Source organism: Hydra viridissima, unplaced genomic scaffold (assembly GCF_058129835.1).
Source record: "Hydra viridissima isolate aposymbiotic clone 2 unplaced genomic scaffold, HvirCarnegie_v1 scaffold_2, whole genome shotgun sequence".
Lineage (NCBI taxonomy): Eukaryota > Metazoa > Cnidaria > Hydrozoa > Anthoathecata > Hydridae > Hydra > Hydra viridissima.
Genome location: NW_028324301.1, coordinates 21,090,771 through 21,202,500, shown reverse-complemented (window position 1 = coordinate 21,202,500; position 111,730 = coordinate 21,090,771). Strand labels below are relative to the sequence as shown.

The 111,730-nt window shown below is 29.2% G+C and overlaps 10 protein-coding genes and 1 pseudogene across 14 annotated transcripts in view; 5 read left to right on the top strand and 6 right to left on the bottom strand.

Annotated features, from left to right (window-relative positions):
- Positions 1-5,689, bottom strand: part of LOC145181926 (leucine-rich repeat serine/threonine-protein kinase 1-like) — a 28,142-nt gene extending 22,453 nt beyond the window's left edge. For 2 of the 4 annotated variants that reach the window (XR_016450295.1, XM_090080533.1), the window contains exons 1-12: positions 5,525-5,663; positions 4,947-5,007; positions 4,295-4,578; positions 3,582-3,828; positions 3,224-3,473; positions 2,816-3,106; positions 2,266-2,548; positions 1,897-2,136; positions 1,530-1,753; positions 918-1,024; positions 708-805; positions 484-621 (exon numbers count right to left, since the gene is read on the bottom strand). Coding sequence is in view for 3 of the 4 variants with exons in the window: in XM_090080533.1 (XP_089936659.1) it covers positions 484-621; positions 708-805; positions 918-1,024; positions 1,530-1,753; positions 1,897-2,136; positions 2,266-2,548; positions 2,816-3,106; positions 3,224-3,473; positions 3,582-3,828; positions 4,295-4,578; positions 4,947-4,959 (2,175 nt within the window). In the remaining variant the exon portion in view is untranslated. Of the gene's footprint in view, positions 1-483; positions 622-707; positions 806-917; positions 1,025-1,529; positions 1,754-1,896; positions 2,137-2,265; positions 2,549-2,815; positions 3,107-3,223; positions 3,474-3,581; positions 3,829-4,294; positions 4,579-4,946; positions 5,008-5,524 lie in introns of those variants that run through there. The other 2 variants (XM_090080534.1, XM_090080535.1) reach the window with 2 other exon arrangements.
- Positions 5,690-5,802: 113 nt separating this feature from the next.
- Positions 5,803-7,155, bottom strand: LOC145195336 (protein unc-50 homolog A-like). The gene has a single exon (XM_080073153.2). The coding sequence runs from the start codon at positions 7,084-7,086 to the stop codon at positions 6,307-6,309; it is 780 nt and encodes a 259-aa protein (XP_079929279.2). The 5' UTR covers positions 7,087-7,155; the 3' UTR covers positions 5,803-6,306.
- A 6,581-nt stretch (positions 7,156-13,736) lies between these two features.
- Positions 13,737-14,683, top strand: LOC149892414 (uncharacterized; annotated as a pseudogene).
- A 2,788-nt stretch (positions 14,684-17,471) lies between these two features.
- On the bottom strand, positions 17,472-20,208 carry LOC145189131 (signal peptide peptidase-like). The gene is made up of 8 exons (XM_080065709.2): positions 19,982-20,208; positions 19,145-19,243; positions 18,719-19,047; positions 18,498-18,610; positions 18,211-18,294; positions 18,093-18,129; positions 17,774-17,962; positions 17,472-17,633 (listed from the first exon to the last, which is right to left on the bottom strand). The coding sequence occupies exons 1-8, from the start codon at positions 20,168-20,170 to the stop codon at positions 17,567-17,569; spliced, it is 1,107 nt and encodes a 368-aa protein (XP_079921835.2). The 5' UTR covers positions 20,171-20,208; the 3' UTR covers positions 17,472-17,566.
- A 1,171-nt stretch (positions 20,209-21,379) lies between these two features.
- Positions 21,380-30,193, top strand: LOC145192225 (intraflagellar transport protein 52 homolog). The gene is made up of 15 exons (XM_090078613.1): positions 21,380-21,502; positions 21,967-22,109; positions 22,274-22,361; positions 22,485-22,614; positions 22,695-22,770; positions 28,049-28,126; positions 28,229-28,355; positions 28,480-28,566; positions 28,652-28,720; positions 28,873-28,950; positions 29,027-29,103; positions 29,264-29,351; positions 29,468-29,576; positions 29,726-29,871; positions 29,953-30,193. The coding sequence occupies exons 1-15, from the start codon at positions 21,485-21,487 to the stop codon at positions 29,998-30,000; spliced, it is 1,362 nt and encodes a 453-aa protein (XP_089934739.1). The 5' UTR covers positions 21,380-21,484; the 3' UTR covers positions 30,001-30,193.
- Positions 30,194-31,573: 1,380 nt separating this feature from the next.
- Positions 31,574-34,311, bottom strand: LOC145195247 (interferon-stimulated gene 20 kDa protein-like). The gene is made up of 2 exons (XM_090080655.1): positions 34,174-34,311; positions 31,574-32,273 (listed from the first exon to the last, which is right to left on the bottom strand). The coding sequence occupies exons 1-2, from the start codon at positions 34,226-34,228 to the stop codon at positions 31,702-31,704; spliced, it is 627 nt and encodes a 208-aa protein (XP_089936781.1). The 5' UTR covers positions 34,229-34,311; the 3' UTR covers positions 31,574-31,701.
- Positions 34,312-39,407: 5,096 nt separating this feature from the next.
- On the top strand, positions 39,408-47,057 carry LOC145181569 (uncharacterized). 2 transcript variants are annotated; one of them, XR_016450115.1, is made up of 7 exons: positions 39,408-40,897; positions 41,087-41,218; positions 41,318-41,675; positions 42,689-43,192; positions 43,711-43,776; positions 44,071-44,233; positions 46,679-47,057. XR_016450115.1 is itself a non-coding variant. In XM_090079821.1 (6 exons), the coding sequence occupies exons 1-6, from the start codon at positions 40,634-40,636 to the stop codon at positions 46,737-46,739; spliced, it is 1,044 nt and encodes a 347-aa protein (XP_089935947.1). In that variant the 5' UTR covers positions 39,408-40,633; the 3' UTR covers positions 46,740-47,057. The 2 variants fall into 2 exon arrangements, 1 of the variants encoding a protein (XP_089935947.1); XM_090079821.1 differs by lacking the exon at positions 42,689-43,192.
- Positions 47,058-49,957: 2,900 nt separating this feature from the next.
- Positions 49,958-63,500, bottom strand: LOC145187714 (pleiotropic regulator 1-like). Its single transcript, XM_090078889.1, has 13 exons — positions 63,383-63,500; positions 62,003-62,109; positions 61,315-61,442; positions 60,005-60,098; positions 59,600-59,804; positions 58,286-58,378; positions 58,008-58,157; positions 57,823-57,924; positions 57,562-57,654; positions 57,292-57,410; positions 51,665-51,804; positions 50,556-50,749; positions 49,958-50,114 (listed from the first exon to the last, which is right to left on the bottom strand). The coding sequence occupies exons 1-13, from the start codon at positions 63,401-63,403 to the stop codon at positions 50,055-50,057; spliced, it is 1,506 nt and encodes a 501-aa protein (XP_089935015.1). The 5' UTR covers positions 63,404-63,500; the 3' UTR covers positions 49,958-50,054.
- A 5,491-nt stretch (positions 63,501-68,991) lies between these two features.
- LOC145181561 (uncharacterized) lies at positions 68,992-83,626 on the top strand. The gene is made up of 22 exons (XM_090080174.1): positions 68,992-69,349; positions 70,395-70,482; positions 70,647-70,682; positions 70,830-70,865; positions 71,140-71,454; positions 71,572-71,607; positions 72,285-72,368; positions 72,722-72,762; positions 72,957-73,062; positions 77,061-77,080; positions 78,330-78,429; positions 78,622-80,295; positions 80,374-80,402; positions 80,826-81,086; positions 81,717-81,780; positions 81,894-82,045; positions 82,169-82,240; positions 82,523-82,616; positions 82,698-82,756; positions 82,853-83,106; positions 83,239-83,287; positions 83,407-83,626. The coding sequence occupies exons 1-22, from the start codon at positions 69,282-69,284 to the stop codon at positions 83,477-83,479; spliced, it is 3,711 nt and encodes a 1,236-aa protein (XP_089936300.1). The 5' UTR covers positions 68,992-69,281; the 3' UTR covers positions 83,480-83,626.
- Positions 83,627-85,831: 2,205 nt separating this feature from the next.
- On the bottom strand, positions 85,832-94,548 carry LOC145194797 (pre-rRNA-processing protein TSR2 homolog). Its single transcript, XM_090080175.1, has 5 exons — positions 92,608-94,548; positions 89,950-90,041; positions 89,681-89,845; positions 89,496-89,547; positions 85,832-86,021 (listed from the first exon to the last, which is right to left on the bottom strand). The coding sequence occupies exons 1-5, from the start codon at positions 92,774-92,776 to the stop codon at positions 85,957-85,959; spliced, it is 543 nt and encodes a 180-aa protein (XP_089936301.1). The 5' UTR covers positions 92,777-94,548; the 3' UTR covers positions 85,832-85,956.
- Positions 94,549-101,573: 7,025 nt separating this feature from the next.
- Positions 101,574-104,909, top strand: LOC149892413 (uncharacterized). Its single transcript, XM_090079628.1, has 2 exons — positions 101,574-103,808; positions 103,897-104,909. Exons 1-2 carry the CDS (start codon positions 102,645-102,647, stop codon positions 103,909-103,911), a joined length of 1,179 nt encoding a protein of 392 aa, XP_089935754.1. The 5' UTR covers positions 101,574-102,644; the 3' UTR covers positions 103,912-104,909.
- Positions 104,910-111,730: the final 6,821 nt, after the last annotated feature.

The following is a 111,730-nucleotide window of genomic DNA, read 5'->3' as shown; positions in this document are numbered from 1 at the left end:
AGATTTACAAGTTCATAGCAAGTATGTATTGATAATGACAAACAAGAAATTTACAAGCTCATAGCAAGTATTTATGAATAATGACAAACAAGAAATTCACAATTTCATAGCAAGTGTATTTTAAAAATATCGCTAAACCTTTAGAATGTAGAATAGTCTATAAACAAAAAAAGTCCATTTTTGAACAGTGAGAAAATTAATACAACTACAAAATTTTAAAAACTTCTTCAATCACAAGATCTACAGGCAGCAATGAGTTCTTTTTCAATTTTATATTTTTGCCTTTTTACAACACACCCTATTGTTTTATTTGGAGGGTGCAAATTTTCAAACAATTGAATATTTTGTTTTTCTAAATTAAAGTAAGAGGTAAAAATAAGTAGAAAGCAGATAAGAACTGTTAAGGTTAGTTGAGAATTACTTTAACCCTGGTAAAAGAAAATTTAAATATTTAATTGAACTTTTAAATGAAAAAATTATTACCGTGTCTCTCCAGAAATTAATAGATAGCTTATGTGGCAAAGCAAGACTCCACTGCTCAACTGATATACCAGCTGTTGATATGTTTGGAGGAGGTTTTTTACCTTGAAGAGTAGCAATTAGTGTTGTTTTGCCACGACCCTATGAATAATCATTTTTAAAAGTTTAAAAAACTTTTTTTAAAAATTTACCTGGATTTTACTTTTCAAACTAAAAAAATTTCCAACCTGTAATCCAACAACCATTAGCTTCATTCTGTTAAATGGAACAGACTTTCGCAGTTTTGCACGTAAATAAGGTAGAACTCGTTTTGCTTGATTTTGATCTGATATTAATTTTGTTTGTAAAAACACAATATAGATTTTAAGTTGATTAGATTTTAGAAATGTTTTTTAATACACTCATTTTGAGAAAAATACTTTCAAGTTTAAACTTACTGTCAAGTTCAAATGGAAGATCTGGAATTTTAAGACCAGCTAGCTTTAAGTTCCAAATATTTTTTAATTTGCCAAGCTCAGCAGGGAGAACAGTAAGACATGGATTACTGAAAACAAGTTAAATAAAAATTTGAACATGAACACACATAAAACCTTATTCTGTTATTCTTTTAAATGAATTTCACATCAAAATTTAAGTTTTAGCAAGTGTAAATACTGTTATTGTTTTGATCTATACAAGTAATCACTCCTTATGGCACAATTAAAGTACAGTTTATTTTCAATATATAATTTTTAAATATTAGTTATGTAAGTAGAGGTAATTGAAGTGATTAATTTGTTTACCGAATCATCTATTTATAAACTTGAGCACTTTAAAGGACCTTTATTTGGCTTTACACACTGTAATAATTGTTTTAAAAGATTATGAATCAAAAACAAAAAAGTAAACATTCATCAAATATATTTTTTTAGTTAACATAATAAATAATTTTTTAACATTCATCAGCCTCTATTTCATTAGCAACTATTTTCCTATAGCCTAGATCTGATAGTCTCTTTAGAGTATTAACCGTAAAAAATAAAATATAAGAATTTGAAAACAAATCTCACTTGCTAAGATCTAACTCATGGAGATTATGGAGCGAGAATAGGGATTCAGGAACATTTTCAAGAAGATTATAGCTTAAGTCCAAATTGGTAAGATTTTCTGAAAATAATTCTGCTGGAAACTCACAAGAAGTAATGGCTGATAAATTACTGTTACTTCCAATTGCATCTTCAAGCTTCTTTAAGTCAACCCCAAAAAATCCCTCCATATCAGTAGTTGCAGATAACTGAAAAAAAAAAAAATTAACAAAATTAGTTAATTTTTTCTTACAATAATTTTTATAACAGGACATGTGCTTTTAAACATACAAAAAAGAATGCAAAAACATAATTCATATTTGAAATATCATTCAAAGCCTAACAATCTTACCAAATTATGTGAAAGATTGAGTTTACATAACATTCCACATTTCCAAAAAACTGGTGGTGGTAGAACTCTGAGTGTATTAAAACTCAAGTCAAGATACTGAAGATTTTGAAGATGGCACATATTTATGGAAATTGTTTCAATTTGGTTATATGAAAGATTCAACTTATTCAGAGTTTTAGACCACATTTTTATAGAGGGTGTAAAACTCACAAGTTGGTTGTTAGAAAGGTCAAGTTCAATCTAAAAATGAAAGAATTTACCAACTAATTTAAAAAAAACATACATAAAAAAGCCCCTAAAAACAAACCCAATTAAATAAACAATACTGCATTAAATGAAATTGCAATTAATTTGTGTAATAGAACTTACCAGAGGACAATTCCAAGCAATTAAAAAAATTTGTATGAGATTATCGTTGAGAAACAGTTTTTCTAATGTCATAGCTCCAGTCATTGATAATGGGACAACTACAATTTTGTTATAAGATAATTTCAAATATTTTAGCATTGAACAACCCCAAAGTTGTTCCGAATCAGCTGGTAAATCACTTATTTGATTGGCTGAAAAATCAATATGCGTAATGTTTGGATTGTCAAATAATTGAAGGGGCAAACCTTTTAGCTTGTTTTTGCATACAACCAGTCTCTTAATCCTAAATATTATTTACTAAGTAATACAAGCTATTTCACATAAAATTGTAATATTTTGTTTAACACAAAACTGAAATTAAATTGATTTTTTCATGAGAGAATTTCTTTGATTCTGAATAATAAAACTAAGAATAGCAAGCAACAATTTAAAAAAAATGTTAAACATGTTTACGTTTGATTCCCTGTTTAGATCTAATAGCAGCAGACAGAAAAATTATCTGCTAAGATAATTTGTCCTAATAAAATGTTTGTATAATAAGAGTACTTACGGTGACAAGTTTGCATTTTGGGCTGGAAACTTTGTAAGCAAATTACATGACAAATCTATATCTTCAATATTGGGCAATAAATCAAAAAAGTCAAATGGTAAATCATCTATAGAATTACCATGCAAGTCAAGGATGTATATATTTTCTGAGTAAGTAGCCAACCAACATCTATGAAGCTTATGGAGTCTAAGTTCATTCCAGTGTAAAGAATAGTGTTCTATATCTTTTTCACTAGTTACTTGAGAGTTGCCAGTCTCTTCTTTAGATATGTAGTTAGAATTTCTGACATAACTAAACCAATGAAAAACAATTATTCTTTTGAAAAAAAACTTTTTTCTGCATTTACAAAAAAGTAAAAGAGAACAAACTTTTTTATTTTACTTGAAAACAGGGGAAGAAAAAAACAACCTTTTAAGCAACAAAGCTGTAAACTCAGGATACTGATTAGCAATAGAAGAACTGATTTCAGCTCCATTTCTGAGCAAGACTTCAGCAATCTTTAGATCATCATTTTTGCAAGCTGCTGCAAGAGGTGTGAACATACTTGAAAAGAAACTTTTAGAAGATAACAACTCATTCACATTAACACCTTTTGTTAAGAAGAATTTCACAATTTCAAGATGTTTTAAGACACATGCAATGTAGAGCAAAAGGTTACCTTAAAAAAGCATAGGAAAAAAAATAAAAATAACTAAAATATGCTTAAAAATACAACTTATTATCAATATGTATGTATTTATTCAAATATTATTAATATCATATGTACCCAGTTTGATGCTTTCTTCTGTCTTTGCAACACTTGTTAAGCCTACCCATATGTCAGCATAATTTATTCCAGGACTTGGACCTAGTCCACCTTCAAATTTTGTATCTAAAAGCCCATTAATTGAGTTCACTAAATACTCAACTACACTTGTTTTACCAAAAAAAGTTGCAACATAGATGCAAGATTCTTTTGTCAGGGTATTGGGTGGGTGAAGAGAAACTCCAAATGAACTGATTGCCTTTAGACACTAAAAGAATCGTTATTTTAATTTTCTTTTTTTTAATTTTAATATCATCGATAAGCTATAAGCTTATATCTATAAGCTCTAATAAACTGAAACCTGGAAAAAACTTTAAAAGTTTAAAGTTTTTATAAACTATTAGTTGAATTTCGTTAAAATTAGAAAATCAAAGCATTCTTTTTAATCCTTTGAAATTTCTCTTTTTAAACTTATAAATGTTTTGTGTATAACAGATATTATCTTTTACATAAAAAAAAAACATTTAAAATCTAGTTAAAATTGAACAATATGCCCCATATGGTTCCTACTCTCTTAGCCCTGGTTATGACATATCTTTTATATACACTAGACTTCAAATCAAAAATTTTTAATAATACAAAAGAAACCATGACCACCTACTCAGTATACTTCAACATAACAATACTTAAAATAATAATTAAATGCTTAAACAACTAGGTTAAATAAACATTACCTCTAAATTTCCCTTTTCACAAGCAATAAGCATAGCAGATTTATTATTTATCCCAAGTGTACTAACATCCCAAATACCAACCAAGAGTAACTGCTTAACAACTGCATAACTATTGTGCTCACAAGCAATATACATGTAGTTACCAGGATTATCAGGCTGATTCTTGTTGTTACAAAGAACATCTCTTTGTAGAAATTTTACTAAACCTTTCTCACTTAATATACACTTAGGCAATTTACTGACATCATTAGTGATACAGGCTTCCACCAGACTTATGTGAATCTCTGCAAGTAAATAATAAAAATTTATATAAAATAAAAAAAAAAAACTACTTTTAAAGTTTTCAGTATTGATGATTATAACATTCTATAACAATGACAACCTTACTACTTGAATCTTATTTAGAATTTTACAAGAAAAAAAAAATTTTAATTGAAAAAAAAGGAATACCATTATCTTTGCATTTTTAATCTTTTATTGGCATTAAAGATTTTGATAAAAACCAAATTAAAAAAATGACACAAACTACTTTCTCAACTTAAGAGGTTTTCCTGCTTTCTCAGCTAAAACTAAACTTTTATTAAGAATATTTAAATACAAAATGTTGAAGAAAAAAGAGTATTTTTCTCAAGAAAATGTAAAAAAAAAATACCTTCAAAGTCCATTTTACAAATCTCTTTAACTGTTTCCTATAAGATTTCTTAGAACCATACCTACAATAGTGAACATTTGACAAAACAAACAGCATTTTTCAAAAAAGTGGTCAAGCAATTATGGGATGACACATTTTTCACTTGTGAACATTTGTTTTTAAGGATTGAGGAAGTACTCTTACTTACAATGTATTCTAATGAGTTATTTTTCTTATTAAAGTTTTGTGCAGTTTTATTCATAAATGAAAAACTAGAAAAATAAAAACTTAAATTACTTAAACATAAGTCAATTAAAAAAACATCATTTGTACATCAATTAACCAAAATCACTAATCAATACAAATTTATTACTGAGTTTGTGTTGATTAGTGACTTTCATTACAGAATTTAAGGAAATATAATTTACAAAGCCAAACAGCTGGTATATTGCTAATAATAAGTTGTTAAAATAAAACATTTTTGCACAAAAATACAGTTGGTCAGTACCATTGTACTAAGGAAAGTCACCAACTGCAGACAATAAATTCTTAACTAAAAGAAGACAAAAAATTTTTTTTTTAGATATTTTTTAACTTACCCTAAAAACTTCTAATCTTTTTATCCAGCTGATCAATACCTTAATTATACTTGATTTTATTTTCAGCAGCTGAAAATAATTATTACAGGATCTATTTATTAACATATATGATAATTTGATACTTTATAGCATGAGCTCAGTGGCCAAAAGAATAGTAGCACATCTATTGTTTTATGAAATCATGATGAATATATGATGAATATAATAAACAATTTATAAATTTATATAAAGGTTTTCAATGAGAAAATGTTTAAACTCTGAGCAAATAATACTGAGAAACATGCAAATAGAATGTTTTCCTTAAGAATCATTTAGTATACAACATATAACCTTTAAAAAATAAACTAAACAAATAGTTAACTTAATTGTTTTAAAAATTGTTTAATTCAGCAATACTATAAATATTGTTAAACACAAGCTAATACAAATAAAAGTTTGAGTTGCAAAATCTTTTTAAAATTGCACTGCTTACATAACTTCCCTAAAATATGCATGAATAAATAAAGAAAATTTAAATTATCATTTTTAATGACAAACAAAAGAAGTGCAACAATTTCTATTTAAATACATTGAAAGAAACAATAGAATAAATTTATGCTATTCATAACCACAGAGGTTTTGCATAAAAAATAACATAAGACTTTTTGATACTAAATTGTCAACTTGTTCGTTAATTAAGATAATTTACAAATCAAATTTGTTTAGAAAAAAGTTAAGGTTCTATTTTTAAAATCTAGATATTGATAATAGAAAAATACCGCATATATATTGAAGAACCAAAATTATAATGCATAATGTGAAACTCTGTATCGATAAAAGTTTATCAACATATGGCTCAAATTGAGAGCAGGGAAAAATAAAGAGACAATGTAAAATATTGAAACCAGGACAACTGGGAACAACAAAGTCACAGTACCACGAAGAAATGGTAAACAACTATACCCAAGAAAAGTTATATAGCAATAATAAAGCAGAGCAATCAGCCAAATACTATTTCCAATAAATCTCGCCATAAAACTATTTTCACTGAATAAAAAATAAAGCAGTTGAACAACATGCAGCATTAATAATAATGGGAAAAAAGCATTAAGATGCACATCAAAAGAGTATCCAAACTCAACTCTTTCTTGATGTTTTATGCCACCTGGAAATCTTAGATATCTGTTTACAAAAATAGATAAAATCCCAGCAACTAACAATCCCAATCCAATACAATCCACAAATATAACCCAAAATAACAATTTTAAAAAGCCAGTAAAGCTGAGACTTAATGCAACTGAAAATACTGTAGATGAAGCAAATAACCAAATGCTCAAGAGAACCAAAAAAGCTGGATCATCTCTTGACCATTGTCTCTTTGTTTCTTGATGATACGAAAAATTACGATATACTCGTTTTGGTGATATGAAAAGATAAAGCATCTGCCAGAGAGCAAATTCAAAATCCATGTGCTTTACTTTAAATATTCTCTTTACAAAAAGAAAGCGTCTTTGCAAAGCTATGCGATCCATAATTGTATTTCTCTGTTCCGGTAATTTATCAGTTAAATTCCTTGACAGCATCAAGTTTATATTAATGCAAAATAACTTTATTAATTTACCTATATGAAAACAATATATATTTTGAATAACAAAACATCAAAATGAGTCAGTTCTGTTATAATATTTAGTAGAAGTAATTTATATTGTTTATTTAAACGGATTTATTCTATATAATATATTGAATATAACTTTAGTTCTACTTAGAATAGCTATATATTGCATGTTTAGCTACCTACTACTCTGAAACTGGTATCATCAGATTATTAACTTTATAATGTTACTTCATTCCCAATACAGTAAATTTATCGTTGTTATTGTTATTTCTTTATAGATTTTTAGGGTACAAGTAGATAGATTGGAACTCACGTACTCCCTCCTCGCACATACTTCTTTCTAACAAATGTAACTCAATTATTACTTTTAAAATGAGTTACTTTTTTATCAGTCGTGTAGCAACCTCGTTAAAATGTTCTTTCTCAATTAATACAAAATCAGACAGTCTATATGTTTATCGCATCAGAAATCAGCTAGAGATACCATGTTGAAAATCGATCTAGAGACAGTCTAAGATTATATTGAAAGGCTAAGTTTCCATTTCGACTTTTTACTTTCACTCTGGTCAATTGGGGAAAATGTATACTGCGAACTTGCAAATTGTAATTCGGTAAACTGCAAATTATTTTGCAAACCACGATCCTATTGGTTATACTAGCTAAAAAATGTTAACGAATTGTCATAACGTTTACCGGTTTGCAGTTTGCAATTGGTATTTTACCCATTAACCCACTCTTGCTCTTAAATTTTGTCTCTTTTTCAAATTTAAAGTTTTTTTCAATCGATGAAGTAAGTCTGCTGTTAAGAACACTTAAAACATTCTTGGAATAATTTTGATTGGCGTTCCAACAAAAATTATCAATCTAATCTATTTTTTCCTTTTTTTGCAGTATCTAATAGCTGAAACTTTATACAGATAATCTTCCAACATTTCCCCACACTCAAAAAGAATTTCATCGCTATCCCCAGTTAATAATTCCTATCTACTCAAAAGCCTTGAAAATGATATGCGCTATACTAAAGTTCGTGAGAATTAAACTAACTTCAATCACAACATTTATCTCGTGCTCAAATTAGCGTTTTGGAGTGGCTTTGGAAAGGTTAACATCGAAAAGATTAATACTGAAAGAGGTAAAGATGGAAAAATGTACAACTTGAATAGAAAGAAGTCAATGGTATGTATATATTTAACGTGTATCATTGATTAAGTGCTTCCCTAAGTTCGTCCCCAATTTCTCTCTTCCCCCCCCCCCCCCCCCCCCCCTCTTCTCCGTTATCTCTTTCAGATTGTTCTAATACCTCCTTCCTACCTAAATAATACTGATTATACCCCTCCTTCCTACCTAAATAATACTGATTATAACCGTACAAGGGTTGCCAATGAGATAGTAGCTAGCTATCTATAATTTTTGTCATTTTTTATAAAGAATTAGTTTAAAAAGAAACTGGCTGGGTAATTGATTCGTCTTGAAACATTATTCTCACGTCTCGTAAGACTTAATATTTTGGTCGGATCGTAATTTCTTCAAGCACAATGTTTTTAACTTCATCCCGTAGATGTAATGAGAACCCTTGAGGTACAACATTCACACGTAGCGTTTTTGTATACTTGAAACATCTTTACAGTATTTAACATTAATTAAAATAAATATGAAGTATTCAAATAGATAGTCACTATCCTTTTTAAAGTTTTTAATAGTTTGCATATCATTAACTGGTATCATTTAATAAATGTGGCATGGTTTATAAAAAGGTTCTCAGTGGTGAAAATGGAGTTAATAATATGGTTATTTGGTCAATAAACTGAGGGATCAAACGAATAAAAAGTTAAGAAAATAGCTGCAGTAGTTGCAAAATAAATCGTTTTTAATTACAGAAGTTTGAATTTCATAATTTTTATGAAAGTATGAGAAAAACAACAAAAATAGGAAAGAAAGTTAAAAGTGTTGAACTTTTTATCCGTAAGATTAATTTTTTGAAATGGTTTAACAGAATTATACATTCCAGTTATGAAAGTAAAAACACAAAAAAATGCCTAAAAATAAAAAAAACACAAAAAATGCCTAAAAATAAAAAACTCAAAAGTATGCTAAAAATAAAAAACACAAAAAAAAAAGCTTAAGAATGGGACGTCTGAGAACTCTAATACCATATTGCTGACTAGGGGGGGCTTGAAAAAAGCAAACTATTTATGATGCTTTTGGGGTAGAGTGGAAAAGTTGTCTCTATACATACGTAACTTCCGTTCAAAATTTCAACACCCTAGGATAATGTCTTGTGTCCTGGCAAAGGGACATGAAATTTCAAAAATTTGGTAAAATGACCATATTTCTATATTGTTTTTGAAACATTTTTTTAGGGTCACAACACTTTGGGATAGTGTGCAAAAGTTACATTTATGTATGGTTAGTTACTGTGCAAATCTTGATGCCCCATGGACAATATGTTCTGTTCTGGCAAAGAGCCTAAAATTACTCCAAAATTATCAAATACACTGTTTTTTTAATCATACTTTTAGATTTCAAAATCTTAAACAATTGGAATAAGTGCAGCTGCTTCTGTTCTTTTTTCGATTTCTTATGTTCTAATACTTTTACTCTCTTGAAGTAGTAGTTTTTTGACTTATACGCGAGTATATGCAGTACGTTAACATTATAAAATTAAATTTTAAAAAGTAATTTACATTTTTTATGATCCTTAAAAAAGTCGAAGCTGCTATTTTGACTTAAAATTTTCTCGACTTTTATACGCAAGCATATACGGTATCAACTATTATTTTAGCAGATTATTTTCCAGATTATAACTATTAATTAACTAATAATTATTTACAACTGATAAATTGTTATGAGTTATTGTTTCAGGTCGTGAGTAAAAAAGAAACAGCAGTAAGAATTCCCTTAATAAGGAACCCATATTTTCTTCCATATCGCATTTCCTTTGTGAAAAGGAAATGCGATTCTGTATTCTGAGCTTCTATTTGCCGTCCTCAGTACATTCTGTTTTAAAATAAAACTCAACAACGACGTCCTATTAGTGTGTAATGGTTAGCACTCTTTTACTCATAACGTTTATATAATACAAATAATATTCTCTTACGCTTCTTGCAGTGTTCAATACTGTTTACATCAATTACTCCTCTTTTTTATATCTTCTTTTTATTACAAATATCTCTTCTTTATATGAAACTTCTGGTTATTCTCCTTTAATCAATATTATAATCTTCTTCTAATTATCAAAACCTCTTCTTCTTTTTTCTCTTTTATTCACTTATAAAAACTGCTTGTTCATCAAAGTATTTTTCAATCACAAAAATTTTCTCTCTTTTTAAAATTCTTCTTAAAAACTTTCGTAAAACTTTAATTTACTTCTCTTTAAAACTTCATCTTCCTCCTCCTTTTTAAAACTCTTCTTCAAACCGTCAGACTCTTTTTTTTTTTTTGAGCTTTTATAGTTTTTTTTGCTTGTTTTCCAGTTGCGATATCTTTTCATTTATTTATATGGCAGGTTGATGAGTCTTCTTGTTTACGTCTTTTCTTAGTTGTGTTTAGGTTTTCTTCTTTTCGTTTTATCGTTTGCTTACGTAATAAATTGATGAATCATCGCGTACAAGTCTTTTCCCGGTCGTTGTTTTTAACTTTTCTTCTTTTCGCTTTATCATTTACGAATCTTCGCGTTTACGTCTTTTCCCCAGTTGTTTCTTTAACTTTTCTTCTTTCCGCTTTATCGTTTTTTGATATGGCAGGTTGAATGAGTCTCTGTGTGTCTTTTCTCAGTTGTTGTTTTTAACTTAACTCTTTTTGCTTTATCATTTATTTATATGAAGAGTTGACGAGTCGATCTTGTGTGCGTCTTTTCTGATCGTTGTTTTTAATCTAATTCTCCCTCCTCATAATATGATTCATGCATATCACAAAATTTATATCGATATCAAGTCTGTTTATAAAAGAATAAATTAAAGCATGGTAACAAAAGCACGAGTAGAGAAGTTTAGAGACGAATTACGCTTTCTTTTTGATTTAGCAGCTTGTAAGTGCTCTACATTTACAGCCTGCAATTGCCCAAAGAATCCAAGATCCCCTTTAAGGAACAGTCATCTCTTGCTGGTCAGAGAACAAAGCGCCTAATGTGCATTGGATCGCTCGATTTGCATGAAACAGAAAAGCTCCAAACACGTGCTGAAAAGAGGAAAAAAAAATTCCTTCATAGTTCAAAATCTATTGCGTTTTGCTTATCGCAGCCTGATGGTGATAATCCTTCATTAACATCAAGTTTCTCAAAAGATTACAAGGCGATGGATGAAGATGAGGCACCTGAATCTGATGACTACGACTATAATCCCGGACCATCGGCTGCATCCTCTTCGCAAGTGCGTATGAAACTTAATAATGCCGCCTCATTAATCAAAGATTTGGGGTATCGCTTTAAGCCACGGCTGCCATAGCTTCAAGCGTTTTACACGACGTAGGCCTAGTCACTAAATTGGATACATCTTTAGTGATTGATAAGAAAACAATTGGTAGAGAGAGGTATTGAACCATGCAAGAGCTTAAAAGTGAAAGTTCAAACATTGATAATGATCATTTAGTAGGTCTTTACTTCATTGTCAACGTAAAAACATTGTCAACATAAAAAGAGGAGGGTAGATACTACTAAAGAGAAATTGTAGAGGAACACTATTCCTTGGTGAAAGAGCCAGGATATAGCTACGTTGGCGATGTTATACCAGCTTTAGGAGCAAGTCTAGCCATTGCTGAAAGTATTTACAACTATATCACAGCAGAAGTGCCCGAAGGTTCAAACCATGTTCTTGTTCTAAAGTATAATGGAACGGTTGTAAATACTGGAGTTTACAATGGTGTACTGCGTCGTCTTGAACTGAAGATTGGGAGAACGGTACAATAGGCTATTTATTAACTGCATTTCAACGAATAGCCTCTTCGCCACTTATTCGAGTCCTTTGATGGTCCTACCACCGGACCTTCTTCCTACACTGGTTGCATTGAAAAATCTTTGAAGGCCTGTGAGCTGCTTCCAGTGCTAATATTTGAGCCAGTTAACTACACTTTGCCATCAGTTGATATATCAAATTTGAGTAAGGAGCAAAGGTATCTGAGGGATATTGCTCTCTCCATTAGCTCAGACATATCGCGAGGTTAGAATTATTTTGTTCTATCTCCAAGTTTAACTGTTGGGAGAAAGTTTTTGACTTTTTTCTTAAGTAAAAATTATTTAAAATTTTAGCTTTAATTTTTAAAAAAATGATAACTTACACATTAAATAATTTATGTTTAAACAAATTATATAGAAACTTTTACTTTCTAAAATTAATAACTCATTTTCTCCCAACTTTTAAAATAGGAAATAGAACAAAATAATTCTAACCTCGCGATATGTCCTCCAGGTCTTGCTAAGCAAAATCCAGGCCCCCTAAACATGTCCCGCTGGTTGACAACAGCCAACAGGATATTAAGATTGTATGTTTCCGCCACAGAACCATCAGATAACTTACATAGCATAGTAGAGTTCGTGTTCAGGGTATATGTACTATCTTAGTTCTGCATCAAAATCCATTATTCAATTAAGGATGGAGCGCGGCATCTTTACTATTTCATTCAATCATCCAGATACTTGGATCAAGTTAACCGTAAAATTATTAACCCAGTAATTTGTTGGAATGCTTACTTTGCATCTCCAGAAAACATTTTGCCCGCAATGCTAACTGATAAGAGAACACATATCCGAGGCCTCGGCATTCGAAGAGTCCTAAAAACACGAGAATCAAATGAGATGGTTGAAAACGTTGGGATTAGAAAGTTTTATATTTCGAAAATAAACTTTAAAGCAAACGATTACATTGATTTAATTGACTGTACGTCCAGCAAGGATTTGTTAAATAATGAAAAAACAGTGGATTTGTGGTAATCTCAGACTTTGCCAGAACAGAACAATAGTCCGGTAGAATTTCACCAAAAAAGGGGTCAACCTAGAAAAAATTATTATAAAGACATGTTATATATCGTTGGAAAGCTTATTATTTCCTCTTTAAAATAGGTAATTGGTATTTTTTTTTATTTTGGGGAAAAAAAGTTATGACGTCACAAAGATTAGGAGTAAAATGCGAAATTTTAAACGTTGCTGATAAATTTTAAGTATGCTGTACAATAAGTTGCGTTGTAACTATAATAACACTTATATTTAAATAATATAAAAGTGTTGAGTATATATATATATATTTTGTTACTAGAAACATGGCTTTCGGAGCCGCGGGGGCCACAGCCCCCCAGAGGACCTTTTTTGAATTTTGCAAGAGGAATATTTTTGATTTTTTGTTTGTTTTTGTCAAATATTTTTGTTAAACTTTGTTTCTGTAAGTAAAAATGGGTAGAGGGAATAAAAATTCCTTGTTCTACATTTCGAATTTTAAAGTTATTAGAATGTAATATTCTTTTTGTATTCGAAATGTAATCGAATTTTTTTGGCAATATTTATCAAAAACTTTTTAATAAATTATTTATCTTAGTGTTTATAATTATGTAATGATTTGCTATTTTCAGATTTTAATATAAATTATCTGATCTTGTAAGTGATAATAAAACTAGTTCTGAAACTGAAAAATTATGGACTTAAAAAATGAATCCTCTGTATGTGCATTGTGTGGTAAAATGAAATTAGAAGGAGATTCGTTGAGCCAAGTGGGGGCAAGATTTGGAAGGAATGTTGATAACCAAGGAGCTCTTGGAAAATTAATTGAATGTGCTTTAAAATTGGATTTAAATGTATTGGTAAATGAAAACTGAATAAAAAACAAGAGACAGGAGAAAAGGTTTTTATTCACTCATCGTGTCGAACTAAATTAAGAAACCAATCAAAATCAATTAAACGATCACAAGCATCGATGGAAACTCCTATTGAAAGAAAACGTTCAACTCGATCAGAACAGATTTTTTTTAATTTTAAAGAGCAATGTTTTTATTGTGGAAATATGTGCACACTTGACAGTCGCCATCCTGAGAGAAATAATTTCATAGAAGTAAGAACAAAATCATCAAAAATTTATCATGCAACTCTAGAATTATGCAACGAACGTAACGATTTTTTATCTAAAACAGTTGAAGCTAGACTTTTGAATATAAATGATCTTGTAGCTGTTGAAGCACGATATCACATCTATTGTCGTGCAAAATTTGAAAAACCTATTACTACATCAAGCTGTGGAAGACCAACATCAACAGAAAAGCTTACTGTCTTTAATGCAGCATGCATAAAACTTGAGGAAGATATTGATCTATACACAGTCTCTGAGTTTTACGAGATGATGCAAACATTAGGAGAAGAAATATATTCCCTTAAAATGACGCAAAATAAATTAAAAGAAAAATACGGAGATTCTATGCAATTAGTCTCGCGACAAGGTAAAAGTAATGTAATTATACTGGACAGATTTAGACATATATTATGCGAAAACTGGTACACCAGAAAAAAACAACAGCTGATGACAGCGATATTCTTTGCCTCTTATTACACCACTGTAAATCAGTTGAATCTTTACACAAAATATATTTAACAAGTATGACAAAAAGAGTTGATTGCCAGCGTGAATGTTATGACATTGATCAGATTATTGGCAGTACAGCAAAACATGTCATTAACAATATTCTTTTTGCGCACGCATTTACAGGTTGTGATACAACATCAGCAATTCACAATTTTGGAAAGACTTCAATTTTTAGAAAGCTTGAAGCCAAAGACTTCAAGCTTTCTAAAAGACAAATATTTTTTACCATGATGATAAATCGCCTGATGAGATTGGAAATGCATCAATTCGTTTCTTTCAGCTGCTACATTCCTCAACATCAAATCTACAACAAATACGAAAGCAAAAGTACGAGGAAATGATAAACTCAGATCGAGCTCACATAGACCCTTCTGTTCTTCCACCATCTCCTAGAGCTGCTTACTACCATGGATTGAGAGTATATCATCAAGTGCGTATTTGGAGATGTCTAAGTGAAATTGATCTTGACCCACTTAATTGGGGATGGAAATTAAATGGCTTTATGTACTCACCAATAGCGACAGATGAAAATGCAGGTCCAGAGGATATCCTAAAGGTTGTTCGATGTGGGTGTAAAAACTCCTGTTCGAGTCGATGTTCCTGCAGAAAGATGGGACTTCACTGCACTTCATCGTGTGCTACCTGTCACGGGATTAACTGTACAAATAATGAAAAAGTTGACGAAGAAAATGAACCAGCCCATGACCGTCACTTCTCAGATGTTTTTACATAAATTTTAATTTAATCAGAATAAGTAAGATAAACTTAATGCATAAAGATAAACTTCTTTGTAAATATTTTTTAACATGCTCTTGGTAACATTACAGAATAATTACGTTTAACAGTATTTTATATATTTTGAATATATTTGTTTTGTAAACACATCTTTAAGTAAATTTTCAAAAAATTGGCTAAAGTAGCGTCCCCCTCTGCCTTTATACCGTACTTTTAGTTATTATTATTTCGCTTTCAGTTCATTAAACCAACTACTAATACTTAGGAGTAATAAATATAAAAATGTATTACATTTACTTGCTTAAATTATAAATTCTTTTAGTAAAAAAACGTCAATTTTGGTGCTTTTCTGCTAATCTTTATGACGTCACAACTTTTTTTCCCCCAAAATAAAAAAAAATTACCAATTACTCATTTAAAAGAGGAAAAAATAAGCTTTCCAACGATATATAACATGTCTTTATACTAATTTTTTCTAGGTTAAGACTAAATTCTACCGGACTACAAGTTGACCGTGCGGCGTCCAATTTTTTCCCAGTAATTAACCATACATAGATGCAACTTTTGCACAATACCATAAAATGCTGTGAAGCTTCAAACATATTGCAAAAAAATATGAAAATAGGGCAAGTTCACTAAATTTTTGAAATTTCAAGTTCCTTGCCAGAACACAAAACATCATTCTAGGGTGTTGAAATTTTGAAAAGAAATTACATATGTATGGAGACAACTTTTCCGTTCTACCCAAAAAGTATCATAAACAACTTGCTTTTTTCAAGCCGCCCCCCCGCCCCCCATTGCTAACAACAGTTAGCACCAGATAACTGGTTTTGCTTTTAATACATTTTTGAAAGAATAAAATAACTAACAAGCGCATACTTCTCTATTTTGCGCCGAAACTACGCGTGCACTTAATAAAATACTCCACGTGCGAAAGAATTGTAAATAAACTTTTTGAACGTCTTTTTTCTAAGTTTAAACAAAAAAAACTTCACAAAGCAAAAACACATGTATAAAATGTGTATACTTGTAATAATACACATGTATAAAATGTGTATATTTGTAATAAAGAAAAAAAAAATTCTGAAATAAATTTTTTGAACTTCACAATTTAGAATTGAAGTTCAATGTTTTTTTAGTTCTATTATCACGGAATGAGGGAGCAACAACCTTTGACAAACATAACATGAAAAACAACTCAACATAATTATATATTTAAATATATTTATTAAAAATAAAACATTAGGAAAAAAAAAATTGCTTCCGATAGATAATAATCCTATTCATATCCACTAAATAATCAAATAATTCTATCATAAAAAATCCTAAATAATTCTGTTCTATTTTAAGTAATAGTCAGATCTTATGTTAACAATAACTATTATAATTGTAATAATAATCTAAAACCTTGATCAAATTATCAGGGTCCCATTAAGCATTACTATCATAATTTTTGAAATTTTTGGATAGCAGATTTTTAAAATATACTTTAATTTCTGTTTCTATAATGTTAAATGATTGAATGGTAAAGTTCTGGTAGAAATATCAATTGAACAAAAATTGACTTTGTATATCTGTAGAAATAATCAACCATACTTTAATGGAACCATGCAGCAATTCATATCCCTGACTTGTTACAGATAATATAACAAGATTTTACAAAATTTCAAAAAAGGAGCCTGTATTGAACATAAAATAAAAATATATTCAATTTCTTAATTAAGACCATTATCAGTTTATCTTCATTAATCTGGGCATGAATTTTCCATTAAATGTTTTTCTCAAGTTTTTTTAGGAATGTTTTTAACAGAATGATTTTTTGTGTTTGTTTAGTGTTAAACAAGTACATAAAATTGGTGAATCTCTAATTAAGTGAACCAAGAAAACCGGCAATCACCATTTATTATAGTATTTGTAAGTTTAATATGTGAGATAAAGTCTTCAAATATTATTTTCATAGCAGGTAGACCAAATGACCAGGAGAAAGATTTACATAAGTCACATATGACTACTTTCTAAAGGTATCTTTACAGCAACATTTTAACAAATCAAATAGATCATATTTGCTTAAATTTTTTTTTCTCCTTCAAAATGATTCTTACACCATTATTAAAAATAAATATGTTTCAAATTCTAAATAAAAATTTGGAAGTGTTCTTACTCTTCTTTTTTTTCAGATTTTATTGTTCTGTTTACCAACATTTCTTCAGGATGATCCTCATATCTAAAATATAAACTAAGGCTAAGAAAAACTGAAAAACTCATTACAAAAAGATACTTTTAAAGAAATTCAACAAGTAAAAAAATTTTTTCATTTGCTCAAAAGGAAATATTTTTTTGAATAAAACAACAAACATAATCTACTTGATCAAATCGGAAACTTCTCCTTTAACAAGAGCTGTTAAGAGTGCACTTCCAATGCAAGCAGGTACCAGATACAAAAGAGCTGGTTGGGCTGACTTAAAAATATGCAAAATAGCAACAGTAACCAAGAGTCCCAAGAAATAGGAGATATAACTGGCATAGAAATATGCATGAGAACCATTGCCTTTGCTGAAAACAAAAAATCAGCTAACAATAGGGCATAAATATCCAGTTAAAATAGTAATGCCAGTTATTATAAATTAGAAGTAATACTATTATTAATAAAAATACAATTCAGGAATGCACCATGAAGACTTACCTAATGTCATATCGAAGCAGAAGTGCAATAAAGATGCCTAAAAACCAGAAACTAGTCAGTAGAGGAGTTAAAAAAAAATCAAAGAATGTTAAAATGTAATACAAATAACATATGGTACCTGGTATAACAATATCTCCAAGACCTAACATTGCAAAGTTTTTGCCAAAGAAACCATGCTCCAGAAAGTCCATGGGGAAAATTACTGAAAAGTATTTGATCTAAATCTTAATGATTTTATCTGAACTATTTTATAAATCACCAACCAATAAAATTATATGTACCAATGAAATTTAAATTTTAGTTTCATAATGCATCTAAAAACACAATACTAAGTCAAGAAACAGCACCCAGCATTTAAAATGAATGTAAAAGATTCAATATTAATTCAAATAGCATTTAATTTACATTTAATTGGAGCTTCAAATGATGTAGCCACAGTGACCATAACATTTGTACCAAAAACCCAGAATATATCATAGAAAAACAAACCGCCAAGAAGAATACAACCAATAGGAAAACTGGAAAAGAATAACAATATTTGATTAGAGGCTTCATTTGTGAGAAAGAACTGAGATTTAACTTTAAAAAAAACTACTATTGCAAATAAATTTTTTGTCATACAATACCTATTCAAATGAAGCAATTCTACTCCAGTCAATGAAAAAGCAAGTCCAAATATGTTATTAGCAATCCAATGCTTTTTTAATAAATACCATACTCCAAATAAAGTGGCAAAAACTAAACACACCAGATCAATGCGATCAAATTGGTAATCAACATGAACTTTCTTACTCTCTCCATTACCTTCATTGAGTTGAGCATGGTACTTGGAGTTAGGGAAACAACCAGGCAATAATAGGGTCACAAAAGGTCTAAGCAAGTTTGATACACAAAGCACACCAAGAACAAAGAAATAAAAGGTCAATAGCATGTTAATGTACTCCTTGTTGAAGAACTAAACAAAGTTTAATAGAGATTTTTAAAATGTCTTTTAAATGAAACTAATAGATATACACACACGCATTAGAGTTAAACGACTAAATAATACAAACCTTAAAAAATAAATAAAGCCCAAATAAGGCACAGCTTGCAATTATAGGAAACATTGCAGCATCTTTTTTGCTCATTGATTCTACTTTTTCTCCTGATTCCTAAATAAAAATATTTACCATTTAAAACAGTACTGAACTTTTAAAAGAAAAAGAAAAGGAAAAATTAAACTTTTTAACTCTAAACATGATGTATCAGTTCAGAACAATTAGTTCTCAATGAAAACATAATGATGTAAAAGCAAATCAAAAAACTTTAGTTTAAGTGTTTAAATTTTAAAATATTTAAATTTTTAGATTCAAAAAATTAATTTAAAAGATTGTAAAAAAACAACATCTTTTAACAAAACTGAATATATTAACAAAACATAATTTTTGTCTAGGTTACTTGTAACTATGTGAAATATACTGTGCAAAAGAAATATAATATACTCATACATTTAATTGAAATTAAACTAATTCATAAATCAGTTCATGATTTGCAGTCAAAGCAAGAAAACTGCCATTAATTTTTATTTGACTGTAAATTATGAATGCTCACAATATATTTTTGTTTATGTTAGATAGAGAAAATTGCATAGCTTTTACCACTAATCATACCTTTTAATTAAGGAGTAATAACTTAATATGTTAGCCTTTATCAATTAACATAAGTATACTGCCACAATAAATTTAAAAAATAAAAAAATCTATACAATATTTATAACAAAATATTTATTTCACAAACTATTTGTTAAAAAATTTATTAGATAATTATTTAAGAAGTAGGTTTTTTCATTCTATCTACACGGATAGTCATGTATGAATATACGACATTCAAAAAAAAATTACTTAACTGACCTTTTGTTTTTTATTAAAAGCCACAGATCGAAACGAACCATACCAAATCGGTAAAAGAGCCATAACTACGAGACTGAAATAAGCTAAAAGAAGGCCTTCAGGAGTAGCAGCTGATCTACCCAATGCACCACCGGATAACGTATCGTTACTTGTAACAGTAGCATTTTCAACTATTTCTGTGTCAGCCATGTTTTGTTAGCTATATTCGTATTTTTCGATAATTTGTACTTGGCGAATATAGTTGGCGATCATACTCAAGTTTAAAAAATCCTTTTTAATACACGAAGAGTAAAAAACATTAAATGTATTTATTATATAGAACTTATTAAATTAGTTTAACTAATAGCAATCTTTTGTTAAAATATGAACAAACATTGAGTAAACTTTAATAAAAGATTTAGATTTATTTGCCAAATTAAAATCTTCATCTACAAAAAGGTATAAGTATTGATACCGTAATTTATTTGATTATTTTGTGAGTGGGTATAAAAATGGGGAGGCTAACATATGGATGTAAAAAATGTCATTTACAGTAGTAATTTATTATTGTTGAATGTGTCATGACTATTTTATCTATGAAACAAATGTCTCTTCTTCTTGATTTTACGGTTTGAATTGTCAATGGTTAAATGTATGTTTGAATGAGCTAATCACCCCGTGTAGAGAGCGGGACACATTAGAAATTTGGCTAAAGAGACAACAAACAAAAACAAAAATTCAAGAAAAAGATTAAAACTTTGGTCTAAAATTGAAATTTGAAAAAAAGTAATGACAAGTATGTTAACACTTCTCAAGAAACATGCGTTGAAGCCTCATAGTTCGATTTTTTTGGAACTACTTTTTTATGAGTAAAGTTAAACGGTGATTTAGTTTAGATTACTGAGGCTGTGAAATTTTCTGAAAAAGGTTGGATTGCGTATTTTGTGTCCCATTCATTTAACTGCTGTTGCAGCATATTGGTTGTTTTGAACTAAAGTCTTTGGCGCGGCATCTTCATTTTTCTAATATTATTAATTAGTTTGAAGAGATTCTATAGTGTTTTCATAAAATACTTTGTCTTAAAATTACATAAAACAATACTTTTCAATTATTTTGAAATTTGTAGATGCGCCAAAATTGGAGTTTCTTAGGATTCGTAATTCTCTACATACTTTAAAGGCTAATCAGAGTTTAACGTGAAGTTTAAAAGTACTATTATTAAGTGTGTTTATAATACTAAGAGAATACGCACACATAAACTTTTAAGAAATATTAAAGATAAGTTAAAGATAATTATAAGTTTATATCAAAAACTATGACGGAAGTGTTTATAATATCGAATCCACACAAAAACTACGGTTTGTTTTCAGTATGCTGACCGATTTGGTTACTTTAAAACGCAAATAGTTTAGCTCCAACATATAAGTAGCGCACGCGTTTACAAACAGAAATTCTAATTCGCGCTTAGGTTTATTTATATAAATATGGTAACAATCATCGTTGCCATAACTTTCTTATGTCAAAATGGCACCAGTTACTCAGGTTTGTTTCTCTTATTGTTAAAACTAATTGTAATAGCTAGGAATAATACTTCGGTTTTAATTGGTTCTTAGGGGTTGTTTCCATTTACAATTTAAAATGGTATTAACTATTTTGAAATATTTTATTACAAAGTTCAAATACTATTTATAATTAAAATTTTAAGAAATTATCTACTTGTCTCAATACTACTTATTTATGTTACATTTGTTGAAAGTAAATAATATCCTCTAGTAAAGTAGCTTTTTATATTCTATCAAGGATAAGAACAAATTAAAAATCATTTAGGTTTAGGCAGATGTAAGTAAATAAATATATATTTCACTTCCAACATAGTTTGTATTAAGAGTAAAACCTAATTTACTAATATATTACAGAAATGGTGATTAACTTGTTTGATGTTCAAAGCTGTTGTAATAGTTTTTTTTTAAATTTCTATTACACATTCTCATTAATTATTTTTTTAGTTTGATTTATCAAGAGATATGAATGCAGCTAATGTTCCTAGTAACACAATTTTGTTTGATGCGTCAAAAAAGGAGATTTTTTCTCCAAATAATGGTTTTAAATCTTGGAGTAGAAAAATAAAAAATAGCTGGAAAGTGGTGATGTAAGTATGCATTTAATAGATAATAAATTAAGTATGAACAAATAAACCAATAAATATGAAGCCTAGGAAAAAGGTTTTCTCCAGACTAGTTTAAAGCTTCTGTCTTGCTTGTAAATAAAATAATGCTGATTACATACTTGTTTATGAAAATACTAAATTTTCAGAAATAAAGATGACATTACAAAAGAAAGACTTGCCAGTGCAAAAATTTTTGTTCTTGCAAGTCCTAGAGAAAAGTTCAAAGTTTCTGAGGTTTGTTTAGAGAATAGTATTAGTACATTCTTTTTTTTTTTATTTAAAGTGATTTCAAAGGTATAAATATATTTCTGTTTAAGCAGATAGTATCATAGAGTTTTCAGTATTCATTCTTTTCAGTTTGAAGCCATGAAAAGTTATTTGGAAAATGGTGGGAGCATTTTAGCAATGCTTAGTGAAGGAGGAGAACAAAAATCAAAAACAAACCTTAATTTTATGCTTGAAGAATTTGGTATCATGGTAAACACCGGTAAAAGGAATCTTTACACTTTAGTAGAAAATCTAGTTGTTTAAGTATCATTTGTTTATAAAGCTCTTCTTTAATTGTAGATTCTGTAATTCGAACAAGTTATTATAAATACTTGCATCCAAAGGAAGCATTAATAGCAAATGGCGTATTAAATAGGTAATATTTTTTCAATGGTATTTTTTCCTTTAATGTTTTTCAATTCAACATAAAATGTAATTATATTGTTACTATCCTTTAATAGATGTACAGTTCAGATAAACAACTTGGAAATTCATTAAAAGTTAATAAACCTTTTGCAATCTTAAAAATGTTTCATTTAAGAAGGTTTATAAGTAGTATAATTGTTTTATTTATAATTAGAATATTTATAATATATATAAATATTTATAATTTGAATTTTAATAATAATTTTGAAGTTAGGCTGTGGTTTTAACAAAAGTCTATGTAGAAAAACCATAATTTCTTTACCCTTTGATTTCATTTGGAGTTTTCTGCAAATGTATTTTTATTAACTCCACTTTTTATTTGATTAATAAAACCATAAGCATAAAATATGACATGCTTTAACAGGTGTGCACATTTTTGTAAATGACAAATGTTTTTAATCATCTTATTTAAAAATATAAAAGTTATAAAAACAGTCAATCTAATTATAATAAATAAAGTACTTGCTAAAAAGTGGCAACCATGGAAATGTCAATAATGAAGTTATAAAAATAAGCAAATTTTGAGTGAACATGAATTGATCATATTGTGCTATATTAAAAACTTTTTGACTTTTGTCTGATTTGAAAGCTCTAAACTGCAGCTGCTGTGAACCAATTATTGGCAGCATATTTAGTTTCCACTAATTGAGAGTGTTTGCTTGGAAATCACTCTTTGAAGTTCTTGAAAGAGCTTTATAAACATTCCGCTTTTTTTAAATTTTTGTACACATTGACAATCAAAGCATTTTTAATGTTGAATGTAATGCAATATTTTGCCACAAATTTATTGTTATCAACTATATTAATTTTAGATTTAGTTGACTATCATGTTTACAGTTATACATCTCTAAAGTATCTTTGCAGAATTATTGTGATTTGTTATAATTTAATTTCCTTGATGCCTTTCAGTCAGTTTTTCACACTCAAATTCTTGTTCACTTTTTTTAAATAATAAAGAATGAATCATTTAAGGTGGACAACCACAAAAAAAATAATTTTTTTTTACGAAAAAATAAATTTTTTGATATTTAAAGTGATATAATGCTTCAATGATCCATTTTAATTATGATAAACTTAGTTTTATCTAACTCATTCTAAAAATTATTGTATTTTGGGTAGTTTGTAGGTAAGTATAAAAAAGCGTCATTAGCAACGTCATTAGCAACTGCATTTTTTTTGTTAAGTCATTTTCAACAACCCTATAAATGCTTCTCTTTTTGATCAACTGCCTAAAAATTTAAACACTATATGGTTTATTATGCCAGCTTGGTTTGCAATTGATTACTGTAAGTCCTCATACAAAAATATTTATAGTTTAACAATTAGTACAAGGAGCTTTGTTTGCATTTATAGCGATTTGGACAACAAATTTTATTTACATTTCAACCAAAGATAGCATTTATATATATATACATTTTATAGTAATGGGTAATAAAAAAAATAATGAACAAAAAAGAAAAAGAAGATTTAATGGGTTTTCAAAAAATTGTACTGAAAACAAAAGTCAAATACCATTTTAATCAACTTGTGTCAGTTCTAAAAAGCTCTGGTTTAGCAATAATACGGACACTGAAAACAACTACTACATTCTTTTCAACTTTCAAATTCTTAAAGATATTATTGAGAAATTTTGTATATGTCCAAATTGTAAAAGTAACACGGTAATTAATGATGATTCAGCACTTAGAATGGGGTTTTCACACAAATTAGTTATAAGTTGCAATGAATGTAAATATGAGTTCAATAGATACACTTCAAATCAAATTTATAAAAGTAATTCAATGCAAGGAAGAAATTTATTTGACGTGAATTTAAAAACAATAATAGCTTTTCGTGAAATAGGTAAAGGGCATGAAGCTATAAAAGATTTCTCTCGTATAATGAGTATGTCATGTATGCAAAAAAATGCGTTTGATAATTCAATGAAAACGTTATCAAAGGCTTACCATTCAGCTGCATTACAGTGTATGAAAAATGCTGCTAATAAAGTAAAAAATATTTCACCAAATAAAACAACTACTGGAGAAGCTTTGATTAAATTTTCTATTGAATTTCTTTGATTAAATTTTCTTTGATTAAATTTTCTACGTGGCAAAAATGAGGTCACAGTTCTTTAAATGGAGTAATAACAACTATAAGTGAAGGGAGTTGCATTGACTTTGCAGTACTTAGTAAATATTGCAGGGGGTGTCAAATATGGAAAAACAAAGTGAATCATCTTATGTATAACTCTTGGAAAGCTAATCACAAATGTCAACTAAATTGTTCCAAATCTTCAGGAGCTATGGAAGGTACTGGTACAGTAGAAATATTTTCTAGATCCGTAAATAACTATGGGGTAATTTATAAGTACTATTTGGGTGATGGTGATTCTTCATCATTCAATGATGTTGTTAATAGCAAACCATATAGTAAATATGGAGTTGAAGTGCAAAAACTTGAATGTGTTGGGCATATGCAAAAGCCTGTGGGAAATCGTTTAAGAGAGCAAAGTATTTGTGGGAAAAAATTAAAATTGGAAACCTCACCAATAATTCTATAAACACTATTCAAAACTATTTTGGTATGGTGATAAGAGAATTTGCAAACAATAAAAATTTAAACGATGATGAAAAAGTATACCAAATGAAAAAAGGTATAAGAGCTGTTCTAAATCATTGTACTAACTTTCCAGACAAATTGCGACGACATATACTATGCCCTAGAGGATTAAATAGTTGGTGTAGGTGGAAGAACTGTGAAGAAGGAGTTGAAATTTACAAGCCTAAAGTAAATATTCCTGTGTGGATTTATGATGTAATAAAAAAAGATTTTGATGACTTATCTGATGATTTTCTTCTCAAAAAATGCACTCATGGAGAGACACAAAATTGCAATGAAGGACCTAATAACATAATATGGTCTCAATGTCCAAAAAATATTTTTGTTACAAGATTTTTGCTTGAAGTGGGTGTTTGTTCTGCAGTTCTTTACTTCAATGTTGGTACATATTGTCTTAACAGAGTTTTTAAGTTCCTTAACATAAAATTTGACTTAAAAAGTTCATTGGCATTTCATCAAAGAAATAAGAAGCGTTTAAAAAACATGTTCAAAAAAAATGATGTCAAAGTTAAAAAAGAAGAGAAAAGTTAAAAGCATTAAAAAAAGGTTGGATTAATAATGAAGGAACTTCATTACAAAAATCTTATTTATCTGGTGGATTTTAATAGTTTTTTGCTTTTGTATTTTGTTTTTCTTTTTTTCCCAGAATTGCATTTTACCAATACTTAACTTGACTTGCAACATGATATCTTAAGATTGGGTCAAGCAATTTACTTCAAATTTTCAGGAGTTGTATAAAATACCTAGATGAAGGGAATGAATATTAAATTTTTTGAAATATACATTTATTTTTTGCTTTTTTAGTGTTTTAATATAGCTCTACCCCCTGAAAATAATGCAAAAACCACAAATAATGAAATGAAAATGCTAAAAATAATTTGTTTTCATGGATTTTAATTCATTCCCTTTATTTCATGGGTTGACAGAAAATTGCAAAGTTTAAAAGCTCAAAAATTACTATAACTTGGAAAATCGTGTTGCAAGTGTAGGTATTAAATGCTTCATTTTTACGTGATTTTGACAATTTTCTGCTTTTTTATGAAAGATCTACGTATTTAGCTATATTTACATTGCAAAAAATATATACATTAATTTGAATCAAATAGTGGTTTTCAAAATTTAATTGCAGTTATGAAATTTGTTTTTTTTTTTGGTTATCCACCTTAAATTAGCATTTTAGCTAAATTCCTTCACTTGTTAGTGATAAGTGAACAGTGCAAGAGGGCTTAAAAGTAGGTAGCATTTTTTGCACTTTTTTATCATGATTTTTGTCTAAATCTAATTTGGCAAAGTGTCATTAAATTTAAAAGAAATTCTTTTAATGTTCAGAAAATAATATGGCTTCAAAGTGTTCAAAACAAAGGTGTAAATGCATGCAATAAAACTTAACATTTTAGTTTTTAATGTCACAAAGCACTACTGTACTTTTAAATGGAAATAAAACTCATTAGTCTTAAACTATGTTAATTGAATCATTCAAAGTCTTCATTTTATAAAGAAAATGTCTCTAATATTAAAAAGACTACTTAGGAAAGGCATTTTCAAATATTATTAAATATATTAAATACTTTTTGTGTTTTTACAAGTTATTTTCATGATTTTTGACTATTAAAATTGATTTAAATTTGTTTTAATACAAAATTAAAAATTTGGTTAGTCTATTTTCTTAACACATTTTTAACAATTTCAACTTTCTTTTAATGTTCTAACTCTCCCTTATGTCTCCACTCTCAGCCATTCAAGTTATAACAGAATCCGTTCAGAATTACATTAGCCTGTTAAGCAGGTTTATTGTGTAAGTAATGCTACATGGACAATTGTAAAAAATGCTCTATGCAGTAGCTTAGATGGTGATTAAAGTAATTAGTTTGCCTTGGTTTGAAAAATTTTAGAATTGTATTGGTAATATTCTTAATCTTTTTTTTCTTCCCTCCTTAGGAGGGGGGGGGGGCTGACTAAGGTTACTTTAAGTGAGAATGCAGTAAAAAAAAGTTCATTTCAAGTATAAAGCTAATACAAGTTGTTTTATAGCAACTAATTCTGACTCTGTAAGTAAAGAGCAATTAGTATTTTGCTTAGCAATTACTTGAAAAAGTGAAGCATGACAGAAAATTTGTTTATCTATGTTAACAGCATCAGGTACTATTATTTGTTTATAATGTCAAAAGGTTGTTAAAAAAACTCTGAATTGTAAGCCTCACTTAAAAGAAGTAGTGAGTTTTGTGTACTTGACTGTGTCTTATTCTCCTAAATAGTTAAATTACTTGATATAAGTATGTTTGTTATTTGGAAGTAAGTAAATGATAGATTAATTTTATTCTTGGATTGTTAAATACTTGATAATTTTGCCTGTATTATGTAAATTTTTTCTAATGCTCTCATTGAGGTGTTGAAATTTTGATTTCAAGACTTCAGTGTTGAAATTTTGAACTATATAAAGACACTTCTACCTTTATCTTTATGTATAACATGCTAAATAACATGATAATATGATAGGATCCTGTAAAACTCTAATGTTTATGATAAGTTTGACCTTAACCCAGAATTGCTTATTATCACTTTCTTTTCAATGTTATTCTTGTAATGTGTTAAAATGAATATATAGATGTTTTTAATTTATATTCAAGGGAAATAAATTATGCAGCTGGTAAAAAGCGCTTTGGTGGAAATTCATTATCTGATGCTGATGTTCCACATTCACAATCGTCAGTTTTGTTCGTTTTATATTTTTAACAAAGATATTTAAGAAATTTTGGAAGAGTGTTTTTGACTTTAATTACATAAGTAGTTTAATTTGCTCCTTTCAGCTGTTTATCTTTTGTGTATCCATATGGTGCAACACTTGCTGTGGATAAACGATCATCAGCTGTCCTATCTACAGGAAGTGTGTGTTTTCCAATTTTTAGACCTATTTGTGCATTTCATTCAACCAAGGTAATTGTAATCAAGTTACTGTTAATAACTTATATCCATAATACATTAATCAAAACATTAATTTTTATTTCATTCTTTAAAAACAGAGATTATATTAAACTATATATTTTTTTATTTATGTTAGACAAATCGAGGTAAACTGTGCGTGATTGGCTCTTGCCATATGTTTAGTGACCAGTATATTGATAAAGAAGAAAACTCAAAGTTGTTGGTATACCTCCTATAAAGTTATTGTTTTATACTTTCTTTGTTAAATAAAACTAATTGTGAAAAAATCTTTTTCATTTGTTTTCAAGGATGTGATAACTAAATGGCTTTCTACAGATGAAATTAAACTAAATGCCATTGATGCTGAAGAACCAGAGGTTTTTTTTGTTAAGCAGTACTCTACAACCAGAGATTGCATGCATTTTTTTGATTTACTTATTTACCACATAATTTATACCATTAAGCTTGTTTATGGGTCATCAAAAATGCTTTTTTAGAAAATTATCAAAAGTTAACAAACTGAATTTAGGTTAATGATTACAGCTACGTACCAGATACTATTGCACTAAGTGAACGTTTACGTGTTTGTTTACAAGAAGGTGAAGAGGTATGTTGTCTTTGTGTTGTGTTTTTATCAATTAGCAATAAACATAATATCTGTATCTTTGTGTCAAACTTCTTAGATACCAAATGATTTTAATCAATGTTTTCAAGAACAACCATACAATCTTGATACTTCTATGCTACCTGCTACTCTTAGGTAATGTTCATATTCTTAAGTTTAATCAGTGACCTCAATATATAGATTATCTTTCTTATCACCATCTTAGATTAAAAGTCAAATGTTAAAACTTAAAAATGAGGTAAGATGTTTTTTGATAAATGCAACTGCTATTATTTTTGAATTACGTTTTATTTAGGGCATTTAAAGAGCTGAATGTTAAACATGAGATGTTGACTCTTATCACACCTCAGTTTGAAACTCCACTTCCACCACTTGAGCCAGCTGTGAGTAAATGAAATGTTTTGTTTATTAGTAAAGAGCAGGGGTAATGGAGTACTACTATTCTATTTCTCTTGAGATTTAACTTTAAATTATTTTATACCATATTGTAATGCTCTAGGTTTTCCCACCTCAATTTCGCGAACTACCTGGACCAACGTTAGATTTATTTGATTTAGATGAGGCTTTTTCCTCTGAACAAGCACGGTTGGCACAGCTTACTCATAAATGTAATTTTGAACTTACTCTTATTTACCTATTAGATCAAATTTGTTTTGCACCAGTGAAAATTAGTATTCAATTGATACTTATTTTTTATAGTGATACTTGTTTTATGTTTGTCAAATTATTTTTTAGGTGTAATAATATTAATTTTTAGGCTCTGAGGAAGATTTAGAGTACTTTGTGAGAGAATGCGGTGACATTCTTGGGGTGACAAACAAACTTCCAGCAGAACCTCGTGATGCAAAACATATTCTCGAATACATATTCACTCAAGTTGTAGAGTTTAAAAAACTGAATCAGGTTAAAATGCAGTTATTTTATACTATTTTTGATTATATATTTTGATGTGCCATGATATTTAAGAATTATTTATTTAAATAGGACACAGAAGTGAATATGAGCCAAGAAACTGGTGATGTGCAATATTAATTTCAGTGAAACAGTTAAACATTCTAAATAGCAGTCAGTTCTATTTGAGGTTACAGTGACTTGTCGATGCTCTAACTATCACAATCTGTTGCTAAAGAAAACGCATTTCACAGAAATGTAAATAATAACAATTTTTTTAAAACTTTGTAAATTGGAAATTTAATTTATTGTGTAACATAGGAAATAAAACTTATTAATGTTGTTATTTTTCTGTAATGACGTAAGTCAGGAAGATCTAATTCCTTCATGAATCGTTAGTTCATGAAGGAGTTAGATCTTCACCAATTGAACATTTGTGAGAGAAGCCTAAAACCATAATTTAGCTTATTAATAGTTAGGTCTAAAAGTCACCGAACGCAAGATTTGTATTTGAAGACAGTAGGGGAAAAAAGACAATCATATTTTAAAAAATTTTAAGTTATCGCCTGTCTAATAGTTTGTTTTGAATCCATTTTTAAGAGAAAAAATTGACTCTGTCCAAAATCTTCTAATAAGCTGATAGATTTTAGGATATACACACTATGAAGTAAAAAAGCAAGTTTAAGATTTATTTTGTTAAAAAACTTATAAAGTAAAAGATTTATCTCGAACAAAATCAAATATGTAATAAAATGCAAAGAAAAAAAAAGTTAATCGTCAACATCCTCGTTATGAAGCATGTTAAGGGTGAAGCCATCATCTGAAAACTGCTTAAAAAAACAAAAACTGCTACAAAAAACGCCTTATACCCTATTGATCATTGTACTTAGAAGTTAAAAGTTACTAATTGATAGAAGCCTGTTACATCGGGAAACTCGCCTCACTGTGACTAAATAGTTCTTGCGGCTAACATTACTAATTCCATTTGCCTATTCTCAAATCTGCGACCTCATGATCAACACTTTTTTCTTTGTTTACACCTAAGCCTTTTTCACACTTCATATAAGTATTACCTTTTTCGGGGAATGTGATCGACACTTATTGATGCATTTATGGGTGTCAAATATACCGATTAAAGTTTACTTTTTGTTTAAGCTTTGATGCGGCAAGGCATTACGGTAAAAATAGCAGGATTTTAAAAGATTTCTAGTCAAAAGGATTATAGATACAAACATTGATTTAAATCTCAAAAAAAAGAAAAAATAATTTCAAAGAAAGACTTCCATAATGAAAAGTTAAATAAAAGTTGATATTTTTGAAGAAACAAATTTTAGTAATTTTGCTAAATTTGTTTAAATTGCTACATTCTTGTCTTAAAGTATTTTAAATAAATAAAGGGTGTCACAATAGTTTGGATGGAACTTAAACGTTAATAGTTTTTTGTTTCATGAAAATCAATCATGAAAAAGTTGAGCATTTAGCCACGTGTTAAAGATATTGAAGCCTATTACGAAGATGCTACACACAGTTTACCTCAAGAAATTGAACTTATTCACAATCTTTTGATAATGCGCTATATAGAATCATCCTCCTTCTGAACGTAAATAAATAAAAAAAAAAACAGCCTTCATCCGAGTGAACTTTTAAGTCTGATAAAAAAGAACACTAGTTTTAATTTTGCTTATTTTTCTTACAAATATACTAAATTCAAAACTAACAATAATTCGAATTTTTTATTTCGATTTTAAAATTGAGTTCCGGCTCACAATTTGTATTATACTACATTATTCATAGATATAAATACCAGATGTTGTTTTAAACATAAAATTATAATATTATTCATTATTGTAACCAACAAGGCCAAAATGAATCATCTAGGTATTTTAATGTAGAACTTTTGACATCATTTCCCCAATCATTCTCAACTATTTTATATAAATCCATCGTGGCTATAGAATCCTCAATTGAGCAATGACTTCCAGATTGAATATCTCTTCCTAAAATAGCAAGTGAAAGGCGTTTTAATGATACAGTCTGATCTAGTGGCAAACTCGCTAGTTGTCGTAAAAGTGTGCATGAAGAAATATCTCTAATAATGAAATTATTACGGTTAAGTTTTAAAACTTTAAAATCAAAATGAAGAGAATGGCCGATAATAACTTTGTTTTTTATGATACTGAGGATTTCACAACGAGCTTTTTTAAAACAAATAGCCTTATTCATGTGATGAGGCATTATTCCACTCCATTTTGTCCTATAATTTGTAATTGGTTCTTTTGGCTTGATGTACTTGTCATATAAAACATTCCCGAAATAATCAACTATACTACAGCGTGCTAAGGCGTCTTTATTGTTTGATACACCAACCATTTCACAATCCAATGAAACCAGTTCATTTGGAGCTACAATATCATCTAAATAATTAATAAATTTTATAAGTTGTGCAACATCAAAAAACCACAAGAGACAAAAATCAATCAGATAAATTAAAGAGTTAAACATGAGATGTTGACTCTTATTTTGATTCTAACAAACAGCAATAAACTGTAATACAGTAAATATAAAAAACACCAGAAATTTTAATACATTAGAAGCTTCAAACATTAGACTATTTCTGGTATGATGAAGAATGAGCCTTAAATATCTAGGTAACAGGGCTATAATTGCATTTATAACTTACTGTGTTTACTATACCTGTCACTTTATGGAGAATATTTTATAGCTTCTTTAACAGTAATAGTAAAGCATAGTTATGCTTTAGAGTAGAGTTAATAAGGGCTTAGATTGAGTGTAACTTTTGCCTTTAGTAAAAAGCAAAAGATTTGTGCAATGAAGTGACGGAAAAAATTCACTTTTTCACTATTATTTTATTACTATCTGCAAAAAAATTAATAAATTAAATAAATTTTCCTCCTTTTTTACATAGTTTAAAACCTGTGACATACTTATGAGTAAGTTTAATTTGTAGATATTTAGTAACAGATTATGACATTTAAAAGAATAAGTATAGGTGTTTGGTTTTTCTGTTAATAACAAGTAAAATACAAGGTCATATATTGGTTTTTTAAAAGAAGTTAAGTTTTCTTAAGTTTACTTAAGTAGAACTTTTTATGCATTTAAAACAGCAAATATTTATTTACACACACACACACACACGCACACACACACAACTTTGTGGCTGTACATGAGTAATGACATATTTATTATACATTTAATATCAGTTATCTTTTTAAAAAATTTGTTTCAGAAATATGGTTTCTTGAGGTAAATGGTTTAACTTGCTTTTGAACAGTTATTTAATTAGGCCTGAAATACTAATATGAAATTTTGAAATTGAACCATGCAACAGTTTTTATCCATCAAAAAACAGTGCAATTGTTTCCAATGATTAAGATCAGTGTTTGTGCTGATGAAAATGAAAACTACTAAACCCTGAATACATATTCCAGAAGAGGCAACAATATAATGTATTTATCAAAAACAGATTTAGAGATAGTTAATCATGTTTATCCTTTTGAACTATTTCCCCAAAATTACTCAACTAATCATGTGAATGTGATACAATTTACTAAATCAAGACTTAATTAACAATGATGTACTGTCATTATTAACTATTACTACTGAAATTGATTCATCATATTTGCATTCATTACAACCTTACAATAACCAAAGTGAGATAACCTAACTTAATTAACAAGGAATTGACAACTTTAAAGAAAATTTAAATTATTACCCATTTTATTTAAAATTTTGAAATGTGCATAACACTTCTTTTATCAACATTTAATATTGGAGAGCACTGCATACAAGGGTTTATTTATCAGAGGATTAATGGTCTTTCAAAGTCACAAAAAGCAATTAAAGTAATAGAAAGATTAAAAATAAATATTCATTAAGATATAAAGAAATTTTTGTGAAAATTTGCTAAATCTAACAAAGTAATTGTTGAAAAAAATCGAGGAAACCTATAGACTTATTAGGTCTTAAACTTTGCAATTTCTCTTGACCCCTAAACATTATCATCTGATTGGCCTCATTTTTTGCAAATAATCATAACTCAACGAAAGGAAACCTTTTGGGGGTGAGATCCCAAACTTTACTTTATATAATGCTGCTAAATGTGTATAAAATGTTGCTCGATTAATTCTGTAAGTTTTTTATGTAGTATTTTTAGATTAATCATTTTACGAATTTATTTAATGCAGTATCTGTATTAAGAACTTCATATAGGTGAGAAAGGGTGCTAGTAAAAAGTATATAATAAGATAGAACAAAACAAAACTTATATATTTATAGCAATTTACATAAACCTACCAGATTTAGAAAAGAAACAGGAGTCTTCAGAAAAATTTAAACTTTTTTTCTTCATTTTTATGTATTCTTAATTGAAATTTGGCCACGAGGGCAACTGCCTTTAGCCACTAGATGGTGTAAGTTACGTTAATAAAAAAATACATTTATGCAAAATATGTTAATTTATGTTAAAATATTCGTTCATAATTATGTTTAAAAAGTCATTTATATTTAAATACCGCGAAATGATAACAATTTAACAACAGACGAGCAATTCCTCTTAATCACTTTTAAGTTTTGTGATTTGAATCAGGGCTTTGACATATATCGGTAGATTCGTTAGATGTAAATTTGGTATGTCGTCTAAATCAGAAAATTCCTTTTACTCAATTATATTCAGTTTTGAAAATTATTTAAAATTCAAATTATAAAGTAAATATAGAATTGATACAGATTTTTTTAGTCTCGTAGGATGATTGAGGGGTTATTATACATTTATTATTTTTTACCTCTTTAAAAGTGTTCAGCATTATTGAAACTTTATCTACTTCGTTTTCAGCATCACATTTCTCTATATGCTTATAAATATGACAAAAGGGAGCGACGAATCGTATCGAACATCGTTAAATATGGTCAATGCATCGTGTTCAATACATCATTAGAGATGCATCGAAACACGTATCGTTAACCAATGCATCGCATCCAAAAAACTTCATCGTTAAACAATCCATCGAAAGATTGCATCGTTAAATGATACATCGAAAGAATAAAAATAAAATATAAAACCGCTAGATTCAAATCTAAAATTTTAAAATGTTGTTTGCTAGTGTGCTACAATAATGGCAAAGAAAATTTACAGAAAAGAAGAAAATATCAAATTTTTTTCTTGGAAAATTGAATCAAACAATAAAAGGCACATCATTCATTTTCTTCATCTTCATTTTAAGTTCTCTTTTACATAAACAAGTTTTTCAACTTTTGATGCTGACATTTCGCGAGGTTAGAATTATTTTGTTCTATCTCCAAGTTTAAACATTGGGAGAAAATTTTTGATTTTTTCTAAAAGTAAAAATTTTTTAAAGTTTTAGCTTTTATTTTTAAAGAAACAATAACTTATGCTTTAAATAATTTATGCTTAAGCAAATTATTTAGAAAAAAGTTTATAAAATAATGCGTATTTTAAAAGTTATTACTACTAACTAAAATTAATAACTCATTTTCTCCCAACTTTTAAAATTGAAGAGAACAAGATAATTCTAACCTCGCGATTTGTTCTCCTGTCACCACAGATGTTTCCAGCTCAAGGTAAATACTTGTTCAGAGCTAGAGGAAGCTGCTGGATTTGCCTATGTTCTCCTGGTGAAGCGGGCAAGTTTGGGTTCTTAACTGATTGGTTCTTTCAGTAACGAAGTATATCTCCATTATCGGCAATCCGTGTTGTTGTTAAATACTTTTCTAACTCCGTCTTTATCTCCGTCATCAACGAGGTCCGTCGTTCCGGGTTATCTACTCACTGTTTCATCTAGTTGAGCAATTTTGAACTAGTTTGGTAATAGTGATATCTGGAATTTTTGATGCTTCAGCAATAAGTGAATCCTTAGACTTCTGAGAATGATTGAAGAAGCCAACCAGCCCTGTCATCTTATCACTTAAATTTTTTCATAACTCACATTTCGATGCAGCACTTTGGATTATCAAATATATCTTATGATCAACAGACTAGAACACGTGATTTATAACATATCCTTTTTGGCTTTCTTCATGTTTGCTCCACCATCGCATGTTATTGTTGTGCGCACATTTGGTCCCAAGTTTAAGTCTTTAGTGAAGCCATCCAATCTTTTTGCGATTTCTTCCGATGAATGTTTGCTAGCAAAGTGTTGTAAGGTGACAAAGAAACGCTTTATTTAAAAATCCGAATCAATGTAGTGCGTAGTCATAGCAATGTTTGCTGCATTTGTGATCTTGTTGGTTTACAGATCAGACGTGAATGATATTCCATCTCTGGATGAGGTTTGTTTTTATCAGCTGCTGCCTTCATTGCATTGTATAAATCCGGAATTTTAGTACGAGAAATTATCCTTGAAGAAATTGACTTATACTGTTCTTTTGTATATCGTACATGGTTATATATTGTACATGGTTCATTATATATCTAACAATCTACCTATATATCAATCAATCAATAAATCTATCTATACATTTATATATACCAATCTATCCATATACCTACCCATCTAATTATAGATATAAATATATATATGTATATATGTATATATATATATATATATATATATATATATATATATATATATATATATATATATATATATAGGTAAGTATGTAAATATTTAGTCGTGCATCATACGATTTATGATGCACGACTAAAAGAAATATTTTAAATAAAAAGCCAACCTTGTTTAAAATTTGAATGATTTAAAAATTTTAAATCAGCAATATTTATGCGTTTTATTAATATGTAATTTAATTTAATGATTTACGATTGACAATCATGGGGGGAGGGGGTGTGGGGCTGGAGGGGGGGAGATTCTCGGGGCCCTGTGTTTGTACAAATAAGTTTTTTTCATGAAGTCTTATTTATCACTTATTAAATCTTATTTATCGCTTCTAAAAAAATCTTAAAAACAAAAAATAATTTTTTAACATAATATGCTTCTTTTAATCTTTCTATTTTTCTTTGAAAAAGTAAAATTCGGATTTTTTCAATTGAAATTAAAATTCAAATTTTTTCCATCAATATCAATAGCTTTTCTTTTTTAATTTTCTTTTTAAAACGTTGACAGTTTTAAAGATTGCACGACTTGATTTCTCAATGATGCTGCATTTTAAAATTTTCGTTTTAGACACAATTTGTAAATAACAAATACGAGTTAAATTAAAACTTTTAATAAATATTACAGTTACGTTAAATACAAAATATTATTAATCAAATATTAATATTTTAATATCGATGTTGGGCAAATTATTATTATATGTCCAACATCGATATTGGAGTGGTAAAATTAAATGTAGCACCAAAAGACGTAGATGATGCCATTCTAAGTGGTCCAAATCCTCACCTAACAACATTTCCTGTAGATAAACACGGTAATCAATTCCCTACGTATTTATTAAGCTTTCGTTTAAATGAAGAAATAGCTCCTCGTGATTGATTAGTTTGGAGCAAATCTAAAAATGCTCTGTTTTGTTTTCCTTGTCGTTTATTTTATAAATTTCGTGAGCAAAGATCAATTTTTGCTACAGAATATGGTCGGCAGACTTATAGAGAGTACAAAAAATTATATGATAGAATACCTGACCATGAAAAATTCATTGCAATCCGCTTTTAGAAGAACATTTAAAAAACGTAAAGCAGACACAAAACGAAAAGCAGAGATTGCAAGTACATTACCTATCGACAGACATTCAAAATGAATTCATGATATGAATTCATTTTGAATGTCTGCCGATAAGTAATGTTCTTGCTGTGCTGATTGCTTGAGAACTTGTATTTTAAAGGAAAAAGAAACTGAAATAATAATCCCTTATTGTAGACGCAACACCCAATTATGTGCATATAGAACAAACTACATTCATTTTACTATGAAATGCTACATTTAAAATCAATTTATGATGCCAATACACAAAATATTTCTCTTCAGCCCGTTGAATAATTAAATGAAATTAAAAAAAAAAAAAAAAAAAAAATGGATGTGCTATTTCCAAACATTATAATTGTGATAGGGCTATTTTGCACAATTCCAGTGACAGTTAGCCAAGTAGAAAGATCTTTTAGTGTGTTGAAAAGAATAAAAAATGTATTAAGATCAACAAAAATGACTCAAAATCGTTTAAATGACTTAGGACTTTTTTCTATTGAAGCCGAAATGCAAATGAAAATTAATTTTGAAGATGTTAATTTGTTTGCGAGTCGAAAGGCTAACAAAGCTCTATTATGAAACAGAGTTTAACATTATTTTTTGTACACTTCTTCCTAACTTTAACTTATAAAAGATTTAAATAGTTTTGACTTTTAAAGCATTTAATTAATCTCATTTTTAATTTTCAATGGCCAGAGCACAATTCTAGCGATCCTGTGTATACGCTTGATCATAATGAGGACCCGTTAAGAAAACTTCCCCAGGGCCCTAAGTTTCTCTCGGCGGCTATGTTGACAATCCATTAAAAGATCTATTTAATTGAACGGTTTACGATTCATTTTATTTGTTTGTTAGTTACTTTTTCTCATGTGTAATGTAAAGACATAGTAAGGAGCATAATTCCTTTGGCAAGTAAATAACTCGCATTTCATCAAACAGTGTACCAGTATCTTTGCAGTGGTTAGAACTTTTCATATGCTGCACCATAAAAGGTAAGACCTGATAAATTGCACTTGCTCAGATGTGACAATAACCACTCAGTCTTATCTTTACTCAAGCCCAAATCACTAACCAAGTCATCAACTTCTTGCTGATTAGGAAAATCTAGATTACCACTGTTACTCACATACTACCATTCGTAATCATCATTATTGTCACTTGAATCACTTCTTTCTATTGTTCAAGTGATCTGGTTTCATAGCAGCAGGAAATATATGGCACAGCGCATATACTTCCTGCTGCTTTGTAATCAGCTTTCCAGTGTTAAACTGCAGCATCCACAAATGATATGTGAAGCATGATTTAGATCACCCATTCTCATTCCAAAGTATGCTTCCTAGACAGCCAATTGTTTAGTATCTGGCGTGATACTGGCTCTCACTTTTTTCGGCGTAATATACAAGACAATATGTGCCACAGACAAAACAAAAGAAATCTGCTGATAACTTGCAACCTCTACTTGCCAAAATTAATTAATATTTAATCTAAAGCATAACACATTCTAAAAATTCTTAAATCCAAAATATTGGAAAACAGATTAAAATGACATGTCTAAATGCTAATAATCCACAAATAAGCAAAAATTAAAAACATTACTTTCTTAAAAAGTATTGTAATCATGCAAAAAATTAATTACACCACTGACATCAGCGACTTCGAATTGTATAAGATACGTGGAAATATTCAACCAAACAAAATTTTTGTAAGTAAAACTATAAGTGATGCGCTTTTGTTCGCATTCACTCGTTTTGACTGATTCTCTGAGTTTAACAATACGAAATAAAATAGACATTATTTTAGAAAATAACTTACGGGTATAGAAATTGGACGAATTATTGAAGCTGTTGACCATGAAGAGTCTTTTAGAAGCAATCGTTTCAAACAACAAAACTCCACTATTAGTAGATTGGTGAAGAAATGTAAACAAACTGAAAACCTGAAAGGTCTATTGGATCAGGGAGAAAGCCTAAAACTAGGAAATAGGAAGATCGCTACATTCTTAACGCCGTCAAAAAAGATCGTAAAATCACATGTTCTGAGATGAAACTAGATTTTGAACCTTACTAATATCTCAAAGTGGACAATATCTCTTCGAATGAAAGCAATGGTCGATCACACTGTTAATAATTAGTTAGGGAAAAACTCAACCTCCAGACATGCAATGCAACCATTTGAGATGACAAAAAGATTAATGTTTGGGGTTGTTTTAGTGCACACAAAGTTGGAAAACTTTACCGGGTGAAAAGCAACATGGACCAACATTTGTATTGCAAAATCCTAGTTAATCAAATTGAACCAAGTATAAAAGAACTTTCTCCTAACGTTGACTACATCTTTCAACAGGATAACGATCCTAAACATACAGCACGGTTGAATAAAAGATATCTAGAATCTAAATTGATACCAGTTATGTCTTGGCCAGCACAGTCTCCTGATTAAAATCCAATAGAAAACCTTTGGTCTATATTGGATAGAAAATTAAAAGATTGTAGGGCAACAAATGAAGATGAAGTGTTCCAAATTCTTCTTGTTGATTGGAATGCTTTGCCAAATTACTTGTTAAATAGACTTGTAGTTAGTATGCCTTCTAGATGTGCTGAAGTCATAAGAAACAAAGGTGGCCAATTAAGTCCTAATACAACTAAAACTTGAAAAATACTTCACAAATCCTAGTTTCTTTTTATTATATGTAGTATACAATAATATCATATACATTTCTATCTAAGTTGTCTTATATTACTTTTATAATACGAGTTTAAGACATTTTTTGTTGGTTTTTTTTATTAAAAAATTGAGTGTGGTTTTTTTTTTGCACCCCCTGTATGTATGTATGTATGTATGTATGTATGTATGTATGTATGTATGTATGTATGTATGTATGTATGTATGTATGTATGTATGTAATGTATGTATGTATGTATGTATGTAATGTATGTATGTATGTATGTATGTATGTATGTATGTATGTATGTATGTATGTATGTATGTATATGATGTCTAATTTTATTTCAATTTAAACGATTCTATTCTGGTAAAAAATATTTTACCACAGATGGAAAGGTTGTTAAAAAATCAAGGCATAATTTTTAGGGAAATTTAAGATGTTTACTTATTTATTTATTTGGTCTCTGTTATGCTTTTCAACGAATGGGAATGATGCTAAAGACTCATTTTTTGATGGTAACTTTAAGTTGGCCTATCAAATCATTTCCACAAATGAAATGGAAATAAGAGTCTTAATGCCAATTAAGTTTAAATGGTTGCTTGCAGGTTTCCATAACATCCCATATCTCAGCAGTCCACAAGAAGATTTGTTTTGGTTAGGGATAAAAAAAGAAAATAATAAGGTTAAACCTATTTTGCAGGTAAATTTATTTAAATATCAGTTTCTTAGAGTTTTGTATTTTCCTAGAATTTTCATTGTGTTCCCCCATTTTATATCCTCTACATCTACTTAAACTGTGTCAAATCAAAAATTAAAAAAGTTCTCAAGTATATAAATAACTTTACTATTAGAAATCTGAAATGTATTTGATAAGTATGTATATTTTAAGAGCTGTCAACTTCAAGTCAATAATAAACTGAAATGTAATAAGAGGAGCAGTTTATACAGATTTGAGATAAAAACAAAGTATCATGATGAGTGGTATTACTTTATCATTAAAAGATCACCCGAGGGGCTTCAGGTAAATAATGTTGACATCAGTTGTTTAAATGTAGCAACAAAAAATATATTTCCTAGATAACGTTAATAAATCCATTATTTAATAGCGTTTTTTTTTTAGTATGGGAGTGAAATTACCTTTCTTTGGGCATTTGGTACACAAGAATCTATTGAAACTCCTCGCTTTGTAACTAAACTACATACTTTAGATGTAATTCTAGAGCTAAAAAATTTATTCCAGTTAGAAAACAATAGGGAGCAGATATCTACTCTTCAACCTTTACTTAAAGAAGATGATATGACTATAGCTCCAAATGATGAAGCTATAACTACTTCTTTGCTAAACAAATCTATTTATTTTAATACATCGATACACTATAAACCTCAAAATTCAGGGGAAAATATTTCTTTGGAATGGAAAGAAACTGATAACCCCATCACAATCTTATTGAACGATAATGAGATGGATAATTTTGCAGGTAAAAAAGTTTCTAACAAATTTATGTTAAGCTAAATATATATATATATATATATACATATACATATATATATATATATATATATATATATATATATATATATATATATATATATATATATATATATATATATATATATATATATATATATATATATATATGTATATGTATATGTATATATATATATGTATTGTTATTTTTATTGTTATTAGTATTATTATAATTATTGTTTTTAGTATTATTATTATTGTTATAAGTATTATTTTTATTATTGTTGTTGTTGTTGTTATTACTATTATTATTATTATTATTACTATTATTATTATTATTATTATTATTATTATTATTATTATTATTATTATTATTATTATTATTATTATTGTTATTATTGTTATTATTATTATTATTATTATTATTATTATTATTATTATTATTATTATTATTATTATTATTATTATTATTATTATTATTATTATTGTTAGTATTATTATTATTATTATAATTATTATTATTATTATTATTATTATTATTATTATTATTATTATTATTATTATTATTATTATTATTATTATTATTATTATTAGTTTTATTATTGTTATTATTACTGTTATACAACTAAATAATTAGCTAGGTTTATATAACAATACTTAAAAATTCACGAAATAGCATGATATTACTTAAAGTTTCACGCAACAGATCATCAGATGTTATAAACTATTAAAAAGTGAACACGATGGCTATATATAAATATATATATATACACATACACTTAACCACAAAATTAACACACCACTTATTAATTCTGACTTATTTTGAAAAAGATTATGTATTTCCTGGATTTATCAGCTACAAAGATGATAATAATATTTATTTTTACCCCATTTGTAGGTTTTATTCCATTTCCTTTATTTAATTTCAAAGTTATAGCAGCTTTTCATAAGATCATGTTTTTCTGTAATTAAATCTCACTCCTTAAAAGAAAAGTATGCATTGCTTTTAAATTGTTTTAACAGTAGAAAAGATAACTGTCATTTGAGCAACACATCTGTTTGCAATGCAGCGTTTTAGATGAAATTTAAGTTGTGATGTATGTGTGTCGCAATTGTTACTCTGTCTAATGAAGAATTAACAAATTGCAAACTTTGGTAGAAGATTTGGAGTGCCTCATACAACAGTTGGTAGGGCTCTACAAAGATTTTTAGAGACCAATTATTATGCTAGACGACTTAGCCATGAGCTAGCAATGCTGTGGAGGACTGATCTTTAATGCTTCGAACACTGAGAGAACAGTTCACTACTGATGAAGTCTCCAAATACAACTTGCTGAGGTTCATGGAACTGCTGTTAGTCAAGATACCATAAGAAGAAGACTTTGTGCTTTAAATTTATGACCTTGGACAGCAGCTACTGGTCCCAGATTGACCACCGAAGAAACAGACTGGCTTTTGCAAGGAGGCATATGAATTGGGAAATACATGATTGGAGACTTATTTACAGATGAGTCAAGGTTTTGCCTTGTAATAATCATTTTACTTTATTTTGTTAAACGAACCATATTTATAGTTTTAGTTTTTTTTTTCATCATCCTCTAAATCAATTTTATTATTATCATCAAAATAATTGAAGGGTGCAAGGGGAAAACCGGTGATGTCACAATTTCTTCATTTTGAGAAAACCAGAAAAGAAAGTTTTAACAAGCTATGCTTAGCTTCATAATTTTTTTTAGGTTTTAAATTTAGTATTATCTGTTAATTTTTTTTTAATGATTTATTTAATTACAATGATGCAGGAACATACTTGCTAATAGTAGGGTGGATAACTCGAAAAATCTGAAAATGTGACATCACTGGTTTTCCCCTTGCATTCTTCAATTGTGTTCATGTGTTATATTCTTAATATGTTTGTCAAAATATATGATAATATTGATGAAAATTTAAATAATTCGAAATGTATAGGTGGTGCGTTAGTTTTGCGGTTAAGTGTATATATATATATATATATATATATATATATATATGCTTTTCCTATTTTTTAGAGAAAAGTATAACACCATCATTTACTTTTGCAAAGTGCAACTGTTCTTCTTGTAACTGCTCATCTTGTAAGTGTGTTTATTTGAATTGTAATTTTGTGTAACTATTTTCCTCTATGCTTGAAAGACTAATAATATAAGTTGTTAAGGTAGTATTAAAGTAGTATAACATTTGACCAAAGAAGTAGTAGAATAAAAATAAGACAAATTTAACAACAGTTGATAAAAATAATATTGATAACAATAGACAGCAGATAATTTGAAAAATTAAGAGGCATTTGTTTTGTTAATACCTTTTTTTTTTATTCCTGTAAATATAACAAAGAGTTTATATTTATAAGTTTCTATCAAATTTTTTTTTAGCCTTTTATTGGTTTTCGATTTTACATTCCAAGGAAAATTCAGTTTACATTGCAATTCTTGGTGCATCAGCTCTTTTGACCGGACTTATTGTTCTGTTTATTGTTTGTACTTGTTCTATCAAGTCACCAAAGCAAAGCAAAAAAACAGTGGATTTTTATAAAATGTAAGTTGAAGAAAAATAGAGTCCTCAGTTTTTGATATTTGTTGAATTTTGATGAGTTTTAATAAATTTGATGTTGCCATTTTTTAAAATGGCTTAGAATTTCTTTTTTGCATTCTGAGATTGTGTATTTAATGCTGGCAAATTTTCCTATTGAATTTACCAGCCTATACTACAGATTTGATGACAGATTTGATGCAATAATAAATGAGATCATCGAATATTGCAAAGAGTATTATTTGATGAGCTTTTTTTTTTTTTTTTTTTTTTTTATCAAAATCCATACAGCTCTCTAGTGAGATAAGGAAAACACTCTTATATGTACTTCTACTTTCATTTTTTTAAATTGGTAATAATTAACTCATCTAAATTTCAGAATTTACTATTTACAGTAACAATCCAAAGGTTAGACATGTTTGTTATTTAATATGATGATAGATGATAAATTGTTAGTTAAATTACTTAATTCAAATCATAACAATAAAGAATATGAAGTTATGAACTACTAAAAGATAAAGTGACTAAAAGAGAATATGATCAAAACATTAATCACAAGCGTGACACAAAATGTAGTTTTGCAAAGATATTATCTATTGTTGATGTGTGTTATCCCTTACATGATGTTCTTACTGGAATTTTCTTCTTTGTTTGCAGTCACCATTTGCACAAATACTCTGCAACTGCTGTTTTTAATTATTCTTTCATGTTAAAAGTACCAGAGATTGAACTATTTGGTAAACTGAAATGAGAGTTTATAGATAAATTCAAGTATGATCCCATTGGCAGTGATGAAATTGACTAAGGCTGTTTACTGAACAAAGATTGCTGGTGTCTTGTTTGGGGTACAGAATTATACAACCTGCAACAACGCCTCAGCAAAATTAAAATGATTACAGAGAGTTTTCAAGGGCTTGCATTACAAATCTTCTGTGGCAAATAGAATGATTCTGGTGAATGTATAGAATTTTGTGCTCCTGGTGCTGGATCTTTTGTGAGTCTAATATATTAAGAAGGAACAAAAAAAAATATTATTTTTGTTTAATAGTATTGTTATTATCATATTGACTTAAACTAACATGAAATTGATTCATTACTATAGATTTCCTTGTTTTTTGCTATTATGCTACCTTATGGTTAGTTGTACCTCTAGTGGCTGTTGATATTCTTACTAATAATGCTGTAACCAAAGACTTGAAACCAATTAGCAAGAAAATTGCAGAGATTGCAACTCTACCTGTGGTATCTCCTTGATGATGTTAAGAGTAGCATTATCTATATACTTTAAAAAGATCTATTTCCAGAAAATGTTTGCTTTACAAAACAGCAGAGCTCAGGAGTCTCTCAGTTGCAGACCTTGTCACATTCTGGTCATTAAACTTTTTTGTGTCATTCTGTTTGCCACAAATTTCTAATAGCTGAAATTAATGCATAAAAGAAATGTTGTTTTTTTTATGTTACAAAAAAAACTGTTTGAACTACCTTGAGGTAGTAAATGATTGTGTTTGATTAAGGAGTTAAACTATGTACTGGTTTTAATGAAGTTCTTACCAAGGACGACACACAATGCCTGTACTCTTTGCTCTATGGAACACCAGAGAAAGTTTTTGCCAAAAAATGGAACTAAGAAGAAGCTTGTCAAGACCAGGACCAAAATTGAATAACTAAAATGTTCTAATTCTTAGACTAACTTCTAAGCAGATCAAGCCTAAATGACAGACTTTATCCAACAGTAACATATTTTTGTGGTTTTTACACTTTTATTTTCTACCTCAAGTTAATTTATTAGACAAAAGTTTTGAGTAGTAGCCTTTAGTTTGAGTACAGTTAATGTAGATGCTTTTAAAGAATTTATTGGTTTTAAAAAATTTATCATAGTTTAAATTTTTTGAGTATTTAAATATTAATTACAGTCACAACAAGACAATTTTAAAAAGGGACCACTTTTCATTTGATTACTATGAAATTTTTAATAAGCTTTTATTTCACTAGAAGCTCAGCAAACAAGAGGGTATGTGTTATGAAGTTTAAAAATGAAATATTTATGCCCATTCTAATTTAGTTAGCATTACAACAATTAGGTTTTTGATCACTTATGGAAGTAAGGATTGCGTTCCTTACTTTTTATTGTTACATAGTTATCATTATTACCAACATGATGGCATAATTATGATAGAAAGTCTTGCCAATTAAAAAAAAAAATTTCTTAAATTTTCTCTTGCACTGTCTGATATTTATTTATCAACTTTTTTGTTTTTAAATGTCTGTTAAAATAATTCTCATAATTAAAATTTGGCCAGGGGTCGGGACTTTTTTTTGGCTTAACTTTAAATGTTTAATTGAACTAAAAATTAGACGGGAATTTAGAAAAAAAAATATATTTTTTTATTTCATTTTAAGGTTAATGAACATTTCACTGGAGTATGAGCTCATAACTTTATTCTTTTTTAGAGATGAATTGGAATCTGATGATGATGAAGAAGGTGAAGAAGTTTATTTTATAAAAAATTGATTAAAAAAGGTGTTGTTTAAAGTTTTGTCAACTCGTTCAAAGAAATCTACTGGAAAAGAATTAAAGCTGTCTGATTTTCCTTGAGATATTTAAACTTGCATGTTTTTATAGATTTCAATTTTGATATTTTTTTGTATAAAACTAAAGCGGTAGGAATTTTGAAATAATTAGAGGATATATATGTAAAAAGTATCTTAAGATATTTATAAGCTTTTTTAATATCAAATTTTGTGTTCATAATTTGTGGTGGATGCATTAAAATATTTTGTAATTTTATTTCAACTTTTTAAAAGTTTTATTTACAATATTTATTAGGTACTCTTTTAGTTTTTCTTTGCTTACACATCAGTGATATTTTTTAAAGTCGACTGATGTCGAATACCTAAAGTGATCAGAGTTTCAAAAGTAGGTGGTGTTCTTATTCAAGTTAAAATTTCATTGACCTTTTTGTAAATCGTTGTCATCGAGACTTTTGTAAAATATTTTTATTTAAATTTTCATTTCATTATCGTTTTATTTCTCGCTTTATTTATCAGGTATTTACAAATACTTCATTAATTAAATATCATTGGTCAATCATAAGGTATACTTAAGTCCAGAAGCAATATAATAACGTGATAACAATAATAACACGAATGCTCTGTAGAAATAATTATTTGTTTTGTTTTTTTCACTTGCAAACAATCAAATTATATATTAACAAAAAGACAGTTGCTTGAAAAAAAAAAGATGATCTATGATCTCAGGAGAAAATAGCCCAAAAAAAAATTTTTTTGGGCTATTTTCTCCTGAGATCATAGAGAAACTTTCTTTTAAAAAGAGAGTTTCGTTTTTGAAATTATGTAAACTTATGATATTTAATGACATGAAATAGCAGAACTATCACGTTTGTTAACAACTAATAGCAGAACTATCAGATTGCATGTTTTTCACAATTCATTTCATTTTGAAGTAAAAAATACTTCAATCACACTTTCATGAAAGGTTACTCAAGTAATGTTTAGATTTCTTTTGTTAAAATCTAAACATTCCTCTTAGTAAAAGAGTCCGTTCTTAAGTATAAAAAAAAACAAATATTGCGTTAAATTTTTTTCTCCCTTCTAAGTAATTCACGAAAGGACATCTTAATTATTTTCAAATGTCTTTCCGCGACTTGGTTTTTTAAGTGCATTTTAACACGTTTCAGTTTGAGAATTTTTTACTTTTTTTTAAAAAAATAGTTTACCTGAATGAGACAGTCAGATATTCCTCTGGCTTTTATTTTTGAATCATTCACAAATTTAATGTTTGTTGGTTAGGTATTAATCACTTCGTATTTTTTTTTATAAAACAGTTGATTATTTAATAACAGTAACTCTTTAGAGACAAAAATGGTTACTAAGCATCTGCGTCTCGTTATTTTTTTATTCGAGACGACACCATGATATCCGGGACACAGCTTTTAAATTCCGAAAGAAAATTTATTGTCCCGGTTTATAACTTTATTCCGGGACAGTTTATTCGTCAATTTTTTCCAGGACATTTCTCGTCTCGTTATGCTTGTCCCGGTTCATTTCGAGAAAACGATTCCGAGACGCAGACCCTTAATGGTTACAGCTAAAAGTTCCCAAAATTTTGAACGGTATTGTAACGATGTTAAGTGATTGTAACATTTAACACGTTTGTAATTAAATTCCTCTAAATTAAACGAATTTGCGAACGCAAACTTCAAGTTTACCAAAACAAGCATCAGATTAGCTTTCGATTTAGCCGAGAACAGCTAATGATTCCTTTTTATTTTTTTTTATGTGTTCAAGTTTTATTATCAATAACAAATATCAGGCTAATAGTTTTTATAAAACAGCCCTTAGCATAAACTAGACCTATTAAATTAATATTTTTAAAGATATTTGAGTTTTAGTAACTTGCCGATAACGTTTTCCATGACAAGTTGTAAAACCACTTTTGTGTTGTAATTATGCAAAATATTGCTAGCCTAGCACAATCAAAAAAAGACAGTAAAAATTTTTCATGTAGCTTTATCAAAAACAAGCAACTATCGCGAATACTGCCTCAAAGGAGAAAACAGTGTGATGTATTGATAAAAACAAAATCAAAGTCACATGTGGGCCAGGATTGGCCATATAACTGTGAGAATAAGGCTTTTGTATTTAGGTTTTACTAAAGATAACAAATTGGAAAAGTGTTTTCATGGTTAGACAACGAAACAACAACAAAAACGAAACAATTACAACAAAATAACAACGAAAGTTTAAACATTCGATATGGGAACGTGGCCAAAAATCAAACTGTCATTACTGTCTTAGAAATCGGTTTCTATAATGCTGAAGCTGCATTCAACATTAGAATGAAGTCATCTATCCTTGTATTTGAAAAACTCTTAATGGTTCCTGGGTTATTAGCCATAAATGGAGGTAAAGAACATAACTACAAAATATTACGACTGTCGTTATATAAAGAGACAAAGCTTTTGTGCTTTAATGGGATAAAAAAAACACAGTAAAACTAAAAACTGGAAAATTTGAAAGTTTTTAAATTATGAAGTTTTTAACTTTATATGTTTTTTATAAATGTAAAAGCTTTCTGTTTTCTTTCTTTGATTTTAACATTTTTAATTTTCATGTTGCTGTCCGGAATATCTCAGCACCCGAACATTATGCAATAAACTTTCAGGAAATATTTATAGAAGTATTTTTGTTCATAAAAAATGAGCCTTAACTTCTTATGATATTTCACTGACTCATTTCTGCTAATTCAGTACACAGTATAGTGATTTTAAACAAACAAACAAACAAACAAAAAAATGTCTCACTCAAATCACTGAGCGATCTATTATAAATCCTCAAAGAAAAATTCAGATAATCAGCACTATTTCTTCATAAGATAATTCCGACAAACTGCTTTAGCAAACTTATCTATTTTGGTGTGGTAACCATGACAAAAGTTACCATTTTCAATTAATTTTGTTATCTTTTGTTTATAGAATGATTTTAATAACGTTCTTCATAGAACTTTTATTAGTATTTTTTTTTCGTTTGTCATTTTAAAAAACAGAGAAAGAGGAGGGAGTCTCCTTATAAAACCATTTTCAAAATTGAGTTATAGCAAACATGGAAAGATTGGGAATTTTAATTTTCTGTAAACAATTTGATAGAGTGAAGTTTTGTAAAGTTTATAGAAAAAGTACAGCGGAGTGCAACAATGGCAAAACAACAATAACAATAAAAAAACTTGTTAAATAGATTTTAATTTAACAACCCAGCTCCTACTATCTTTAAATCGTATTTCGTTTACATTGTTTTTTTTTTTTATCACTCAGTATTTCTTCCTTTTAATGATATCAGGTCTCCAGTTAATAGGATGTGATTCCTCTGTCTAAATAAATATACAAATTTTCTAATTAATTTACAAAAATAAGATTTTTTAACAAATCAGCAATTAAAATACCGCTAAAATCTATTTTGTGAAAGATTGAAAATAAATAAAATAAATATAGAGGGGGTACGTATAACAATTTATTAAATGTAAAATGTAAAGAACTCTAAAGAAACAAACTAACAATCAAACTCCCAGAGGATTTTTTTTTTTGGCTTATAATTTTCGTTTACAGTTTGTTACGTATATTATCTTTTATAAAGCAAAAATTTGAAAAAAAGCGAACAATATGAACAGGATAGTACTTTTTTAAACTATAAAACACGATAAAATAAATCTCTAAAGAAAAACTTTAGAGGTTATAATTTTATTACTTGACCAATTTTATCCAATATCAAAAGCCATTATCAAAAAAAAATGTTGAGCATGTGAAATACTTACAGCTTCCTCATCCTCTTTGTAGACTTTGATTGTCTTGTCTGCTTCGCAAGTCAACAACCGAGTCCCACTTTGATCAAATGCCATTGCAAATATACCGCTTTCACTATCAAGTGAACCTGGTTGCACAAGCGCCTGCGTTCTCTGAAAATTATATCCTGTCTTCCAATCCCAAAAATGCATACTTCCATTATCACCTAAAAATAATTTCAGGTTTTTATCTTTTTTTTTTTAGTAAGAAAAATCATCGTTAGTTATATTTGCTCGGACCAGGCAAAAATTTCAATCCTTAAACAGGGTAAAATTTTCTGGCTCAAAATTTGGTCCTAGAAACCAGTAGCTTAAGAATAACTTTGACTGTCTGTACTCTTGTCTCTTGCTATCTTAAATACAATTGGCCTAAATAAAAAATTCAGAAAAAAGATGTGTTTTTTTCTGAAACCTTTCCAGTAAAAGCACTCTTGTTTCTGCCACTTTGTTGTAGAATTTGTTTTAAGATCTTCAGTTCAGTCATTTGAGACAACACTTAGACTAAACCAGTGGCCTAATCAGACATGTTCAGCCAGGTCAAACATTTTGATATTGGTTACTTAGTGAGATTTTGTATTCTCAAATTTTGCCAAAATTCTATAAAAACCCAAAACTTTTGCCATTTTTTCACACCCCCTTCATAAATTTTATATGATTTGTATTTTGTGTTGTTATTTGTTTGTACATTATTTCTTTCTTGTACTTTATTTATTAACATTTTTTTAATGTTCATCTTTACATAAATGTTTAAAAAAAAAAGTGGCTGGAGGAAGAGTTGCTTGACAAATTCCTAACCAAAGAGCATTTGTATTGTGAATATTAGAACCTTTTGAGAATTATGCAGCATACTAAACATTTTCTTAAAAAGACTTATTTAATTTTTTTTAATTGAAAATTCGTTTTGGTTTCGAAAGTGTAGAAAAATTTAATTATTTCTTACATTTATAACACTTTCATAGCCCTTTTTAGGTGACTTTTCAGGTGACTTAAAGAATTTTCCTTTTTTAACATTTTAAATTCTTAAGATTAAAAAAAAAACGTCTGCAAAAAACAAATTGATAATAAAACAATTATTTACTCACCACCAGAGACCAATACATTATCAGAGTTTACAGTCATACAGTTAAGAACTGCGTTATGACCTCCAAGATTCTGGATAAAGTTACCCTCAGGAAACTTCCATTGTTTTATGTTGTCAGCAGATGCTGAAGCCATCGTATATCTAGAGCAGTTTAAAAAAAACATTTTGATGCGTTTTAAGAAACTTTATAAAAAGAAGTTAGAAATATTTACTTGGGAAGAAAAAGGGCTGTAGAGCCATATTTCACAAAATTACTACATTATTTAAAAATTGTTACACCCTTTTTATAAATTTTTAGATTTATAGTTTACTGTTAAAAATATTGATTTAGTTTTTTTATGGTAATTAGCTTTTATCATTAGTTGTTGATTTTGGTTTATTTAACTAAAACAATCTTGTGACCAATTTTGCAGTCATAATCATCCTGATATATTTTTTCAACTGGCATATGGAAGCATTATTTTGCTGATGATTTTCTTGTGCATTACTTGATCAAGGATATCTTCAAAATGGCAATTGGATCAATCATGCTTTTAGTTTTTTGTTTAAATAGCGCATTAAAATTACTCAATTAAAAAGAGCTAAAATTGTTGAATAATACAGACACGCAAAAAAAAAAACATAAAAATTTATTAGTTGTATTATTATGACTCATAATTTCAACTGAATATTTTTACAACAATAACACAGTAAAATTAAAGATTAAAACCAAACTCTGTTTTCAGAGATGGCTTTTATTCTTAGTTTCCCTTTTTACTATATAAATTCATCTTTTAAAATTTCTTGTGAAACTAAACTGTGTGGGCTTACAACCAAAAGGCATAAAGTATAAAACTTTCAAAAATGAAATTTTAGATGTGTTTTTTTTTTTACTTATTAGTAGGAGAGAATTGCGAGTTGACCCGGACAAAAATAGTATAAAGCTGAAACTTTGCACAGAGGAAGTAGACAGTCTCTGGATGAGCGTAAAAAAAAGCCCCGTTGATTGCGCTACGGGAACATCCCTTTTGGGGCAAATTGGGGCAAAAAATAGGCTAATTTTGACAACACCAAAATATCATTAATTATATATCGTTGAATTGAGAATTTTATGCTAATCAATATTTATATAAGAACTATGACTTGAAAGCAATTATCTTTTTAAGTTATTTACGTTTAAAAAGTGTAAAAGTGTTAAAAGTGAATGCCACGCAAAGCTTCATTCGATTTTTTGTTTTCAAAAGAAAATTTTTACTGCGAAAAACTTAATCATTTCTTTTGTTTTCATAAAAAAAGTTTTCAATGAAACATTTTGTATGAATGGATAATTAAGTTTTACTCCGAAAAAAGGTTGTATCTTATTATATTGAAACTATTATATGGAAAAGTAAAACTTACAAGTTAAACGTTACGTGTAGTAAAAGTTTTTACATTTGAAAAAAAAAAATAATGGATCTTGTACATGTACTATATTACTATCATAAAGGAATTTTTAGTTGCAGAGAGAACTTGTAACTGGTACTTGCATCTTCAAACAATCTCAAAAATGCTAAACTTATTTGCTGCATCAGGGCATTCAAACTATGCCAAGTGCTCCAGGTTTTATTTGCAAGAAATGCAATACCTTTCAGAAACGAATCCATGGTTACATCAACAATTTTTAGATGGTCGTCACGCAGTCCGCCGATCTGAAAGGTATTGGGCTGGTCTATCTTCTGATCTTGTAATAGAGCAGACCCTGATGCGGTCTATAAAATGCAATGGTGGTTTAACTAGAGGTAGAAGATGATGAAAATGTACGCAACCTATGGACAATTAGCATCTGTTATTCTGCAAGTGTTCATGAAGCAATGCATAAATTATCTGGATTTGACATCGGAGTTACGGAAAGCAATAAAGAAATGGGTATTAAAAGATTAGTATGTGATTATGAACATTGTGAGTTGTTTTATGACTGGTTTTCTGTAAGAAATCCATTCAATACTGTCGATAGAAATCTAAATTCATTATCTACGGGTCTTGTATCAGTCAATGGTGAAGATCTTGTCAATTGTGACGAGGCTGAGAGCATAGGTGTTCGTCTACAAATATTTCTCAAGTTTAATGAAGCAAAGTTTAAAAAGAAGAATACATTTTTTTCTTTAGATGTTTTGACCAATAGCGTAAAACTAGACAAACAAACTGATTGTTGTGTCGATCCAACACTCCTTTTTAATAGACTTGCAGCAATTGCAGAAAGAGAGGATGATGTTGAACTATATTTTGATTATGAGCTTACTCATCTCCCACACCCATTATTTAAAAATAACCTAATGCTGAAAGCAAACAAATCATCTTTGCGCAAAGTGATTCTTCCTGACGACGAAATTAAACCAAGTACAAATGTCACTTTTGCAAATATGTCCTTGATGGAGGTTCCTTACCCCACAGAGTTCTTTGGAACAAAGGTATGAGGTTTGTAGAAATTGTTGAGACCTACATCAGCTATGTAAGACAAAATTATGCCACCACTTATATTATATTTGATGGTTATGATAAGAAATCTTCAATTAAATCTAGTGAACACATCAGAAGAAAATGCAAAGGTTCTTCCCAAAATCTTGTTATAAGAGAAAATAATCAGGTTCCGTACTCACAAGATTTTTTTCTATCGAATTCACACAACAAGGCACAATTAATTTTACTTTTGTCAGATTACCTTAAACGAGATGGATATGAAGTATATATTTGCAAAGGGGATGCTGACACGAAAATTGTCACTAAATCGTTGGAAGTTGCAAAGGAAATTTCACCATGCATTGTTGTTGCTGATGATACTGATATAGCAGTTATGCTAACGTATCGTTGGAAAGATGAATTAAATGAGATTTTTTTTTATCAAGAAAGAAAGAAAAAACTCTAGAGTATTAAAGACGCTCAATCTCGAGTAATAGATTTTAAAGAACATCTGTTATTTGTTCACGTATGGTCAGGATGTGACTCGACATCTTCAATACTGGGAAAAGGAAAACCTAGTTTTTTAAAATTACTGCAAAAATCCAATAATATACAATCAGTATCTGAAATTATTTCGGATTACTGGGCAACTAAAAAAGAAGTTGGAGAATCTGCAGTAAGGGCTTTCATTGAACTTTTTGGTGGAAATGCAGAAACTTCGTTAAGGAAAATGCGGTTGTTATTTGAAAGTTTAGTTATAATTTTGTGGATTTAAGTCACTCATTTAGATTTAGAAAGTGTCATATTTTCATAGTATTTTTCTTAGGTATTTAAAATATAAACAAATGGTTTTTGAAGGAATTATTAAGCCAGAAAAGTGACCACCCACATACCGTGCTGCTTATTTTCATGGTCTTAGAGTTCATCTACAAGTTGTTGAATGGAAAATGCTAGATGAATCTTTCAACTTGGATCCTAAAGAATGAGCATGGAAGTTAGATAATGGTTGCCTTCTTCTAATACCAACAGACAAAGATGTGGCACCACCCAATATATTAAAAGTGATTCGCTGCTATTGTAAAACTTCGTCAAGAAATATGTGCGGAACTAATATGTGTTCTTGCAGGAAAAACGTATTAAAATGCATGTGTGTATGGTGGCTGTCATAGGCAAGACTGCAGTAATAAAACGGTAAATTTTATTTTTTAAATATCCACATAATCTTCTTTAAATATTTTTGTTTTTTTTGGAAAACAAATATTTTGCATTTTTAGGATTTTGAAATTGAAGAAGATTCAAGTGATGAAATTGAAAACGAGAGAAATTTACTTGATGATTTGTTTTAAGAAAAGTAAGATATCGGACATCTAATTTTAAAGAAATTTGCATTCAAGTCTTAAAGTTATTTTAAAAGAATATATTATTTTCTAATTTTTTCCCATTTAAAATTGCGCACAGACAAAAGTTATATTATTATGTTTTGAAAACAAAAAACATAACATTTTAACGATTTTACACTTTTCAAACGTAAATAACTTAAAAAATAATTTTTTTCAAGTAATAGTTCTTATATAAATATTGATCAGCATAAAATTTTCGATCCAACGATATAAAGTTTATGATATTTTGGTGCTGTCAAAATTGCCCCTTTTTTGTACCCCAAATTGCCCCAAAAGGAATGTTCCCGTAGCACAATCAACGGGGCTTTTTTTTACGCTCATCCAGACACTGTCTTCTTTCTCTCTGCAAAATTTCAGCTTTATACCATTTTTGTCCGGGTTCGACCCTATTTTTCGCTAATTCTCTCCCACTGTCTTTAAAGAACAAAAAGAAAAAAAAAAAAAAATCAAAAAACCCAAAGTGAAAAACTATTTTAAAAACTTTAAACCTAATCTAAATAAAATCAAATTTTGAAACTAAAAAAGATTTTTAACTAAAATTGTTGCAGTGTGCAGTATCATGAAGCAATTCTATAAATTATTTTTAAAAAATGCAAATTAAGTATTGAACAGCCATAACACAATGCATATATTTTGTTTAATTAAAATCAATTTTGTTTTCTTATGTATTTTTTGCAGCAGAGTTTACAAAATTTCTGCCTATCATTTGTATTATTTCTTATAACCTGATTTTTGTATTTTTTACCTAGTAACTTTTATGTCTTTTTTTTTTAGGTTGTAAGAAAAACTGACCAATTGTTTGATTTGGTTGAAAATTGCTTCAAAAAGTTCTTCAAATAAGTGTAACTAATACAATAATGTAATCGGCAACCTCAAAAAGTATAGAAAATGTTAAAAACACTTTGATGATCACACTTTTCTCTCGTGATTACTCAGAAAATATCCAATGAAATTTGGATTGTCTATTTTTCCAAAAAGTTTTAATATGCAATACTAAAAATCTGAAACAGGATAATGCAACTTTAAGTATTTAAAAATATGACTTGAGATGCAGGTGAAAAGGCTCAAACAGTATAAGTAATTATACTTATAATAAAAATCATAAGCTTCAATTTGTGAGAGTGAAGCCTTTCACAAGCAAAATTGATTAACTACACTTTTTAAATATTTTTAAATTTGAGTGTTAAAGAACTTAATTGAATTATAACTAAATTTATATTTTAAAGGTAACTTCAAATAAGGAAGTAAAATATTTTATCAAATATCTCCACTTTTTTGTTTTGTGTTTGATTTTTTGGAGTATATCAATTTTGCAAATGACTGGCTAATTTGATGATAGAGAAAAAACAATAAAATTTTAAAAACCAGCCAAAATTAGTAAGAAAGATCAAAAAGTCATGATAAATAAATATCTCCAACAATAATGTCTCCAGATACTGAGCCACATTCAGATACCTCTTTAAGTCAATTGTTGGAATGAGTTTCAAGCTATCTATAGACAACTACAGGCATTTGTATGATGCATGGGAATGTTTTTAGAAAAGATGCTATCACTATTTATATACTTTAGTCTAAATTAACCATTGTTTGACCTTTCAATTAGGCTTTTTATGCTGATAATAAAGTGAAGTGATATTTTTATACTTTTACAAGACGCTTAAATATCTCTTTCTTTCTTATAAAAAGCATATGCAAACCATTACTTTTACCAACAGGTATGAATGTTCTAAAGCATCCATAGTTAGGGTGAAAATGATGAATTAAATGTTTCTGTTATAAAAAATAAAAAAAAACAACTAAGCTACAGACATACTGAGTTGGATGAAGGACAATCGATCTGATACTCTTTTTATGATTAGTTAAAGTAGTTATTGATTTGCCAGAAGCAACATCCCAGTATCTTATTGTACAATCATGACTTCCAGTTATGACCTGAAAAGTGTTGATATTTTTATAAAACAATAAAAAAAATATATAAAAATATTAAAAAAAAACAAAACTAACAAAAAAAACAACAAACTTTTTAACTTTTTGTAAATAAAAACAAAAAGTCTTAAAATTAAAGTTTATTAAAGTTAATTACTTGAGGTTCAACACCCTGACATTTGACATCTGCAACAGTATTTGTATGCCCAACAAGTGTATGGACACAAGTTTTTGTTCGCATATCCCAAATCTAAAAAACATGTGGTAAAAAATAGTTAAGTTTAAAAAACATGTGGTAAAAGACAACAAGGTGTGGAAAACATGTGGTAAAAAATAACAAAATGTGGCATTCTAGTTAACTACCTAACCCATATTTTCATTTAACGAGCAAAAAATTTAAGCATGTTAAAAAAAATACCCTTGCAGTAGCATCCCTTCCAGCAGTTACAAGGACATCAATTGTAGGGTGTAAACTAAGTGAATATACTGCACTTAAATGGCCATGATAATGACGGGTAACCTTCAAAAACAAGAGACAAATTTTTTAATTGCTCTGAAGTTGATGTTGAAGAAGAAAAATTTTTAAAGGGTACTGATAAATACCTTGTTGTACTCTAGATCCCAACATTTCACCATCTTATCTTCACCACATGAGAATAAATATGGATGACGAGCACTCACAGCAACTCCACGCACAGTACTGATATGTCCTGTTAATGAAAGCTTTAATTTACTTGTAGCAAGGTCCCATATCTATTAATAACAACCAAGAGAAAGTATTATTTATCAATCAAGCTTCTAAGAACATTATTGTGTGTGTGTATATGTGTGTGTGCACGCGCGCGCGTGTGTGTGTTAATCACATAAATTTAAACATTTACTTTTATTGTTCTATCAGCTGAACCAGTACAAAACCACTGGTTTGCAGGTTCCACAGCTACACATCTAACCCAACCTGTGTGTCCACTTACAACCTAATTTTATGGAAAACACATTAAAAAAACAAAAACAAAAACAAAAAAAAAACAAAAAAAAGATTTTTTATTTTTTAAATTATTGAAATTAGTTTATTTGAACTTTTATCTAAAAACTCTTTAAACTTTAATGTTATAAAGGAAAAAAATTTATATTTGCCTTTGATTTTTAATTATATATAAATGTGTGTGTGTGTGTGTGTGTGTGTGTGTATATATATATATATATATATATATATATATATATATATATATATATATATATATATATATATATACATATATACATATATACATATATACATATACACATACTTATACATATATAAAAAAAATTCAAAAGTCAATTCAAAAGAAACCACTAAAATTCAAAAGAAATCATTTTAAATAACTTCATATTGTTTGATGGCAAAAATTGTGCTATTACACAATAGAAGATTTAAATTATTAATGAAAGCAGAATGTTTTTAAAATACTTTGCATTATTTTGGTTTATAACTTTTATAACCTCAGTTTGTTTAGGGAGAAAATGTTAAACTTCAAAATAAATTAACTGAAAAATAAAGATAGCAGAAAAATATCTTTAGAAAAAGCATGGAGGAAAGTTCAAATTATGAAAAAATATTCAATGATTTGATTGCAGCAGCAACATTTAGCACAGTTCTTGTAAGCGTTGGAAAAACACTAACAGCTAATTATTTTCTTTACTTCATTTTGATTATCATACTGTCAATAACTGCCTTAGAAATTTGTAAAGATTATATCAAAGTAGTGCTTGTTCAAGTCCTTCAAAAACACATTCAAAATAAAGATTTGATGGCTCAAAAAATAAGGAAAAAAATGTCACAAAGTAAAAGAGCTTTAACAAAAGCATCAAATGCTGAAGATGAGACAGTAATAGAAGACCAAGGAACGCATAAAATATCAAAGAGTATGTCTTTGAGAAGATACAACAATAGAACTGTTTCTTGGCCAAGAAATGTTACATGGTCAGGCAGAAACTGATTTGAAATATTCAAAAATGTAAGATATGATGTTGTGGATAAAGAGCATTAAAAAAATTAATCTGGATATAGAAAAGAGTATGTAATACATTCTGAAAAACTCTTTGTGGGTAAATTTTTTTTTAATTAAGGTTTTAATTAAATAAGGAAGCAATTTACAAGTCTAACAATGGAATAGTGAAGTTTTAAAATTATTGAAAGACAAAAAATTGCTTACTCTCATAAGTTTCCATGGAGCATGCCAATTAGGTTTAGGCATAGTGGTAGCTTTCCGAGCAACCATTCCATGAGAAAATGGAACTTTACTCTCACCAGTTGTAGCAAGAGCACGTTTGGGAGGAGCAATCCGCTCCAAACCTCCTGAAGAAAGTGCTTTATTTGTAATATCTTGAATTCCAGCTGCATATTTATTATCTTCTGATCTGAATCATTTAATAAAAAAAAAAAAAAAAAAGAAATAAAAGAAAAAAACATATTAAAGGTATAAAACTAACTACCATGTTATACAAAATCAAGAAGAATTACAATAAGAGAATATGAAGAAAGAAACATCTATGAATTTACTAACAAATTAATCAATTGTAAAAAATTAATATGAAAAATTAATATGCAAACATTTTACATTTTTTCAGAATTGTAAAGACTCAAAGCTTGATTTACACCTAACTCCGAAGGATTCCTTTGATATGCTGGTAAATCTTCTGTCAAGCTTACACCTTGATTAGAAAAATAAATGTCATGAAGAAAAAAATAAGGATTAAAAAAATAAAAGGAGGACTTTTTATTTTTTTGATAATTTTTCTATTGACCATAACTTATTTATTATAAAACTTTAACTTATTTATTATAAAACTTTAGTAATATACTATCACTAAAATTAAAACCATTAAAAAAATTTTTTTTTTTCAAATTTTTAAAAAAATTTTTTATAAAAAAATCAAACAATATTTAAAATGTCAAAATAAATTATACATACATAGATACATACATAGATACATAGATACATAGATACATACATACATAGATACATACATATAAAGATACATACATACATACATACATACATACATACATACATACATACATACATACATACATACATACATACATACATACATACATACATACATACATACATACATATTTGTCAGTATGATATCGAGAGAGTTAAAAATTATTTTAAAATAAAACATAGTTTGATTGTTAAAAATTTTGAGAGTTTTTACTAAATTCACTGATATATCAAGCCCTCTAAAACTGATGTCACACCTTCTTGTGTATTAACCTTCTAAAACTGACAAAAATTTAAAGTATAAATCAAAAATTTTTTTTTAATGCTCACACCAACATTTCAGGGTTCAAAATTGATACTATATAAGTTTTAAGCTTAGACAACAAATTTAATAATTGAGAATATAAAATACAGCAAATTAACTTGTTTTACATGATGCTTTACTACACATTGGAATTAACAGTGTTTCTAACTTTAAAATTAAAATCAGCTTATTTATTGATAAACATGTTAATAACAAACTAATTTTTATTTATTCAACTGTTGATAATTGTGCAACACAGATTTTTAATTTTGATTTTAGGTAACTTGAAAGGTGATTTATCTTATATCATAAAGTTATTTATCATAAATAACATAATTATGATATATACATATATCATAACAAGCTGAAAACTATCAAATCAACTGTCCACTGTTTCTACTTTTGAGATTAATTTACAAATTTTTAAATCGATAAGTTTTTATAAATCCAATAGATTAAATTACAAATCGAGACAAGGAGAATACAATTAGATTAATAGTTATTTTAAATGACCAGCTGAAATCTTTTTAATTAATATGAACTAATATATTAAGTGATAAATATGTTGAGTGGTAAATATATTGAGCGCTATATATATTAACAGGATTACTCTTACCTTTATTATTTTCAATTGACAATGTATAATGTTGGGGCTGCTGAATAGCTTGATGTTGAGTAACGACATGTTTCCCTTTTAAATGAGAATATTCAGCTTGGATTTTGAGTTTTCTTCTCACTTCATCTCTAAATTATTTGTGGTATTTTCATGATAGTTATATCTAAAATAGTTTCATAGCAGTATTGCACACAGTGCTCCCAATCATAGCATGTGGTACTCTACATGGCAAGAAAAACTAGTAGGTACCACAAGACAGGCAGCAAAAACACAAAACACTATAAAGTGAATATGAATTTTTGGTAAATTCTTTAAACAACAAATTTACTATAGCTCAATTGGCTACTTTATTCATAATAATATATTCTTTGTAAAATTTCATACTTAAAGGATTTCATACTTAAATTTTTACATACTAAGAATATAGGTTTTTTTTCTCTAATCTATACAGTAATAGCTGAAAAATAGTGATTAACAAACAAGACACTCCTAAATATGCAAGATGTGATACATGTTGGAAATATGTAGCATTTTAACACAGTATACAACTAAATGCTAATTTATTTAGAAATATGCTTTCTATATTTTTACTAAAAATGCAAAAAATAAATAGTATTAAAGAAAGACAAATAAAATTACAAATATGTCAACACAACAGTATCAATAACATAATAAAATAATTATTTACGCTTTTTTGTCTTGTGGAACAGCTAAGGCATGGTCAGCTAAGAACAAGTCATGTGTTCGCTTAATTGAACGAAAGACAAGTGTGTGAACTGAATGTTTTGTTATTTCCTGTTTAAAAACAAAAACATTGACATCTTGAAGTTTACTTATTTCTAATGTCCACACAAACTTAAAAAACTGCATATAAGTCAAAATAAATGTATATTTATACTAAACTAATACAAAAGACATATCTGAGCATGATAGCTAAAAAACCAGAAAGGAAAAAGCAGGTTGGCATTTGGAATATTTTATAATACAGATATAGCATTAGAAGATTTGTGTTTGAGATCTTGAGATAGTATACTTTAGGTTCAATTTAACTTTACCTATTTACTATCTTACATAAATACATTTGTTTCACCCATAAACAATTTGTTATAGAATCTTGGAATATTTTTCAAAAAATGCAGAATAGCTTTAATATTTTGAATTATAGAACTTTAATAACAGATAAAATGACTCTAACAAGAAACACCTAATATACCTTATAGGTCTTATATCTCTTATACAGGGAGTACTTTTCACTATTATCTTGATAAATTGGCTGTAAATAATCACTTACAATTGGCAGCTGGAAATAATTTAGGCTGATGCTTATATTACTTTACACTTCAATGCTTTTAAAGTTTAACAATTAAAAACTATACTTTTTTAAAATTAATTTTAATCACAATTTTCAAGCAGTAATATTATAACTATTCACACATTAACTTGTTTCTGAAGTTTGAATAAAAAATCACTGTCTGGATTAAGGGAAGAGATGAGGGGAGGCTATAGGTAGCACAGTCTGCATGAATGGATAAAGTCATAGAAGAATTTATCTAAATAAATCATTTTTCCATATTTGTTATTGTCAAAACAAAGCAGGCTACAGAGAAAATATGCAATTAATATTCCTATGATAACTGAATTTGGTTAAGGTACATACTGATTTTTTAATGTCTACTGTAAATATCAATAATAATCTATAATATGGGAAACATACACATAGAAAACAAAGCATAATAAATTAGTACTTCTTAAAGAATTACACTCTACTGTTTTATTTTTTCACTTGTATCAGCTAATAAGATATTTTGAAGTGTTTTAAAAAATAGCTTTTATACTCTCTCTTAGTCTAGTAGGAGCCGTTATTGGAATTGTTTTGCTATCTAACCCAAAGTCGGTCTTAGACGACAAAAGAATATAATTACTTGTTGCAGTATATAGATATGTAAATGTCTGAGAAGTCAAGAATTTTTCTGTGTTAATTTTTACACATTTTTATGATAAAATACTGCTGGTTTTAGCATACTACCGAAGCAATATAAAAAGTGAAGTGAAAAAAAAGAAACATTACCTCCACTGCAGCAGCTGCCATTTTACAAATAAACAAGAACCGAACAAATCTAAAAAACTGACGTTCGTGAAATTTTTTTATCTTTAAATTTTATTAGTGTTTTTGCGCGCAATGAAACTAACGGCACTAGACATTTCTCTAACTCGATTGCGCAACTAATTTCTCAGCCTGAAAAAGAGGCCAGTAAGGACAAAAATGTAAACAGATAAAAACTCTTTATCGAAATTATAAAATTAAAAATATAATTTCGCTCCAAAAGATGTCTCATTCCAACTCAAGCATTTTCAGACTAAACGAAGTGAAAAAAGGTGGAAGAGGGATGTATTGCTGTATTCCACTGTACGAAAGTTCGTTTTATAATAACAATATGGAAAAGACTAACATTGCTCTATTTTCTTTCCCAATTAAGAAAAAAAAAACTTGATGTTTACAGAGCTTGGTGTAGCGAAATATTTAAATATAAACGTAAAGGAGGTGCCGATAAATTTGAAGTAATGAAACATACTAAAGTGTGTGAATTTCATTTTAGGCCTAAGGAAATAAAAGTTAGTTCAGGATGCGGTAAAAAAACTTTAAAATCATGGAATGAAGTTCCTAGCACTTTTTCATTCAAGACACCACAAGATAAGTTACCTAGAAAATCTCCATGCAAAATGTTGAAATATCCAGAGTTTACAACTAATATTGATACTGAAACTCATACAATAATCGATTCTACCAAAAACGTAGATTGTGAAAATTGTAAACTTTTATCATCCGAAAGAACAATCATAGAAAAAAAAATAGAAGTATGTCATGAAAGTTACAGAAGCTTGCTTGAAGAATATAAAACTTTAAAAATAATAAACGACCAGCTAAAAAATAATATTTTTAGCTACCAAAATTTTGAAAAAGAAAAAATAGTTTGCCGCTATTTTTTTACATTTGTTTACATTTTTGTCCTTACTGACCTCTTTTTCAAGCTGAGAAATTAGTTGCGCAATCGAATTAGAGAAATGTCTATACAATTCCAACGTCCAAAAATCGCAGTCCTCCTTACATCCACTTTATTAATCACTTACACAGAGATCAGAAATGAATTACTAGGCATATTAATAAAAAAAGTAAAGTACTATTAAAAAACAACTTCCCTAAAATTTATGAAACACCTTTCTTTAGTTAATAGTTTAGTAGGATATTTTTAATTTAGCTTGTTTTTTTAACACATAAAAAATTACTTTCTTTGACTGGACAATTTCATCTGAGTCTATTATAGTTGATTCTGGTTTAAAATAAAGTAATTGTGTCATTAAAAAAAAGCAAAAACAATAAAATAAGATATACCACTTGATTTTTCAATGAATAAAGGGCGATTTGTATTTATTTTTTGAATTTTTTTTCATTCAAATACTTTTAATGTTGGTAATTATACAAAAGAAATCTTTTGCGCATTTTTCATCAATTCCTTTTAACTAAACTTTTAATATCTAAAATGCGCTGACAAGTTCCTCTTGAAAATTTTAAAAAGTGAAAAGTGCTATCTAAGGAACATGTGTACAAAAAAATCGCCTTAGAATACAACCGTATTAGCTAGTGAATCCTCTTTGAATAATGAGACCATGCAGTAGTTATTGGGGCAATGCATAGACTTTTCTCTCTTTCTTCCTCTCTCATTGCTACACGTTTTTATTTTCTGATACTGATGATGAAAGCATCTAAAATTTGTTTGAGATTTTGTCTATTTCAAAATTAATTTGTCTAGTTCAAAATTTATCAAAATTATTTGTGTAAAGAAATTTTGATTCAAAGAAATGTGGAAATAGTTGTTAAACTCAATCTATTGGTAGTTTGAAAATTTCTTGTGCACATCAATCTTATTGCAAAAAAATTTATTTATGAAGGACATTTTACAATTTTTTGTTTATTCCTTGTTATTGTTATCATTATTATTATTATTTTTATTATTATTACTATTATTTTTATTACTATTACTATTATTATTATTATTACTATTATTATCATTATTATTACTATTATTATTATTATTACTATTATTAATATTATTATTACTATTATTTTTATTACTATTACTATTATTATTATTATTATTATTATTATTATTATTATTATTATTATTATTATTATTATTATTATTATTATTATTATTATTATTATTATTATTATTATTATTATTATTATTATTATTATTATTATTATTATTATTATTGTTATTATTATCATTATTATTATTATTATTATTAACATTTTATTGATTTAAACTCAAAAAATCTAATTTTAAAGAAAAGTTTTGTATCTTTTTTGATTCGAAAATTATTAGTCAAGATCATATTCGTTATTTAATAAAAATTAAGCGCTCCTTAATAATAGTTAATCAACGTCAAATATGCATCTCATACATGTCATACCAAGATTTCTTTAGCAAATAATGAATATTGTATATAGTGACACACGTATTAAGGTGAATGAAAATTTTAATATTCTTGAATACAAAAATGTTGGCATTTAAAACATGATGAGCTTCATTGGAAGGAACTTTCTCAAGTTGTTTTTGGTGCTGCATTTTCGCAGGTTAAACTTTTTCAGTGGTCTTCACCTATTTGAAGTTAAATATTCGGATGAAACATTAAAAGCAATATTTTAGTCGTCAGACAAAATTTAGATTTGGTTGACAAATTAAAACTCTCTTAGTAACGTTTATCATATAAAAAATAAATGTTCTCTATTTTTATCAAATAAAAAAAGATTCTATTTAATTCTATAAGTTTTAAACAAAATCCAAATTTTAAATCACGTTGTTCAACACGCAGAAAAATTAACTTTTGTTATGATGGAGTCCATTTTTATCTAAAACTCTATTTTTATCTATAACTCTATTTAACAAAATGAAAAAAAATTACAAATGAAAAACAGCTTTAGGCTATTTTTAGCTTTAAAACTAAATTGTACAAAATAAATATTCTTTTGTTTATGGTGTAATATGAGACTGTGGGCAAGTTTTGAAAGTTGAAACATATTTCTAAGTATCAATTAAATTTAATTGCGTAAATTTTCTAGAAGAAATATGGAGTCACTTTAAAAATTCTCCATAATTCTCCTAAAAAATCACTTTAAAATTTAGAAAAAATATGAGATTTATAATTTACTCCATATTTTTAGAACAAGAACCTCTGATATAATTTTTTTTTTTAGTTATTCAAATTTTGGCAATTAATTATATTGCACCTCTAATGCAAGGCATATTGCAGTGTAATTGGTTAGCATTTGTCATTATATTTACTTTTCAAGAATATCATAGCTCTTAACATACTAGTTATCACATTATTAGGATAACGTATGAACCTAAGATCAGTCATTTATAACTACTTACCTATCCCACTTTAAAAGACAACTAAACTAGTTAATTCCATTAACTACCAGTATATTTTTTTCTTGGAACACCCTTCCGAACAACCTAAAAACAGATTTTTTTCTTATGTCCAAAAATCTGTTCTAAAGCTCACTGTCCTATCTATCTAAAAAGATACGCACAGCTTCATTCTTTACCTCCATTACTTTGTGTGTGTGTTAGTGTGTGTGTGTGTGTGTATGTGTGTGTACATCTTACAATGTAAATATGATAGTTTTAATTATTATTTTACCTATGTTAGGGAGCTTTTATGATGGAAAAAAAAGTTGTTTGTTTCTGAAAAACTTCGACCAAAAAACAAAAAATTCTATGAAGGTTTCAAAGATTTAAAATCTATCCATGAAAATCAATATAGGGTAGACCGGGGCTATTTCGCCACTTTTTCTGCCTTAATGTTAATTGTCAGACGTGACAAGTGTTTACCTCATGCAAATAACTGTGATAATAATCACTATTAGAACACAATGACCTAAATAAGATAAAGAAAAGGTTGTCTCAACCTTCTCCTGCTTTTTCAACATTAATAGCGGCAGCTACAAAGAAGTTTAAGAAAAATATTGACTTGGCATTTTCAGTAAATCTTGCTCAAAGATGCATTTAATTCCGGCAACAGTCAGCTAACCGAAAGACAAGCTGGAAAGGAAAAGGGAAGAAGTAGGGGAAGGGGAAATTAATCAAAGAAGGTCATCTTCGATCAAGTCAGAGCATTACAACTTTGTTTAACAGTTTTAGTTTTCCACAACCTTGACTACTTTATTGTAATTTTAAAAAAAAAAACAACCTTGACTACTTTAATGTAATTTTACTTAAGAGCAAACACATACCAAACCGCCAAAAAATTTTTAAATTGGATTTTTAATTGTAAAATGTACTCTTGTACTGTATTTATCTTTTCAACTTTCTTTAAGATTTAAATAACTACATTTAAGAAACACCCTTCCGAACAACCTAAAAACAGATGAAAACTGAAAGTTACTTATTATTGTTAATCTTTCATTTAAAAAGGTTGACTTTTGTTTATTTATTACAACTTAATACTCCTATCTGTCAGAGACTCGGGCAAAATCATTGCATTTGGATTGGTTATAAAAGATTCAAGAAATTAAGTTCAAGAAAAGCCGAAGGCTCATGGTTTAATGCCTTTGGGTAATTTGATATGTACCCTACTGTTATATGTTTTTTAAATGTTATATAATTTTCAATAAACCTTTTGTGTCCGTGCAACAAGCAAATCTAATTTGAATTACTTTTATAAGTATTTTTTTAAAAACGGGGGATTTTTACTTTCTTTTCAGCTGCTAATATTCATTTATCTTTTATTCTTATATTTCTATATTTCTTTTCTTCGACGAATCTTATCTTCAAAATTTTGCAAAAATAAAATTTTATTTACTAAATTCTAAAAAACTCTTATTTTGAAGTTATTGGAAGCTAATAAAATTTACCAATTGCAAGATTTCAATGGCACTTTAATCTAAATAAGTTTTATAATATTTAATACCTATTTCTATAACCTCCTTTACACAAATAGAAAAAACGTCAATGGTCAGGATCTACTTATAGTTTCTTACGGCTGATATTGTCTGGAGTTATTGTCAAGGTATTTGTTGGAATTATTCTCATGACAATTAAGTATTCTCTTTCCAGATCTTTTTGTCAAAACGATGCCTGGAAGTTCGACGCAAAATTAACCGGACCCTAAAAAAGTTTTAATATACCACTTTTCCAATTAACATACAAAAATAAGTTTTCATTTACAAAAGAAAATTAATCTCTCTTTCTAGCCAGTGAAACGATTTTGAAGTTTTCTAAGAAGATATTTGTTTATTTTATAAACATACGCAGCGGAGCATCTTGAAAAAAAAAGTTCATTAACTTCTCACTTCATATCATTTGTAAGAGATCGAGACAAAAAATATCAGTAAAAACAACTATTAAGAGACTCATCAGCCGGTCTCACCTATCATACTCTAATTTAAATGAATGAAACTGCAACAGTTTCCTTTAAAAGCTTTGGGAAACTGATGATCACCAACCATAACACATTAAAACGGAAAAATGTTTCTGTTGCTTCCTAATATAATGGAAGTAAACAACATTTCTTATTTTTATAAGCATTTAAAGCAATACTTTTAACAAATTTTTAAAATCATTTTTTAAACCGTTTTGATCGTTTTTCAAATTAAATTATTAGCGTAAGTTTACCCTTAGTTTTTCGGAGGCCGACTTGGTGCAAAGAATGTTTCTTCGAATGTTTTTTTTTTTGTCTCGGAACCAGAATTATGTTATTTCATTAAGATGTAGCTCAATTAAATATCACGAAATAATTAATTTGAAGCACAAAATAACCAAACTTGAGTTTTTTATACATGGGTTATGACCAGCCATCAACTTGTATTATACATTCTTACTTTAAAAAGCAATATCTATTTCATGATCGCTTTTAGTTTTCAACCTTGCTATCCATCTACTACCCATATATAACTGACTACTATGATCAGAGATCATATATCAGATCCTCTTTGGAGCAGCAGTAGTAATAGAAATATGTCCAATAGAAGGTATTTGTTTTAATGCTACTTTCTTTCTGCTTTTACATCTTGAGTGTGCATTTGGGAAGCAAAATAAATAACTGATACCATCTTATTACAAATAAACTTACTATCCACTCAACCAGCTAGCTAGCTAGCTAATTATGTTTTCAAAGTGTGGTAAAAAAAGCATTGCTTGGAGTTTATTTGTTGGAAACTTAAAATAGTGGTTATGTTTACTGATAAACCAAAAATGTAATAAAAATAAAAATCAATTGATGTCAATTGAGGCAAACTATCTTACGTTTTTTTTCTCTAATTTTTAAATATTTATTGGTTAAAATAGTAGCCTTGAGATTATATCAAACATGAAGTCATCCTGCTAAATAATTAGCTTATACAGCATTATTACCAAGGTATTTGGGTATTTGGTTGGCTATGTACCTTAGAGTTTTAGCAGATATATCTATTATAGCTAAATAGAGATACTATAGTTAAATTGTTTAGTGGGAAATTTTTATAAAATAGGATCAAAAAGTATGTAATCAACCTTTAATCAGATATGCAATCTGTTAAATATTTTTGGGTTTACTTGTATGCATTTAACAAACGGGTTGTGTTTGATGATGTATGAAATTGCAATTTAAGTAAATGTAAATAAGACCTTAATATAAAAAGTATGTTTATTTACAGTTTACATGTGTAATTTAAATTTAATCAGAACAACAATTACAAAAGGTTTATATTCGTAAACTTTCCATCAATTTATAACAATAATTTATGTTATTTAAAAAGAAATTCCACTGTACTCCAGGAATACTATTATAGAAATTTACAAATTAGGTTATTAGTTAAGATTGCTTATTTGCAAATAAAATAAATTATATATATTAGCTTTATTAGATGGTGTCTTTAACTTAAGGAGGTCCTAGTGTATCCCATAATAAATTATTTAACATAGAACTGTTTTTATAAGTTTAAAAATTTTCTTATATACTCCCCCTCCCTCCATCCCAAAAAAAAAAACAAACTAAAAATTACATTATTTTCAGAAATACTTTGCACATTTTCTTAGCTTATCTGAGATCAAGTTTCTTAAAGAGCAAGCCATGAAAGAAAGACATAAAAAGGCTACTGCACAAGCTACATCTCAAACCTTGAAGGTTTTCTTTTTAGCATTTTTTTTTTATAAAAATATTTAACAATGGTCCATTTTTAATGAATATTTATATGGTTGCCTTTGTCTTATTTTAAAAACTCTGTAAAATGTGACTCAATGTGCAGAATTTTAAACGCTGTTTCCTAATAAGTTTTGTATTAAATTAAGAGGCTTGATGGCATGTTCAATATAGAGCCAAGGCGTGTAAGTCTAAATTATTATATACTATTTTACTTATCTTTTTTTTACTTTTCTTTTTTTTAATAGTTTTACATTTTTTAAACAATTAATGATTTTATATTTTACAAAAGTAGTAATCTGTATATTATAAAGCAATTAATGGTTTTATAGCCACAAGATGAATCATTCCTCTCCAGTACTATTAAGGTAATAGAGTTTTTTTGTTTTTTTTAATAAAAAAATGGTATGAAACTCTTAAAAGTAAATTTTAAAATATTTTGGAAGTTTGAAATCTACTTTTCAAATTTAAATTTAAAGTAAATTACTTTGATGTTGTAAAATGATGCACAATCTTTTAAAGTAAAAAAATCATCATTTAAAGAAGAATCTTGTTTTTAAAAGTTTTTTCTTCTAAAAAATAAGTTTTTTGAACCAAGTAAATTTGTTTTATTGTCGTTGAGTAATTTAAAAAATAATTTAGCATGTGTTGGGTGACTATTCAACATTTGCAAACTTGATAGAAGGAAAAGAAACAACTCAGTATCTTGGACTTGATAATACTGTGCCAGGTACCCCTGAAGTGAAAGATATTGACTTTGAAAACACAAATAATGGGTATATCAAAACTGGAAAAAATGGGATTTCTTCAACAATTCCTATTAAAAAAATTATAGAAAGTAAAGTTGAGAAAAACAACCACACTTTTTTGGAACCAGCAAAAACCAGCGGGCCTGAGAATAAGATCTTAAAATCAGATGTTTTGAAGTTAAAGATGCCAACAAAAAAAGATTTAGAAGTAAGAATATTTTTTGTTTATTATTAATACTTAAGTAGAAATACTAAAATTTTTTAAAATAATTTTTTTAATGAGGACAAATAAGTGTTTTAGAAGTTCTTATTTAATTATTTTTAGAGTAAAACTCCAAATGAAGTTGAAATCATATTGAAGGTATTTAAGTGTGAAATCAATTAGTTGTTTTATTTCTTTGGAAATCATAATACCTACATAGTATAATTAAGAAGTAATTACTTCTTAAATTTTGTAATATATCATGTCTTTCTGTTTCTAAATATTCATTAAATGCACCAAATTAAAGGTTTTCAGTATGGCTTCTGTTAGTTAGTAAAAGTTAGTTTAAGATTTTTACATTATGTTACCGAATTGATGGCTCCTACTTTTATATATTATGTTTTACAAAAATAGTTATTGAATGTACAACTTCATCATGTGTCAGAAGCTTGTTAGGAGAAAAATAGCAAGTAATGCTCTTGCTAGTGAATGTTATTGTTAAATGCAAGGCTAATTTTCCATTTCCCAACAATAAAGAAATTTTTTTTTTTTTTTTTTTCTTTTTAATTTTAAAAAATGTTTTTTGCTTCCCTTACTGATCTTAATTGAACTCAACAGATAAGTTCATTATAGCTGAAAAAAACAAACAACAACTTATAAATATTATAGTCTAAAGATAACAGTGAAATTAGGCTTAAATTTACTTGCTTGTATTTTAAAAAAACATCAAAATTAGACGCATTTTTGTTCTTCTTTTGTATTTATCTTTAAATATTAGTTATTTAAAGTACTATTTAATCATGACTACTTTAAAAAAGAAATATTTTTTTTTTCAGGAGATGACACAGCGCTTGCCACCTTCACTTACTGAAATTCAAACTCCTCGGTCTGAAAATGAGTTTTTTCCTTTTTCTTCAAAGGTAAGAAAATTCCAGAGAGTATTTTTAAGATAATGCACAAAAAGTATATGGTTGGTATTATATTAGTATTATTATATTGGTATTTTGGTTGGTATAACATTAGGTTGCACTGTTTGTTGATGACTTTCAGCTTATTCATCATATTATTGTTATCTGTTACATTATTCATCATATTATTGTTATCTTTTTAATTTCTTTTTTTACTTTTTTTTTTAAATTAGTTTTATTTTAATAGTATCATATACTAAATCTTGCATTTATTTATAAATTTTTTTTTTGTGGATTATCTTAAAAATACTTCAATAAGGTATTATTAAACTAGGTGATATAAAAAATATTTAAAATCTTTTTAGGTGCATACTGCATCTAATAATCCTCCTACAGTAGAAAAAAGGTAAAAAAAAAAGGCTTTTTGAATATAAGTTTGTATATGCTGTACAGTTGTGTGTGGTGTACAGTTGTGTAAGGTGCACAATTGTATGATGAACAGTTGTGTGTAGTATACAATTATATGTCATATGCAATTGCATGTGTTAAACAATTGCTTGTGGTGTACAGTTATGTTTGTAGAGTGTGTTTTACTTTTAGCTTATATTCTACTTCAAACGATGACAGCATTACATCTATAAAAAAACCAAACGAGTTGGAAATTTACAACGCATCAACTAAAACTTATAATCAAAGTAAAGATAAGGTAATTAAATTTCAAAATTCTTTTAACAGTAACTACTTGTACAATTTTATCTGTTTTACTGGTGATACTGTTTGTTGCTTAGTTAAAATCAATAGAATAATGAAAAGTAGAATGCAGACAAAACACTTTTTCAAATTTCAATCTACCATACAAGTTTACTCTGTTCATTTACATTAAAGGAGTCTCCACAAAAGATTTTTTAGTACATCAGATATTATGGATTTAATAAGAAAAAAAGACCTTTTAACCTATTATTCACTTCTCTTATTGTACGTATATTAAAGAAAATGAAACAAAATATTGTTTTTTATAACCAATTAAAATGCTACAAAATGTTATTTCTTATATCCAATCAAAATGCTGCAAAATATTACATTTTTTTGTGTTAATGTTTACATATTATACTTTTTAATATTGTTAGAGTATGCTCCTAATCAAAATTGTTTCCTCTTAACTTTCTAGTTTCAACCATTTTAAAGCCACTGAAATTTACATTAGTCAGTATTAACTAACAAATGTAATTTTGTTTGGTATTAGAACTAAGGATTTTATCTTCCTAAAAATCACTTAAACTAATGCAAACAAAAAATGGTTTGTCTAAGAACAACAAACACAGCAATTTCAAATATTAAAATATATCAAGATCTGAACTTTAAGCAAACAAAAATATTTTTACTATAATGCTCTTATCCATTAATAATTTCACTGTTAAAACATTAATTTATATTTTTCAATGGCATGCCTCATAAAGCTAATACTTATAAATGAATTTATACATTTAGTGTATAAATAAAGTTTGAGAGTATGCTTAAATCTAAATTTTATGAAAGCAAGTAATTACTTTCATGATTTGAGAGCACCAATTTTTTTTTTGTTTTGTTTGGAAAACAAAGCCCTGAGACCACTGATGTCATCAAACTCAAACACTGGGAAACCATTTATCAACAAATGATTTCTGTTGAAGCTCTAATAAATAACATTTCTAGCATTTTAGGTTCCTTTTTAAGCTTAGGAAGATATTGTTGAATTAAAGGCTGAGGAACTTTGCAAAGAATCTACTGCCCCTACAATTGCTTGTACAAAGACAACTAAAGAACATTCCAGGTTACTGATCCTGATTTTTTAGTTGATCAGCAGAGCTCAGTCTATTTCTGCTAAAAATGGTGAAAAGCAGAAAGAAAGAAGAGGAAGAGGAGTAAAAAAGAAACATGAAAACAAAGTTTGAAACAAAGTATTACAAATTATCAATGAAATTTATTGGTTTTGGCTTAAACCAAAAATTCTGTTTTGGCAACCTTCTACTTGTTTGATTTTGGCTGAAATTTTAGTTTAAACTATTACAGTAATGAACTAAAAAAGTTTGTAAACCAAGATTTTATTTAAGTTTAGATGAGGATGTTGCACAATTGTGGGAGCTGAAAACCAAAGTCTCAGAGATTTACAAACACACAGGTCAGAGTGTGTTTATAAATCTGCTGAGTGTCTAAATCATTCACTTCAACTTGTGATCAAAAAAGAACTTTTTTTAAATTCAGAGTGCTGTAAGCTTGATAGAAAAATGATGAAAGCTTTGCACACTGATCCCAACCAATTGATTCTCATTTAGGATATTTCTTAACTGAGTTTCAAAAAATAGCAAGATATTCAAACGAACAATTTTGACAGGCTTGGGCTCAAAAATGATGTTCCAACATTCTGGAATTCAACATACTTTATGCATGAAAAAATTCTGTACTTGAAATCTTCAATTGCTGCTACACTGCTCAACCTTCCTTCCAGTGACATTAAATTTGCTGTACAGTTGCTTGTTACTTGATATAAAACTCTCTTTGATTTTTTCCAGATTTGGCATTAGTTCTGGAATGACTTCAACTATCATAGATAGAGAGGAGGTAACATTGATGACTTTTGTATGTCTGTTTCAAACTTGCAAAATGGAAGGAAAAAGAAAGCACTAAGTATTGCTATTTGGTTTTTCACTTTTTAACAAATAATAATGAATAAAAAACAAAATTTTATAAATAATTCATTTGAAGTATATTTTATACATACAAAGTTACAAGGTTCTAGAAAAAAAAAAGGTTTATCTTGTATACCTTATGTTATTTTGTTCTAACCCTTCAAGATATTTACAGAATTGCTATTCTACTAAAACCATTAAACTTATCTTTGTAACAAAGGTGGCTCACTTTTGATAAAGTTGAATCAAATGAGGATGAGTTGGAATGGTTGAATTATCTTCATGCTACCTGATTTTCAGGTTTTCAAATAATTATTAAATACTTACAAATATTTAGAATAAATATATATAAAGTTTGTCAGGTAATGTCTACTTTGTATACTGTGCAGTTTTTATTGAATGATTATTGAATATTTATTATTAAGTAAGAATTATTCCTGGCAAATTTTTGTGTAATGTAAATACACAGAATAAACTTATTATTTCCAAATTTGAAAAAGTGTTTTGTTAGTAGTCTAATGGAAAACAATTATATTCCATTTTTTGCATCTTGAGAAGGAAATTCATGCTTAGTTTGAATGTATGTTTAGGGTGATTAGATAACTGAAAAATTAAAAATAAAGAGATTTGTCTCTAACAGAGTGTTTATGGAACTATTTTTATTAGAAAATTAAAAGTCAGCCCCCATGAATCAGACATGGGAATTAATGCTTCATAAATAAAGCATTTTTAACCTAACATGCACTTAAGTTATTTTTGGATCACTAGTCAATCTGAATGGCATGACTTTTAGTGTTGCATTAGTAGCCAAGTTTGAATTTTTTTTTTAAACTTAGATATTTAATATTAATTTATTTGGTTATTAGAACACTTGATTAACATTTAGCCGTTTAACATTCAATTTTTTTTCAAAAAAAAAAAAATCAAAAAATCAAAAAATCTTTTTTTTAATGAATGTTTTATTTAGTAAATTATATTTTTGTTTAATATTTACAATAAAAACAAATAAATTATGAAAATTAAGATTTTCATTTATTATATCACTAGAGTTACTATAATTGTGTTATATTTAAAAAGTGTTGATGCTCAAGTTAATTTGAGTGTGTGCATTAAGGGGTAATGCCACATCAAACCTAGTAAAATCTTTGAGCACCTTTGAACATTGTTTTTAAGAAAAATATTCAAATTGAAGGTATAATTTAGCATCAAAGCAAAAATCTTGGAGTTTTGGAATGCATTATGCCACTATAGTAAATATAGCAGGTGTTGCAAAAGGAATGGCACATTATTTTTTTACAAATCTCACTCTGTTTTAGTGATATGAGTCTACTTTTTTTAAGAAAATTTGCCTTTTCTTTTTCTACAAAGAACCTCACTTTCATTTCACTTTCATCAATAGGTAGCAGCTCTATCCTATACTTGTATGCTTGACAATTTAGGTCACTTAAAAGTATTTGGTGAATTGAATTCTTTGAAGTTGAAATCTCACTGGCTACTGTTCTGAGGGACATCTTTTTCTTCTGATTAAAACAAGCTTTTGCTTTGCAAATGTCTATTTTTTTTATGTGTGGTTTTTGAGGTGAGATATTGACCAGGTGAGTGATAAAAGTCAATAGCAACTTTCTCCTTGGTCATTTTGCACAATCAGACTGTATGAAGATTAACCATTTAAATCATTGAAAATTTTTGATGGTGTGTCACCTTTTTTAGTACTGAGTAAGTAGTACATTTTGTAAGTTGATAATCTTCGTTATCTAAAATCAAACAAAACAAATATTTGTTAAAATTAAAGATATAAACCTTTTTTTAGAGAAAAAAAACAACCAGTAGCAAAAAAAATGAGCGAGCTAAAAAATATAAAAATGTGCCATTATTTTTGTGACACTCATTAAATATTTGTGCTATTGAAAATAAGTTAATGCTCATCTTTTTACAAAGGAGTTTTTCATGATCTTATGAGGTAGATGCAAATTTATTCAATTTTACACAAAATTATTCGTTTAACTTTGACAATTTATCTGATTTTTTTTTTTTTTAGGATCAGCAAGACCAAACAAAGTGAGTATGGTTATGAAGTTCCTGGCAGGTTTTAAAAATGCCTTTTTTTCAAACTTCTTAAAATAAACCTTTCATATATTAATATTAGACAGTGTTTTTACATTTTTTTTTTGCTCATAAAATATTTAATGCAATATTTTTCAAGCTCCACTTTAGTAATTAATTAGTAAATAATACAATGCAACACCAAGTGGCTTACCAAAAATTTAATCCATGTCTGAAAGGGAAAAAAATATTTTTAATAAAGTCAATGCAAAAATTTTTATTTTGTAACATGATTATAAAAAATAATCTAGTCATGACTGGAGGAAATTAATTGCTGAACAACTTCATTTGTGGTTACATTTATCTGTGTGTGCATATAAAGTGGCTTAATTAGGTTTTTTAGCGTAAAGTTGAAAAACAAATGAAGTGATTAGAAATATTTTGAATAGTTTATAGATATTATGATGCTCCCCTTTTGAAAATTTGCATCAATAGCATTTTTGCGAACAATCTTTCAAAATTTCAATAGTTTCCTGACATTTAGTCTTCAAAATTTTAGAATTTGTTGAAAGTAAATGAATGCAAAAATCTACGCAACAAAATCCCTCAATATCACTTGCTGCTTAAGCAATTTGTCATGAATAGCATATAACTGTAGTACTTGTTACAAGAAAATAATTTTATTAGCAAAAACTGGAACTTATTTTGCGGGATCAAACAGTTTAAAACAGGAAAGTTACAAATAAGGAATTGAAAAAGTTTTACTTATCAATTTTAAAGCTCAGCATATAAACCCATCATCCTAAAATCATCATTCTTAAAATGTTAGGACACTTAATTTCCATCTCTTAGCTAAAGAATTTTTTTCAAAAAAAAAAACCCCTCAAGTTCTTTTATATTATGCTTGTTAAAAAGCTAGTGTAAACTCTACTTATCGATTTTCAGAATAAGCAGGTTTTTACTTGAAATACTAATGACCTTGTTTGCTTATATATATACCATAAACAAATTTATTAGGTTCTGCTTCAGTAAACCTATTTAATGTTTAAAAAGAGGTGTAATTTGCTTAATTTTTGTAGTTGATTTGTTTTCAAAATTGCTCAATATAAAATATTACAAAGTAAAGCTTTTGGCTGTAAACTAGCTTTATTAATTTTATTTTGATGAAATAAATAACTAGAAAATCAAAAACTTATTTTTATGACAAATACTTTTCTTATATTAAAAAAAAACTACTTTAAAAAGGTTCTTATTCAATTTCTAGATCACGAAAAATTTCAATGTCATCAACTTCTTCAAGTAATGATAGCAATTCAGAGAGCTCTAGCTCATCAGACTCTGAAAGTGATAAAGAAGATACCCAAGTAAATTTGAAAACTTAAAATAGTTTATTGTTTAGTGCACAGTTTTCATTCAGAAATTTGTGCAATAAAATTTTTTTTTATCTTTTTTTCTACTAAAGTTGTTCACTTAGAAATAGTGAACAATTTTATTAGAAAATTTTAATTTGTTATGATTATTAATTCATCAGAACTTTGAGTAAGTTCTTTCTTTAGCACAATGCTTCAATGGATAGTAAATGTAGCAACTTTAATTCAGAAAAAAATTCTTCTTATAACAATAATTACTTGTCAGACAAATTAAGTTCGACAAGCATAGTTCCAGAGATAAATTTAACTTCAAACACTCAACTAAATTTAAACAACACAAAACAAGCTACTTTCATAGACAGTAACCATGACAATATAGGTCCACTAGATAAAAGACCACTATCTATTATGCAAGGCACACATTCTCCAAGCATTGAAAATCATATGAGTTTTTTTAACATGGAAATTGAAAAGACTGTAAGCCCATTACATGAAAATTTGTTTGATGAGCTTGACTTTTTAAATCAAAGCAACTTGTCTTATGGTGAAAGTCATGTGGCAGATGAATCCTTAAGTCATACGAATAATGAATCATCAAGTAATCAGGCTGTTTTTAAATCATCAAAAGACACAACAAATTCTTTAAAGTCTGAAAATTCATTGCAAGCTTTAGATGATTATAAACTATATGAAAAAGTTAATTCAAATAAAAACTATAAGCAAGATAGCATTCAAGCTTTTGTAAATAAGTCAATTGAATCAACCAAAAATGATGATGCAAGGAATGTAGCAGGCAATAAAAGCAATGAAACTAAAGATAAAAATAAAAGTAAGTCTACAAGGATAGCAGAAGACTTTTATGTCGAAACTCATCCTGAATATGCATATACAACTAATTCACAATATACTAAAGCATCACTTGATTCAACTCTTTTACCTAACACAGACTCTAACCAAAATATTTCCAAATCTCCTATTGATTCAATGACTTCTATAGTGAATAGTCTTACTGATGAAGCATCATGGGTACCTCATATGTCTCCTTTGCATAACTCTCCTGTTTTATCTCAAATGCCTGAGCTTCATACAATCAGTAGTAATACTGATATGGAAATAAATAACATGAAAACAGAAACTGTTTATGTTAGTGAAAAAAATTTATATAGTGTAAAAGAAACTGCCATCGACAAACCTATTATTGAAAGAGATATTAATGATAATACACAAAGACTTGCTGAACAAAGTTTTCAAATAGTTAATGATACTAAAAATGAACTTCAAAACTCTATAAACGAGTCAACTACTGACATAAGAGTAGAAGAGTGCAAATCTGACAATGTGCCTCCTGACTTTTCCCAACTGCAGGGCCCATGTTTTTCTCCAGATAAAGTAGTTGTTTTAAAAAATGAAGAAACTAATAAACTCATTTGTCAGGATGAGTCTGATGCATCTAGTAGAAAGCCAAAATTAAAATCAGATATATCTTATGATACACTAAGCTTAAATCCTGATAAGTCATTAATTGTTAAAATTTCCTTGAAAAAGATCAAATTGAAAGACAAAACACTAAAAAGTTTGAAAAACAATCAGAAACGACAAAAAAGTACTGCTGCAGAGGAATGTGTTTTGGTTAAAACTAATGATGATTTATTAGATGTTGAAAAATTTCAATCACCGTGTAAACGAAAACTGATAGATGTTAAGCAAATCTCTGAGATCAAATATGATGATACTGACAGTTGTTGTAGTGAAAGTTCAAAAGAAGCTTTCAAACTTCCAAATAGTTTAAAGTTTGAAGAACTTCTAGTAAAAATTAATTTATCAAGATTAAAGCGAAACCCAGCAATTCCAAAAGTTGAGGTACTCATTATTTGATTAGTTTTTTTATTTATCAAAGTGTAAAAAATTTTAAATTCTCACTTGTATGGTTTTTTTTAGCTGTTGTTCAACAAATCAGTAGAACAAAGGTATGATCATTATTTAAACTCTCGATAATTATTTTTTAGTAAAAAAATAAAATTTATTTTCAAATCAAGTTGCAAAAATTTCTAAAAAAAAAAATTTTTTTTAAGTAAATTCTGAGTAAAACTTTTTTCGAGTCTTTTTCTTTTTCTCTAAAAACAAATTTCAAAAAAATACTGATAACAAAAATTTTGAGGCTGGTTCCAAATTTTTTTAAAAAACATTAAAGATGTTTATCTGCCATGCATTATAACTTCAATTAAGTAATTTAATGAAAAATTGGCTAAGCAAAGCAATTTTAACAATTTTATAGGAGAAATTATATGTATATAATTTCTGGTATAAAATTATATATATGTAATTTGTCAGTTTAAATGTCAGTTAAAAAGAATTGTGTATTTTTTACCAATTCTAAACCTTAATTTTAGTGATCAGACATTGTTCCCAAATAAAGATGAAAATGCTTTGGAAAATGAAGATGATGTACTATCTGATTGCTCCTCTACTAGTAACAGTCTTGTAAAGGGGTCTAATGAAGGTCTAAAGAAAAAACGTGGTCGTCCTCCCAAAGATGTTAAAACAGAGTTAGCATTTAAACATAATAAAAAAAGTGATAGCAATTTAAAAAGATGCAGCGAGTGTGGAATTATAAATACGGATTCAGGGAAAGATGCCTTAAAACTTTCTGGGTAAGTTTTTTTTTTTTTTTTTGTAACTGAGAAAAAACAACAGTGATTTTTAGCATTGACTTAGTTTATAGGAGTGCAAGTTTGAGATAAACAAGAATATTTGTCTTAACTAGATTTTTGAAAGGTTTGATTGAGGCAAGTACAGTTGTTTATTATAATATATATGTAAAAATGTTGCTTTGTTTATTTAAAAATGGAAACTAATAATAAACTATTGGAGTTCCTTCAAAATGTTATTTCATAAAGAAAAGAAATTGATTTTAAAAATCTTTTAAAAAAACTTCTGTGATCATTTCTCTTAGTTAAAACTCAAACTTGATTATAAAGAAAGGGATCATCATGAATTCTATTTACAAAAAATTTTTCTTTTGTATAAAATAAATTTCCTTGTTTTAGTTTTACGTTTCTGTGGGGAAAAAATAGTTCTGTAGCAATAATTATTTATTCTAAGAAATTTGACCATACTCGCTCAGAGATTATAGATTATCGTAATATGAAATCTATCGTGTTTCAACAAAATAAAAATCGCAATCTTCGTTTTCTGGTTTCGAATGGAGATTTAAGTTTTTTAATTTTTAGACAGGTTTAAGTCACATTTTTAAAGTCCTTTTCCCTCCCTTGTTGTTGCAGATACAAAGTGTACCGATCATTTCTTAATGAAGGTATTATGAAGAAAAGAAAAGCAGATAATCTAGTAAATTTTTTTTTCATGCCCTCAAAATGTGTATATATTTCTTTCGTCAGGATTATTTTTGTTTATCTGACTCTTACTGTTTTATTTCTGAATAATTTTCTAAAATTCTATAGAAAAATCCTGTGGAACGCGCGCATACCTATACAGATGCAGTTCTTAATTATGTTAAGTACTTGATTGGTTGTGAGATAGCTGGGAAATTGTCAACAAAGCAAGGAATTGACGAACTGATGCGTATTTGCGGCGATTGTATACGTTTAGTTGAGTATGTTTATTTCATAGGTTTCATGTTTTTTTTTTTTTTTTTTTTTTTTTTCGTTTTTTTGTTGTTTATCATCTGAGCTCTTCATGTGTTAGACTATAGAAAATAACTCTTTTCCTTGAATAGTTATGTGGTCGAGCTTTACAGACGAAAAGCAAATGATTCTAATAACTGTGATCGAAGATTTTTATTTTTATGGTAAATTTTACATTACTAATTCTTTTGAAGCTATGCCGCCATCTTTTTAAAAATAAGTTGTATTAATTTTGAATGTAAGAAACATATATTCAGCAACTTTCTAATTTGAGTTATGGTGTCTGAATAAAATGACCGCGTAAAAATAAATGGTAACGTGTTTCAGTGTCTTTTAACCGAAAGAAACCGTAAAAATGAAAATCACTATAAAAAACTCTTAAATTGTGTTTTATTTAGATTCTGAATCTTGAGGTTTACTCTTGTTAGGGTTAAATTTATTTTCAGCTTTCGCCTTCAAAGTATGTTACACATGAAACTCTTTAAGACAAGGAGTGATTCAATCTGGAGAGTAAGAAAAGTTCTCACAGAGTATTTTAAGGTAGGAATCAAAGTTTGACAATTTTACAAGAATTTTTTTTCTTACTGAAAAGAGTAACTGATTTTCATGCATCTATTTTAGCAATATAAACCTTTATCGAGAATAACTGGCCCTTCTTCGTATCAACAACCATCGGAAGGGTAAAAAAAATTAAACGTCAATCTATGTGTCATCCTACAATTATATTCTACTTTTGTTCTCGGCGGTTCTAGTCTATAAGTTCAATGATCGTTTAGATTTGCTAGTACGCCTTTGCCTTCATCACCAAATTTTGGCCCATCCCCGGGTGGGAGTGTCGGCTCCAGTGGAAGCGCTGGTAGCTCCAGCAGTGTTGGAAGTAATGATGGAAAGATGAGCTCTGGTGTGAGCATGGTCAGCATTCCATTTGACATGCACGAAAAAAATTTTCAATATCTAGAGTTTACCAAACATTTAATGGAGGCTCATCGACTATGGAGCAGTGCAGAAATACTAATACCCTACTGTGAAGGTAATTTGAATTTTCACTTCTGTTATCGGAAATTAAAGAAGATCAATTAAAATTTCATTCGCTGTAGAGAAAACCAGAAAAATGTAAATTTATAATTATGAATTTTTTTTTATCATGCAAAATTTTTTATAGATTTTATAGATGACGTTACTCGTAAAGCTGGTCCTCTTTCGCTAAATAGGTAATAGGTTTTGAATTATTGATTTAAGTGTAGGGAACGTTAGGATTTACTTGCATCAATATAAGTAACAACTTTCAAAATACGAACATTAAAAGATATCTATAGTTGTGTGCTTTTAGTTCTTTGGCCCAAGTGGTTGACTACATCAGTACTGGACTGCAAGTTGTAATAGAGTCGTCTCTTTCTTCATGAGCAGCAAAAAGTTATGAATGTTATTTATTTGGTTAAGAAAAGTATAAGACATTGGTCTTTGAACTTATTTCTCTGGTGTTGAGGTTTTATACGCAATAAGCGCGAGAATTTTTTTATTTCAAAGAAATATACAAATATGTAGAAAAAGTCGTTTCCATTTTGAATCACTTAAAAAAAAATTTTTTTTTTCTTAATTCTTTATCCTTACAAAAAAGTTTCGTTTATCCGTGAAATAAGTCCTTAAAATGAGTTTCATTCATCACGTTCCTTATTGTTTATGTTCAGCCAGTCTGATTTTATAAAAACTTTAAGCTGAAGAGAATTTTTTAAAATGAAGAAGTGTTAAGGGTTTGACCTATACTAGCAGATTTGTTTTAGAGAGAATATTCACTTGGTACAAAATGAAACTCCTAAAAAAGGTTCTTCTACATGACTATTTACGGTGCGAGAATAAAAAGGTTCCTTGCATAAGGTCATTAGAAGTGGGGCAATTACGACAAGAAGATTTTCACTCGACGTTATGTGCTTTTTATTGACAAACGAAAAAAATAAATTGCTAACGTTATAGAAAGTAACTCCACATAATTTTATTATTACGGTACAGCATAAGGTGGCTTACAGCATAAGCTCATACCGAAATACAAATCATCTTCAATTTCATGAATCAAGCAGAATAATTAAGGAACGATTAATGCGTGATAAAGACTTTTTCTTCTTGATTCAAAGATATAAATCCATAAAATGCAGACGTTAAAATTCGTGATAAATTTAAAGAATTAAAATGATCATGAATTTTAAGAACCAAATTACACCTTTCAGCAAAGAACTAAGAGGGTCTTCTTTCTAGAATAAAGATGTACCTCTATTCAGACATCTATTTGAGTCAAAGTTTCAATTGAAATTAAAAGAATATAGGGGAACATGGGTCAAGATTACGAACGTTTTGAAAAGCACTTATATCTTATTCAATAACTGTTTCAATAAGTAAAACTTTATCAAAAAGTGGAAAAAAAAATTATTATGCGTCCCATATGTATAAAAAAAACCATATAAAAATTATAAATAGCCTGGAAAAAACTCATTAACCAAAGTTACCTCAAATTATCATCTTGCCCCGTATGCGGGGCAAGATAGCGATTTTAAAAAAAAGTAAACTCCATTACACCATTACCTTCTCAAATAACACGATATCATAAATTCTTGTTAATAAGATACGTAATACAAACGGTTATGTAATATTTTAAACGATTAAACTATATATTTATATAGGGCTATGCAAAAAAAGTCTACTAATCAGTTTATAGCAAATTCCAACACAACAAAATAAAGCAAATGCAAAACAAAATATTTTAATGCATAATAAAGCAATGTAATAATGACTAAGCTAAACAAAAGTTATTACAGTATAGGTTTATGGTAAAACATGTACTTTGGCGAAAGGACAAACGAGTCATCTTGCCCCTAGGCTACTTAATCTTCAAAATGACTCAGAACTCTACATAAATAAGTCATCATAACTTAATACTACTTGTGTGGCTTACAAATTGAACAAACTGAATGAGGAATTCTTGCTTACCTTTGGCTGGTGATGTAATGATGAAATAAAATCAAAAACAAGTGGATAAATTTTTTTTTTCCTTTAATATAGGAAAAAATCTTTTTAATAATTATCTTTGGTTACGAAAATAATATTTATAAAGAAAGCATAAATTAATCTAGTAGATGTAATCTACTTCCCTCTCAGCTACAGTCAGATTTCATATTTAGTTGAGTTTTGAAGATAACAACATGTTTTTATCTTGCCCCATTCGTCATCTTACCCCATGTTCCCCTAAATTTTAAAAATTGGAATTCGAAATAACTGAAAGTAGTTTAACAGAGGAAATTATATTATGATAGGAAACTGCTTTAACATTTAAATAAAATTGGAGTTGGCAATAAAAAAAGAAGATAAATATCCAAGAGAGACCGACTTCTCAAAATTCTCAAAACGGGTTTTAAATGTTCTTAAATATATTAATGTGGAATCCGAACAGACATTTTTCTGAAATTTGAATTTTTCATCGCCACGAAATTTGGATTGAGCAGAAATGCCCCAAGTAACTTTTACTATTGTGAGTTTGCTCAACGATGGAAAATTAGAAACCCCGGAGAGAAGCACCTTCACTATTGAAAAGACTTTGGAAACCGTAAAAGGAAGAAATGAAGGTACAAATAATCTCGTTAACACATTTAAGACTTAAATTCAAGGAATTTAAATTTAAGATTTCTGCGTCAAACGTAATTAGAATTTGATAAAAAAAACAAACAACAAAACAAGCAGTTATATATGCAAAAGAAAAACACAAATGATTGTATCTCTGTAAAAGAGATTTGTCTTTGGAGTGTAATTCTTTCACAGATAAAACAAGAAGTCTAAAATGGTATTACAGTTCACATGCCGATATTATTGGTGTGTGAATTCAGTCAATGAGATGTTAACGCTTTTTTGACCTTCTTACAATTTCCCAATCGCTGCCATCGTTTGATTCTATTTCCATTTCTAAATAAAAAGTAAATTTCTATTTAACATCGAAACAAACCTTTTTGCACGTACTGTTAATAAAATGCTTTAAACTTTTCATACACAATTCATTTTATATTTTAAAGATTAACTCTCAATCTGCGCCATGATTCCAAGAGGGGAAGGCGGGCTAGGCATCTAGGCATTTGCACAACAGCACGTACACAAGGATTTAAGTTTTTGCCAAAATGTGCTTAGGACTGACGAGTCTAAGTTTAATCACTTTGGATCCGACGGAAAACAATATGTTCGTCGTCCCCAAAACCAAGAACTCAGCCCTCGGTATACTCTTAAGACCGTAAAACATGGTGGTGGCAATTTGATAGTTTGGGGCAGTTTTTCATGGTGTGGTGTGGGCCCGTTGCATAGAATTCAAGAGACAATTGATCATGTTGCCATATGCCGAGGAAAATCTCCCTTTGATTTGGAAATTCCAACAAGACAACGACCCTAAGCACACCGCCAAAAGTGTTAAAATGTGTTTTAACGCTATAAGATTGATGTATTGGAGTGGCCCGCACAGTCAACAGAACTAAATCCGATAGAAAGTTTGTGAAAGGAAGTTGACAGTAACATAAGCCGCTCAACTGCAACAAATTTAGATCGACTTTGGATCGAAATAAAGGCTGCTTGGGACGCCATTACGCCTGAACATGCCAAAAATTGATTTCGACAATGGGCTGTCGTTGTCAAGCAGTTACTGACTCAAAAGGATACTCCACTAAATATTAATTTACCTCTAATAAAGTTTTCTAAATTATTTATACAAAGAACCTCCATGATTATGGTAGCAAAAGGACGAAATAATAATTTTTTACAGGGTGTGCTATTTAAATTGCCCCCTAATTCTGTACTTCTAAATCATTTATATGATTGTACTTTTTTTTTAACTAAGTTACTTTCTTTTCTTACTCAGTAATGTTATCTCCTAAGATTAATATTTTATTCGGCTGAAAAAGTTTAGATCTCAAAAACTCAGATCTCTGGAAAATATATCATTACATATTGAACATCAATCTGTGCTATTTATTTTGTCGCCACTGTAGATATATAGATGCATGCGAACTGTTTGATTCTAACTTGTGTTTTTTTGGCGAAGAACCTGAATGGACATTTCAGTAAAAAAGCAAAAACAGTAACTGTTCGGTTTAAAGAAAACAACATTCGGGTACTCTAGCAACCACTTTGATCGCATGATTTGAACCCAATCGAAAGTGTATGGACAGTACTGGATCGAAAATGACCAAAGTTCTAGTGGAACCTCTAAGAAAAAGTTTGGAAGAGTCGTTCAACAGTTTATCAATTTTATATTGTCAAAAGCTTTTCAATTCTATCAGAAGGTCTGAGCTTTGTATGAAGAATAAAAGCGGCCATATTCCTTATCAACTCTGCCTTAAAATCTAATTTAATTTTAAGTGTGCAAAACTTTTGAGCAGTCTTTTTTACTTCTGTTTCAGTTGCTTACTTTATTTTTAGTCAATACATGTACATGCATGCATATATTTTTTCGCTTATTATGTGTGACGACCCTTCTTCCTTTAAGCGTGGATGTGTGATAAAGAATAATAAAGAGTTAAGGAGGTTGCGATGTTGTATGTATGCAATTGTTTTTAGTAACTACTCCTTTTCTGCTCTTCTAGCTATTCTTTAAACTCTTCCTTTAAAGAAAATGTTGCAATCTAAATCTTAAGTGGGCCAAACATTTGCTCAGCATTGTATGTACACTACAACCTGCATTGTGCCAGTTGCTCTTAAACTTTTAGTTAATTTTCAATTAGGATAATTTAAAATTACATTAACTACCAATGATGAGCGTATAGAAATACAATACTGCTCAAAAATTTAGCACACATAAGATTTAAGTTTCATTTTTCTTCTTTTAATTGAACTTTTAGGCGGTAAACTTCTTATGCCTTTTCAATTTTTTTTATTTACAGTTAATTAAAACAAACCTTATATAGAAAAAAAAAAATGAAAAAAAAATTACGTTAATTTTACCATCTATTTTTAACATAAATAGTGACCGCTAATTAAAGCGGTGTAAAAAAGCTGCTCATAAGTTTAGCACACTTGCACTTCTGTTGTCTTTTAACTGCAGCTCTTTACTTTTTGACGTCAAAATTTTATTAAAAAGTAAATTTAACTATCCATTTTTACATAAACAAAACTGAACAAAAGTTTCAAAGATATACATAGTATGTATTACCTCATTTGAAATAAACTTGGTATTTTTCGCTTAAATTTTGTCCATAATGTGACCAATAAGATGGGAAAAAAATCAATTAGCTCTGAAATAAAACAGCGTATTGTAGGACTACACCTTGGTGGTTTCAACAGCTCTGAAATTGATTGAACTCTTAAGTCTGTATCTCGTTCATGTGTACTCAGAACAAATCAGAAATTTGAAAAAACTGGTACTGCTGCAGACAAAAACCGATCTGGACGACCAAGAATTACAAGCATCACCGATGATAACAGTATCTATAGAATTGCAAGAAAAAACCCTAAATACTCAGCCAAAGAGATTGCACAAGAAGTGAACTTGGCTCTAAAAAATCATATCTCAAGACAAACTGTAAATAGAAGATTGATTGATCGAAAACTTTGTTGCTACGTTGCTGCTAAAAAACCACTGCTTAAACCAATTGATCGGTTAAAACGTATCAAATTTTGTAGAGCTATTTTGAAAATGACTAATTATGAACTAAGAAGAATAATATTCAGTGACGAATCCAACTTTACAGCTATTAACCGAAAGAACAGGGTGATTATCCAAAGACACTATAATGAGATGTTTCGTAGTCGCTTCATTGTGCCACGACTACAAGGTGGTGGAGGTTCGGTAGGCATATGGGGTTGCATCACTTATGACGGCCCAGGTCTCTGCTACTTATACAATGGTCGTATGGATCAACATAAATATATCGAAACGCTTGAAAATCATTTAATCCCGACTAGAGACAATTTTTTTAGCAATGAGTCAGAGTGGCAGTTTCAACAAGATAACGCTCCTTGTCACAAGGCGAAAACGGTGACTATTTGGTTTCAAGAAAACAGCATTAAGGTACTTCAGTGGCCAGCTAGATCACCTGACCTTAATCCAATCGAAAATGTATGGACTGTACTGGACCGCAAACTCACTAAAGCTCCCGTAACATCAGCTGAACATCTTAGAGAAAGTTTGAAAGAGTCGTTCGACAGCTTATCAACTGATTATTGCCGAAAACTTTTCGATTAATTAAAAGAAGATGTGAACTATGCATAAAGAACAAAGGTGGACATATCCCTTATTGATCTTGCTATTAAAGCAAACTTAAATCCAGGTGTGCTAAACTTATGAGCAGCTTTTTTTTAACTTTTTTTTATATATTAACTTTGATTAAAGATATTTAGTGATAGACATTTGTTTATTTTTAGTTTTTTTTCTCTTAATGTATTTTTAATTAGCGTTACCTTGTTCTTGTGTACTTGTGCTTTCACTTATCAGAGCGTTGATATCTGGAGGCTGGAAAAGAGTTCACATTAAAAACGAATAAATTTTCGATTTTTAATCAAAACAAAACATCATGGTCATCATGGAAGATATTGTAAGATATCCTATTATTTGGAAAAATTATACAGAAACAACATGAACTTACTCTTTCAAAATTCATGTTGCTTTCTTCATCACTTTCATCATTATCACTAACTGCTACTACAGGCACATTTCTTGGAACTGATTCCAGCCTCTTTATTTCTTCAAGAACTTTCTGATGCTGTTGATTACTGCACATATCATAAAACCCACATAGTTGCCTGCAGAGCTACATCATATATTTGTAATTGTGTTTAAAAATTACCAACCTTGATAATATTTATTTTATTTTTGATTTAATGTTTATTTAATCGGTTATTTAAACAATCTTACCACATTTAATGATCCATCTTCAACAACAGTATCAAATTCATTAAAGATGGCCTCACTTATAAAATCTTCTAATTCTTCAGCATAAACATTATCTAGAAAAAAGAATTTTAATTCTTTTGAAATAAAACTTTGAATAGAAGTACATAGTTCAGCTAATAAGAAGAGCAACCACAGGAATTTAAATTTGCATACTTAACTAAATTTATTCATAACTAAATTTACTAAAAATAAGTTCCTAATGCAATCAAACTTTTGAATGTTTGGGGTCCCCAAAAATCTGGCCATCAACTAAAAAGCTTTTTTTTTTAGGATTTATCACACCAAGTAACATTTCACTTAAAAGAGAATTTATTTTCTCTTTTAAGTGAAATGTTACTTGGTGTGATAAATCCTAAAAATAGACTTGTTTGTTACAAACAAACTTTTAATTTAATTTTTTTTAAACTTTTAAAATCCTGAGACTTGTTTGTTACAAACTTTTAATTGAAATACAATAAAATATAAAGGCTCTACAGGTTTTCAAGAGATCACTGTTGAAATGACTACATCCCTGCCCAGATTTAAATCCACTGGTGCATTCAGAAAACCAAGCTGTTTCAAACAAAAGGGATACATGAAGCTTCACTGGATGGAAAATTAGTAATCAGGTGTGACCTGTATTTAGATTATGCTGTAAAAAAATTTAGTTTATCACCACTTGATAGCACTGATGAAAAAAATGGCAATAGTGGCTCTTTCTGAATTGAATTACCAACCAAGTATGTATAGACACTATTTTAGAGTTCGCAACATTGCAAAATTTTTCAGTCAGTTTTCAAACTATCATTCCTAGGGGCATCCACTGTACTTTAAAAGAAAACCATGCTTGAAAAAATGTTAAAAATAAATCTGTTCAAACACTTAGTGGCTTAAAATCCACAAACTGTCAGTAACATTTTTTTACCCTTGATTAGCAATTCAATCTTCAGGGTTCAAACTTTAGAAGGAATAAATGAAAGGTGGCTATGAATGATGTTTACTTCATTTCTCTCTAAACTACTTGGAGAAAATAAATTTAGATCTATGAATATTCCAATGCATATATTAAATTGTAATTCAGTGCATATTTTAACGGTTGACAAGCTCCATACTTTGATCCAGTGTGCTTGCTGTGATACCAAAACAAATTCCTGTAATGAAAAACTCACATAACTAAGACTTGCTGAAGAACAGCTTCTGCTGTCTCATTTACTCCTGGAGAATAATGCAAAAATTTCAAAGAGTGGCAGTGATAAAAGAATTGACAATAACCAAGATACAACATTCTTTGATTTGCTAACAGCTTTTTGCAATGGTTCTAACATCAAGTGGATGCTTTGAGATTTATACTTGATTTAACTCCATCTGAGCCAGTTTCTTTATCTTAACTAGTTAACTTGGTTTCTTTATTATAACTGCCAAAAGAAATAAAAATAGAATTTATTCAATTTCCTAAACAAAGAATATTAATACAAAACCTAATAAAAGAATATAAAATTAAGAAAGCAGAGCTAATATAACATTTTACAAAACTGCTATACTAGCTTCATATCTTTTATCAGTGTACGCAATTTAAAGGGACAGTTGATGAGGTCCTTGAGAGACCCATAAAACTCTCCATGGCTAAAGTTTTATCTAGTGTAGTTAATCCATGAGATTAAACTTTCAAAGACAAAAACCCACTGTAGTTATGCATTTAACATGTATATAAGAACAGAAGTATAACTTTAAATTAAAATCAGAGCAGATTTAAGACTGGTCCTAAGATCAAATATATTTTAACATATTTAAACATTTTTTAAAGGTTTTGTAGAAGTATATTTTTGATAAAGGTAAAATTTTAACTTTTTGAAATAAGAATATTTTATTTGTTTTTCTGTTGTTAGTTTGTGAATATTTATACTTAATATTTTTTTTATCTCTGAAAAAAAAGATTTTTTTAAAATGAAAAAAAAAAATTGTCAAAAAAAAATTCTTGAAAAACAAAACTTTCCCAAGGGACAAATGAAAGATTTGCAAAAGTAGAGCCACAATACAATTAACAGCTGTAGTTTCTTCTAATCCTCCTTGACAAGATCCTCTTATGTGGTGGTCATTCACCAGTTCCTGTAACATTTCATCTTAATTGATGGCAAAATTTGTTTACATGTTAAAAATATTTTCCTTCAGATAAACAAAATATAACTGTATTAACTGTTTAATTCCAATTGCTTCAAAATTGTGTGAAGATCTTGATTGCTTTCTTGAACTTTTGTGAAATTTCATTTAACTCTCAACCTACTCCAGAACATAAACAAATGTAGTACCACGTCTACATTTATACCAACCAAAGGATTCAATACTTTAGCAGGTAGACTTTGATAGTATTTGGTCAAATACTTGACTCAAATTGAAATTTAATTTTTTATCACAATATATAATGACCAACTATTAAATTAGAGAATAAAACATTTGATGGTAGGAAGATTCCTTGAAATCTTTAGACACCAATAAACGGAATTAATCATTAATCAGATTGATAATTTTATAGCTCAAAATATACATACATGCATACATACATACATACATACATACATACATACATACATACATACATACATACATACATACATACATACATACATACATTTTACATATTACCATTTTCAGTAAATATTTGCAAGACTGAATCATATAACCATTCTTCCTTAGCAAATGAGTTTCTTCCACCAAAACCATGCTCTCTAGATATTTGTAAAACAGACCAATATTTAAATGCTGCTTTGATTGCAAAAGCAAATGTATCTTTAGAACTTAAACTGTCTGCCATTTTTAACCATGGGTATTGCTGTTACCATTGGCTGTAGTCAAGAAAAACACTGAAGCATTGTTTATCTATAAGACAATTATTACACAACCTTAATAGAATCAGAATTTTCACCTTTTAAACCTGAAACGAAGAAACTTTACATAATAAAACAAAATATAAAAGCTGAAAGTATAAAAAAAGTACCAAAAAAAAAAATTTGCACCAAGAAAATAATTTTAATGTGTTCGTTAAAAAGAAAATACTGATAAAATTAGATTTTTATTGTTTTACAGATATTATTGATTTTTTTAATTAGCTATTATCAAAATGCTCTTTCTGGTTTTCCTTATCAATGTTTGAACTAATTTTGTATATTTCAGAGCTAATGTATTCATAATTTGTTGCATAGTTTTTTATTGAATGTAATGTTTATGCATGATAAATTTTCTACTAACTTTCTTTTTCATCATTTTTTCTGCTCTTCCTTCTTTTTTTCGGAGAATGAGGTTCAGAGAGAGAGGAGTTTTTATGAAAAGGAAGCCTGAATCACTCTAACGTATTTTATTACAGTTCTTGTGAATAAGCTCAGTAGAAAAAAAGAAAAACTACTACTGACTTTGTGATATATCTTCTATTTTTTGGTATGAAATTTACTATCCATTTGGTATGCTTAACTTGTTTAGAGTGTTAAAGTGGAAAAGTGGAACAGTTAAAATTTTAAGATTTGGTGCATTTTATAGGGAGTCAAGAAACCATTATGACAAATATTTATTTTGTACTGAATGTGAAAGGTTTCACATTCAGAGTACAATATGTTATAAGAAGCACGTGTGGATATATCCAAATTTGAAATCAGAATAGCAATCTTTGTCACACAGGGAAGAATTTCTTAAGCCATGTTCACTAGAATGTGCTAGCTTTATGGATCCCATGTTAATGCAAACGTTGTGCAGGACTTGGATAAACATAGATGTCAGCAGTGAAAGTAAATATGAGAACTTACTTCAACAACTCAGCAGCTCTCCCACCAAGAGCTCAATGAGGATAAAAGACCTGAATCTCCTAAAGTTACTATCTGAACTCTTAGCATCCAGACTTAAAGAAAAAAACGGCCTTTAATATGAAACAAACAGTTTATTACACAAGAGAAGCAGGGCTCCTTTTCAATCACAATGAAGAACTTGTGTACTGGAGTAACACTTCTGGACTACTCCTCTAAATCAGAGTCTAGAATATTAACCTGAAGAGCGGTGGCTGTTTACAGACAGTTCCACCTGAAGGTTGAAATGTGCTTTACTCCATAATGATAACTGCTACTTATCTCTTCCAACTATTCACTCTACAAAAATGAAAGAAGAATTTAATGTTAAAATGGTAGTGCAAAACTATAGTTATCTTGAGAACCAATAGTCAACATGCATTGATGAAAAAGTGGCATATTTCTGCTTGATAGTCAAATTGGATACAAAAAGTCCCCACTTTGTTCATCTAGCAAGAAAATCACTTTTTTGGTATGATAAATTTATATTCATACATAAGTTTGTTACTTAAAACTGAGAAAAGGTTAACGGTCTTAATTATATAGCAATTTTGCCCTATGTTTTAAAGGTTTAAAACCAAATAACATGAGGCATGCGAGGTACCGCAGTTTGTTTTTTTTAATCTTGTAGCTTTGTATATTTCAGTGTAGAAATAATTTTAAGTTCAATTTATTCAGATGGCAGACTACTGTGTTGTTGAAAGTTAAGGTTCGTTTGACAGGACGGCACCATAAATTGTATCAACGTAACATTACGAACTCTACGTCACGCACAAGAGGGAAAACTATTTTCAAAGTTATTATGTGTAATTTCTTGTTCGCATAATGCGCATAGCAACTTTCATAAAAATATTATAATCATCAGTACGAAAAGAGGTTGACACAAAAAGAGAAACACATGATAACAATAAATGGGTTGGTGGTTAACTAACAAATATGGTCTCCTAAAAAACTATATAGTAATGCGTTTTCAAAATATTTTTTATCTTTGAATATTAAACAAACCAATAAGTTATATTAAGGAGTGCATAGTATTGGTTTTGTTTTGTTTGGGAGTGGTACCAGTTTTGTTTATTTTTCAATTAAAAAGGATAGTAATCCTGACAGGGCCGTATTTAGATATGTGGAGGCCCACTCTACCTTAAAAACACAAAAAAGATAACTCTATATATTTTTAATAATAGTGATGTGCATTTCTTAAGCATCTTTAATTAACATAGTTAAACCATATAGTTAAATAAAACACTCTACCTTAAAAACACAAAAAGGTAGCATTCTTATTCATAATAATAAGATTATATTAGGAACTGTACATGACTACTACAATATGCGGATTCTGGGACATTGATACTTTTCCATACTTAAGGAATTCAAGATGGCGTCGTGTTTTTAATTTTTTAATTTTTTAATTTCTGCAATCATTTTTGTTGACTTACCTTTTTTGTGTCCTCGTGTTCTAGACCAAAGAGTTGATCATAGTCCATAAATGTAAAGCACGGTTTTAGTTTGTAATGCCCAATAGCCAAGGTGTGAATTCCGTCTTGCAAGATGTGTCTTTTGTCATCGTTAGCGCTGAGTGCGACTTTGTTGATCTCTTCGGTGTAAATGTTATGCTGATGAGATCGGATAACGTTCATGGTTTGTTATTTTTAAAAAAAATTTATTCTTTAAAAATTTCACCACAAGGTATTGATAACTTCTTGAAAGTCAAGACCTTCATTCAATTTTTTTAAGATGTAAAGACACAAATGACCACAATAAGACGTATCACCAAACTGAACTCTCTCGCTGTTATAATAAACAGAGCTTTTCAAATAGTCAACGAGCTCGACAAGAGGAGGCTGGGCATAAGAGTCAAAACTGTATTTTTTGTCTCCGTCTTTATACCAACAGACCCAATGAAATCCACCAGTGCTTGAATCTCCCGTATTCACGATTCCACATTCTTTTTTCATTGGCTTTTTTGGTAACTCATCCCTGACAAACACACCTTGAAAGTTTTTTAATTTTAACTGTTTAGCAGCCTTTATCAATTGAAAGTTAGTTAAAGCTTCATTAGGTAAAACAATTCCTTCTACATCAATCCATTGAAAGTCGATCATTTTTTTTTAATTTCTTAAAAAGTTTATCCGAATTTTTTAACAAGCGATTTTCATAGAATAGCACCTAAAAAGGGTATACTATTAAAGGGTGAGTTAGGTCCGAGTAATAATCCAGCTCCAGCAGATTGATAGCCTTTTCCAGTTTTAATGAAGAGTCCATCACCGTAAACATTTTTAGTCCATGGGGTGATAAACAATCCTTCTCCACCTAAAGTTTTTATCTTCATTCCTTTCCCATTTTTGCTCATGTAAAAAAGACCTCTTCCTGCAATTTTATCAACCATAGCAGAGCCAGCAGAAGAGCCTACTCCTGCTAACAATCCAGTGGCGAGAGCAGGAACTACTCTTGTTGCAAGTGTGCTACCTAACATACCTAGTAACGGTAGAAGAGCTCCGATAAATCCACCTTCAACTTTCGAGTTGTATGATAATTGTTTTCTGCTCAGTTTGAGTGTGACTCCTTTACCAGCTTCATACGCTTTTCTAATTTTATTCAATTGCGCATTAGTGATAGCGAGAACATGTTTACCGTTCAAGTCTTGATGAGAAAGCTTAATGCTAGTATCGGTTTTGTCTTGAATGGCTTTTTTAATTTTATCAGATTGGCTCTGCGAGATATTAATTTTGATATTTTGATAATTGCTCATTTTTTATGTATTAAAAATTATTTATTTCACTTCTCGAATATGATATCGTATTGCAATATCCTCTCCACGAAAATCAACCAAATCTCCATTCTGATCAATGATGCGAGTAACCATTGTTGAAATTTCAAACAGTTTAACAGGAAGATAAATCAAATGCATTGGTCTCTCAATGATTTTATAGCCAGGACTAACATTTGGATAAAAGGAGTAAATGCAATTGAGTTGGGTTCCATTAATATAGGATGATCCGATAACGTTGTTAACGATTCTGATGGTGCTAATGCTTGAAATTCTAACGATTTGATCCGACTCGTATTCGGAATTGGAATTTAATTTTCTTTTAGTAAACCCTAAAACTGATGCGATGCTGTTTTCCACGTTCAAATCCATCAAATAATTCATTCCAAGTGTGATGGTTGATTTTAAAGTGCTTAAATTGGATCCGATTTTTATGTTATCGGGAGAGTAGCTGATTTTATTTGCTGTGACGTAGCTAGCGCTTTGAGACGCATAATTTTTTATTGTGTTTGAGACGGTCTTTTGTAAATAATTGTTGATGTCTTTAATGTCATAGCTTCCTGATGGAATGTTAATGTTCTCCCAATGAGCTCCATTGTCCATGCTGTATTTGAAAGAATTGTTTTTACTGTTTACATTTGGAATGCTGTTGTAAGTCTCAAGACCGAGAAAAGCCATTTCATAACTTTTTCCTTCGTCAAAAACGATTTTATCCAAAAATTCAGTAGTGATAACACTTGATTTTCCATCTACACCGATGATTATACCTGTCATTTTTAAAATAATAATTATTTTTTAAATTGTTTTAGAAAAATAAAAAATCATCAAACCCGCTTCGGTACTTTCCCTCGTTCTTTTTAGAAGAGAGATCAATGACAGCAAATCCGTGAGGTTCATTCCAGCAATGATTGCAAAAGGCTTTAAAATCTTCTATTTTCATATCGCAGGAAACGTGATCTTGATAAATGTGATTAACGCTTTTTTGGTCTTGTTTAAAGAGACAAATAAAGTTAGCATTTTCTCTAATGGTATGTCTTGGAATCTCGAAATAGTTTTGAGCGAGGTAAAAGCAGTCGACGTTAGAGTGCCTTCCTCGGATGTAGTATTTTTCACATTTGTTTTGATTAGTCAATTGCAAATCGTCAAAGATCATTAAATTGTTTTTGGATGAATCAAGATCTTCAGGTTCAGGTACATCGTCTGCTGTTTCGAAAAATTGACATTCCATATCATCATTGTTGGAATATTTTTTTGAAAGATCGTTAATAACATCTTCATGGATTAAATTCAATTTTTCCATTTCGTCTTGTACATCATCCGTTAACAAATCAACAATATCCTTTTTAGGAAGTTTATTTTCGAACGAGCTTTTGAGTATTTTGTATTCCGGTTGAAAAAGAGATTTTCCAAACACTTGCAAATGATTGTAATCTAGCCATCCAGGTCTTAAAAGTAAATTGAGCAGCAACGTTGTTTTTCCGTATCCAGACTTTCCAACGATGATTCCTCGAATGCTTCTCGGTAAAAGCTTGCTGTTGTTTCTTTTGGTTTTCCCAATTTTACACGACAATTTCATCACTTCCATATTTTTTATATTAAAAAAGTTTTTATATATGTTAAAAAATGTACTGTGTTAAGTGTAGAAGAGAGACTGAAACCATTCACTTGAAAAACGAGATCACAAAAAACAACAAGCATATAGTCAAAGGAGCTTGTGTCGTCTGCGGAAGAGGTAAATGCAAGTTTGTTTCTGCGCATGCGCTTAGTGGAGGAGACTTGGTAGAATCGATCAACAATTTTTCAAAAAAAATAAAGCTTCCATGGGCAAAGTTTCCAGGAGAAATGCACATTCCAGGGATGAACTTTGCAGGGCCTGGTACCAATTTAGACAAAAGGCTTACTTCCACAGACATGTATCAAGAGTGGAGCAAACCGGTGGATAGAGTAGACAATGCTGCATATCACCACGATTTAGCTTACAAGTATTTTAACGACAAGCAAAACAGAAATTTAGCAGATCGAATGATGCTTGAAGAAATGAACTCCATTCCAAACCCTACTCAGAGAGAAATAAGCGAGCGAAAAATCATCGAACCCATCATCAAAGCCAAAGCTAAATTCGGATTGGGTGTGAGTGATTTGAAATGGACGGATCAACTTGCAGAGGAGCTTCATAAACCGGTGATTCATCATTTTAAGAAAAGAAAAGTGATTGTGAACGACATTGATGAGATATGGGCTGCTGATTTGGTTGACATGCAATCGTTTTCAAAATTCAACAACGGGGTAAAATATTTGCTCATGGTGATCGACGTGTTTTCAAAGTATGGATGGATTGTTCCGTTAAAAAGCAAAACAGGTCTTGAAGTGGCTGAAGCGTTGAAAAAGATTTTCACAGAAAGAAAATGCGTCAAATTGTGGGTAGACAAAGGAAAAGAGTTTTACAACAGACATGTGAGAGCGTTGGGTGTGCAACTGTATTCCACTGAAAATGAAGAAAAAAGTTCTGTTGTTGAACGATGGAATAGAACAATGAAAGAGAGAATGTTTAAATATTTTTCAGCTAACAACACTAATAAATACATCGACGTATTAGATGAGATGGTGAAAAATTACAACAACACAAAGCACTCTTCTATTAAAATGACACCAGTGGAAGCTAGCGATGAAAAGAATAAAGGTAGGGTCTGGTGGAGTCTGTATGGAAAGGATCAAACATTACCAGCAAAACCAAAATTTTCCATGGGTGATCAAGTGCGAATTGTAAAAAAGAAGTCTCATTTTGAAAAGGGGTATACACCGAGATGGACTGAAGAGGTTTTTACCGTGTCAAATGTTCAGTATACGAATCCACCCACGTATAAAATCGCTGATGCTAACGGTGAAGAAATTCAAGGTACATTTTACGAGCAGGAGATGCAAAAGACCAATCAAGACATATTTAGAATTGAAAAAATCATTCGCAAAACCAAGAGCAAGTCGTTAGTCAAATGGTTAGGATATCCAGACTCGTTTAATTCATGGGTAGATAATAATGAATTGTTAAGTTTGCAAAAATAGACACGCTGTTTTTGTATGATAAGAAAAAAAATTTGAATTTTGAGTTAAATAAATTTCTTTTCATATAAAAAATAACAATGAGTATGTCAGAAAATCAGCGTGCGATGATAGAACGGCTAAATGCAATGAATGAAAGGATAGAACCTCCAACGCCGGAAGAAATTACTAGTCTTGAAGAATATGCGTTAGAGTTGATAGAGAGAGATGAATTTACTTATGAAATAGAAGAAATTTATGAACAATTTATGGAAGAATATACTGAAAAATTTACGCAAGAATTTATGGAAAGATATTATTTAAGCGATGATGATTTTAATGTTTTAGACGAAGCTGCTGTATTTAGTTTGCCTAGTTCAGAAGATGTTGATCCTGAAGATTTACCTTACAATGGACCTTACAATGATACTATAGTTTTAGATTACAATTCGATGAGTGTTGAAGAACAAAATGAATATGATGATTATATATATAATGAATTGTTAGAAGATATGCGTAATGAAACGGGTGGAAACAACTTTATCATTTACATCAATGATGAGGAGGAGAAAAGAAATAGATTAAAGATTGAGGCGTTGATTGAAGGTTTTAAAAAGGATGAATATAGAGTGTGTGCTTCTGCTGCTTAAAACGATAATCATTTTATTCCTCACATATAAAGAATAAAATGATCTAAAAAATTTATTTTTAATATGTAAAATGCATGCTCCTCACAAGTTTTTTAGAAATGTTGCCTCAGCAGAAGTTCATAGTTTGGATTTGCAATTAAAAATTTTGGAAGAGAGGGTTAGAGAGTTGGAGGAAAGAAAACCAAACAACATTATTGTGTCTACGAAAACGTTAGATCATCCACCTTATTTCAACGTTAACAAACAATATGAGATTTTTGCTCAACAAGACATTAAATTTCCTCCTGTATCTCACAAGCAGATATCGTTGTCTGTAGGTTTACAATTAGACAAAGGAATTGCTGTCGTCACTTTGATGGATAAAATAAGCAACCAATTGAATTATTTCAAAAACGATGCTATTTTTTCCGAGTCTGTGGATGAGATATTTATAACCATACACAATTATAACAACAAGGAAGTCACCGTTAAAAAAGGAGAAAAACTTTGCAAGATTAACTATATTGATTTAAAATAGTTTTTTTTATTAATAAAAAATGGAAATATTGAATGAAAAACTTTATCCAGTTCTTCCATCAGCTCCTGTAGATGAAGGGCATGTTTATAGGCTTCATAAAATAAGCGAGATTCAGAAAGAGATAGAGAGTGAAAAAGCAAAGCGAGTTCATCTAAGCAAAAAGTACCATCGCGTGTTTAGGATCATTTCTAATGTAGATAATACAATCCAAACCTTATGCATTGCTTTGGGTGTGACTGGAATTGGTCTTTTATCAACCATCGCTGCTGCCCCTGTTGCAATTGCGTGTGAAGGTGTGGCTATTGGAATGGGGTTTTTATCCATTGTAGGAGGACAAGTCAACAAAAAACTAGCATTAAAAGCAGAGAAGCATGAAAAGATCAAAGTGTTGGCAGAGTCGAAATTGAATACGATTAGCGAGCACATTTCCAAAGCGTTGATGGATGGAAAAATAAACGATTCAGAGTTTCAATTGATTATTGATGAGCTTCAAAAATTTAAATCCTTGATGGAGGAAATACGAACCAAAACCAAAAAGGGGATAGATGAAGTTACTAAAGAAAACTTGATCCAAAAAGGACGAGAAGACGCGATTCAAACGTTTAACAATTTGTTTAAGAAAGGATCAACGTAGTCGTAAAAACCAATTTATGTTTTTTTTCCACGTATTTTAAAAAGATGTTTTTCTTTAAAATACAAGACCTGAATAAAAGGGATGAAATTGTGAAAGAAATTAATGATAGACGAAAGAGGATTTATCAGAACAGCGTGAATGACAACATTTCAGATACGAATTTTCAAGCTGATGTGAGCAAGCTATTTAAACCTATCATTGAGAGCAATGAAAAGATGCTTAAAGGAAAATTTGTATCCAAAATGCCTTTTGAAGTGAACAAAGTTGGAGATAAAATGTACATTGGAAAAATGGAGGTTGAAATAGATGGAAATGATATCATTGTCGGTGAAGAAAAGTATAATGGAACAAAAGGTCTTTGGGAACTGATGACTGAATTAACAATACCAAAGAGCTATACCGATGAAGATTTGCAAAATTATGAAAAAATTTTAATGGACAGTGATGCTATAAGATCTGATTCGCAACCGCATAAACCGAAATCATCAAGAAGACCAAAGTATCAACAACTTATTGCTCCTATTTGGGAAAAAATGATGCGTATTGAAAAAGGTAAAAAAGGTCGCGGTGTCATTATTCTTCCAAGCGATCCTAATGCGTTGGTGGAAAAGCTTGAATTGAGTATAGCTGCTTGGCATGCTGGAAACACGGCTTCAAGAAACGAGGCTGTTGCTATTTGCGATGAGCTGTTGAGACAAGGAGAGATTAATAAAGAGGAATATAAATCGTTAATGAAGGCTATTGATAAAATTATTTAAAAAAAATTGTTTTATTTAAAAAAATGCTCATTGTGAACAAAAGAAGATATGTGAAAAAGAACGTTGTTGGTGGAGGTGGTATTGTAGACATGATTAAAAATTTCATAAAAAGAGCAGCTGCGTCAAGTGTATCAAAAGCAACAGTGAATTTGCTTAAAAATGCTGCATCAAGCAAAATTGGGCAAGAAGCGATTACAGCTGCAAAATCTGCTGGGACAGAGTTAGCCCTTTCAGCCATCTCCGCTGCTAAAGACGTGGCTATTGATAAAGGTAAAAAGACCATTGAAAAATTAAAGACTGGTTCATCTATTCAAATTAAGAAAATGTCTAAAAAGAACGCGATTCGAATTCAAGACCTGGTGAAAATGGGGCAGGGCATGAAAATAGTATGAAGATAGCATTCTATTGCGATGACTTGTTATAAACTTGCAATGTCTTGCAATGAGAGACATTTAAATGAATTAAATAATTTTTTTATTATATAAAAAATGATAAGTACTGAGCGATTAAGAGTTACTGAGAACCCAGAGTATGATATTGGTATTGAAAAAGTTGATTTTTTTGAGTACCTTCCAACCAATCTCGATTTAAATTCTTCAGGCACGATTACTTTTGAGATTGACTGTCAATCGATTCAAACAGTACCATCAGAGGCTTACATTCTTATTGAAGGAGTGTTGAAAAAGAGCGATGGAACCTTTTACGATGCTAAAGACAACATTGCACTGGTGAACAACGCTTTGATGTATTTGTTTAATGATGTGACTTATGACTTGTCGGGAGAGCAAGTGGAAAGAGTGATGTATCCAGGTCCAGCCACCACCATACTTGGATTGATGAAATATCCTTATGGATTTCAGTTTGCTGATGGATTAAAACAGATGTGGTATATGGATACGTCAAATCTTGTTGGAAATTCAGGATTCAATGTTAGACGAGACCACTTGTTTGCAGACACTACATCCGTTGGAGCTTTTTCGTTTAAAATTCCGTTGAAACACATTTTTGGATTTTGCGAAACCTATGACAAAGTTGTTTATGGGTTTAGGCATACCATCACCTTTACAAAGAAAGAATGTGATGATGCGATTTATAGAGCGGAGAGCGTTAGTGGAGGAATGATCAACCTTAAAAAATTCAGACTTTATATGCCTCGCGTTGAATTGGATATTTCGAAAAAGACTGATTTCATGAATTTAATAGCTCAAAAAATTCCCATTCAAGTGGCTTATAAATCAAACAAATGTGAAAGACAGCTTATTCCAGCCGGTCAAACAGAATTTACCTGGTCGCTTGGAAGAGTCACTGACAAAAGCATTCCAAGATTTATCTTGTTCGGACTTCAGACAAACAGAAATTCCAGTCAAACAGTTAATCCATCACTATTTGACCATTGTGATGTTAGCAATTTTTACGTGACTGTTAATGGAATAAAGTATCCAAATTACAATTACGACTTGAATTTTGGAGAAAAGAGAGTGGTCATGGCTTATTCAGATGCGTTCTCTTTTGATGATAAATATTACGGTACAAATGAACTTGTTTGTCAATCTGGGTTAAGCTTGCTTGAATATATAAAATTATATCCGTTGTTCTTTGTGGATATCAGCAAGCAAAAAGAAAGAATGACGTCGGAAACAGCTGAATTAGTGGTAAACCTTAAATTTCGAACTTCAACTATTGCAAATACCATTATTTTTGCAGTGGTTATTTCTGACAAACTGCTTAAATTTGTTTCAGATGGAACCAACATGACTGCTGTTTATTAGTTTTTTATCTGAATAAAAACGGATAGCAAAACGGTAAAAGAATTGCGTGAATTAGGTAAAAGCCATGCGATAAAAGGTTACTCGGAAATGAAAAAGGATGAGCTTGTGAAAGCAATAAAAAACACAAGACCAGTCATTGGAGAGTATTCTAAAGAATCATGATTTTTGAATTGACTTAAAAAAAATCTTGGTATAATAAAAATGAGATATACAACATCGTATTTGAAAAATTTGTTGAATGAAAACGGCGTTAGTAAAACAGCAGAAGATTTAATAACGTTGATGATGCTTGCGGTTGAAAATAATTTGATCAGTAAAGATGAGATTTTGGAAAGAGCAAAAGAAAAAAAAGTAAAGCCTCCTCCAAAAGAAAAAAAACCTGTTGATCCAAAATGGGAATGGCTTAGTTTAGTTAAGAAAAAGCCTATCACTGTGAGAATAACCAACATTGAAACAGGTGAGGTGACTGAATACAAGTCTCTTTACAAAGCGATGGCAGGGACTGGACGTGGATGGAGATATTTAGAGCGTCGAGATGGAAAGGTGGATGATGGAATCAAGATTGAATTTTTAAATTCTGAAAAGCTTGAAAAACGTAAAAAGCAGCAAAATTGATTTTTTTAACTTTTAGCATGTTAAAAAATTGACTTAAATAAAATTCTTGGCATAAATAAAAAAAGATGGAAAGCATGCAAAAGGATGATCTTTTAAATGCTCTTGATGATAGCTTTGAGTCAACTTCTGATACGGCTAAATCAAAAAGTTTGCTTAAATTTCTAAAAAACGTAAGAAAACTTCCAAAGGAACATCGAATCATTTTCAAAGAAATGGTTGAAGTAGCACCTTTTGAAGAAGTGATCAGAATTATAAAAGAAGACATTTATCTGCGTAATAAATTCCTGATCGGAACAAATTGGAAACTAAATGCTAGCGGACGTAATAAATGTCGTATAATCACTGAAAATATTAGAGAGATTAAAAATATGTATTCACGTCTTTCTAAATAATTTTTTAATTCTTTTCACGGGAGAATTAAAAAACGGTAAAAACTTTTCGAAGAAGAAAATATGCTGAAAGTGTGCCAAGATTTAAAAAATTGAATTGACTTAAAGAAAATCTTGGTATAATAAAAATGAGTATCTATTCTTCAAAACCAGATTTAAATGCTAAAGAGCAAAAAATTGAATGCATCGAAAAAAAATTTCTTTCCATTAATAAAATGGGTGATAAAACTGATGCTAAAAAGCAAAAAAATGAAAGTGGCTTAAACAAAAATCTTTCCGTAATAAAAATGGAAAGTAAAACTGTGAAAGAATTAAAAGAAATTGCTAAAGAGCAAAAAATAAGAGGTTACTCTAAAATGAGAAAAGGAGAACTTTTAATGGCTTTGCAGCCACCTAGAGTTGTATCTGCTCCTGCTTCTTTTCGTAGACGAACGACTGAGGCAAGACCTTTGCATACTAATGAAAGGTCTACTGTGGTTAGGTTTGTTAAGCCAGCTGTAAAAGTTTCTGTTAAGCCGACAAAAGTTTCAATAAAGCCTGCAAAAGTAAGACTTGTTGTTAGTCCTGAAAGACCTGTAGTAAAACCTCCTATTGCTCCGAAACCAGCAATCATTCCACCAAGACCTATGGTAAAGCCTCCTATTGCTCCAAAACCAGCTCATTTGCAAAGGCCTATCCTTGACGAACCTGTTTTAGATTCATCGCCTGTCATGACACCTAGACCGGTTCCAGCACCAAGACCTGGTTTATTTTCAACTCTGACGAGAGTTACAAAAAGTGTGACGTCCTATGTTAAAACTAAGTTAAATGATGTTAAAGAATGGGTGGAGCCTTACGTTCCCGAAGTAGTCAAGAATCAGGTAAGCGAAGCAGTGAACAAAATCGATGAAAAGATAAAGTCTATCAAATCGCTTGTATCAAAAACAGAGTATAAACAACCTGCTGTAAAACAACCTGTGGTAAAACCAATTAAAGTAAAGTTTAAAATGACTGAACATTCAGCGGAGAGTTCTGTGAGACAATTTTCTTACACACCTTCTTCTCGATACCAAGACATTGCATCCTTTTTTAATTTGGTAAGAGAGTCTGCTATTCAAACCATGGAAGTGGAAAGAAACACCAGAGTAAGAATTATTTTAACGTGTAAAATGAAATCTGTAAGCATGATGACTGGTGAAGAAGTGACTCGGGAAGCAAGCTTTTCATCAAGATCAGAGATTGTTCTAGCAGCTACAGATGTAAGAACGCTCATAAGCGAAATGGAAGAAAAAGTCTTGGAAAGTAGTGCTAAATACAATGCTTTAGGATCTAATAGTATCCTGTCTAAGATTATAAGGATGGACATTAACTTTACTGCTTATGAACCTATCAGCGGTTCTTCCTATATGGAGCTGCCTAAAGAGCTGAAAGACAAAAAGGCGATCATCAACATGGAAAACAAGGATGATCAATGCTTTAAATGGTCAGTCACTCGAGCGTTGAATTTAAAAAATACGCATAACGAAAGAATCGATGAAGACTTGGTTCTAAAATCAGAAGAGCTGAATTGGGATGGAATAGAGTTTCCTGTTAAGCTTAATAAAATCGATAAGTTTGAGAAAAATAATCCTGACATTAGCGTGAACGTCTTTGGGTATGAAAATGAAAAACTTTACCCTTTGCGAGTATCTGATTTTACAGATCGAAAGCACTGTGTTGATTTGTTGTTTATTTCAAACGACGACACTGACCATTACTGTCTCATTAAAAGTTTGAGTCGGTTATTATCTTCACAAACATCAAAAACAAAAAGAAAACAACATTATTGCCGAAATTGTCTGCAAGGTTATGACCAGGAAGAAAAGCTCCAAAAACATCGAGAAGACTGCTATAATAACGCTCCAGTAAGAATCGAACTTCCTAAAGAAGGAGCAACTGTTGAATTTAAAAACTATAGCAAGTCTATGAGGGTTCCGTACATCGTATACGCAGACTTTGAAAGTTTCACAAAGCCTATCAGCACTTGCACCCCAAATTCGAAAGAGTCATACACCAATCAATATCAAAAGCACGTTCCAAGCTCCTTCTGCTATTACATCAAATGCTTTGACGACAGCCTTTACAAAGAAAAACCAGTTATGTACACAGCAGAAAGCGATGACGATGACGTAGCTCAAAAGTTTATAACCATGCTTGAATCAGACCTTATAAAGATTTTCGACAAGATTGATATAGTAAAAAAGAAAGTGGTAACGGATGAGGATGAAAAGAATTTTGAGACTGCAACTCTATGTCATATTTGTGAATCAGATCTTAACAGTGACAAAGTGTGGGATCACTGTCATTTAACTGGAAAGTATCGAGGAGCTGCTCATAACAAATGCAACTTGAATTATAAACTTCCAAAATTCATTCCTGTTGTCTTTCATAATTTGTCCGGTTATGACGCTCATTTGTTCATCAAGAAATTAGGTGGAAAGCTCAATTGTATACCCAACAATGAAGAAAAATATATCAGCTTCTCGAAAAAAATCAAAGTGAGAGAATTCACTGATAAGAAAGGTAAACTAAAGGAAGTAATGAAAGAGCTAAGGTTTATTGACAGCATCAGATTCTTACCCTTCGGTTTAGAAAAACTAGCTAAAAATCTAACTGACGAACAGTGCAAAAACGTAGCTGAACATTATAAAGAAAAAAAACAGTTTAATTTGATAAGGAAAAAAGGTATTTACCCTTATGACTGGGTGAACTCCATTGAGAAATTCACTGAAACGCAATTACCTCCTATTGAAGCATTCTATTCCAAGCTAAAAGATGAATCAGCAACAGTGAAAGACTATGCACATGCTCAAAACGTTTATAGCGAATTTGGATGTAAAACCTTTAAAGACTATCACGAATTATATAATATTTCAGACGTCTTGATACTTGCAGATGCATTTGAAGATTTCAGAAACACATGTCTCAGTCATTACGGTCTTGATCCTGCTTGGTATTACACATCCCCTGGTTTGGCTTGGGACGCTATGTTAAAGAAAACTAAAATTAAATTGGAATTGTTAACTGATATTAATATGCTCAACATGATACAAAAAGGTATACGTGGTGGAATTAGCATGATCTCCAATCGATATGGAACTGCTAATAACAAATACATGAACAATTCCTACAATCCTTCAAAACCATCTACATTCCTACAATATTTAGACGCTAACAATTTGTATGGATGGGCTATGTGTAAGCCTCTTCCTTTTAGAGGATTCAGATGGATGACTGAAGAGGAACTCTCCAATTGGAAATCCATACCTTGCATTCTCGAAGTCGATTTAACCTATCCTGAAAGTCTACACGATTTACACAACGACTATCCTTTAGCTCCTGAAAGATTAACTATTGGAAAAGTGGAAAAGCTGGTCCCTACTTTAAACAACAAGGAGAAATATGTCATTCATCATGAAAACCTAAAACTCTATGAACGGATGGGATTAGTTATTACAAAAATTCATCGTGGTATCACCTTTGAAGAAGAAACTTTTATGAAACAATATATTGACCTCAACACTAGATTAAGAACCGAGGCTAAAAATGAATCTGATAAAGAATTTTTTAAACTCATGAATAACTCTGTCTTTGGCAAGACCATGGAGAATATTCTAAAACGCGTTGATGTTAGGCTTGTTACCACGAGAAAAGAAGTCTTAAAATTATCTAAAAGCCCTCGATATGAACGAAACAGAATTTTTGATGAAAACCTTGCTGCGGTTCACATGAAAAGAACAATTGTCTACTACGACAAGCCTGTTTACTTGGGAATGAGCATCCTCGATTTGAGCAAAACACTCATGTTTCAACACCACTACGACTACATGAAACCTAAATACGGGGATAAGCTGAAATTACTCATGACTGATACTGACTCTCTGTTTTACGAAATAGAAACAGAAGATTTTTATCAGGACATTGCTAACGATGTACTTGAAAAATTTGACACGAGCAACTTTTCTAAAGACCATCCTGCTATTGAAAACGCTGGGTTTAAAGTAGGGTTAAATAATAAGATTATCGGTATGTTCAAAGACGAGGCTGGTGGAAAACTAATTAAAGAGTTTGTAGGACTTCGTCCTAAGCTCTACTCCTATGAGGTCTTTAATGAAAAAAAAGAAGAGAAAAAATGCAAAGGTATTCAGAAATGCGTAGTTGAAAAGAAAATCACTCATCAAGATTATAAAGACTGCTTATTAAGTGGAAATGAAAAGCTTGCAGCTATGAACGTTATCCGATCTCATCAGCATAACATTTACACCGAAGAGATCAACAAAGTCGCACTCAGCGCTAACGATGACAAAAGACACATCTTGCAAGACGAAATTCACACCTTGGCTATTGGGCATTACAAACTAAAACCGTGCTTTACATTTATGGACTATGATCAACTCTTTGGTCTAGAACACGAGGACACAAAAAAGGTAAGTCAACAAAAATGATTGCAGAAATTAAAAAATTAAAAAATTAAAAACACGACGCCATCTTGAATTCCTTAAGTATGGAAAAGTATCAATGTCCCAGAATCCGCATATTGTAGTAGTTACATGCACAACAGATTGATGAAATATTTACATATCACTAATAAACAAGAAAATAGTTAAACACAATTAACACGCAAAGTCGAAGATATCTAGAGAAGGGAAACAGATGAATTGAAATTATAATTACAAGCCCGGCACTTTACGAGACTTCATCTTTGCAAAGTCTTGAATCAATTGGTTAAAGTCAATCTCTCTGAGAATATCATACTCAGTGCTCATCAAAGTTAGAAAACTAAACTTTTCGGTCTCATATAATATTTTATTTAGATAAATATATTACTTTTGTTATACAGTTTATCATGGTATGTGCCAAAAAAATTTGTATGGTAAGTATATAATTTTAGGTGCTCTTACTTTACTATAATTACATTACTTTATTGTCATTGATACGTACTTTAACTCCACGAACCACAAAAAACATGCATAAAAATTCTATGACGATTTTATGTGGAGGCCCCTAATTGTGGAGGCCCCTGGGCAAATGTCCACAATGCCCACCCCTAAATCCGGCCCTGAGTCCTGACTTCATTTCATCAATATTTCCTTAGCAACAGTAAAAAACATCATCACCTTTAAAATATATTGGATTTAAACAGTATAGTTAGAAAAAAGCCAATGACAAATAGTAAAGTTGTTTTTGGTCTTACTACAAGCAGAAGATTTAGAATTTCAAAATAAATAACGTGTAAAATATTGAAGACACTTTTTTTTTATCAGTAGTATTTGCTTTTTATTGCAGCATCAGCGAAAAGAAAGTTAAAGATGGCACTTGAATTATGTAAAGACAGGGTCTATCACCGGAGAAATAAACTTTCTTTTGTTCATCAAGTTTGTAAACTAAACACCACAGTGGAAAAAATAGCAGAGAACCTATTAACACTAAACTAAAGCACAATAGGAGTTTTGAAATGTTTTGCACAAAATATTCCATCTGTTTCTATACACATAAAAACTTTTATAGGACATATTAAATACGGTATATAATTTCATGATTCGGTAAAGCAGTTTTATTTTACTGAACCTTGAAAAAAAGTGCCAAGGATGAAGTAATGGAAGATATGCTTTCAGCTCATAATCAAATTATAGCAGTCTCTACTTCTCTGATAAACACCAATATTGTAAAGAAACCTAATTTTTAACATATTCAAACTATGATATGTTAAACATTAGGTTTTATTACAATATTGGTGTTTATCAGAGAAATAGAAACCCAGAAGTAGAAACCAAATTTACAAATGTTATAATGTTAAATTTTACAGACCATTTTTTGTTGCCCTTGACTTTCTTTTTAACGAGTCATTGCCGCAAAAAAAATACAGTGGGAATAATTCGTATCAAAAAACGACTTCTAGTAATTTGAAAGGTCCTACCATCTTTTTATCTAGGGGAAATTATTTTATAAGAATATAGCTTGACCAGTCACAGTTTTTATATAATTAAACCCTCATCAGCTGGTTTTAGTTAAACTTTATTCAGTTGAGTTAAAAACTGAGCTTAGGTATATTTTGTTCTAAGCAGACTTCCAACAGAAAAATAGTTCTTAATAAAACACTGAACAAAAAATTATGGTTTTTCATTTCGGAATCGATTGTTTGTTTTGGAATTTGCATTTTGTTTGAGATATCCGTTTAATAGCAAAATTGTCGCTCAATTTTTAACAATTAACTAGCCCTAATGCCGGTCAAGTATTAAAGACTATTGCTAACATGTTAAAAAATTTAGAATGTTAAAAAAATGAACTTTTCCGGATAAAGTGAGATAAAAACAAACTTTAACCAAAGTTGTTCTTGAATATATAGTTTGGCGCCCCGGAAAAAGAACAAGATAAGACAACAACAGTAAATACTTAAGTAGGAAAAAAGATGGCGTCTTAGAGAACATTCGACCGAATTCGACGAGAACATTCGACCGAATAATCGAAACAAAAAGAGATGGGATATGTGACAATAAAAATGTTATATTCAATAATTTAAGTTTACCTTTTGTAATTCCAAAAATTATCAACAAAAGTTATAAAAATTAGATTCGATCAATTATTTGCATTTTCATAATGATCTATTTACAATCAATAGCGCACCCAGAAAAAATATATCATCTTTGTTAAAAGTTCCGGTATTTTTTTTGGTAATATTTATTTGATACCTAATTAATATAGGAATTAAAGACGCAGAAACTGTCATGATAAAAATAAATATAATAAATGTTATTACTAATAAATATCGATAAAAATCCTTCA

Excerpts from the sequence above, each read along its gene's own strand:
- LOC145181561 (XM_090080174.1), top strand. The coding sequence starts at position 69,282 with ATGATCAGAGATCATATATCAGATCCTCTTTGGAGCAGCAGTAGTAAT. Across the intron at positions 72,763-72,956 it reads CCTCCTACAGTAGAAAAAAG|CTTATATTCTACTTCAAACG; the intron begins GTAAAAAAAAAA and ends TTTTACTTTTAG. Across the intron at positions 82,241-82,522 it reads CGAAGATTTTTATTTTTATG|CTTTCGCCTTCAAAGTATGT; the intron begins GTAAATTTTACA and ends ATTTATTTTCAG.
- LOC145195247 (XM_090080655.1), bottom strand. The coding sequence starts at position 34,228 with ATGAAGAAAAAAAGTTTAAATTTTTCTGAAGACTCCTGTTTCTTTTCT. Across the intron at positions 32,274-34,173 it reads CTGTTTCTTTTCTAAATCTG|ATGATATTGTAGCTCCAAAT; the intron begins GTAGGTTTATGT and ends TTAATTATTTAG.
- LOC145187714 (XM_090078889.1), bottom strand. The coding sequence starts at position 63,403 with ATGGCAGCTGCTGCAGTGGAG. Across the intron at positions 60,099-61,314 it reads GTCAATTGAAAATAATAAAG|GTGTAAGCTTGACAGAAGAT; the intron begins GTAAGAGTAATC and ends TTTCTAATCAAG. Across the intron at positions 50,750-51,664 it reads TAATGTATTGGTCTCTGGTG|GTGATAATGGAAGTATGCAT; the intron begins GTGAGTAAATAA and ends AATTATTTTTAG.
- LOC145192225 (XM_090078613.1), top strand. Across the intron at positions 22,110-22,273 it reads AATAGCTGGAAAGTGGTGAT|AAATAAAGATGACATTACAA; the intron begins GTAAGTATGCAT and ends CTAAATTTTCAG. Across the intron at positions 22,771-28,048 it reads GCAAATGGCGTATTAAATAG|GGAAATAAATTATGCAGCTG; the intron begins GTAATATTTTTT and ends TTTATATTCAAG.
- LOC145181569 (XM_090079821.1), top strand. The coding sequence starts at position 40,634 with ATGTTTACTTATTTATTTATTTGGTCTCTGTTATGCTTTTCAACGAAT. Across the intron at positions 41,219-41,317 it reads GATCACCCGAGGGGCTTCAG|TATGGGAGTGAAATTACCTT; the intron begins GTAAATAATGTT and ends TTTTTTTTTTAG. Across the intron at positions 43,777-44,070 it reads TTCTTGTAACTGCTCATCTT|CCTTTTATTGGTTTTCGATT; the intron begins GTAAGTGTGTTT and ends ATTTTTTTTTAG.
- LOC149892413 (XM_090079628.1), top strand. The coding sequence starts at position 102,645 with ATGATAAGTACTGAGCGATTAAGAGTTACTGAGAACCCAGAGTATGAT.
- LOC145194797 (XM_090080175.1), bottom strand. The coding sequence starts at position 92,776 with ATGGCAGACAGTTTAAGTTCTAAAGATACATTTGCTTTTGCAATCAAA. Across the intron at positions 90,042-92,607 it reads GCAAATATTTACTGAAAATG|ATAATGTTTATGCTGAAGAA; the intron begins GTAATATGTAAA and ends TCTTTTTTCTAG. Across the intron at positions 89,846-89,949 it reads AAGATGGATCATTAAATGTG|CTCTGCAGGCAACTATGTGG; the intron begins GTAAGATTGTTT and ends TATATGATGTAG.
- LOC145195336 (XM_080073153.2), bottom strand. The coding sequence starts at position 7,086 with ATGCTGTCAAGGAATTTAACTGATAAATTACCGGAACAGAGAAATACA.
- LOC145189131 (XM_080065709.2), bottom strand. The coding sequence starts at position 20,170 with ATGGCTGACACAGAAATAGTTGAAAATGCTACTGTTACAAGTAACGAT. Across the intron at positions 18,611-18,718 it reads GAATTGCTTCATTTGAATAG|TTTTCCTATTGGTTGTATTC; the intron begins GTATTGTATGAC and ends ATTCTTTTCCAG. Across the intron at positions 18,295-18,497 it reads ATTTGAAGCTCCAATTAAAT|TAATTTTCCCCATGGACTTT; the intron begins GTAAATTAAATG and ends AATACTTTTCAG.